Here is a 110,150-nt window from a genome sequence, read left to right as displayed (position 1 = left end):
TTTTTCACAAATTAAAATTGGACTTCACTCTAAAAAATAAATTATAAATCATAAAAATTATAGGAACAATATTAAGGGGAAGATATTGTGAGATGAAAAATCAAACCAATCACTTAGGAAGAAAAAACTAAACCAATCAATGGGCTATAGAAAAGTCATAAGTCAATGGGCTAGGAGAAAAAACTCATAATGTACAACCACAATTTTTAGCCAATGTAATCTTGAAAGAGTTGGAAAAGTCATTATAATAATGTAGATGACTTAGAAAACAAATGATACTTATTAGAATATTCTCAAAATACATCAATATTAATTTTCTTAGGGGGAAATTTTCATTCATTACGGTTCTATCCGACTCGATATATTAGTATTTGTAGTTGCATGTAGAGGAGATTCAGTTTACACACTCATAAAAATGATATTGTAATGTTGAAAGACTCGAAACAGTCATCGTAACGTAACATATTGGGTAGAATATAAATAATTCTCATTAGATTGGCAAATGAAGAGACAAGGACTAATTTGTTTTTTGTTACACTGACAATGAATATATAGAGAGACTAATACGACTTTTTCTATGATTTTGATAAAATTTAAAAATTAATGAATATATGGACCTACTAGGAAAAATCACAACCAACAGACCTTTTCAAGAATCGGCTTTTTAAGTTTTTTTTTTATTTTTAGAAGAAAAGTTTTTTTTATTGGAATAGATTTTTCATGATACAAGAAAATTGTTCCTCTTATTCATAATATTCATCGACCTTTTTTTATAAATAATATTCATCAAACCTAAAAAATTGAAATCCAGAAAAAAAATCTTTCAAACTCATTTAAAAAAACAATACCTATTCTTTGTGCACTATCTCAGCTTTTCTTTCTTTCCTCTATTCTCTTTAATTTTTTTTCAAACTACATTTTTTTTAAACCTCTTGTTTTTTTAGCAGTTGCTTCATGCAAGTAAAAAGAAATATATATATATATATATTTTTTTTTTATAAACATCTTGTTTTCACGGTTTTTGATCAAAAACTTTTATGTAAATTTTAAACCTCTTTTTTTTTAGCAGTTGCTTAATGCATATTTTTCTTAATATTGTTTCCTTACATACTGAACTACTAAATAATAATCATCTAATTTTTTGTAAAAAAAAAATCATCTTATTTTCTCCTATCGAAAAAATCTATTTTATTTTCTATTTATTTTCTCTTCATTTAATTGTATTTTACTACACCTATCGTTTCTTCATCAACCAAACAAACTGTAAAGAAAATAGGGATTAAGTTGACACAATTTTTTTTCTCATAAACTAAAAATAGCTTGAACTTTTTGATGGATTAAATTGAGTTTTGTGATTTTTTCAGAGACTAAAACCGGACTTCACATTATATATGTTGAGGTCGTGTTTTAAATAATCAGCTAGCGAAAAATCAAACCAATCAGCAAGGGAAAAATTAGACCTATCAATGAGCTAGGGAAAAAAAGCTCATAAAAATTTATAAGCCTCATAAAATAATTCCCTCAAAAAAAAAAAAAAAGCCTCATAAAATAAGTAAAGATATGATGTGGAAGAATTTGTCAGATGACATATCAAACCACTTAGCTAGGAAAAATAACAAACCAATCAATGCTCCTATAATATGATAACAATGACTTTGAAGTCAATCTACATGTACAACCACAACTTTTTAGCCAATGTATGTTGAAAGATTCAAAAAAGTCATTATCATGTAATGGATGAGAAAAAATGAATGATGCTTATTAGAATGACCTCTTGCAGCAATGTACCAACATTAAATCTTATGAGAGATAACTTTTCCACATAAGCTCTGATAATTGGTCAATTTAGATGAACACAAAGGATATCTTATTCACACAAAAATCACAATGTAATGTCGAAATACTTGGAATAGTCATCGTAAGGTAATGATTGTGTTAGATGATGAACAATGCTTATTAAAATGGCAAATAAAGAGACTCTAACTAGGGGGGAGGGAGGGAGGAGAGAGAGAGAGAGAGAGAGAGAGAGAGAGAGAGAGAGAGAGAGAGAGAGAGAGAGAGAGAGAGAGAGAGAGAGAGAGAGAGTAATTTGGTTCGATTAAAGAACTAAATTGACACAATTTATTTTTCTCCGATACTAGATTGCTTAATTTTTCAATGATCAAATTAAGTTTTACGATTTTTTTTCACAAATTAAAATTGGACTTCACTCTTAAAAATAAATTATAAATCATAAAAATGAAAGTAACAATATGAAGTGGAAGAAATTGTGAGATGAAAAATCTAACCAATTTGCTAGGGAAAAAAATTAAACGAACCAATGAGCTATAGAAAAGTCACAAGTCAATGAGCTAGGAAAAAACTTACAAGTCAATGTACATGTTCAATACTTTTGGCCAATGCAATCTTGAAAGAGTTGGAAAAGTCATTCTAACGTAGATGAGTTAGAAAACGAATGATGCTTATTGAACTGACCCTTGAATTAATGCATCAATATTATTTTTGTGGGGAGAGTTTTTCATTCATTACAATTCTATCCGACTCTAGATATTAGTCTTTGTAGTTGCATGCATAGGAGATTTGGTTTACATAACTCTATTTTTCATTCATTAGAAACAGATGGGAAGATAACACTATTTTTCTTTATCATTGCTTTAACCATTGAGGCCTACACAAGAGATACCTTCCACTCACTTTTTGTTTTTATTAATAATGCTAAAACGTAAAAATACACTACTCTCAAACCCACACCAATACATTCCCTACTAAATAAGTAAATGGTCGGTCATACCACTTTCTGAGGTATTTCTTCGTGTTGGGCGTTAGGCCTTCACGATTTTGTCATTATAAATTACATTTGAATTCGTTTGACCTTGATTTTTGCATAATGTGAGGCTTTTAGATGTTTTAGAAAAATATGGGTGAAGTTATTTGACTCGGAGGATAGTGTGTTAAATTCTAATGTTTTCAGCCTCTGCGTTCATTTATGTTAATAAATTCAATGGAAGTGTATATTGGTATTCTTTTCGGATGAGCTGCACATCCTTTATCTCGTGATCAAGAGATATTGGGGAGACACTAAGCTTATCCAAATGACATAGATGCATAACTAATCAATTAAAGAATGATAATAAACAATTCAATTGGGTTTATTAGTAGATAAATCTGACAAGTGTTTTTTTAGGGAAAATCTAACAAGTGTGAAAATATGCAATTTTACACCAGAAAGAACACCTTTTTCCCCAAGTGAAATAACTACGAGACCCAGATTTTCTCATTCTCATTCAATTTAAACACTTTAAGACGATGGTCACTTTAAAAATATGAAAGTAGTAACTCTACCCAGATTTTTTACACACTTTGATATTAGTCCTTATCAGTTTTTTTGTTTTTTGTTTTGGCTTAGGTTTAGCTCTCTACAATTTGTAAACAATTGCTTTAGGTCCCTTTGTTTTTTCTTCTTCTTTATTTGAACATCAAGGGGTACTCACTACACAAAAATCAAACCCCCTACCTCTGACATAAAACAAAGACGAGGGTTCGAAAAACCATTTGTAGTACAAACAACGACTTTCTATTTTCCTAGTGATATAGTATATACAATCTCCAAAAGGTGATTTTGAACGCTTCAACAAACTTTCAAAATTACCATAGCATATGTGAGAGAAGTTCTCCATTTTATTCCTGTCTGGATAAAACATCGATTTAATATTGGCGGCCTAATTTGACATAAAAATATGATTTAGGGGAACTGACTGTATAAGTTACAAATATAACTTTTAAACAAAATTAAAGTAGTACAAATTAAAAAGGATTAAACTCCTACAATATGGTCCACATGAGTGTAACTTTAGTAGGTAGGAACATTAAATTATATATGTAAAGGTTAGAGTTTGAATCCAAACACTCCACTTATTCACTTCAAGAGGTTAATTTCTAACCATTATGCTTCTTGACTACAAAAATACTCCTACATCATGACGGACTAAAATTCAGATTTTGATTAAGAATTATTATTCATATTTATTTTTATCATGTTTTTGAATATGATTACATCTCTTAAAAGAGACCTCTTTGTATTCTTTGATTTTTTTAGTTTTTATTAGAAATAAATATTGTTTATTTTTGTAAAAGAAAATAAATATAAATATCGAAATGATAAATTATAGGTGTCAGATGAGGTATATTACACCTTCATTGAATTCATGATCATTCTACATTAGAAAAATGAAAAAAGCTTAAGATGACTACACACATTATTTCGTTTTCTTTTTTTTTTTTGTTACAACCACACATATATTTCATGTGGATAGACATTCTCCAGCCATAGATTTCAATAGAAATATTAACAATTATTTATGTTACGATGTGTTGGTTTGGTCCACCAAGGAAAAACCATAACTGAATTTTGTTTTTGAAAATATTGTATTACCAATTTGGATATAAATATATACGTTGGGTTCCTTAACATTTCATCCACACTTACTTTTCTATTTATCTTCATTCACATAAACCATTTGGTAACACTTTCCACAAAATCATTTATTCATCATGTTGTGGTTTTTTCTGTTTTTGCATATTTTTCTCCTCCATTTTCCATCCTTCTCTTCTTCTTCTTTCAAATTTTCATGCCCTCATTATGAGAGCTCTTCTTTGCTTCATTTCAAGTCATCCTTCACTATAAATTCTGAATCTTCTGATCATTGTGATGAATCTCCTCTTTTGAAAACAACAACATGGAAAAATGAGACTGATTGCTGCTCATGGGATGGTGTCACGTGTGACACCATCACTGGTCACGTGATTGGCCTCAACCTTGGCTGTGAAGGACTTCAAGGTATATTCAATCCTAACAGTACCCTTTTCCATCTTGCTTATATTAAAAAACTCAACCTTTCTTACAATGATTTCTCTGGCTCTAATTTTCATTCAAAGTTTGGTGGGTTTCTGAGTCTCACACATCTTGACTTGTCTCGTAGTTTCTTTAAAGGTGAAATTCCAACTCAAATCTCACACCTTTGCAAATTACATTCACTTCATCTCTCTGGCTCTTATTATCAACACAATTTAGTTTGGAAAGAGACCACCTTGAAGAGACTTGTGCAAAATGCAACAAACTTGAGGGAGTTGGTTTTGGATTATACAGATTTGTCTTCACTAAGACCAAACTTCATTGCTTTGCTGTTCAACCAATCTTCCTCTTTGGTTACTCTTAATCTTGGAGCAACAGGATTAAGAGGAAAACTGAAAAGAAGCCTTCTTTGTTTACCAAGTATTCAAGAACTAGATATGTCATCTAATTATGAACTTCAAGGCCAACTTCCAAAATTAAGTTGCAGCACTTCTCTTAGAATCTTGGATCTGTCATATTGTCAATTCCAAGGTTCAATCCCATTCTCACTTTTAACACTTCCACGTCTAACTTTCTTGAATCTCAATCACAACAAACTCAGTGGTCGAATTCCAAATGCATTTCAGATGTCAAACAATTTTCAGGAATTAGATTTGAGTGATAACAAAATTGAAGGTGAACTGCCATCCTCACTTTCAAACCTTTGTCATCTCATTCACTTGGATATTTCATCCAATTCAGTTAGCGGTAAAATCCCAGATGTGTTTGGTAGGATGACAAAACTGCAAGAACTCAACTTACATTCTAACAATTTAGAAGGACAAATTCCATCTTCACTATTCAACTTGTCTCAACTTGTTACATTAATTTGTTCTCATAACAAATTAGAGGGTCCTCTACCCAACAAAATTACAGGGTTCCAAAAGCTAACTTATTTGGAATTAAATGACAACTTGCTAAATGGGACAATTCCTTCCTCCTTGTTATCCTTGTCATTTTTGGTTGAGTCATATTTATCAAATAATCGACTTACAGGGCATATCAGTGCAATCTCATCATATTCCTTAGAGTCGCTATATCTAAGTAACAACAGCCTACAAGGCATTCCAGAATCCATTTTCAACCTTCCAAACCTAAGTACACTAGATCTATCATCAAACAACTTGAGTGGTCATGTTGATTTTCAACTCTCCAACCTTCCAAGCCTAAGTAGTCTAGATCTATCATCAAACAACTTGAGTGGTCATGTTGATTTTCAATTCTCCAACCTTCCAAACCTAAGTAGACTAGATCTATCATCAAACAACTTGAGTGGTCATGTTGATTTTCATCAATTCTCCAACCTTCCAAGCCTAAGTAGTCTAGATCTATCATCAAACAACTTGAGTGGTCATGTTGATTTTCAATTCTCCAACCTTCCAAACCTAAGTAGACTAGATCTATCATCAAACAACTTGAGTGGTCATGTTGATTTTCATCAATTCTCCAACCTTCCAAGCCTAAGGAGTCTAGATCTATCATCAAACAACTTGAGTGGTCATGTTGATTTTCAATTCTCCAACCTTCCAAACCTAAGTAGACTAGATCTATCATCAAACAACTTGAGTGGTGTTGTCAATTTCCAAAACATTTCCAAACTTCAAAATTTGGATTCTCTGTACCTTTCAGATAATAGCCAATTATCAATAAACTTTGAATCCAGTGACAATTACAGTATTTCTAGTCTATCAGAATTGGGGCTGTCATCTTTGAGTTTAACTGAGTTTCCTAACTTCTCAGAAAAACTCCTAATGTTGAGATATCTTGATCTGTCTAATAACAAAATTAGTGGAAGTGTGCCCAATTGGTTACATGAAGTTGATCACTGGACCAACCTAGAATACCTTGATCTTAGTTATAACTTACTAACCGGTGACATCTCTTTGTCTATTTGCAATGCAAGTTTCCTTGTATTTCTCAGTTTGGCATACAATCAATTGACAGGCACCATTCCACAATGTCTTGCTAGTTTATCATACCTTGAAGTTTTGGATTTACAAATGAACAAGTTTCATGGCACTTTGCCAAGTAACTTTTCAAAGGAAAGTGCACTTGAGACTTTGAATCTCTATGGAAACCAATTAGAAGGTCACATTCCTAAATCCCTGTCTCTCTGTAAAGGGTTGAAGTTTCTAAACCTTGGCAACAACAAATTAGAAGACAATTTTCCTCATTGGCTTCAAACACTGCAATATTTGAAAGTGTTGCTTTTGCGAGACAATAAGTTGCATGGTATCATTGTTAATCCAAAGATCAAGCATCCATTTCCAGATTTAACTATTTTTGATATCTCAAGCAATAACTTTAGTGGTCCTCTACCAAAAGCATATTTCAAAAAGTTTGAAGCCATGATGACTGTTACTGAGTTGGAATATATGAAAAATGGTATAAGGATTGGAGATCCGACAAATAGGGCCAGCCTAGCCTTCATCCAACAAGTTGCACCCTACTATGATTCTGTGATTGTGGCGACAAAAGGGAACAACATGACATTGGTGAAAATTCCAAACATCTTTGTAATTATTGATTTGTCTAGAAACAAATTTGAAGGAGAGATTCCAAACGTTATTGGTGAGCTTCACGCAATCATAGGGCTTAACCTTTCCCATAACAGACTTACAGGTCATATTTCCAAATCCATAGGAAACTTGACATACTTGGAATCTTTGGATCTTTCCTCAAATATGTTAAACGGTACGATTCCTTTGGAATTAACCAATCTTAACAGTCTTGAAGTGTTGAATCTTTCCAATAATCGTCTTGTGGGAGAAATACCTCAGGGAAAGCAATTCAATACTTTTACAAATGATTCCTATGAAGGAAACTTGGAGTTATGTGGATTACCCATGTCAAAGATGTGTGGACCTGAACAACATTCTGAACCTTCAGCCAACAACTTTAGCAGTGAAGAGAAATTTGGATTTGGATGGAAACCAGTGGCAATTGGATACGGATGTGGATTTGTGATTGGAATAGGCATTGGATATTATATGTTTTTAATTGGAAAGCCGAGATGGCTTGTCATGATATTTGGTGGTCAGCCTAAGAGGAGATTGAAAAGAAAGACAAGAATGAAGAGGAACCAAAGTTCAATCACGAATCAGAATCAGAATCAGATGGTGCAAATGTCTTAATTTTATTGTTGTAATTATTTTCTCTTTTGTCTGTTTGTTTTTTACTTTCTGTTAAAACAAGCTTGATTCTGAGTGTGACAATCTTGTCACTCTTTTGATCTAGCTAGTTTGATTTTCAGTTGTAAGTTTGTACTCTTTTGATCATGCCACAAGTTGTGTTATATAATAAAATTCCAAGTTCATATATATGTTTGACCATTTTACCTTTGCTATTCTGTTTTTACCTCCTTTCATGTATTCTTGATTTTCTATGATTGACTTTTCAAATGAGTTGTGTTCAATTTTTATGGATATATAAAAAAACAACCGGATTTTGATTGAAAAGGAAATATTAATTTTCAGAAGTTTGATGAGTCTTTTGAATATTAGTTTATGTTTTTTCAAATTTTAGATGATATGGCTTTTGCATCTGGCCTAGGCAACCACCAGCCTCAAGTATAACAGGTTCATGGTGATTTCTACCAAATGGCTAAGAGTTATGTTATCCCAACAATTTTTATGGGAGTAGTTTGAGACTTCTGAACTATAGATACAAATACTTATTCTTTCTGAACACTTATTCTTTAGGAAGCAATAAACTAAATGTATTCTATAGAGAAGTCTCAAGAAATAACAGACATGGTAAGTGTGATATTTACAAGAAATAATGTCAGAGTAGTGAGTGTAAGGGGACTTCAAAATCAAAATTTGGCTTTGTAGTAGGTCAAATGTTTATTTGAAATTTAATAGGTCAATTTTACAACATTCAGTAGGTTATGTGAAGGATTTATCTATAGTATTTGTTGAACTTAGCCCAACATAAAAGTTTAATGTTCAAATTTGATAAAACTGAATTTTTACGATACTCAATCTCGATTTTTATCTCAATTCTTTTTCTCGAATATTGATAAGGTTTGTTTTTCTCTGATCTATCTGACAATCGTTTAGTGATGTCGATGATGATACAATTTTTCTCTGATCTATAATATTTTTTTTCAGGGATTAAATTAAGTTCTACGATTTTTTTAGAGATTAAAATTGCACTTCACTATTAAAAATAAATTATAAAACAAAAATTAAAGTAACAGTATGAAGTGGAAGAAATTGCGAGATGAAAAATCAAACCAATCAGCTAGGGAAAAATTAGACCAATCAATGAGCTAGGGAAAAAACTCATAATTTTTTTTTTTGTTGAGGAATACTCATAAAAATTGATAAGCCGTATAAAATAAGTAAAGATATGATGTGGAAGAAATTGTGAGATGAAATATCAAACAACTCAGCTAGGAAAAATAACAAACCAATCAATGTACCTATAATATGATAACAATGACTTTGAAGTCAATCTGCATCTACAACCACAGCTTTTTAGCCAATGGAATGTTGAAAGATTCAAAAAAGTCATTATCATGTAATGGATGAGCAAAAAATGAATGAACCTTATTAGAATGACATCCCGCAGTGCATCGACATTAAATCTTAAGAGAAATAGTTTTTCCATTCATTGCGGTCCTATTTAGCTTTGATGATTAGTTTGTTTAGCTGAAAGCAAATTATATCTTATTCACATAAAAATCACAACGTAATGTCAAAAGAATTGGAATAGTCATCATAAGATAATGATTGTGCTAGAAAATGAACGATGCGTATTTAAATGGCAAATGAAGAGACTCTGACTAGTAGAGAGAGAGAGAGAGAGAGAGAGAGAGAGAGAGAGAGGGAGGGAGGGAGAGAGAGAGAGAGAGTAATTTGGTTTGATTGAAGGACCAAGTTGACACAATCTATTTTTCTTTGATGCTAAATTGCTTAATTTTTCAGGGATAAATTAAGGTTTACGATTTTTTTCACAAATTAAAATTGGACTTCACTCTAAAAAATAAATTATAAATCATAAAAATTATAGGAACAATATTAAGGGGAAGATATTGTGAGATGAAAAATCAAACCAATCACTTAGGAAGAAAAAACTAAACCAATCAATGGGCTATAGAAAAGTCATAAGTCAATGGGCTAGGAGAAAAAACTCATAATGTACAACCACAATTTTTAGCCAATGTAATCTTGAAAGAGTTGGAAAAGTCATTATAATAATGTAGATGACTTAGAAAACAAATGATACTTATTAGAATATTCTCAAAATACATCAATATTAATTTTTTTAGGGGGAAATTTTCATTCATTACGGTTCTATCCGACTCGATATATTAGTATTTGTAGTTGCATGTAGAGGAGATTCAGTTTACACACTCATAAAAATGATATTGTAATGTTGAAAGACTCGAAACAGTCATCGTAACGTAACATATAGGGTAGAATATAAATAATTCTCATTAGATTGGCAAATAAAGAGACAAGGACTAATTTGTTTTTTTGTTACACTGACAATGACTATATAGAGAGACTAATACGACTTTTTCTATGATTTTGATAAAATTTAAAAATTAATGAATATATGGACCTACTAGGAAAAATCACAACCAATAGACCTTTTCAAGAATCGGCTTTTTAAGTTTTTTTTTTTATTTTTAGAAGAAAAGTTTTTTTTTATTGGAATAGATTTTTCATGATACAAGAAAATTGTTCCTCTTATTCATAATATTCATCGACCTTTTTTTATAAATAATATTCATCAAACCTAAAAAATTGAAATCCAGAAAAAAAATCTTTCAAACTCATTTAAAAAAACAATACCTATTCTTTGTGCACTATCTCAGCTTTTCTTTCTTTCCTCTATTCTCTTTAATTTTTTTTCAAACTACATTTTTTTTAAACCTCTTGTTTTTTTAGCAGTTGCTTCATGCAAGTAAAAAGAAATATATATATATATATATATATATATATATATATATATATATATATATTTTTTTTTTTTTTTTTATAAACATCTTGTTTTCACGGTTTTTGATCAAAAACTTTTATGTAAATTTTAAACCTCTTTTTTTTTAGCAGTTGCTTAATGCATATTTTTCTTAATATTGTTTCCTTACATACTGAACTACTAAATAATAATCATCTAATTTTTTGTAAAAAAAAAATCATCTTATTTTCTCCTATCGAAAAAATCTATTTTATTTTCTATTTATTTTCTCTTCATTTAATTGTATTTTACTACATCTATCGTTTCTTCATCAACCAAACAAACTGTAAAGAAAATAGGGATTAAGTTGACACAATTTTTTTTCTCATAAACTAAAAATAGCTTGAACTTTTTGATGGATTAAATTGAGTTTTGTGATTTTTTCAGAGACTAAAACCGGACTTCACATTATATATGTTGAGGTCGTGTTTTAAATAATCAGCTAGCGAAAAATCAAACCAATCAGCAAGGGAAAAATTAGACCTATCAATGAGCTAGGGAAAAAAAGGTCATAAAAATTTATAAGCCTCATAAAATAATTCCCTCAAAAAAAAAAAAAAAGCCTCATAAAATAAGTAAAGATATGATGTGGAAGAATTTGTCAGATGACATATCAAACCACTTAGCTAGGAAAAATAACAAACCAATCAATGCTCCTATAATATGATAACAATGACTTTGAAGTCAATCTACATGTACAACCACAACTTTTTAGCCAATGTATGTTGAAAGATTCAAAAAAGTCATTATCATGTAATGGATGAGAAAAAATGAATGATGCTTATTAGAATGACCTCTTGCAGCAATGTACCAACATTAAATCTTATGAGAGATAACTTTTCCACATAAGCTCTGATAATTGGTCAATTTAGATGAACACAAAGGATATCTTATTCACACAAAAATCACAATGTAATGTCGAAATACTTGGAATAGTCATCGTAAGGTAATGATTGTGTTAGATGATGAACAATGCTTATTAAAATGGCAAATAAAGAGACTCTAACTAGGGGGGAGGGAGGGAGGAGAGAGAGAGAGAGAGAGAGAGAGAGAGAGAGAGAGAGAGAGAGAGAGAGAGAGAGAGAGAGAGAGAGAGAGTAATTTGGTTCGATTAAAGAACTAAATTGACACAATTTATTTTTCTCCGATACTAGATTGCTTAATTTTTCAATGATCAAATTAAGTTTTACGATTTTTTTTCACAAATTAAAATTGGACTTCACTCTTAAAAATAAATTATAAATCATAAAAATGAAAGTAACAATATGAAGTGGAAGAAATTGTGAGATGAAAAATCTAACCAATTTGCTAGGGAAAAAAATTAAACGAACCAATGAGCTATAGAAAAGTCACAAGTCAATGAGCTAGGAAAAAACTTACAAGTCAATGTACATGTTCAATACTTTTGGCCAATGCAATCTTGAAAGAGTTGGAAAAGTCATTCTAACGTAGATGAGTTAGAAAACGAATGATGCTTATTGAACTGACCCTTGAATTAATGCATCAATATTATTTTTTTGGGGAGAGTTTTTCATTCATTACAATTCTATCCGACTCTAGATATTAGTCTTTGTAGTTGCATGCATAGGAGATTTGGTTTACATAACTCTATTTTTCATTCATTAGAAACAGATGGGAAGATAACACTATTTTTCTTTATCATTGCTTTAACCATTGAGGCCTACACAAGAGATACCTTCCACTCACTTTTTGTTTTTATTAATAATGCTAAAACGTAAAAATACACTACTCTCAAACCCACACCAATACATTCCCTACTAAATAAGTAAATGGTCGGTCATACCACTTTCTGAGGTATTTCTTCGTGTTGGGCGTTAGGCCTTCACGATTTTGTCATTATAAATTACATTTGAATTCGTTTGACCTTGATTTTTGCATAATGTGAGGCTTTTAGATGTTTTAGAAAAATATGGGTGAAGTTATTTGACTCGGAGGATAGTGTGTTAAATTCTAATGTTTTCAGCCTCTGCGTTCATTTATGTTAATAAATTCAATGGAAGTGTATATTGGTATTCTTTTCGGATGAGCTGCACATCCTTTATCTCGTGATCAAGAGATATTGGGGAGACACTAAGCTTATCCAAATGACATAGATGAATAACTCATCAATTAAAGAATGATAATAAACTACTCTGACAAGTGGTCATGTTGATTTTCAACTCTTCTCCAACCTTTCAAGCCTAAGTAGTCTAGATCTATCATCAAACAACTTGAGTGGTGTTGTCAATTTCCAACACATTTCCAAACTACATTTGTATTCTCTGTACCTTTCAGATAATAGCTAATTATCAATAAACTTTGTCAATTACAGTATTTCTAGTCTATCAGGATTGGGGTTGTCTTCTTTGAGTTTGACTGAGTTTCCTAACTTCTTAGAAAAACTCCCAATGTTGGAATATCTTGATCTGTCTAATAACAAAATTAGTGGAAGTGTGCCCAATTGGTTACATGAAGTTGAATACCTTGATCTTAGTTACAACTTACTAACCGGTGACATCTCTTTGTCAATTTGCAATGCAAGCCACCTTTATTTTCTCAGTTTGGCATATAATCAATTTACAGGCACCATTCCACAGTGTCTTGCTAATTTATCATACCTTGTAGTTTTGGATTTACAAATGAACAAATTTCATGGCATTTTGCCAAGTAACTTTTCAAAGGAAAGTGCACTTGAGAGTCTGAATCTCTATGGCAACCAATTAGAAAGTCATATTCCTAAATCCTTGTCTCTCTGTAAAGGGTTGAAGTTTTTAAACCTTGGCAGCAACAAAATAGAAGACAATTTTCCTCATTGGCTTCAAACACTATATTAGAAAGTGTTGCTTTTGCGAGACAATAAGCTGCATGGTATCATTGTTAATCCAAAGATCAAGCATCCATTTCCAAGTTTAACTATTTTTGATATCTCAAGCAATAACTTTAGTGGTCCTCTACCAAAAGCCTATTTCAAAAAGTTTGAAGCCATGATGAATGTTACTGAGTTGGAATATATGAGGGATAGTATAGGGCCTACAAATTCTGTGATTATAAAAAAGGTTGCACCCTACTATGATTCTGTGATCTTGGCGACAAAAGGTAACAAAATGACATTTGTGAAAATTCCAAACATCTTTGTAATTATTGATTTGTCAAGAAACAAATTTGAAGGAGAGATTCCAAACATTATTGGTGAGCTTCATGCAATCATAGGGCTTAACCTTTCCCATAACAGACTTACAGGTCATATTCCCAAATCAATAGGAAATATCCCAACAATTTTTATGGTAGAGTAGTTTGAGACTTCTGAACTATAGATACAAACACTTATTCTTTCTGAACACTTATTCTTCAGGAAGCAATAAACTAAATGTATTCTATAGAGAAGTCTCAAGAAATAACAGACATGGTAAGTGTGATATTTACAAGAAATAATGTCAGAGTAGTATGATAATTTCAATGGAAAACACGTAGATAAGTGTAAGGGGACTTCAAAATCAAATTTTGGCTTTGTAGTGAGAGTAGTAGGTCAAAATGTTTATTTGAAATTTAATAGGTCAATTTTACAACATTCAGTAGATTATGTGAAGGATTTATCTATAGTATTTATTGAACTTAGGCCGAACTTAAAAGTTTAATGTTCAAATTTGATAAATCTGAATTTTTACGGTACTCAATCTCGATTTTTATCTCATTTCTTTTTCTCGAACATTGATAGGTTTGTTTTACTCTGATCACTCTGACAATCGTTTAGTCGATGATGATACAATTTTTCTTTGATCTATCATAATTTTTTCAGGGATTAAATTATGTTTTACGATTTTTTTGAGAGATTAAAATTGCACTTCACTATTAAAAATAAATTATAAAGCATAAAAATTAAAGTAACAGTATGAAGTGGAAGAAATTGTGAGATGAAAAATCAAACCAATCGGTTAGGGGAAAATTAGACCAATCAATGAGCTAGGGAAAAAAACTCATAAAAATTTATAAGCCGTATAAAATAAGTAAATATATGATGTGGAAGAATACGAGTGATGAAATATCAAACCACTCAGCTAGGAAAAATAACAAACTAATCAATGCTCCTAATATGATAACAATGACTTTGAAGTCAATCTGCATGTACAACCACAACTTTTTAGCCAATGTAATGTTGAAAGATTGAAAAAAAGTCATTATCACGTAATGGATGAACAAAAAAATGAATGATGCTTATTAGAATGACCTCCCGCAATGCATGACATTAAATCTTAAGAGAAATAGTTTTGTCATCCATTACGGTCCTATTTAGCTTTGATGATTAGTTTTTTTAGTTGAAAGTAAAGGATATCATATTCACATAAAAATCACAATGTAATGTCGAAAGACTTGAAAAAGTCATAAGTCAACCGGCTTAGGAGAAAAAAAAACTCATAAGTCAATGTGGATGTTCAACCACAATTTTTAGCCAATGTAATCTTGAAAGAGTTGGAAAAGTCATTATAATGTAGATGACTTAGAAAACGAATGATGCTTATTAGAATATTCTCAAAATACATCAATATTAATTTTTTTGAGGGAGAAGTTTTCATTCATTACAGTTCTATCCGACTCGATATATTAGTCTTTGTAGTTGCATGCAGAGGAGATTCAGTTTTCACACACATAAAAATGATATTGTAATGTTGAAAGACTCGAAAAAGTCATCATAACATAACATATAGGATAGAAAATAAATAATTCTTATTAGAATGGCAGACAAAGAGACAAGACTTCTTGTCCCAAAAAGAAAAAGAAAAAGAGACAAGGACTAATTTGTTTTTTTTTTTGTTACATGGACAATGACTACATAGAGAGACTAACACGACTCTTTCTATGATTTTTATAAAATTTTAAAGTTAATGAATATATGGACCTACTAGGAAAAATCACAACCAACAGACCTTTTTAAGAATCGTCTTTTTAAGTTTTTTTTTATCGGAATAGATTTTTCATTATACAAGAAAAATGTCCCTTCCTTCCTAAAAAAAAAAAAGAAAATTGTTCCTCTTATTCATAACTAGCTAAAAGACGTGCACTTGATGCCCGTCTTTCCGCTCTTTTTATTACACTAACGTTTGAAAAGTATTAGCGGTATTTTTATAATGAAATTTTGATTTGGATTAAAATTATTTGACTCAGAGGATAGTGTGTTATTTTTGGGAAATTCTAATGTTTTCAGCCCCTGCGTCCATTTATATTAATAAATTCAATGGAAGTGTATATTGGTAGAGTACTGCTATATCTCCTGAGAGATATTTCCACGAAGGGATAGCGCTATATCTCCCGAGAGATATTTCCACAAAGGGATAGCGAAACACAGTTTAGCCAATAAAAATTGCTGCTGTCCGGAAGAAACGGCAATATGGTTCCCATTTTTTATTTTGAAGTAGCGGTTTGGCAAGCAATCAAATAAAATCAAAGGGACAAAATGTTGCCAACGCACTTGTGAAATTTCCCGAGCTTTTCCCTCGTGCTCTCTAGCATTATCGATATTGGTATTCTTTCCGGATGAGCTGCATATCCTTTATATGAGTTTTGTGTCATTCCTTTGTCTAGTGAATACTCATCCCAGAGATTAATCAAGAGATATTGGGGAGACACTAAGCTTATCGAAGTGACATAGATGCATAACTCATCAATGAAAGAATTATATAAACGATTCAATTGGGTTTATTAGTAAATAAATTTGAAAAGTGTTGGAAATATGCAATAGTTCACCAAAAAGAACACCTTTTTCCCCCAGGTGAAATAACTCTAACCAGATTTTCTCAGTCTCATTCAATTTAAACACTATAAGAGGATGATCACTTTAAAAATATGAAAGTAGTAACTCTACCCAGATTTTTTACACACTTTGATGCTAGTCCTTATCAGTTTTTTTCCTAGTGATATACCATCTCCAAAAGGTGATTTTGAGCGCTTCAACAATTTCCTCCACTTCCTAAACTTAAGCAGAAAAAACCCATCTGCGCCACTCAATTTTTTTCAATTGTTGCTTGCCAAATAAGAGTAAGTCCCTTCCGATGTTTTAGGTCCTTTTGTTAGTGTGACGTTAAAAAAAATCAAAACTAACGAAGTGTCACATGGCTTAATTGATTCAGACCACGTGACACTCTGTTAATGATTGGCTTTATTTTTTAATGTCACACTAACATAGGGATCTAAAGCAATTTTTTTTACAAAGTGAAAGCATCTAAAACTAAACAGAAAAATTTACAGGACAAATACCAAAAGGTAGCGAAAATACAATAACATATTTAAGTCTTCTTTGTATGAGACTTTGTAAGCACCACTTTATAAACCTTCACTATGCGCATTTGCATCTATACCTCAAAATTATCGTTTTGCAACACTAAATTGACAACTGGATTGACCAGATTATTAAATCCGACCCTGCACCACAATATCAGATCCATTTAAGCATAATTTAAGCATAAACAATAATCCAACAAACTTTCAAAAACACCATAGCATATGTGAGAGAAGTTCGATCCATTTTATTGTTGGTGATTTCCAAAATAATGGAATCACTTTAAATCAAAAGTTGTAACTCTTCATGGGAATCATTCATATACATTGGAACTTTTCGCAAAGAGATGCTTAATGAACCTTTGCATTGATTCAAGTGTATATGATTATAACCTTTGACAAAGGGATGTTTAATGAACCATAACATTGTTTCAAATCAAATGGGTGTTTTCTCTCATATGAAGGGTCATATAATGCACTATAAATGCTTGGCATTTGGGCATTAGTTGGACACACAAAAAAAAAAAGAACAACAACATAATTCTCCATCATTCTCTTACTCTAAATCATCCATCAATTCTCTAATGCATGAGTGAATTGCTGGAACCATAAATCTGTAAAATACTGTTAGGAGATACGCTTGGTGTGGTTGTGCAATACACGTCAAGGAACTCATAGTATCCTGAAGGGGATTCGCCGGTCATTCCTTATTGCATCCAATATACAGTTATTGGTGGGGGCGAATCGAACCTAAAGGTTAGTATGGCAACTCCATACGCTTTGAGTTTGCATGCATAACCATTAATCTTTTCAGGTTTCAAGTACAGCAGCATCTTCCCAACAATCAAGATATACAACAAATCTTTGGAATTTATGTGCACACTTCATCATAGTCATCTTCATCATCTTCTTGGTCAAGTTATTGCAGCAGACCCCCAACACAAGATCCAACAATCTTTAGGTTCGATTTATGATTTACTTGTGATTAATGGCTGCAATTTTTGGTGAGATGAAAGCTTACATTTTCATTCATGACTACGGTGAACGGTAAACAAATTCCTTTTATGAATATATGTTATGGAAATTTATGGATAAATATTTCATATGTGATGTGTTTATGTTAAATTTACATGTGGTTGTAGATAATATATGCATGATAAATTTTGATATGTATAAAATTTATCGTTTGAAATCTGTTTAATGTTAATTTGAACATGAGATAATATCCATATAAGTGATGACGTATTATGAAATATTTAGTGTTCTAAATGCATGTGTATAGTATCTAAGTAAAATATGAATATGTTAGATTTAACATGTGGTGACATATATATGCATGATTTAGAAATTGTTCAAGTATATGAATTTTGATGAGTATAGTAATACGTTAAGAATGTTTAAACACTATTTTATTTATGAAAGTAGTGTAGATAAATTGCCAAAATATCAAGTGGTTGCTTTAATGATATTATTTACTTTGTGTAAGAGATTATTATCATTAGTATTGTGTTGATATTATATGTACATGATAATATGAAAAGTAATGGTTAATTTCTTGTTTATCATGATATTAAAATAATTTGGGTATGTTTTGAATTATTGTAAGTTGATATATGTTCATGGAAGAAAGTCATAGAAAATATTAATGATTTTGGTTCATTGTTTATTCTTCTATGTCATTGTTTATTGAAATTTAGTATTGAACATATTTAAACATAAACTTGAATTTAACACAATGAATTTATGATATATGTATTAGTTATATGATAACTAAGATCAAAATGATTGTGTTATATTTAATTTTATGTGGAGTATATGACTTACATGTTTAATCCCATCTTATGAAGTTTGGTTATGACATTCTTTTATGATCAATTTTTATTTTGCTATGTATGTTTAATGCATTCAATGTATGATATATCTTGGCTAGATATAAAAGAAAAGTTGAAGTTCAAATTGAAATGCATGTTAAATATTGTTATAGCAAAGGTGTAATGACATAAAAGTTTGTGTATTATTACAATATACTCAATTGACAAAAGTGTCATGGTTTGATGATAGTTGGTGAATACTATCAAGAGTATATAAGTTGATCCATAGACATAGTTATGAGAATACAAAATCTATGTGAAGAATTGAATATTCAAAGTTTATAAAAGTTAAAAGAAAATCTTGCAATTATTTGACGAAATGATTGACAAGGAATGATGTCTTTGGAAATGATGTTGAATACATTGAAGACATTATTAGGGATGTGGTACAAACCCAAATCTAATTGATTACCAATGGTGGAAACTCAACCCACACTTGAGTAGCATCAAGTCTTGGGTTCAATGGTGAAAGTACACTATTAGAGTAATTGAAGTACTTGACAATAGATAACATCCCAAGGGGTAAAAGTACTTGGACCATAAGAAGAAAAAGGGTAGGATGAGGTTTTCCTCTTAATGGACATATAGCATATATTTGCTGGAATGCATACTTATGGGGCATTTCCGATATAGTCTACCTATGTGAGAATGAAGTTTGGCCGCTTCACGGAGTTCAAGGGTTTGACTCTTAAATTCTCATGAAAAGGGATATATGACACAAGGCCTTCTTAATGTGTCATCTTACAAGTCTCTTTATCAATGGTACCGAGATTCTATGTGTAAGTTATGCACACTTGTTCTAATGAATAGTTGGTTCAAAGCTTGCCTACCATACTATTTGGGAATGAGCGAAAACTTAACTTACTAAGTAACGGTTCAAATCGTGAGATACCATTATCTGAAGGCATGGAATTTCCAGATTTATGTGATTTAGTATTTTGAAAATGGTGGGGGATTGTTGGTGATTTCCAAAATAATGGAATCACTTTAAATCAAAAGTTGTAACTCTTCATGGGAATCATTCATATACATTGGAACTTTTCGCAAAGAGATGCTTAATGAACCTTTGCATTGATTCAAGTGTATATGATTATAACCTTTGACAAAGGGATGTTTAATGAACCATAACATTGTTTCAAATCAAATGGGTGTTTTCTCTCATATGAAGGGTCATATAATGCACTATAAATGCTTGGCATTTGGGCATTAGTTGGACACACAAAAAAAAAAAAAGAACAACAACATAATTCTCCATCATTCTCTTACTCTAAATCATCCATCAATTCTCTAATGCATGAGTGAATTGCTGGAACCATAAATCTGTAAAATACTGTTAGGAGATACGCTTGGTGTGGTTGTGCAATACACGTCAAGGAACTCATAGTATCCTGAAGGGGATTCGCCGGTCATTCCTTATTGCATCCAATATACAGTTATTGGTGGGGGCGAATCGAACCTAAAGGTTAGTATGGCAACTCCATACGCTTTGAGTTTGCATGCATAACCATTAATCTTTTCAGGTTTCAAGTACAGCAGCATCTTCCCAACAATCAAGATATACAACAATCTTTGGAATTTATGTGCACACTTCATCATAGTCATCTTCATCATCTTCTTGGTCAAGTTATTGCAGCAGACCCCCAACACAAGTTCCAACAATCTTTAGGTTCGATTTAATATTGGCGGCCTAACTTGACATAAAAATATGATTTAGTGGAATTTACTGTATAAGTTACAAATATAACTTTTAAACAAAATTAAAGTAGTAAAAATTAAAAAGGATTAAACTCCTACAATATGGTCCACATGAGTGTAACTCAGTAGGTATTGCATTATGTATGTAGGGGCTAGAGTTTGAATCCAAACATCCCACTTAGAGTGCGTTTGTTTCAGCTTTAAAAAAAATAGATTTTGTGTCAAAAGAATCTAGAGATTTTTCTTTAGAGATTTTCAAAAAAATCTGAAGTTATTTGTGTTTGTCTACTATCCATAAAAATCCATTTTTTAAAAAAAAAATGAGTTCTAACATGTACATGTGTTATCTCCTTGTTGCTAAACAAAATAGATTTTGAGAAAAGTTAAGCCTAATAGCTTTTCATTTTAGGGTCAAAATAGATTTTTTTGATAAAATGATTTTTCTAAAAATCCTAAACAAACACTTAAAAATGAAAAAAGTGATTTTTTTAAGGGAAAAAATAGATTTTTTTTGAAAAAAATCTGAAACAAACGCACCCTTATTAAAATTATTTATGTTGCGATGTGTTGGTCCACCAAGGAAAAGCCATAACTGAATTTTGTTTTTGAAAATATTGTATTTTCAATTTGGATATAAATATATACGTTGTGTTCCTTAAGGTTACAAGGTCAAACTTTTGTTGGTAAAATAGTCGGTTTTGTTCAAGTTTTGCTTGATCATTCATTCATATATTGTTAGAAAAACAACTCGTAACAAAAGATTAAATAAGAGAACGAAGAGAGAAAGACAATGAACACACGATATTTGTTAACGCAGTTCGGCCAATTGTGCCTACCTCCGTGACTACTACGATTCAGTTTACAATATTAAACCCTTATTAAGACAGAGTAGATTTTCTAAAATTAAGTCTCCATGGTATATTTCTACAACAGAGTTTCAATGAATAGTTCATACGGCTTCAACATTTTATACTTTAACAATTTTCAGTCGATATTTTAGTTAATTGTTTACAGGGACCAAGTTTTAGATTTCTTAAGAGTATTATGCTTTTGTATTATTTTTTAGAGAAACCAACTCTAGTATATAAGGATAGAATTAAACATATTAATTTTACTTTTCAAACTAAAGCTTAAACCTTGAAGCCTGCTTCCAAGTATTGAAAAATGGGAAAATAACAGTAGATTGATACTGACTTAAGTTACTTCTCAGATTTTCTATTGGTATATGATTTCGAATTTCGGTCTCCACTCTTCTACATGATCATTTTTTCATAACTTGTTTATTGTTTAGAGATTGGCTTAAAGGATCTTAAACTTTAATATTGGATGGACTCCCATTTGAACTTTCTCAAATATTTGTTTGAACAAGCTAAAAAAATTTCTTTGATGAAAAGTGTGTCATCAAGTATCATTTTTCAAATTAACAGATCCTGAATGAAGAAAATCTTCCTACACAACAAGAACATGAATGATATTTACAACACACACACACACACACACACACACACACACACACACACACACACACACACACACACATATATATATATATATATATATATATATATATATATATATATATATATATATGTTTAACTTCGATCTATTGAAATTTATTTGGATGGCTAGTTTTCTGACTGATTTGGCGAAGCCTTATGTGGAGAAATTGATAAATGGGGCAATCACAGAGTCAAGTTATATATGTTGCTTCACATGCATTGCTAATGATTTTGAAGAAGAAAGATCTAGATTGGAAATAGAAAGCACAACTGTTAAGCAACATGTTGATGTAGCAACAAGAAGAGGAGAGGATGTTCAAGCTAATGCTCTTTTTTGGGAAAAAGAAGCTAATAAGCTCATTCAAGAAGACACCAAAACAAAACAAAAATGTCTTTTTGGATTTTGTCCCCATATCATATGGCGATATAGAAGGGGAAAGGAACTGACAAATAAGAAGGAGCAAATTAAAAGATTGATTGAAACTGGAAAGCAACTTTCAATTGAACTCCCTGCTCGTCTTCCAGATGTTGAACGTTATTCATCCCAACACTATATTCCTTTTAAAAGTAGGGACTCTAAATACAAAGAGCTTTTAGATGCTCTGAAAGATGACAACAATTTTATAATCGGATTGCAAGGGATGGGGGCACAGGAAAAACTACAATGGCCAAACAAGTGAGTAAGAAACTTAAGCAATCCAAACAATTTAACAACGTCATCGATACGACAGTGTCATTATCTCCTGATATTAGAAAGATTCAAAATGATATTGCTGGACCCTTGGATTTAAAATTTGATTACTGTACTGAATCAGACAGACCCAAAAAACTATGGAAGAGATTAATGAACGGTGAAAAGATTCTTCTAATATTGGATGATGTGTGGGAAGATATTGATTTTAATGAAATTGGTATTCCATACAGTGACAATCACAAAGGCTGTAGAATTCTTGTAACCACGCGTAATCCCTTAGTGTGCAACAAATTAAGATGCAGTAGGACAATCCAACTGGAGCTCTTATCTGATGAAGAGGCATGGACCATGTTCCAAAGGCATGCTGGTCTTAAAGAAATTTCAACTAAAAGTTTGCTCCACAAGGGTCGTAAAATTGCAAATGAATGCAAAGGGTTACCAATTGCAGTTGCTGTCATCGCCAGTAGTTTGAAGGGCATACCACATCCAGAAGAGTGGGATGTGGTCTTAAAATCCTTGCAGAAACCCATGCACAGTGTTGATGATGAACTTGTTAAAATTTATAAACGCTTGCAAGTTAGCTATGATAATATGAAGAATGAGAAGGCCAAGAAACTATTTCTCTTGTGTTCTGTATTTCGAGATGATGAAAAAATTCCTACCGAAAGGTTAACCAGACTTGGCATCGGAGGAGGTCTTTTTGGGGAAGATTATGTCAGCTACGAAGATCCTCGAAGTCAAGTTGTAATATCCGAAAATAAACTCCTAGATTCTTGTTTGTTGTTGGAGGCCGGTCAAAGCAGAGTGAAAATGCATGACTTGGTTCGTGATGCAGCCCAATGGATAGCGAACAAAGAGATTCAGACAGTGAAGTTGTGTGATAAGAATCAAAAGGCAATGGTTGAAAGGGAGGCAAATATTAAATATTTGTTATGTGAAGGCAAGCTTAAGGATGTGTTTTCCTTTAAGCTTGATGGTTCCAAGCTTGAGATTCTAATTGTCACGGTGCATAAGGATAAGTATCGTCGCGATGTGAAAATTGAAGTCCCAAACTAAGTTTTTGAAAATATTACGTGCCTTAGAGTTTCGCATTTAATCCATGATCAATATTCTAGACTATCTCTATCATTACCTCATTCAATTCAGTCGTTGAAGAATATTCGATCGCTTCTCTTTACGCATGTCGATTTGGGTGACATCTCTATTTTGGGAAACCTGCAAAGCCTTGAGACTCTTGATTTGAATGATTGTAAAATTGATGAACTGCCTCATGAAATCTCAAAACTAGAGAAATTTAGATTGTTGAACCTGGAATGTTGTGGAATTGCAAGGAAAAATCCTTTTGAAGTGATTAAAGGATGCTTATCACTTGAAAAATTGTATTTCAACAGAAGTTTTAATGAATTTTGCCGAGAAATAACTTTCCCTAAATTGCAAAGGTTCCATATCGTTGAAAAATGGAGTGCAGATGATGAATCATCATCAAAGTGCGTTACTTTTGTAACCAAAGATGATGTTTTCCTATCCAAAATAACACTCATGTATTGTATGCAAGAAGCAGAGGTTCTTAGACTAAGAAGAATGGAAGGAGGATGGAGAAATATCATAACACTCATGTATGAATGATATAGTTAATCTTGGTTTGAGTTGGATTTCACAATTACAGTGCCTCATTGACACTAAGCATATTGTATCAAAAGTCTTCTCCAAGTTGGTTGTACTAGATCTTTGGAACCTAGAAAATTTGGAAGAATTGTTCAACGGTCCTCTTTCCTTTGATTCTCTAAACAATTTAGAAAATTTGTCTATCAAGGATTGTAAACATTTGCAAAGCTTATTCAAGTGCAACATAAACCTGTTCAGTTTAAAGAGCGTGTCATTGAGAGGATGCCCGATGTTGATCTTCGTATTTCAACTCCGAACTGCTAGCAGCCTAGTGTCGTTGGAGACATTGAAAATAATTGATTGCGATCTTCTTGAAAACATAATAATTGTTGATGATGATAATGATAACACAAGTCATGGCTCAATGTTTCAGAAACTGGAAGTTCTTAGTATTAAGAAGTGTCCAAGAATTGAATTAATACTTCCGTTTCACTCTCCTCACGATCTTCCAGCACTAGAATCCATCACAATAGAAAGTTGTGATAAGGTAAAATACATATTTGGTCAAGATATCAAACTTGGTTCTTTAAAAAAAATGGTGTTCGATGGTTTACCAACTTTGATCGATATTTTCCCAGAATGTAATAGTATTATGACTTCATCCATTAAGGGACCATCTTCTCTTTCTAGATATGCTTCTAAGCCACCAGCACAATCAGACCCTATCAAATGCAATATCTTTTCATGGACTGGTAAATATTGTTGTGGTAAAAAATATGGGCAAAACAAATTGAGTAGTACCACAAATACTAAAATCCCATTGGTTTCTGAGGAGCAACCGCAGGACAACTTAATGGTAACCCTCTCACCTTTTTTATACTTTCTCTAATCAGAAACTATTGATACTTTTTTTTTTAGCTAAATGCTATTCATACATTTTATCATAATAAAAAAAGAAAGGAAAAGAAACCTTAGATAGATTTGTTTTATTAGATATTTATAGTGTCGTACGTCGCATATTAAAGATCCTAAGGTTAAATGTTACTGTTAATATAATAGGAAATCACTAAATACCAAAAGGTACCTAGAATACCAAACAATAATGTCCAATTTTTAGTATCATTTAATAGTGTTACAAGTTTAAAAGCTTTGGGACATTGAGTTAATTTCTTCAAATGCATAATTTCTTTGATTTTGATTTGGATTACATTACTGCAGAAATCAAATGCATATTGCCTTAACATATGGAAACATGCTCAATGTCTTTTAAGACATTCACGTATCATGTGCAATATTAAAAAGATTGAATTGTGGAATATTTCGAAGATTAAATCGGTATTTATCCGATCTATTGCTCCAAGAATGTTGTTGGAGACTTTGACAATTTTTGAGTGCGATGAATTGAAGCACATTATAATAGAAACTGGAGATCATGACAGCACTGGTGGCAATTACTGGGGCGTTGTCTTCCCAAGATTAAAAGAGCTCCTTGTTGATAATTGTGTGCAATTGGAATATATAGTTGGACAATACACTGGTGATCCTCAAAACCCCAATAAGATTCATCTTCATCTTCCAGCATTGGAAGATCTCAGTCTTTGGAATCTGCCAAGTTTAGTCGGATTGTGTCCCAAACAATATCACACAACACTTCAACGTTTGAAATATCTTTCACTCAAAGAATGCCTGCAATTTAATATAAAATCTTTTGCTGATTTTATAACTCATCATTCAGTAACAAGATCTGTGGACAATACAATCATCAAGGTATACATCCCTAATTCTATATATCTTTGTTTTTCATATTATATGCACGTGTTTATTTCGCATTCATTTATCGTAGGAATTGAGTGGGAATGTGGATCATTTTCTTGCTTTGGAGACACTGGTGGTAAACAATAACTCCAAAGTAGAAAGTATCTTTTGTCTCAATGAAGTAAATGAACAGAAAATGAACTTAGGTTTGCATGTTCTGCCTATGATGACACGCCTTTTTGTGGGTCCCAAAAATTCATTTTCCCTCCAAAACCTTGGAAAATTAAAAATTATGCGATGCGAAAAATTGAAAAGTGTTTTCTCCAGTTCTACAATAACGTGTCTACCACAGTTGCGTGATATGAGAATTGAAGAATGCAAAGAGTTGAAGCATATTATTGAAGATGATTTTGAGAATAAAAATTCCTCAATTTTTATGTCTATAACAAAGACATGCTTTCCAAAGCTAAAATCACTTGGTTGATCTCTCTGGTTGAGGCTGCATTCTTTTATTCAACTTTACACGTGGGAAGGGCTTACTCTCCTAGTGGCTCGGCTTGGTCTTGATGTAGTAAAGTGCAACAAGTTGAAGATGATAAGAGAAGCAGATGAGCTCGAGGAAATATTTGTAGGCGAAGATGATCATCAGAAAGTGGAGATTCCAAATCTAAAACTTGTAGTATTTGAAAATCTACCAAGCCTCAGTCATGCCTAGGGAATTCAATTTCAAGCTGTAATATATTGTTTCATACAGAATTGTCAAAAACTCTCTATGGCTTCAGCATCAACAACAGACCTCAAAAGTGATATTTATGGTGTAAATATTGGCTATGGTACACACTCTATCCAATATTTTTAAATAATTACATATCATGCAGTAATATTTACATTATAAACAACATACCAAGGATTTAAGGATGATTTTCCTCTAAATTTCATCTTTAATAAATTATACCATTTGATTATATAGACAATTGAAGCTTCTATAGTAGAGGTATGTGTGATAGGTATTTCTAAAATATAAGAGCTCGTGAGTGACCTATACAAGTTTTAAGGGAAATGCTAACGAGTGTCCCCAGGTGAAACACCCCTACTAGAAAATTACCTAGGATATCTAGCATGAGTGTTAAACTCGGCATCGGGTACATTAAAATTACAATAAATATAAAACTCTTTGAACAAATCATATAATTTCTCACCTGTTAACTCAGAAATACTACCATTGACGTGTACTTTATACAGTCCAGCTACTTCTGCTTCTTCATCAAGAATCATCATGTCGTATAATAACTCGTATATCTGAAATAAATAAAAGGAATTGGGGTGAGACAAAATGTCTCAGTGAGTTCCATCCATCCTAGGCTGTAGGCAATCTCGGGGAACCTAGGATCGTCATCTGATTCTAACCTCAATCCAATTTGGGCTTATACAACTTCATTATGCATAACTGAGCGATCAAGGGATAACGAAAATCGCTGTCTAAATATTGTTTTGATCATATAATAAATATAGTCATATTCATATCTATAATCATAAACATATTAGCAATCATAAACATATATTCAATCCATCGTATTCTTGTATAGCTTATACTTTGACATACTTATTTGAGTATAGCTTATACTTTGACATACTTATTTGAGTATGTCTCTGATTCTTTTCCGATAACAACTAGTTTCGGCTAACTAAGCCGGAGTTCCATAACTAAAATTTCTCATTTCCAACGATTAGTAAAATGCCCATAAAATATTGCTTCGTAGCTAATTCATTTCAACATAATTTATATATTGTTACACTTCCCTAAAGTACAAAGCTACTAAAATTTGACACATTCTCGTATACTTTATCATCGCATCTCATGATGTGAATTTACCATCAATAAGTATGTAAATTATTTTCTCATTTGTACAACTCAATATAAACTATCTCATCAATATGTTTTTTTTTTCTTTCTCATTTGTACCACTCAATATAAACTATCTCATTATTAGTCTCTTTTCATTATTTGTACATAAACCACATTATCTCTTCGTTGTGGCGAACGAAAATATACCACATTATCTCTTCGTTGTGGCAAACGGAAATATACCACATTATCTCTTCGTTGTGGCGAACGGAATTATACCACATTATCTCTTCGTTGTGGCGAACGGAATTATACCACATTATCTCTTCGTTGTGGCGAACGGAATATACCACATTATCTCTTCGTTGTGGCGAACGGTTTACTATGAACAATTTGGTTCATAGGCTGCATTATCTCTTCGTTGCAGCAAACGGAGATTTCATAATATATCTATGAGCTTTTTACTCATAGGCTGCATCATCTCTTCGTTGCAGCAAACGGATTTTTCACAATTTTATTATTATTATGTTTTTTTTTTTTTTTTTTGCTTTCTTTAACTCTCTGAGCATGTTACTCATTTCAATTTTTCTGTGAGCATATTACTCATAGGCTCCATTTCAAATTTTCTTTCAAATCATTTCTATAAATATATATATATATATATATATATAGACACACACCCACACACATCAATTGTCTTGCTAATTTCTCTCCAACATTTATACTAACATAAACATACTCATTAACATAAAAGAGATTTTAAAATAAACAAGGGTGCCTAATCAAGAAATAATCATTCTAACTATCTTATATTTATTCTACCTCAAATGTACCATTCATATGGCATAATAGTCATGCTTGCACAAAAAAAAAGCAAGTAATCATAAAAATGGTTTAATTATTCATATTATCTCAATAGTCTAGCATAATCATAATCAATCTGCAAAGGTGGGTTCCAAGCTAAAGGAACTCACTTTAACATTTACAAATTCTCTCGACAGCTTATGCCCCAATTCAAATCTGTTGTCGTTGCTTTCCCTTTAGCTTTCTTCTCTTGCTCTTAAAACCTTAGTCCTCCGCTTCAGTCCTAGTCCTTTCAATCTTACCGTCGAACCGAATATTTTAACATGAACATTCCAACTAAATTAGTGCAGATTTTTGATTCAATAACTGAAACTTGTAACTTAGTTTCCTCCATCATAACATAATTGAATTAAGCCACCGCAAAGCCTATTTCAAGTTAATTTCTGTCTTCTTTCTAATGGTAAAAGTCTCATTCCAAAGTGATGTATGAACATAGAGATATGACAGAAACATTACAACAGCAATAGTGCAGATTTTAATTAAGCAACTCAAACTTCTAACTCAGTTTCCTCAGTCATAGAGTAATGAAATTAAGTTTTTCCAAAGCCAATTTCATGTTAAATTTTGTCTATTTTCCAATGGTTCAATTCCCACTCAAAAACGATGCTTGTACATGCATTTACGACAGTTTTTCCGACAGCAGGTCTATACGAAATTTTAGCCAATTATTCATAAAGCTCAACCGTAACCAATCTAACAATAGCATTCAATTTCGACAACAACACCAATCCAAAATACCACAACAACTGTGCATTTTAAGGTTATTAGATTACTATCCCATTAAGCTATCATCAACATCAAATTCACCTCTATATATATTCCAATTTCAAACCTAAAAAAAAAGAACTCACCTTGTAGATTGTGGATGAACTACCATTGATGACCATGAGCTCCTAATTCCTTAAAATTTTCTATCCATTCTTCTTGTCCTTGCAGCTCCAACATCTTCATTTTGGTTTTCCTTCAATTTCAGCCCCCATAATTTCTAACACCATTTCAATACCAAAACCACACACACATGACCAAACTACTAATTTAACAAATTTCCAAACTAAGAGAAAGGATGGGTCACGACCAATAGGGAGAAAAAGAAGGGAATTCAAAGCTTGTTGAAGGTTCAAAGTGTGTTAAGGATCAAGAGTGATCACTTACATGTTGATTTCTAAAAGGATTAAGGTTGGATTTTAGTGGTTTAGTGAGAATGAGGGAATGAGCCGAGAGGGAGGAAGAGAAAAGGGAAAGAGCACTTCATCAAAGTGAGTGGAAGTGTGTAGAAGAATAAGGAAAAAATGAGTGAAAAATATCTCTTGGCCAAATGTAAATTTACCATATTACCCCTTTTTTAGCAAAAGTCTATTAAGCCACACTAAAGCTGACACTGATAACTGAGCATGTGTGTTTAACTAACACTGTATGTTAAATATTCTCCATTAAATAATTAACTCTTTCCCTTAAAAATCCAAGGATAAAATAACCGATACTGAAATTTTACATGCGGGGCATTACACCAGGACACTCTTTAAGGAATTTAAATAGTAGAGTTTTATGAAAATTTGTTATTCAATGAATTGGAAATTGAAGCATTTGACTATTTTAATCAATAAGTTCTTAATTTAGAATCGTCAAAGAGTGACCCAACTATATAATGATGTTAATATTTTGCTATAGGTTATGAATTGCGCAAGGATTTTTTGAAGCTATTCGAGCAGGTACATGATGAGTCCAAAGGTCACGATACTCGTAATGAATATCCAAGTTCAAAAATCACTGAAGTTCAAGCTACATCAGGACACGAGTTGACTTCTTCACAGGTCAATACTATTCTATTTATTCAAGCTAACCACATATGAATAAAGCCACCAATGCAATTCATTTGAAACAAACATTTTATTTTTTATGCAGCAAGAAATTGAACAACCACTAGAGACAGAGCACGAGTTTGTTGAAAATGTAGCATCAACTTTGTCCACCATTTCAGAAACAACAAAGAATGAGATACCTCTACAATTAGCTGCTTCTAAACAAAAGGCATTTCCCTCATTTTGCTTGTATTCTTTTTGAAATTTTTCTATGTAGGAATTGAATTATGTTATGCTACAATCTTCTAAGTAGGGTATCGAGATAAGTGTTGAAGAAGGAACCATATCAGCTAATGCCAAGACAAAAACTTCATCACCTCATTCAAAAGTGAGTTTATTTTCTTTAACAAAGCCTTCAAGTATTGTTGTCGTTTTTTTTTATTTAAAAAAATTCACAGATGGCATCTGACTCAGCTAAGTCAGTTGCCACATATGCGTTGACTTGGTTAGAATTGAGGGTTGGGGCCACTTTTGCAAAAGGGGATAAAGTTAGGAGTTAAATTATAAATTTTTTTATGGAAGGAGAAAATGGCAACGTTTTAAAACATAGAGAGGGGAAAACTGCATTTAAGCTTTTTTATTATTAAATTTCGATGAGATTCCATTTATAAGAGTCATTTTGAAAAGAGAACATAATTGGAGTCTACTTCTTTTGACATTTGAATTCTTTTGCTTTCTATACTCCTATTTGCTTTTTCTATAATAAAGTAAGCTTACTTAGGAAAAAATATATAGTAAGTTTTTTTTTTTTTTGAAGGATAGTAAGGTTGATCCTATAATATTAAGAATTCCTGAAAAATATATTCTTTTAAATGAATTTTGTAGGAAGATGATGTTAAGATGTTGATGTTAAAATCTGGCAAGATAACACTAATATTGATCAAGGTGAAGACTCTTTGGATCAGTTTTATTTTCTCAAGTTACCTCGTTAACTTTTTCATTTTGAAGTTGAACCCTCTTCTTTCCCACCCTTTGTTCAGCTTCCCTAAATGATGATGCTGTCATGAACGTAAGCTCAAATATTCAGGATGAGTTTCCTAAGGATGAAGAAATATTAGTTTCCAAATCAAGACTCTCTTGTATTCCATCTCAGTCTCCTTCAAAGCCTTCTGAAGGTATTTTTATTTTTTTATCGTTAATGGATGGTTTTGGTATAGTCCCCCCTCTTGTACATATTTTTCTCCTTTTTTTTTTTAAAAAAAAACAAAATTTTGAGTTTGGTGGCATAAGATGGGGGTTCATTGGGGTACCAACCTAGTTGGGATGTCGGTGTTTCTCCTTGATGCCTGTCCTTTCTTCGCTTAGTGAAAAAAAATAAAAAAATACGCATAATTATTTTTTCCTATACTTTCAGGGGACCCTTCTCAAATAGATGAAGATTTAAGCTCTTATTTGGTTGTCACAAGGGAGCTTGAGAATCTAGTCTCCAAAATCATTTAGCTACTAATAACTTGTCTTTGTTGCTGATTTCCTTGTTAAACATCCTTCAATTCTTTTAACGGACGCTTCACTAAGTAATAGATACAGGCAAAAGTTATTATGCATAAGGAGATCCTTATACACCGTGCATAATTGCTTTCTACACCCAACATAATTGCTTTTTACACCCCAAGTGAAAAGAATTATTTGGGTCCACTATAAAATCTATTTATTTGTGGGCCTAATAAAGCCCCATATTATAATTTTTTTCTTAACAATTTATTTATGCAAAATAGCTTATTCGAAATAGTTTATTTATGCAAAACAACTTATTAGAATGATTTTTTAAAAACCGCTTATTCAAAACAACTTATTTATGCAAAACAGCTTATTCCGATTAATTTTAAAAACCAACTTATTCAAAATAGCTTATTTATGCAAAACAGCTTATTCGAAACAACTTATTAGGATCACTTTTTTTAAAACCGCTTATTCAAAACAGCTTATTTATGCAAAACAGCTTATTTGTTCAAAACAGCTTATTCAAAACAGCTTATTTATACAAAACAGCTTATTCCGATTTCATTTTAAAAAACAACTTATTCAAAACAGCTTATTTATGCAAAACAGGTTATTCGAAACAACTTATTTATACAAAATAGCTTATTTGTGCAAAACAACTTATTCAAAACAACTTATTTATACAAAATAGCTTCTTTGTGCAAAACAGCTTATTCAAAACAGCTTATTTATACAAAACAACTTATTCCGATTTCATTTTAAAAAACAACTTATTCAAAACAACTTATTTATACAAAACAACATATTTATGCAAAACAACTTATTCAAAACAGCTTATTTATGCAAAACAGCTTATTTGAAACAACTTATTTATACAAAAGAGCTTATTTGTGCAAAACAACTTATTCAAAACAACTTATTTATACAAAACAGCTTATTTGTGCAAAACAGCTTATTTAAAACAACTTATTTATACAAAACAGCTTATTCCGATTAATTTTAAAAACCAACTTATTCAAAATAGCTTATTTATGCAAAACAGCTTATTCGAAACAACTTATTAGGATCACTTTTTTTAAAACCGCTTATTCAAAACAGCTTATTTATGCAAAACAGCTTATTTGTTCAATACAGCTTATTCAAAACAGCTTATTTATACAAAACAGCTTATTCCGATTTCATTTTAAAAAACAACTTATTCAAAACAACTTATTTATGGAAAACAACTTATTCAAAACAGCTTATTTATGCAAAACAGCTTATTCGAAACAACTTATTTATACAAAATAGCTTATTTGTGCAAAACAACTTATTCAAAACAACTTATTTATACAAAATAGCTTATTTGTGCAAAACAGCTTATTCAAAACAGCTTATTTATACAAAACAACTTATTCCGATTTCATTTTAAAAAACAACTTATTCAAAAAAACGTATTTATGCAAAACAACATATTTATGCAAAACAACTTATTCAAAACAGCTTATTTATGCAAAACAGCTTATTTGAAACAACTTATTTATACAAAAGAGCTTATTTGTGCTAAATAGCTTATTCAAAACAACTTATTTATACAAAACAGCTTATTTGTGCAAAACAGCTTATTCAAAACAACTTATTTATACAAAACAGCTTATTCCGATTAATTTTAAAAACCAACTTATTCAAAATAGCTTATTTATGCAAAACAGCTTATTCGAAACAACTTATTAGGATCACTTTTTTTAAAACCGCTTATTCAAAACAGCTTATTTATGCAAAATAGCTTATTTGTTCAAAACAGCTTATTCAAAACAGCATATTTATACAAAACAGCTTATTCCGATTTCATTTTAAAAAACAACTTATTCAAAACAACTTATTTATGCAAAACAACATATTTATGCAAAACAACTTATTCAAAACAGCTTATTTATGCAAAACAGCTTATTCGAAACAACATATTTATACAAAATACCTTATTTGTGAAAAACAACTTATTCAAAACAACTTATTTATACTAAACAGCTTATTTGTGCAAAACAACTTATTCAAAACAGCTTATTTATACAAAACAACTTATTCCGATTTCATTTTAAAAAACAACTTATTCAAAACAACTTATTTATGCAAAACAACATATTTATGCAAAACAACTTATTCAAAACAGCTTATTTATGCAAAACAGCTTATTCGAAACAACTTATTTATACAAAAGAGCTTATTTGTGCAAAACAGCTTATTCAAAACAACTTATTTATACAAAACAGCTTATTTGTGTAAAACAGCTTATTCAAAACAGCTTATTTACACAAAACAGCTTATTCCAATTTCATTTTAAAAACAACTTATTCAAAGCAACTTGTTTATGCAAAACAACATATTTATGCAAAACAACTTATTCAAAACTGTTTATTTATGCAAAACAGCTTATTCGAAACAACTTATTAGGATCACTTTTTTTAAAACCGCTTATTCAAAACAGCTTATTTATGCAAAATAGCTTATTTGTTCAAAACAGCTTATTCAAAACAGCATATTTATACAAAACAGCTTATTCCGATTTCATTTTAAAAAACAACTTATTCAAAACAACTTATTTATGCAAAACAACATATTTATGCAAAACAACTTATTCAAAACAGCTTATTTATGCAAAACAGCTTATTCGAAACAACATATTTATACAAAATACCTTATTTGTGAAAAACAACTTATTCAAAACAACTTATTTATACTAAACAGCTTATTTGTGCAAAACAACTTATTCAAAACAGCTTATTTATACAAAACAACTTATTCCGATTTCATTTTAAAAAACAACTTATTCAAAACAACTTATTTATGCAAAACAACATATTTATGCAAAACAACTTATTCAAAACAGCTTATTTATGCAAAACAGCTTATTCGAAACAACTTATTTATACAAAAGAGCTTATTTGTGCAAAACAGCTTATTCAAAACAACTTATTTATACAAAACAGCTTATTTGTGTAAAACAGCTTATTCAAAACAACTTATTTACACAAAACAGCTTATTCCAATTTCATTTTAAAAACAACTTATTCAAAGCAACTTGTTTATGCAAAACAACATATTTATGCAAAACAACTTATTCAAAACTGTTTATTTATGCAAAACAGCTTATTCGAAACAACTTATTCAAAAGAAAGCTGAAGAGGTTAATTAATTATTTTTTTTCTTTTTAAATTTATCTGAATCTGTGATGGATCATTTTTATCATTTTTATTTTATTATATGGTGCATCCTAAGGTTATGATAGTGATTCTGAAAGTTCACATGTATTGTGAAGCTTGTTCACAAGAAATCAAGAGACGCATTGAGAAAATCAAAGGTATGTTACTGTGTTCTGTTTTGATTGAAATTCATATTTTCTTCACTTTTATTTTATTCACTTGTTTTGGTTCAATTCTCAGGTCCCATCCTTTCAGGAATTTGTCAACTGTTACTACCGATGATTTTGTGTTTGAATTCGAATCTTGCTATGATTTTCAATTTTGGTTACATATAGATGATGGGTTTGATTGGTTTGGTGATGAAGTTTGCTGGAGATTTTCAAGTTCCTTTGCATTCTTTATTTTTGGAAGAAAAAGGACGACGTTGATTGTGAAAGGACGATGTTGAAGAGGAGGAGAATTGGGAGTAATGAGTTGGAGGGATTAGGGATTGATTTGAATTTGGGAAAATTGATGATGGACTTGGTTTGAGAAATTGTCGAAATCAAATTGGGAATTTTTCTGAGAATTGTGATTCTGTTGCTAAGAATTCAAAGTTGGTGCCTGAATCTGATGGTTTTGAAAATGTTCTGTTATGGTTAGAAAATTCCATATGTTTTTTATATTTGATTGTGATATGCACCGTGTTGGATCAAAGAAAACCATTAAGTACATCTAATGGTTTTGGAGTACAACTCACATAAACCATTTCCACAGCAAAATGGTTTTGGAGTACAACTCACAGAAACCATACCCATAGCAAAACCATTAAACAATTAGTTTGGTTTCGTGTAGAACACTATCAAAACCATTAAACCACACTTATGGTTTCAGTAATAGTTTTTATTTAAAATCATTTGTCAATAATAATTTTCACTATTCTTTTATTTTATTTAGCATTTGACAATTATTTTTCTTTCACATACAAGTCTATTAAAACCATTAAAGCGCGATTATATTTAGACAAAGTCAGAAATTCGTTTTACAACGTAAGAAATAAAAGAGAGATGACGAGGCTTTACAAAAAAGTGGTTACTTATTGATTAATTCACATTAGGTTATAAGTGTGTACTATTAAGTGGTTACTTAATAATGATTTAAATGTTTATCACAATTTTTTTATTACAAAACCATTTTCACTGGAATTGGGAAATGATTCGATGTGAAATCTGTTGGTATAAGCTGGAATTCGGATTTGATGAATTATTGAGAATGTTGTGATGAATTGTGTTGTTTATGATCAATCCGGTTCGGATCTGGTGTTAGCATTACTCACGGAAACCATTTTCACTGCAAAATGGTTTTGGAGTCTAACTCACGGAAACCATTTTCACTGCAAAATGGTTTTGGAGTACAACTCACGGAAACCATTTCCACAGCAAAATGGTTTTGAAACCAACTCACAGAAACCATAGCCATAGCAAAACCATTAGACAATTTTTTTGGTTTCTCATAGAAGACTATCAAAACCATTAAACTATAATTATGGTTTCAGTAATAATTTTAGTGTATAACATCTTAATCATTATTCAAAACCATCTAACAATAATAATTTCATTAAAAATCATTACACATTTATCTTGGTTTCACATACATGCTTATCAAAACCATTAAACCATAATTATGGTTTCAGTAATAATTTCAGTGTATAACATGTTAAACAACATTCCAGTAAAGAAACTCATAATCCATACTCATTTCTCTCTCTAACTCATAAAAAGCTTATTCAAAACAGCTTATTTTGTGCAAAATAGCTGTTTTGCACAAACAAGCTGTTTTGTATAAATAAGTTGTTTTGAATAAGCTGTTTTGCACAAATAAGCTTTTTTATATAAATAAGTTGTTTCGAATAAGCTGTTTTGTATAAATAAGCTGTTTTGCACAAATAAGCTGTTTTGTATAAATAAATTGTTTTGAATAAGCTGTTTTGCACAAATAAGCTATTTTGTATAAATAAGTTGTTTCAAATAAGCTGTTTTGCATAAATAAGCTGTTTTGAATAAGTTGTTTTGCATAAATATGTTGTTTTGCATATATAAGTTGTTTTGAATAAGTTGTTTTTTAAAATGAAATCGGAATAAGCTGTTTTGTATAAATAAGCTGTTTTGCACAAATAAGCTGTTTTGTATAAATAAGTTGTTTTGAATAAGCTGTTTTGCACAAATAAGTTATTTTGTATAAATAAGTTGTTTCGAATAAGCTGTTTTGCATAAATAAGCTGTTTTGAATAAGTTGTTTTGCGTAAATATGTTGTTTTGCATATATAAGTTATTTTGAATAAGTTGTTTTTTAAAATGAAATCGGAATAAGCTGTTTTGTATAAATAAGCTGTTTTGCACAAATAAGTTGTTTTGTATAAATAAGTTGTTTTGATTAAGCTGTTTTGCACAAATAAGCTATTTTGTATAAATAAGTTGTTTCGAAGAAGCTGTTTTGCATAAATAAGCTGTTTTGAATAAGTTGTTTTGCATAAATATGTTGTTTTGCATATATAAGTTGTTTTGAATAAGTTGTTTTTTAAAATGAAATCGGAATAAGCTGTTTTGTATAAATAAGCTGTTTTGTATAAATAAGTTGTTTTGAATAAGCTGTTTTGCACAAATAAGCTATTTTGTATAAATAAGTTGTTTCGAATAAGCTGTTTTGCATAAATAAGCTGTTTTGAATAAGTTGTTTTGCATAAATATGTTGTTTTGCATAAATAAGTTGTTTTGAATAAGTTGTTTTTTAAAATGAAATCGGAATAAGTTGTTTTGTATAAATAAGTTGTTTTGAATAAGCTGTTTCGCACAAATAAGTTGTTTTGTATAAATAAGTTGTTTTGAATAAGTTGTTTTGCACAAATAAGCTATTTTGTGTAAATAAGTTGTTTCGAATAAGCTGTTTTGCATAAATAAGCTGTTTTGAATAAGTTGTTTTGCATAAATATGTTGTTTTGCATAAATAAGTTGTTTTGTATAAGTTGTTTTTTAAAATGAAATCGGAATAAGTTGTTTTGTATAAACAAGCTGTTTTGCACAAATAAGTTGTTTTGCATAAATAAGTTGTTTTGAATAAGCGGTTTTAAAAAAAGTGATCCTAATAAGTTGTTTCGAATAAGCTGTTTTGCATAAATAAGCTGTTTTGAATAAGTTGCTTTTTAAAATGAGATCGGAATAAGCTGTTTTGCATAAATAAGTTGTTTTGAATAAGCGGTTTTTAAAAAATCATTCTAATAAGTTGTTTTGCATAAATAAACTATTTCGAATAAACTATTTTGCATAAATGAATTGTTAAGAAAAAAATTATAATATGGGGCTTTAATTTAGTGGCGAGCTTTTTTAAGTGGGCTTTGAAATTTGGGGCTCTATTGACACCTGTACTTATTAGAATTAAGCTTTCACTTGAGGTGTAGAAAGCAATTATGTTAGGTGTAGAAAGCAATTATGCACGGTGCATAAGGATTCCTTATGCACCATAACCACACCCATAGATACAAGGGTTATGCCTACAACTGTCTAGTTGAGCTATTGAAATTCCTCCAAACCGATAGTGTGTTGGATGTGTTAGGTTCAAGCCAATCTGAATTTGTTGCGTTATTACAAGATGTGCGCAAATTTGGTTTTGATAAGGATTGATTGGATCGTGTTGAAAAGCGCGCTTTGTTTCCTGATTTAAAATTCTCTCAAAATGTGTAATATCCCGCTCGTCAGCTAATGGAAATTTTACCTGTTTAAATGTATCAGAGGACTAAGATTCATGGAAAGCGAGTATGACGAAAATGTTAAGTACGAGGGAAGCTAATATTATGTGATATCAGTCAAATATGGACTTGTGTATCAGTGTCAGGTAAACACGACTGAGACGAGGGCATTTAAGTAAACTCGCACAAGGGAGTATATAAGCAAGTTTGGTTCCAAAATATTCATTTTCCCATTCCACTTCTCTCTCTAGGTTTTGGAAAAACATTTCTCTCCTCCTTCTCTCTAGATTTGCGCCTCCCTCTCCTCTCTTAATCATCCAAACTTCCTTCAAAACATGATTAAGCATGGATTATGGTAACTTAGCAAGCAAGAAACAAGAGGAAGAAAGGATTAAGCATGATTTGGTGAAAAGCGCTAAGGATCAAGAATGGATCAAAGCTAGGTTTGATGCTTGGAAATTGCAAAGAACATGTTAGGTGAGTTCCATAGATAGTTTACCTTCCCTTGGTTGTGTAAATTCATGTTAGAAAGTAGTGATTTATGTTTATGAGAGGTTTTAAACCTTAATGTACATTTGATAAATTCTTGTCAATTACATGTTAGTTTGCCATGAAATATGTTTATAAATGTATATATATGTTGCTGGATGATTATGGTGCATTGCAGGATTAAACTGGACAAGTTTTGGGTCAAAACTGGAAATTTTGTACCTCAGACCCGAAGAGCCACGCTATTAGCGAAATCTACGCTAATAGCGAAATTCTCAGGATGAGTCACGCCCCAGCTGAGCTATTAGCGCAGCTCTCTGGACTTGGCCAACTTGCTTTGGCCTGTTGGACAAGTTCAGGGTTCGTGGTGCATTCCGAAGCTTTTCTTTCAACGTTTTATAACTTTATAACCCTAAAACAACATCTAGGCAATGCACATAACATCAAACGATTCTTGAAATGAAAATCATGGCAATCTTAACATGAATGACAAGAGTGAATCAAGAGAGTTTAAGCCGATATTGCTCGGGTAGCTATGAAATAAGAAAGGGCATGAATGTAGAGCCTCAACATAGTGTTGAGAACTAGAAAGATGGCAAGAATGATAAGTATGGCAAGTATGAATATGAATGAATAAAGAGGTAGTTTACTACTAATCGGATCGACCCCGGATCCGAGGTAAACGAGTATGCATGGATAGGTTAGAAACCTTTCATGAATGTTTATGAATGTTAAGACCATGATATGTATGTGTAGTTTATCACACTTGGGATCGCTTAAGGATCCGTGGTAAATGAGTAAGTAAGACGTAGGTAACGTGAGAACGGGATAAGCTTCTTTCGAGAGGGGCTCGCACGTCACCGAGGGAGTCCGATTACCTTAGCTAGGTATTTTCGGTATGTATGGGATTGTACTCGGGTTTACTCCACCCCGGGGCTCTCCGTAAAATGAATCAAGATAATGTTTGTATGTTCAACGCTAACATAATGAATGAACTTAGATATGAATATGTATGTTATGTTTATGATTATGCGAAAATGACTCCATGCACGTTTATGTTCAAGAACAAGAGCATTAGATGCTACATGATAAGTACAAGGCATGGATTAGAGCAAGTAAAGAACATGATACCGATGACGGTCTTAGGTTTCCCCTAATCGTCCGGTTTAGATTAGTGTCATGATATGTTATGTTTAAGCCTCGATACGTAGAGTGTATTCTTGGCAATGCGGTTTTAGATTCCCCCTCAACCGCCATGACACGTATAGGAAGTGAAGCCTATAACAAGTTAAGATAAGACTATGACGGCTCTAGTATGCACTACCGTCTAAGTATGAAAGTCCCCACACACGTATAATCAATCGTCAGGTTGTGATGTAGACACGTGGTGACCATAGGTTTCCCCTTGAGGTTGCCTATAGCCTAGGATTTAGGGGAACTCACTGAGACATTATGTCTCATCCCAATCCTTATTTGTTTCAGATAAGCAGGACGTTATGCAAGCTTGAAGTCGGATGGATGTTTCAGCAAGTGTGTGCGTTCGTGTCGCTGCAGGATGCTTGGGACTTTAAGGATGAAATTATATATGGTTGAGATGTTTATGTTATTAATGTACGAACGCAATTTGTTGTATAATATTCATTCGAATGTAATTTTTTTATGTTGTATATTTTAATGTATCCAGTACAAATGTTAACGCACGTGCCAGACTTTCTAGATACGTCTGGTATGGGTGTTACAATTGGTATCAGAGCAGGTCGATTCAGATCATGCCTTGGGTCATTAAGTTACAACAAAGGTAGTGGGACCATTGGGTTCCGAGTAAATGTTCTAGTTGTTGATGTTAGTTGAGCCTGATCAACTCAATTTAGCATTCGACGATTAGAATGGATGCCTGAGAGCTGAATAGGACCCAGGAGGAACGAAGTATGTGATGAAGAAGTTTGATCGTGTCAAAAGGTGGCCGGTGAACAAAGCAAGTAGAAGTGAGAATCCTCCAGGAATGTAAAGTATGTTAAGAAGGAATGTTCCGACAAGTTCGAGTATGAAGTTAATGATATTTCGTATACCCGTAAGTGAAGAATTTGGAAATACCTAAGTATGATATGAAGTTTTCGTAAGAGTCGTTGCTAGAATGGAATGATATTCTGGAACGTAAGTATAAGGCTAAGAGTTAAGGAGAAGTCGACATGTGTTGATGGAATTAGTAAGCTCTCAGGGATTGAGATATGAGAACGGAAGATAAAGATTTATATGTTCAGTAAGAATAAGGTTCTAACAATGAATAAGTTGGCAGAGAGATAAGTTAAGCCGTTCTTAGCGAACGAAGTTGAAGTTTTAAGTGGAAGTTTATGTTAAGTGCTAGGATAACAAGATATCAGTTTCCAATGTGCCGTGAATTGAATCGATTGATGTTAATGCTTGTCATGCAAAGGTTATAGAATTGTTTTTAACACGATCGAAAGGAATGATATGCATTGGGATACTTGAGGAAATAAGATTTTATGAAAAATATGATTTTCTGGAAAACTAATTTTTAGAAAATACGCCAATAGCGAAAATTGCGCTAATAGCGAAATTACTCCAGAGGATTTCGCTAATAGCGAACCTGGGGCGAAATTTTCAGTTTTTCTGAAACCTGTCATTTCGTCTCTAGGGTCAGTAGTAGCTATTGGAGGTTGTTTTCACAATCTTTTATGTAACAAACACTTTCTATAATATCAAGAATCGAATGCACATCACACCCTATGATTTCTAAGGAAGAAAATGCATGGACAAGTATTAACGGAATCAATCTAGTTTAAGGCAACATTAGAAGTTAATGTGGCAAGAGCTGACGAAGAGCTTGGGTCAAAAGTTTTAAGGTTCCGGCATAAGAATGGATAAAGTGGATGCGCATGCATGAGACGAAAGGCAAGTGGTAAAGAATTATGTAAAGTCGCGAGATTTTCAGATTTAAGGAAATTATGAGTACCCCCGGATCTATGTTTTGCTTAATTGAATTGCTAAAGCCCGTTAAGATATTGAATTCAAAAGTTTACAAGATTTTAGAAAGGTAGACACATATGGGTGATTGGAGTTGATGTTTATAGATTTTTATAATGGAATTTTTGTAGGTACCGGTTGTTACGACTCACATAGAGTGGGCTAAACTCACCAGAACTAAGGTTAGATGACACAGTTGTGTTGTCAACTTATTCCGTGATTTTAGAGTAACGACTGGGGCCAAACTTATTATGTTTTTTACATAAAGAGAAACCGTCAACGCCAATGACCCGTGTGTTAAAATATGATGTTTTCTTAAAGAAAGAAATTAACGAGCAAGCATTAGTTTGATTATGCAAAACATAGTATGCGAGAATACAAGGATGCAATGAAGTATGATCAAGGAAAGTATGTATGCATTATGATAAGTCTACTATGGGAATTCAAGATTTCTCAGAAACAAGTTTATGTATGATAAGTGTATGTCATGAGGTGAACTCAACCAGTGAGAATATAAGGTCTATTCCCAAGTAAAGTATTATGGTAATGTGACAAGTCTACTATGAGATTCAATCTTGCAAGGTATTGTGAGGTGCATGTCTATGGCAATGGTTGCCATATGAAAAGTTCAAGAAGATAAGGCTCATATGGGAAAATTAATGTGAAGTTTCAGTCGTCTCAAGGGATTAGAATATTGGTTAAAGTCAACTGGTGGGAATCAGAGTGGCGTAACGAAAGTTAATAAATAAAGTTCAGACAGTAATCATGGAGATATAAACCATGAGTTATGCACGAGGAAGTGCATACTCTCCTATGTCAAACTTGTTAAATGATCACGATACTTGCTATGAAGATTTCAAATTATGATTTAGAACTTTTAAAGTTAAAATGGGTAGTAAGGGACTTTGGAACGATGATTATTTTAAAAATATGATTTCGTAATGTTTTCTTTTAAGTTATACAATTATTCGTTCCAAGGACCCAAATACCAAGGTTTAGAAAATTTTCTTAATCAAGATGTAAGAACAAGTATCGTTATTATATCACAAGATGCGACACTTGAGAGTATGTAGGACACCATGTAAGGTAAGATTTGATGAAGTAAACAACAATTTTTCGAAAAGTCTTATGAGACGCACAAGTGTATGTTAAGAGTATTCCAAATGCAAGTTTTCAGAGCATGTAATTTACCAGATGGGTTGAGAAATATTATATGTAAAGGCGTAATTAATTTCCCCTCTCTACGACAAGTTATATGAGTCATCCATGAATTTGGGTGCAATAAGAATGGTAATGAGATCGAAAGATTTCTTAAGACTCTGAAAAGAGACAAGAGATTCGTAGAATCGTCAAGATAAGTAATGTCGGAGTGAGGCAAATGTCTCAAGGTACAATAAGTAATTGACGTATGAATTATATGTTTACCCGTTAAGATTATGTATGCATGAAAAGATGTTTTAAAGTTACAAGTAAGCACTGCAGGGCAAACCGGGTTTCTGGTAGGATTCCAGTTAAAAGGCAAATCCTGAGTGTTCATGTTTATGACAAGATACCATTAGGGATGGTTTATGTTAAGCGAGTAAGATTCGAGTCTGAGACAATAAGTTTATGTGTAGCAAGGTAAGTGCCGAATCATAATATGCTAAGAAAACTCTAAGTTTGAGTAATATTAAGATCAAGAAGGCTAAGTTCAGTAACATGTGGATTAAGAAACAAGATGAAGACATGACACGATAAATTCTTTGGATGTATAAAAGGAAAATGTTTGGTTCAGACCATAGATGGTAGGTTTTATCATGATGATTGATAGTCGATCTCTAAATTTCGAGGACGAATTTTTTTTTAAGGGGGGTAGAATGTAATATCCCGCTCGTCAGCTAATGGAAATTTTACCTGTTTAAATGTATCAGAGGATTAAGATTCATGGAAAGCGAGTATGACGAAAATGTTAAGTACGAGGGAAGCTAATATTATGTGATATCAGTCAAATATGGACTTGTGTATCAGTGTCAGGTAAACACGACTGAGATGAAGGACATTTAAGTAAACTCGCACAAGGGAGTATATAAGCAAGTTTGGTTCCAAAATATTCATTTTCCCAATCCACTTCTCTCTCTAGGTTTTGGAAAAACATTTCTCTCCTCCTTCTCTCTAGATTTGCGCCTCCCTCTCCTCTCTTAATCATCCAAACTTCCTTCAAAACATGATTAAGCATGGATTATGGTAACTTAGCAAGCAAGAAACAAGAGGAAAAAAGGATTAAGCATGATTTGGTGAAAAGGGCTAAGGATCAAGAATGGATCAAAGCTAGGTTTGATGCTTGGAAATTGCAAAGAACATGTTAGGTGAGTTCCATAGATAGTTTACCTTCCCTTGGTTGTGTAAATTCATGTTAGAAAGTAGTGATTTATGTTTATGAGAGGTTTTAAACCTTAATGTACATTTGATAAATTCTTGTCAATTACATGTTAGTTTGCCATGAAATATGTTTATAAATGTATATATATGTTGCTGGATGATTATGGTGCATTGCAGGATTAAACTGGACAAGTTTTGGGTCAAAACTGGAAATTTTGTACCTCAGACCCGAAGAGCCACGCTATTAGCGAAATCTACGCTAATAGCGAAATTCTCAGGATGAGTCACGCCCCAGCTGAGCTATTAGCGCAGCTCTCTGGACTTGGCCAACTTGCTTTGGCCTGTTGGACAAGTTCAGGGTTCGTGGTGCATTCCGAAGCTTTTCTTTCAACGTTTTATAACTTTATAACCCTAAAACAACATCTAGGCAATGCACATAACATCAAACGATTCTTGAAATGAAAATCATGGCAATCTTAACATGAATGACAAGAGTGAATCAAGAGAGTTTAAGCCGATATTGCTCGGGTAGCTATGAAATAAGAAAGGGCATGAATGTAGAGCCTCAACATAGTGTTGAGAACTAGAAAGATGGCAAGAATGATAAGTATGGCAAGTATGAATATGAATGAATAAAGAGGTAGTTTACTACTAATCGGATCGACCCCGGATCCGAGGTAAACGAGTATGCATGGATAGGTTAGAAACCTTTCATGAATGTTTATGAATGTTAAGACCATGATATGTATGTGTAGTTTATCACACTTGGGATCGCTTAAGGATCCGTGGTAAATGAGTAAGTAAGACGTAGGTAACGTGAGAACGGGATAAGCTTCTTTCGAGAGGGGCCCGCACGTCACCGAGGGAGTCCGATTACCTTAGCTAGGTATTTTTGGTTTGTATGGGATTGTACTCGGGTTTACTCCACCCCGGGGCTCTCCGTAAAATGAATCAAGATAATGTTTGTATGTTCAACGCTAACATAATGAATGAACTTAGATATGAATATGTATGTTATGTTTATGATTATGCGAAAATGACTCCATGCACGTTTATGTTCAAGAACAAGAGCATTAGATGCTACATGATAAGTACAAGGCATGGATTAGAGCAAGTAAAGAACATGATACCGATGACGGTCTTAGGTTTCCCCTAATCGTCCGGTTTAGATTAGTGTCATGATATGTTATGTTTAGGCCTCGATACGTAGAGTGTATTCTTGGCAATGCGGTTTTAGATTCCCCCTCAACCGCCATGACACGTATAGGAAGTGAAGCCTATAACAAGTTAAGATAAGACTATGACGGCTCTAGTATGCACTACCGTCTAAGTATGAAAGTCCCCACACACGTATAATCAACCGTCAGGTTGTGATGTAGACACGTGGTGACCGTAGGTTTCCCCTTGAGGTTGCCTATAGCCTAGGATTTAGGGGAACTCACTGAGACATTATGTCTCATCCCAATCCTTATTTGTTTCAGATAAGCAGGACGTTATGCAAGCTTGAAGTCGGATGGATGTTTCAGCAAGTGTGTGCGTTCGTGTCGCTGCAGGATGCTTGGGACTTTAAGGATGAAATTATATATGGTTGAGATGTTTATGTTATTAATGTACGAACGCAATTTGTTGTATAATATTCATTCGAATGTAATTTTTTTATGTTGTATATTTTAATGTACCCAGTACTAATGCTAACGCACGTGCCAGACTTTCTAGATACGTCTGGTATGGGTGTTACAATTGGTATCAGAGCAGGTCGATTCAGATCATGCCTTGGGTCATTAAGTTACAACAAAGGTAGTGGGACCATTGGGTTCCGGGTAAATGTTCTAGTTGTTGATGTTAGTTGAGCCTGATCAACTCAATTTAGCATTCGACGATTAGAATGGATGCCTGAGAGCTGAATAGGACCCAGGAGGAACGAAGTATGTGATGAAGAAGTTTGATCGTGTCAAAAGGTGGCCGGTGAAGAAAGCAAGTAGAAGTGAGAATCCTCCAGGAATGTAAAGTATGTTAAGAAGGAATGTTCTGACAAGTTCGAGTATGAAGTTAATGATATTTCGTATACCCGTAAGTGAAGAATTTGGAAATATCTAAGTATGATATGAAGTTTTCGTAAGAGTCGTTGCTAGAATGGAATGATATTCTGGAACGTAAGTATAAGGCTAAGAGTTAAGGAGAAGTCGACATGTGTTGATGGAATTAGTAAGCTCTCAGGGATTGAGATATGAGAACGGAAGATAAAGATTTATATGTTCAGTAAGAATAAGGTTCTAACAATGAATAAGTTGGCAGAGAGATAAGTTAAGCCGTTCTTAGCGAACAAAGTTGAAGTTTTAAGTGGAAGTTTATGTTAAGTGCTAGGATAACAAGATATCAGTTTCCAATGTGCCGTGAATTGAATCGATTGATGTTAATGCTTGTCATGCAAAGGTTATAGAATTGTTTTTAACACGATCGAAAGGAATGATATGCATTGGGATACTTGAGGAAATAAGATTTTATGAAAAATATGATTTTCTGGAAAACTAATTTTTAGAAAATACGCCAATAGCGAAAATTGCGCTAATAGCGAAATTACTCCAGAGGATTTCGCTAATAGCAAACCTGGGGCGAAATTTTCAGTTTTTCTGAAACCTGTCATTTCGTCTCTAGGGTCAGTAATAGCTATTGGAGGTTGTTTTCACAATCTTTTATGTAACAAACACTTTCTATAATATCAAGAATCGAATGCACATCACACCCTATGATTTCTAAGGAAGAAAATGCATGGACAAGTATCAACGGAATCAATCTGGTTTAAGGCAACATTAGAAGTTAATGTGGCAAGAGCTGACGAAGAGCTTGGGTCAAAAGTTTTAAGGTTCCGGCATAAGAATGGATAAAGTGGATGCGCATGCATGAGACGAAAGGCAAGTGGTAAAGAATTATGTAAAGTCGCGAGATTTTCAGATTTAAGGAAATTATGAGTACCCCCGGATCTATGTTTTGCTTAATTGAATTGCTAAAGCCCGTTAAGATATTGAATTCAAAAGTTTACAAGATTTTAGAAAGGTAGACACATATGGGTGATTGAAGTTGATGTTTATAGATTTTTATAATGGAATTTTTGTAGGTACCGGTTGTTACGACTCACATAGAGTGGGCTAAACTCACCAGAACTAAGGTTAGATGACACAGTTGTGTTGTCAACTTATTCCGTGATTTTAGAGTAACGACTGGGGCCAAACTTATTACGTTTTTTACATAAAGAGAAACCGTCAACGCCAATGACCCGTGTGTTAAAATATGATGTTTTCTTAAAGAAAGAAATTAACGAGCAAGCATTAGTTTGACTATGCAAAACATAGTATGCGAGAATACAAGGATGCAATGAAGTATGATCAAGGAAAGTATGTATGCATTATGATAAGTCTACTATGGGAATTCAAGATTTCTCAGAAACAAGTTTATGTATGATAAGTGTATGTCATGAGGTGAACTCAACCAGTGAGAATATAAGGTCTATTCCCAAGTAAAGTATTATGGTAATGTGACAAGTCTACTATGAGATTCAATCTTGCAAGGTATTGTGAGGTGCATGTCTATGGCAATGGTTGCCATATGAAAAGTTCAAGAAGATAAGGCTCATATGGGAAAATTAATGTGAAGTTTCAGTCGTCTCAAGGGATTAGAATATTGGTTAAAGTCAACTGGTGGGAATCAGAGTGGCGCAACGAAAGTTAATAAATAAAGTTCAGACAGTAATCATGGAGATATAAACCATGAGTTATGCACGAGGAAGTGCATACTCTCCTATGTCAAACTTGTTAAATGATCACGATACTTGCTATGAAGATTTCAAATTATGATTTAGAACTTTTAAAGTTAAAATGGGTAGTAAGGGACTTTGGAACGATGATTATTTTAAAAATATGATTTCGTAATGTTTTCTTTTAAGTTATACAATTATTCGTTCCAAGGACCCAAATACCAAGGTTTAGAAAATTTTCTTAATCAAGATGTAAGAACAAGTATCGTTATTATATCACAAGATGCGACACTTGAGAGTATGTAGGACACCATGTAAGGTAAGATTTGATGAAGTAAACAACAATTTTTCGAAAAGTCTTATGAGACGCACAAGTGTATGTTAAGAGTATTCCAAATGCAAGTTTTCAGAGCATGTAATTTACCAGATGGGTTGAGAAATATTATATGTAAAGGCGTAATTAATTTCCCCTCACTACGACAAGTTATATGAGTCATCCATGAATTTGGGTGCAATAAGTATGGTAATGAGATCGAAAGATTTCTTAAGACTCTGAAAAGAGACAAGAGATTCGTAGAATCGTCAAGATAAGTAATGTCGGAGTGAGGCAAATGTCTCAAGGTACAATAAGTAATTGACGTATGAATTATATGTTTACCCGTTAAGATTATGTATGCATGAAAAGATGTTTTAAAGTTACAAGTAAGCACTGCAGGGCAAACCGGGTTTCTGGTAGGATTCCAGTTAAAAGGCAAATCCTGAGTGTTCATGTTTATGACAAGATACCATTAGGGATGGTTTATGTTAAGCGAGTAAGATTCGAGTCTGAGACAATAAGTTTATGTGTAGCAAGGTAAGTGCCGAATCATAATATGCTAAGAAAACTCTAAGTTTGAGTAATATTAAGATCAAGAAGGCTAAGTTCAGTAACATGTGGATTAAGAAACAAGATGAAGACATGACACGATAAATTCTTTGGATGTATAAAAGGAAAATGTTTGGTTCAGACAATAGATGGTAGGTTTTATCATGATGATTGATAGTCGATCTCTAAATTTCGAGGACGAATTTTTTTTTAAGGGGGGTAGAATGTAATATCCCGCTCGTCAGCTAATGGAAATTTTACCTGTTTAAATGTATCAGAGGACTAAGATTCATGGAAAGCGAGTATGACGAAAATGTTAAGTACGAGGGAAGCTAATATTATGTGATATCAGTCAAATATGGACTTGTGTATCAGTGTCAGGTAAACACGACTGAGATGAAGGGCACTTAAGTAAACTCGCACAAGGGAGTATATAAGCAAGTTTGGTTCCAAAATATTCATTTTCCCATTCCACTTCTCTCTCTAGGTTTTTGAAAAACATTTCTCTCCTCCTTCTCTCTAGATTTGCGCCTCCCTCTCCTCTCTTAATCATCCAAACTTCCTTCAAAACATGATTAAGCATGGATTATGGTAACTTAGCAAGCAAGAAACAAGAGGAAGAAAGGATTAAGCATGATTTGGTGAAAAGCGCTAAGGATCAAGAATGGATCAAAGCTAGGTTTGATGCTTGGAAATTGCAAAGAACATGTTAGGTGAGTTCCATAGATAGTTTACCTTCCCTTGGTTGTGTAAATTCATGTTAGAAAGTAGTGATTTATGTTTATGAGAGGTTTTAAACCTTAATGTACATTTGATAAATTCTTGTCAATTACATGTTAGTTTGCCATGAAATATGTTTATAAATGTATATATATGTTGCTGGATGATTATGGTGCATTGCAGGATTAAACTGGACAAGTTTTGGGTCAAAACTGGAAATTTTGTACCTCAGACCCGAAGAGCCACGCTATTAGCGAAATCTACGCTAATAGCGAAATTCTCAGGATGAGTCACGCCCCAGCTGAGCTATTAGCGCAGCTCTCTGGACTTGGCCAACTTGCTTTGGCCTGTTGGACAAGTTCAGGGTTCGTGGTGCATTCCGAAGCTTTTCTTTCAACGTTTTATAACTTTATAACCCTAAAACAACATCTAGGCAATGCACATAACATCAAACGATTCTTGAAATGAAAATCATGGCAATCTTAACATGAATGACAAGAGTGAATCAAGAGAGTTTAAGCCGATATTGCTCGGGTAGCTATGAAATAAGAAAGGGCATGAATGTAGAGCCTCAACATAGTGTTGAGAACTAGAAAGATGGCAAGAATGATAAGTATGGCAAGTATGAATATGAATGAATAAAGAGGTAGTTTACTACTAATCGGATCGACCCCGGATCCGAGGTAAACGAGTATGCATGGATAGGTTAGAAACCTTTCATGAATGTTTATGAATGTTAAGACCATGATATGTATGTGTAGTTTATCACACTTGGGATCGCTTAAGGATCCGTGGTAAATGAGTAAGTAAGATGTAGGTAACGTGAGAACGGGATAAGCTTATTTCGAGAGGGGCCCGCACGTCACCGAGGGAGTCCGATTACCTTAGCTAGGTATTTTTGGTTTGTATGGGATTGTACTCGGGTTTACTCCACCCCGGGGCTCTCCGTAAAATGAATCAAGATAATGTTTGTATGTTCAACGCTAACATAATGAATGAGCTTAGATATGAATATGTATGTTATGTTTATGATTATGCGAAAATGACTCCATGCACGTTTATGTTCAAGAACAAGAGCATTAGATGCTACATGATAAGTACAAGGCATGGATTAGAGCAAGTAAAGAACATGATACCGATGACGGTCTTAGGTTTCCCCTAATCGTCCGGTTTAGATTAGTGTCATGATATGTTATGTTTAAGCCTCGATACGTAGAGTGTATTCTTGGCAATGCAGTTTTAGATTCCCCCTCAACCGCCATGACACGTATAGGAAGTGAAGCCTATAACAAGTTAAGATAAGACTATGACGGCTCTAGTATGCACTACCGTCTAAGTATGCAAGTCCCCACACACGTATAATCAACCGTCAGGTTGTGATGTAGACACGTGTGAAGTAAAATATTTTCACAAGAAAGGGGGGTTTGAATTGTGACCTGTTTAAAATATGCCTGATAAAAATTTCCTCAAGTATATATATACTTGGATTAGGTTAGTTAATTAATAAAAATAATATTGTGAAGTGTGTGAGACAAAAATAAAAAGGATAGGGAAAAGAAAATCACACACAAGAAGTATCCTGGTTCACCCAATATGGGTTAGTCCAGTCCCCACAATCCTGTGAGATTATCCACTAGGTAGTTGTGTTAAGTAACGTTAACCACAACTCCTCTTTTGTCTTCTTTTACACAAATGAGTAACTTTTACTCTTTGCTAGATCCGACTGATCTTTCCTGCAACCGAGTAAATCTACCTTTGCTTTTACAACCAAACAACAAACGAGAACAAATCACCCTTGCTAAATCTACCTGATCTATCCCTACAAACGAGTGATTTAACTCTTGTTGTTTACACACTTGTTACCTACAAGCTTTACAATCCAATAAGAAATAAATTCTTACTTGGATCAAATATCAAATAAAAATGAGTAGCGCTTTACTAAACAAAAAGCTCACTGTAAAAGAGCAAGTTTAGTTTACTGAAAAATAAAAGAGAGAGCTTTGAGTATTTTTGCTTGAATGTATATTGCTTTGCTTTCTCAAAATTTCGGTGGTTTTCCTTGCTGCCTGCATGTGTATTTATAGGCACAAATTGCTCAAAACAAATTGCTCTTTCTTCTCTCCCACGTGAGGAGCGTCTGTTGTGCTTGTGTGAGATAAGCCAATACAGCTCATGCATGGGTAGCTTCTTTCTTCATTCCAATTGCTTGTGGACCCACATGTAACTAAATATTCCAACTGAGGGAGGTAAGTTTATTTTCCCACACTTTTGTTCTCACGTGTAGCTCCTTTTTAGTTCAAATTGCTTTTGGACTCACATGTGTGCACAAGGTAGATATTTTCTTCTTCTTCTCACGTGTGCCAAATCAAAGCTTTACATCCAATTGTATTTCATCTATATCCACATGTCATTACTTGTGTGGTTTAAATGTAAGCATATTCCAAAGTTGTGAGATATCAACCTTTTGCCTCTAGTTCCTTTTACGGCAACAAAGTGTAGTTTTGTTTGTACTTGCATGCATGTTTGATTTGAGATGTAGTGGTATTGGAGACATAGAAAACCATTGCAAAGAAACCATTTGCTTGTATAATTGTGTGTATGCCAGCGTGTTACATAAGCCTGGCCAAGTAAATCCAGTTTCATCCAATGCAATTTTTATCCATTAGTTCCATTGTATGAGAGGCTAAAATAATTTTTAGGGAACTTAGTTATATCAATCCTTTTGAGTTTAAGTTCCTGCAACTAAAAATACTCATACAAAGATGTTAAATACAATAATATCAGAATCCATTTATAAAATAAAATCTAAATATATTTTTTCATCTTTAAAACTAAAATAGGGATTTATGAATATTATCTCAACATTCTCCCCCTTTTTGACGATGACAAAATATATTAGAATTTGATTTATATAAATGTGTTCCGATTAAGCTCCCCCTCAAATTGATGCATATCTTTTGAGGTTTAAAGGAAAAGGATTACTAGTTTTAAAAATAGGCTCCCCCTTAATTTGACATTCTTGGTAAAAAAAATAAATTTGATTAATAAGATATGACAACTCAAAATTGATTTGAAAAGGATGATAGGGACCTTTTTTTAAACATAGTCATACTTTTCTTAACAAGGATTCTTGTGTTCATAAAAGAAGCTAAATAATTATGTAGAACAAGATGACTTGTATTTAAAAAAAAACTTAAGATGCATATATCATTACAGAGGCTAAATAGCTTATGATAACTTGCATATAACATAGAAAAGGACCCAAATACATATGACATTGAAGTTCCATTTTTAGCAATAACTTGCTAAAATACAAAAGTCCATTTTTTCAAGATTCTTAGCTAAAAAGGAAAGACACATAAATACTGAAAAACAGGGAACACATGTGCTACATAGTCTTACACCATAACATATAAAAGGGCATATTTTTCAAATTCATTTTCATACAGTGTGCGCGCGCAACACTTGCTTTCTCCCCCTTTTTGTCATCTTCAAAAAGATAGCACAAGACATAACACAAAAACAAAATGCTACTGATGATTTGATGGAGGGTTGGACGAGGAACCAGGATCAACACCTGAAGCAGGAGCCATCATCCCAAAGTACTGGAACATGAAGGACACAAAGCTCTCACGCAGATTGTTTGCATCTCCTCGAAGAGAGGCAACTTCACCAAGCAACATCTCATTGGTGACGACTGTGTTTTCTGGTTCGATCGGAGGATCCCGTTTTGGTGAAGTTCCAGTTGATTTAAAGCTATCAAAGGAGCTGAAATGTGAAGGAAAGGGAAGATCACTCAAAAGAGGATTGTCACTCTTTGGAGAATGAATGAACCTGTTCAAGCAAGAGGAACCAAACAGAGCAGAATTTTCACAATCAAATAGAGGAGCTGAAGGAATAGGAGTTGGTTCGACATTGTCTTCAATTGACAGTTTGAGATCAGTTGAGACGTTTGGATTAGCAAAGTGATGGTGAGTGTTAGGAGCATCTAGAGGAGTGGATTGTGAGGACAAGTGACTTTCCACGATTACAGCATTTACCAGATTAAAGAGAGGATTTTCTTCTTCTGTGTTCATGAGAAAAGCTTCCTGAGATAGTGGAATTTGATGTAAGCCTAGAGTTTCGGTATCATCATCAACTCTGAGGTGAGAGATGTTCTTGCAATTGAATGGCTTCTGATTTTCGGTGGCTTTTTCTCCAATGAAGGAGAGTTTGAATTCCTTGAAGATTTTGGTTAGGGCCATAGAGTAGGGCAAACCACCATTTTCTGATGTATCCTTGAGTGCAGCTATCATGTGCCTAATGATTAGATAAGGAAGGTTGATTCTCTTTTCACGAGAGAGGTGATGCAGAATCATGAGATCATTGTCATGAACTCGATACCTATTGCGGCTACGAGGCAAAAGACTGTGAGCACAAAGATTATACAAAATCTTGTACTCATTTTTCAAGGATGTCACAGGAAAGTTATTGGCTGGTTTTACATTTTTGAAGATTTTGTTTATCACAGTGTTTCGATCAACTCTAGCCTTATCATACCATTTCCTTCCATAAAACTTCTCACCTGAGTTTGGTATATTGAATACTTTTGCAAGAACGTTAGTGGTGATAATGATTTGAGTTTGATCCATAACACAGATTATTATATCATGTCCTTCAAGAACCTTAGCAGATGAATAGAATTTCTGAACAAGGTTTGGATAAATTACCTCATCTAACTCACAGAATTCCTTCCAACCGATGATGGCCATAACATCATCAATCACGATTTTCCTAGTTTTCATGTCCTCAAAGTCGAAGGATTTGCTTTCACAAAGAGGTCTGGACGAGATTTCAGGAGCTGGGTTTGTCAAATACGGATTCACAATCATCTTTTCTTTACTGTTGACAGGTTTTGAAATGATGTCGTCCAGCATTTTTTCTTTCTGAGCTTCCTTGCGATCGTATGGAGAAAATGCTGATGAAGAGGATTTGAGTCGTTTGGTAGTTTTTTGAGTTTGCAAGCTGAAAACTGATTCATCATCAAGGTTAATGTATGAAGCTTTTGAGGGTTTTGAGCTTAGCCTAATGGATTTCCTAAGATCATTTGAGAAAGATCGTTTGGATTCTTTGTTTGGTTTAAAAAGTTGATCAAATGTTTCAGCTTTCACTGGAGCTGAAGTGGTGAAGCTTTTTGGAGGTGAAAAAGAGTAAGGATCAATGTGTGAGTTTTGAGCAAAGCTTGAGGGGTTTGTGGTTTTTTCAGAAAGATAAGTGAAGGAAGCAGGAGGAGTGGATGGTGGTGATTGACGAGGAGAAGAGGTGGTGTTTGGATCAATGGCGTGAAGGAGTTCCGAGAAAGTTTGATTTTGTTCTTCCATTTTTGTGTTTTCTACAAGGTGGAATGAATATCAATGGATGAAAGGATCTTTTAATAAGGAGGAAGAAGTTTTGAAAGGGGACAAGAGTGATGGTTAGTGAGTTGATGTTTTGATTGTGCAGTCTTTGGGCTACGTATACTGAGAAAGAAATGATGAAATGCTGCCATACCCTTTTTGCATAGAAGGATCAAAGGATTAAACGGCCAGGATTTGATCTTGAAGTCTCAATTTTTTTGATTTGTTAGGGACGAAAGTGAGGCGCGTGTGATGAGAGGAATAGGGAGAAAGATTTGATTGAAAGAGGATTTTGTGGAGAAATGAAACAGATTATGGGAAGAAAAAATAATTAATGCTATAATTAAATGTAAATTTTAAGTTAGCGTGAGAAAAAAAATAACACCAACAAATAAGGAAACACAATAAAATAAAACAAAAAAGGTTTTAATTATTTTTAGCTTATTATTATTTTTTTTTTAAGAAAAGAAAACGATAAAAACCCAACAAATAAGGAAACACAATAAAATAAAATAAAACTAAATTAAAAAAGGATTTTTAATTATTTTTAGCTTATTTTTCAAGAGAAGAAAACGATCCTCTACTAATGGTTTTGTAAAAATATCAGCCAGTTGATCGTTAGTGTTAACAAAAATAAGTTCAACTTCCTTTTTACTTACATGATCACGAATAAAGTGATGCTTAATTTCGATGTGTTTAGATCTGGAATGTTGAATAGGATTTTTTGACAAGTTTATAGCACTAGTATTATCACACAATATTTGAATATTTGTGTACCTGAGAGAGAAATCTTCTAATTGATTTCTGATCCATAATACCTGAGAGCAGCAATTTGCAGCGGAAATATATTCAGCTTCTGTGGTGGATAGTGCTATAGTACTTTGTTTTCTACAACACCAGCTGACTAAAGCTTCTCCAAGTAGTTGACATGCACCACTTGTACTTTTTCTTTCTATTTTATCTCCGGCGTAGTCAGCATCACAAAATGCCATAAGATCAAAGTGTGTTCCCTTTTTATACCATAGACCTACACTTGGAGTGCCTACAAGGTATCTGAAAATTCTTTTAACTGCAATGTAGTGTGATTCTTTTGGTGCAGTTTGAAATCTAGCACATAGACCAACTGCAAAAACAATGTCAGGTCTACTAGCAGTTAAATATAAAAGTGATCCAATCATTCCTCTATATTCTTTTTCAGGAAAATCTTTTCCATTTTCATCTTTGTCAAGATGTGATGAAGGATGCATGGGAGTAGTCATAACTTTGGCTTCATTCATCTTATATTTTTTAAGAAGATCTTTGACATATTTTTCTTGACAAATAAAAATGCCTTCTTTATGTTGTTTGATTTGTAATCCTAAAAAGAATTTTAGTTCTCCCATCATGCTCATCTCAAATTCACTTTCCATGAGTTTTGAAAAATCATCACACATTTTTTCATTTGTGGCTCCAAAAATGATATCATCGACGTACACCTGTACAATTAATAAATCATTTTTGTCAGTTTTTCTAAAAAGTGTGGTATCAATTTTTCCTCGTGAAAAACCATTTTTGATTAAAAAGATGCTCAATCTTTCGTACCAAGCTCTTGGAGCTTGTTTAAGTCCATAAAGAGCTTTGGTTAGTTTGAACACATGATTTGGTTTTTCTAAATTTTCAAAACCTGGAGGTTGATGAACATAAACTTCTTCGTTTAAAAAACCATTTAAAAAAGCACTTTTTACGTCCATTTGAAAAAGTTTTATGCATTTATGAGATGCATATGCAAGAAGGATTCTTATGGCTTCGAGTCTGGCCACTGGAGCATAGGTCTCATCGTAGTCTATTCCTTCTTGTTGATTATAACCTTGAGCTACCAATCTGGCTTTGTTGCGTGTCACTTTTCCTTCTTCATCTAATTTGTTTCTGAATACCCATCTTGTACCAATGATGGATTGAGTTTGAGGATTAGGTACAAGAGTCCAAACTTGGTTTTTCTCAAATTGATGTAGTTCTTCTTTCATAGCTTCGATCCATGACTCGTCTATGATTGCTTCCTTAATTGATTTTGGTTCAATTTGAGATATCATTGCAAAGTCATTTGTTTGAAAGGATCTTCTTGTTCTTACTCCATCTGCGGTTTCACCAATTATTTGTTCTTGTGGGTGATGATCCACAATTCTCCATGACCTTGGAGGATTTAGAGAGACTTCTTCATTTGATGGTTGTTGGAGAGGATTTTCGATGTTAGGATTGATTTGACTTTCTTCCTCATCTTCTTCATTCATTCTTTCTTGAGTTTCAAGTTCCTCAAACTCATCAAATTTTACGTGCATACTTTCTTCTAAGACTTTTGTTCTTAAATTAAACACCCTGTATGCTTTTGAAGTAACAGAGTAACCAAGAAATATAGCTTTGTCTGATTTTGAGTCAAATTTTCCTAGGTTATCTTTGTTGTTTAAAATATAACAATAACATCCAAAGATATGAAAATAAGAAATGTTTGGCTTTCTTTCTTTCCAGAGTTCATACGGGGTTTTGTTTAAAACTCTTCTTATTGAAACTCTATTTAAAATATAGCAAGATGTATTTATGGCTTCTGCCCAAAAATATTTCTCAACATTTGATTCATTTAAAATGGTTCTTGCCATTTCTTGCAAAGTTCTATTTTTTCTTTCTACAACTCCATTTTGTTGAGGAGTTCTAGGACAAGAAAAATTATGAGATATCCCATTATCACTAAAGAATTGTTCAAAAGAGGCGTTTTCAAATTCTCCTCCATGATCACTTCTTACCGAGATAATGTTAGTTTCCTTCTCATTTTGAACTTTTTTGCAAAAGGTTTGAAAAGCTTCAAAAGAATCATTTTTGTGTTTTAAAAATAAAACCCAAGTGAATCTGGAAAAATCATCAACGATTACAAAGCCATATTTTTTTCCACCAAGACTTTCTATTGAGATAGGTCCAAATAAATCTATGTGAAGCAGTTCAAGAGGTCTTTTTGTTGAAATAAAATCTTTTGGAGGAAAACTACTTCTGACTTGTTTTCCTCTGACACATGCTTCACATATCTTATCCTTCTCATAGTTAATCTTAGGAAGTCCTCTTACTAGATCAAGTTTTGATATTTTAGAAATTGTTTCCATACTAATATGGCCAGCCCTTTTATGCCAAATCCATTTATCTTTTTCAAGAGATATAAAACATGATTCGACAGGCAGTTCATCTAGGTATAGAGTGTAAACGTTTTTATTTCTTGATCCTGTAAACAAGATTTTTCCTGAAGATATTTGTCTTACTTCGCATGTGTGAGGTTTGAATATTACTTCAAGACCACTGTCACACAATTGACTGATGCTAATCAAATTATGTTTTAATCCTTCTACATATTGAACATTTTCAATTTTTGCGGAGTTTATCTTACCAATAACTCCTATACCTTTAATCCGAGATTTTTCATTATTACCAAAGGTTACCAATCCTCCTTCTTTTTTGGTGAAGGAGAGAAAGCTTTGTTTATCTCCAGTCATATGTCTTGAGCATCCACTGTCCAAGTACCAAGGCTTTTTCTTGACTGTTATGAGACATTCCTGCAGTAGAAGTTAGTAATCCCTTAGGTACCCATATTTTTTTGGGTCCTTGATGGTTAGTGTTGTTTTTACGAGTTTCCTTTTTATGAAAATGAGAATAACTATTTTTTAATTTTTGTGAAGCGAGTCTCTTTCTTTTTCTGAAACAAAAAGGTTCAAGATGTCCATATTTTTCACAATATGTACATTTGTATTTTTCACATGTTTTTGTACCTTTTTCAGGAATAAAAAAATTCTCATAAAGTTTTTGTTTTTGATTAGTTTTGAACCCTATACATGCTTTATCAAAAACACTAACTTGTGATCCCATGATTTTTTGAAATGTTTCAGTTGATTTAACAAAATTTGAGATATCATTTTTTTAGTTGTGAAACATTTTCTTTTAAAATAATGTTTTCCTTTTGAGAGTCATTTTTATTTTCAAAGACTTCTTTTGATTTAGAATTTTGAATCAGTTTTTTGTTCTCTTTTTCCAACATTTCTTTTTCCCTTTTTAGTTCAAGATTTTCATTTCTCAATCTTTCACATGTTTGTTCTAAAATTAGAGAGTTATGAAAAAGATTATCAAACAAATATTCAGTTTTTTCACATGATGAGCAAGGATCAGGATTTACCTCTTCATTGTCTGATTTTGCCATTAGGCAAAGATCTGCTTGTTCATCTTCATTTGTTGGTTCTTCCGGTTCATCCCATGTAGTTAAGAAGGATCTTTGGTTTGATTGGAAGTTGTTTGTTTTTCTTTTGTTTAGTGGACATTCATTTTTGTAGTGTCCAAGTTTGTAGCAGCCGTAACAGGTAACTTGACTTTTGTTGAGTTCAGTTTTTGTGTTTTCTTTTCTTGCAGGAAAATTTCTTTTGTTTTGACCTCTTCTTTGAATCATTCTTTGAAGTTTTCTAGTGAGAAGAATGATTTGATCTTCATGATCTTCTTCATCGGGTTCTTGTTGTTGATTGTCAAAATCCATTTCTAGTTCTTGATTTTGTGATTCTAGATTTGTCTTGAATGCAATCATTTTGCTTTTGTTTGAGGATTTGTCCTCTTGCAAAAGAACTTCATGTGCTTTCAGAGATCCGATGAGATCTTCTAATCTGAGTTTTTTCAGATCTTTTGCTTCTGTTATGGCTGTTACAATATGTCTCCATGATTTTGGGAGACATCTTAAAATTTTTCTTATTCTCTCATGGACTGTAAAGTTTTTTTCAAGAGAACGTAACTCATTCATAATGATAGTAAACCTTCCATACATTTCATCTATGGTTTCGGTTTCTTTCATTTCGAATAGTTCAAATTTACGAACACCAATGTCAATTCTTGTTTCTTTTACATGACTGGTGCCTTCATGATGTATTTTTAGTGTATCCCAAATTTCTTTGGCATTTTTGCATTCTTGTACTCTATCATATTCTTCCCTGCTCAAAGCCATGGTTAGAAACAATTTAGCTTTAAAATTTAATAACATTCGCTTACCTTCCTCTTCTGACCAGTCTTCCTTACTCTTTACATTCAGATCTTCATCATATGGAATATAGTCTCCATTTTCAATTATGGTCCACATGTGATTGTCTTGTGATTGTAAAAATAGTTCCATTTTTCCTTTCCAGTAATAGTAGTCTGCTCCTTCAAAGAGCGGTGGTCTGTTTGAGGAACCTCCTTCGGACATAAATTTTATTTTAGACATATTTTCTTTTCTTGGATCTTCTACACCGTTGGGTGTTTAGGCTTTGAATTTTCCTTCTACACCGTTGGGTGTTTAGGTTGAATTGAGACTTTTCTTTTGGATCTTTTTCCTCCTGCACCGTTGGGTGCGTAGGCTTTTTAGAGGCAGTGCTCTGGTACCAATTGAAGTAAAATATTTTCACAAGAAAGGGGGGTTTGAATTGTGACCTGTTTAAAATATGCCTGATAAAAATTTCCTCAAGTATATATATACTTGGATTAGGTTAGTTAATTAATAAAAATAATATTGTGAAGTGTGTGAGACAAAAATAAAAAGGATAGGGAAAAGAAAATCACACACAAGAAGTATCCTGGTTCACCCAATATGGGTTAGTCCAGTCCCCACAATCCTGTGAGATTATCCACTAGGTAGTTGTGTTAAGTAACGTTAACCACAACTCCTCTTTTGTCTTCTTTTACACAAATGAGTAACTTTTACTCTTTGCTAGATCCGACTGATCTTTCCTGCAACCGAGTAAATCTACCTTTGCTTTTACAACCAAACAACAAACGAGAACAAATCACCCTTGCTAAATCTACCTGATCTATCCCTACAAACGAGTGATTTAACTCTTGTTGTTTACACACTTGTTACCTACAAGCTATACAATCCAATAAGAAATAAATTCTTACTTGGATCAAATATCAAATAAAAATGAGTAGTGCTTTACTAAACAAAAAGCTCACTGTAAAAGAGCAAGTTTAGTTTACTGAAAAATAAAAGAGAGAGCTTTGAGTATTTTTGCTTGAATGTATATTGCTTTGCTTTCTCAAAATTTCGGTGGTTTTCCTTGCTGCCTGCATGTGTATTTATAGGCACAAATTGCTCAAAACAAATTGCTCTTTCTTCTCTCCCACGTGAGGAGCGTCTGTTGTGCTTGTGTGAGATAAGCCAATACAGCTCATGCATGGGTAGCTTCTTTCTTCATTCCAATTGCTTGTGGACCCACATGTAACTAAATATTCCAACTGAGGGAGGTAAGTTTATTTTCCCACACTTTTGTTCTCACGTGTAGCTCCTTTTTAGTTCAAATTGCTTTTGGACTCACATGTGTGCACAAGGTAGATATTTTCTTCTTCTTCTCATGTGTGCCAAATCAAAGCTTTACATCCAATTGTATTTCATCTATATCCACATGTCATTACTTGTGTGGTTTAAATGTAAGCATATTCCAAAGTTGTGAGATATCAACCTTTTGCCTCTAGTTCCTTTTACGGCAACAAAGTGTAGTTTTGTTTGTACTTGCATGCATGTTTGATTTGAGATGTAGTGGTATTGGAGACATAGAAAACCATTGCAAAGAAACCATTTGCTTGTATAATTGTGTGTATGCCAGCGTGTTACATAAGCCTGGCCAAGTAAATCCAATTTCATCCAATGCAATTTTTATCCATTAGTTCCATTCACTACAAAAAAACTGGTAAATAGCGGCATGTTTATTACGGCGGTCTACTCAAACCGCCACTTTAAACCGTATGTTACGGCAGTTTTTTAAGCCGCCACTATTTACCGTATATTACGGCGGTTTGACCCGCCACTATAGACAAAATTTTGTTTAACAATTCACATAGCGCATTCTGGCAGTTTCGCCTGCCAGTATTCTGCAGATTATATTTGTTAGATTCACGATCTAATAATTCAGTTTCCCTCTTCCCCTTTTTGGTGAAATTTGTCCCTCTCTTTTCTTCCCTCTCTTTTTCTTGAATTCATTCATTAATTTTTTTCCCCCTAATTTTTTCACAAACCCTCCAAATTTGCAATTTCCTCTCTCTCTCTCTCTCACATACACAAACCCTCGACCTCTTCACTCACATGCCCACAAACCCTCAACCATCACCCCCTCAAACGAACGACTCTATTTGCCTTTTCCTGTTCATGGATCCAAGCACCTTCTCTCGCCGCCATCTATGCATGTCATACATCCTCTGTCGCAGATCTAATCAGGGGTGTGCAATTTCTAAAATATATAATTTATATCTCATATCTATATCTATTTCTGAAATTTGTTTTATTCTTTATCTCTTCCTTATATTTGAAATTTGTTCTTGTTAATTGGTTTGTTTAATTTCTAAATCAGGTTGGGGCTTTTGTTCACTCTGCTCTCTACCATTGAATAAGTTTACTTCAATTAACTTCATGGCCATCTCCACCAGATACGGTACTTCAGTTTCTTTTTATGATTTTTTTTGTTTGCTTATTCAGCTAAACCTGAAAGATTTATCAGTTTTGAGTTCCTGGGCTGTGCAATATTTTGGGTTTAATATTTATATTCTAAATGCACGGTGTTCTTTCCATTTTGGAAAAAAGGCCTTTGCAATTAAAACTTTGGTGATGTGTTTACTTTGTACTAACTTTGAATTGTATGCTATTTTTGTAATTTTGGGTTTTGCTAATTGAAAGCTCCTGTATTTATTTTATTTATTGGGGTTTTGCAATTGTGAATGGTGGACTGTTTTATGCTTCAGATGTATCTTGAATCTTAATTATGGTTTATTGGTCTTAGGTTTCAATAGCACTATTGACCTTTTGTCCACTTTATTTGCAACTCTTCCTAGCTGAAACTGTGAAATTGACTTCAGCAATGAACAAGGCTTCTGTACTAGAGTTTTTTATGTTCATAATCAAAGACACAAATCTATAAGGAATGCCGCGGAAATATTAATCTTCAGGTTGTTTTCTCATGTTAAGCATCAATACTTTTTTGGAACTTGTATTGATGAGTCGTAAACGCTGTCATATTTTTTGTGAAATTGATATGTACTTATGGTACATATCAATTAAACTCTTATTGTCTTGATTTTTGTTATTTCTTATTTTCAAAGCTTGTATGTAATTGACTAATTTCTTTTACCTTAATTCCATAGTTTAATTAACAGTCCCATAATTCCTATGCAGTACTATTTGAAAGCTGTTTTTGGTTTTAACAAAAATCAGTTCTTAGAACTTCTGATGATGGTTGAAATTGGTTCAATCTTTTATGAGGTATAACAATTCTCAGACGAAATTTCTTCCTTTGATCCTTCCACGCTAATGATTATAGTTAAAGAAAGCTAGCTAGTTTGTTCTGCGATTCTTCTTTATAAGGATAAGTGTTAACAGAATTTACTCATAGTAAATCTAGGTTGAATGGAATGTACCTTTCTTTCCATAATCATATTGGTCTCTTTTTCTTTGCTCTATATCAGTTTTTTCATTTCTATAACTTCAGAGTTTAATCTGGCTTCTTTTAATGTTTTATAAGCTGATTATGGATAGGTTGAGTTTCTAGTTTGAAGTACCTACTATAATAAGCTGGCTTCCAGATTGTGTTGCTTCCAATACTTAATCCTTTGGTTGGAGAGAAAGTGATTCTATGCTCAGACTGACTTGCATCAACAACATATGTAAGTTCTCTTTCTTTTACTTCTTATTACATACTTCCTAATATGATATCTATAAGCTCTCTTCATAATATATTTTGATTTAGGCTTGGCGTTCTGGATTAGCATGGGCACCTTGGGTAAGTAAAATTGATAACTTTCTATATCAAATTTTACTATCACTATTCATCATGTTCTTTTACAATGCCCTTATACAAATCTATATGCTTCTATGGCTTGCTTAAAATTTCATTACCTGCATTTCCATGATAAAAGTTCACTATTGTAGGTACCATACTTAGGTGGCTCATTTGGCATTATCTATTTTCTTGAGAAACCTGATGTGAGTGTTAGATTAGTTTTCCTCATATATGATAAAATTATGATCCACTTTTATAGTTAGAATCAATGGTCCTGACCCCTGATATTTCCATTAAATATTTTATTGTCATGTAGACATATGCTATATTTCAAAAGCATCAAGCTCAACCATCCTGTTATATAATCTCTATAGTTTTGCATTTCTTTCCTTTTGGGGAGATATTGATAGACTGATTTTGAAACTCAAGTTCCTCTTTTAATGCTTTTTTTTATCAAGTTGCTATTGTTGTTTTGTGAATTAGCATTATGTGAACTTTATTTGATCTATATGTATGTGCTTGTGCATGTACCAGGGAAGTTGAAGGAGTGCATAAAATTAGGGAAATAAGGAGGACCATACATGGAAGAGATCAGATATAAACTCTACAACATAATTAAAGAGCTTAAATTTATTTTATAAACGTTCACGAGGTTGCTGGACTCTTACACATTGTAATATTACAATTTATGTATAAAAATAATTTATACTAGTTCTAATAATTGTTATTTAGGTGATTTGTGCAGGTATTTTTTATTTTTTTTTAAAATGACAATTGCGGCGGTTCAAACTGCCACTATTTGTACTTTTTTTTAAATTAAAAAATGGCTGTTACGGCAGTTGAAACTGCCACTATGCGCACTTTCGTTTTTACTGAAAAGTGTATATTACGGCGGCTTCAACTGCCACTTTAACCAACTAATTAGCCGCCGGTTTATTCAATGTGTATTTCGGCAGTCTGCATGGCGGTTAATTTTAAGCTGCCGTTTTAAACTTTGTGGCAGGAAAAATTACGGCAGTTTTGAAACCGCCAGTGTGGTATATAGCGGAGGCTAAAACCGCCGGAATAAGCCATTTTTAGCCGCCGCAATTCACGCGATTTTTTGTAGTGATTGTATGAGAGGCTAAAATAATTTTTAGGGAACTTAGTTATATCAATCCTTTTGAGTTTAAGTTCCTGCAACTAAAAATACTCATACAAAGATGTTAAATACAATAATATCAGAATCCATTTATAAAATAAAATCTAAATATATTTTTTCATCTTTAAAACTAAAATAGGGATTTATGAATATTATCTCAACAACGTGGTGACCGTAGGTTTCCCCTTGAGGTTGCCTATAGCCTAGGATTTAGGGGAACTCCCTGAGACATTATGTCTCATCCCAATCCTTATTTGTTTCAGATAAGCAGGACGTTATGCAAGCTTGAAGTCGGATGGATGTTTCAGCAAGTGTGTGCGTTCGTGTCGCTGCAGGATGCTTGGGACTTTAAGGATGAAATTATATATGGTTGAGATGTTTATGTTATTAATGTACGAACGCAATTTGTTGTATAATATTCATTCGAATGTAATTTTTTTATGTTGTATATTTTAATGTATCCAGTACTAATGTTAACGCACGTGCCAGACTTTCTAGATACGTCTGGTATGGGTGTTACAAAATGCATTGCAAAAGCTATTGGATTCCCAGAAGCGTGTAACCAAGGAAGTTGAAGAGATGCGCTTAAAAATTAACACTTTAAATCGACATGTGGAAGATCTTAAGCAGCAATTGACAGTCTCTGAAGCTATTTTGGAGACTATCATTCAACAGAAAACACAAGTTTTAGAAACTAAGGCCGCTTTAAGTTCCCCTCTTGGCTAGTAGACTATCTTTTGTTGTTGGAGCTTTTTATCATTGAATATTGTTTATTTCATGGGTAGTTTATGCATTTTTGTCCTCGTGAGCTTAAGTCAGTTGGTATAACATTGCATAATATATGTAAAGTGTGGGATTCGAACCCTACACACCCTAAAAAAAAAGTTTCTGCATTTCTCATTTGAAATGAACTACTTTGTTTGAGTACTTAATTACCACAACCATTAATATCCGTTATTATCATCGAGTAACTTACAACGAGCCACCATAACTTTTGTTTACATTTTAGGTGGCATTTAATTTGGCCTGCAACCATTAACTTAAACCATTGATTAAATAAGATGTATAGATTTTATGATAGTCCATTCACACATGAGTACTCACTCTTCCAGTATCTCTCTCCTTTGATACACCATCACCAACCTTTCCTTTTCTCATTCTTGTGTTCAACTATTGGCAATTTTCTTGGACTTTACATTACCAGATTAATATCGATCATCTAAATGTTTAATTCTTCATGTTTTGTTGGTGTGCTACCTTTTTTTTTCACTCCCAAATTGGAGTTCCCGATCTTTTTCCAATTTAAAACGAGGAAGAAAGGGAAAGATTGAGAGAAAATTATGGTCAACAAATGAGGTGAAATTAGGAAAGTTGTACACTTGTTGATGAAAGAGAAGGAAGGGAATTGAGAAAGAAAGAGAAAGAGTATGAGTGAGATAGAGTTAATGGGTTAGATTTGGTGTTAATAGACCATGATGATAAAGTTAGTTAGATTATCTAATCTGTGATGGAAAAAAATTTGTCCATCATGGACCATTACCTCCGTTGGTCCAAACTAAACGCCACCCTCCAACAAACAATCATATCGACTCAGTTATGAATTGAAATAACATTTTCAGTAGGCTATGAAGCCATCGAATTCAAGAATTTGAACATGTGATGTAAAATGAACGTGTATTTTTGTATAATACGCTCGTGTAAGAAAGATACTAAAAAAAATTTGAACATGTGATGTAAAATGAACGTGTATTTTTGTATAATACGCTCGTGTAAGAAAGATACTAAAAAAAATAATACGGGCAAAACTCTATGTTGCTTGAATATAATAAAAGGAAAAGTTACGGGCACAATAAAAAGATGTAATTGTTGTAAAATTAGGCATAAATTACCTCTATAAATAATAATCAATATATAAATAAAAGAATCACTAAAACATAAACAAAAGAGAGATTAATAAACTTATTTCTTTTTAGATTGTTGTTGATTTAGATCACCGATCACAACTTTATCAACATCTTTGATAATCAAATCAAACCTGCTATCGACTATCAAAATCTGTAGAACGAACAACCAGTGAGAAGTCTGAGACGTGCTGATCGCACTGTTCTTAAGGATTTTCTGCGTAATTATACGCTAATCCCCAAAATTTAATAGACCCTTCCCAATATAAAGTCAAGGATGCAGAACTAGCAAGAATATATTTTCAGGAAGATGATAACCCATAATTGTGTTATTGTGTGGAAGAGCTCATACTTGTTTTTGTTTCAATATTTATGAAATTAAGCAAGTGAAATTGTGTAACTTCCATAGAAAGAAGGTTAAAAAATATAGAATTAAAAATATGTTACAAAACCTAGTCAAATATTATAATTAATAATAAGATAATGATTTTCTATTAAAATATTTTTCTGTATTTTTCAATTAAAAATATATTGGACTTAAAATATTTGAAACTTTTGAAACACACTCCAAATTTACAACAGTAATTTAAGGGTATAATTGGAATGATGAAAAAGTAAGTATAAATATACTCATCTAGTTTGTTACACTTTTTAAATAATAAAAGGAAAAAAAAAACAATCATTGCTCCTATAATATGATAACAATGACTTTGAAGTCAATCTAAATGCACAACCACATCTTTTTAGCCAATGTAATGTTGAAAGATTCAAAAAAGTCATTATAACGTAATGGATGAGAAAAAAATGAATGATGTTTATTAGAATGACCTCTTGCAATGTATCAACATTAAATCTTATGAGAGATAATTTTGCCACACAAGCTCTGATGATTGGTCTATTTAGTTGAAAGTGAAGGATATCTTATTCACATAAAGATCACAACGTAATGTCGAAAGACTTGGAATAATCATCATAAGGTAATGATTGTTCCAGAAAATGTACGATGCTTATTAAAATGGCAAGTAAAGAGACTCTGACGAGAGAGAGAGAGAGAGAGAGAGAGAGAGAGAGAGAGAGAGAGAGAGAGTAATTTGGTTCGATTGAAGGATGAGGTTGACACAATCTATTTTTCTTCGATACAAAATGGCTTAATTTTTCAGGGATCAAATTAAGTTTTACGATTTTTTTCACAAATTAAAATTGGACTTCACTCTTAAAAATAAATTATAAATCATAAATTTTTTTTTTTTGAACAAGCCAAAATGAGATATATATATTAACAAACAATAGTTTTGCTCCCTAGCACAAGGAGTGCAAAAAGAGACAAAACAAGATTACAACCGATGTCACACACCGTTCAAAAGGTTTTGAAAAGGATAAAACAAATCAGCCAATCCCCAAACAAACAAGGGGTTGCTGCCACCATAAATGAAAACCAAAAGGAAAGCACACATTTTTAGCTTTCAACCAACGAAGAGAAAACAACTTAACTTTTTCCAATAGCCGCTCCATCGTGTTAGCTTTGTTGGAAAAGAGTCTTTGATTTCTTTCATTCCAAATAACCCAAATGCAACAAAGCCAAATCAAATGTAAGAATGACCGACGAGGAGCATAACCACCTGAAGAGTGAACAAATTGATTGAAGTGATCCGTAACCTGTAAGGGGTCCACAGAATACACACCTATCCAAGACTTAATAAGCTTCCAAAGATCACCAAAAACGTTACAATGAATTATTAAGTGATCTAAAGTTTCTTGTTGACCACATCCTGAAACACATAGTTGATTGTCAAAAGAGATAACACCTCGCCGCACCAAGTTGTCCTTTGTTGGCCATCTATTGCGAAAGAGACGCCAAGCACAAATAGACACTTTCAAAGGAACGTTTTTATGCCAAGGTGCATCCGAAGCTAAATCATGAACCTGTATCTCCTGCCTCGTAAGCATTTGATACACTCCACGGACCGTATAACCTACTGTAGGAATTGTGAGATGAAAAATCAAACCAATCAGTTAGGTAGAAAAACTTAAACCAACCAATGAGCTATAGAAAATTCATAAGTCAATGTGGATGTACAACCACAATTTTTAGCCAATGTAATCTTGAAAAAGTTGGAAAAGTCAATATAATGTAGATGACTTAGAAAACGAATGATGCTTATTAGAATATTCTCAAAATACATCAATATTTTTTTTTGAGGGAGATTTTTTCATTCATTACAGTTCTATCCGACTCGATATATTAGTCTTTGTAGTTGCATGCAGAGGAGATTCAGTTTACACACATAAAAATGATATTGTAATATTGAAAACTCGAAACAGTAATCATAACGTAATGTAACAGATAGAGTAGAAAATAAATAATTCTTATTAGAATGGGAAATAAAGAGACTTTGTCCAAAAAAAAAAAAGAGATAAGGAATAATTTGTTTTAGGTTAGATAGACAATGACTATATAGAGAGACTAATAAGTAATAGGAAAAATCACAACCAAGAGACCTTTTTAAGAATCGGCTTATTCATAATATTCATCAACCTAAAAAATTGAAATCCAGGAAAAAAAAAACTTTCAAACTCATTTCAAAAAACAATACTTATTCTTTGTGCACTCCCTCGTCTTTTCTTTCTTTCCTATATTCTCTTTAATTTTTTTCAAACCTCATTTTATTTAAACCTCTTGTTTTTTAGCAGTTGTTTAATGCAAGTAAAAAGAAATAACAACATTTTTTTTATAAACATCTTGTTCTCAAGGTTTTTGATTAAGGAAATTTATGTAAATTTAAAACTATGCATATTTTTCTTTAATACTAAACAATAATCATCTAATTTTTTGTCAAAAAAAAATCATCTTATTTTCTATTTATTTTCTCTTCTTTTAACTTTATTTTACTACATCTATCTTTTCTTGATCAACCAAACAAACTGTAAAGAAAATAGGGATTAAGTTGACAAATATTTTTTTTCTCATAAACTAAAAATAGCTTGAACTTTTTTTATGGATTAAATTGAGTTTTGTGTTTTTTTCAAAGACTAAAATCAGACTTCACGCGCCTCAACTAGTGAATTTCTCGTCACTAGGCTAATTGATTTAAAAATAAAATTTGATTTTACTCTTAAAAATAAATTATAAATCGTTTAAAATAAGTAAAGATATGATGTGAAAGAATTTGTGACATGAAAAATAAAACCAATCAGTTAGGAAAAATAGGAAACCAATCAATGCTCCTATAATATGATAACAATGACTTTCAAGTCAATGTACATGAACAACCACAACTTTTTAGCTAATGTAATGTTGAAAGACTAAAAAAGTCATTATAAAGCAATGGTTGGGCAAAAAATGAATGATGCATATTAGAATGACCCATCGAAATGCACGAGCCAACTTTAAGTTTGTTCTCTTTTCCGAATCGGCTTTTTAAGTTTTTTTATTCAAATAAATTTCTTATGAACGGTCCAACGATATTTTATGTGGATAGAAATTCTCCAACTATTGGATCCCAATAGAAATCTTGTCAAAAAAAAAAGATTCCAATAGAAATATTAAACAATTATATTGAATGAAAATGACCTTTGGTCACCAAGCAAAGACCATCAAAACTGAATATTGTATTTTCAATTTATGCTTAAATGCAATTTTGATCCTCCTATTTTCAATTTTGTTAACTTTTGATACCCATTTCTAAAACCAACTTTTTGGTCCCCTTATTTAAAAAGTCAAAGAATTTTTTTGGTTCCCCTCCTCTTTGGATGATGTGGGGCTCTCATTAATGATGTGAATCCTACGTGGCATTACTAACATGGTACCATCATTTGACACCTCGTTTCCATGTCATTAATTTAAAAAAATCTATTAAACAATATAATAATTATAATTTATAAAAAATAAAATGTCTACACAAATGAAGAACCTTAACTTGGCAAATTCCCCAAATTGATGATGTGGTAATGAGGTGTCTAGTGAGGATACTATGTAAGCAATGTCACGTAGGATCCACATCATTAATGAATACGCCACATCGTCCAAAATGAAAGGGTACGTAAAATTTCCGTTGACTTTTTAAATAGGGGGACCAAAATGTTGGTTTTGGAAATTGGGATATCAGTTAACCAAATTAAAAATAGGGGGAGCATTTAAGCCTTCAATTTATGTTGCGTTCCTCACACTTTCTAATTTTTGTCCTTTTGTTCTTTTTCCAATTTCTTATGCAATCATGATGAGAGTTGTGTTTGCTTCATTTCAAGTCATCCTTCACTATGCATGATTGTGGTGAAGGGTTGGTCTCTTTTTAATCTCTACAGTTGCACACAAAAGATACCTGATTTAATTTTTTTTAAGGTAATAGATGATCTTGAAAATGAATAAGGATTATTAGAATAGCAAATAAAGAGACAATGATTAGTTGTAAAACAAATCCAGTATGTTATAAATATTTTGCTTTTGGTCCAGAAAAGGGGGTAGGGGATGAAGGTTCATAGGAAATATCAGTTAATCTATGAATCTGCACACTGCATAAATCGACAACAACAAACATGTTGATAATTAACATATGAAAATTAAAAGCAAAACATTTGGAACTTACAGAGTTTGTTTTGCAACAAAAATAAATACAGAAACGAAAAAGAAAAAAAAACAAATGAATTTACGGGAACGATTTAACTATTTATTTTGGTTAATGGAAGTAAATAGAATAAAAAGCATCTTCTTCAAAAAAAGAATAAAAAGCTTCTTAATTTTTAAACCTCTTGTTTTTTTTATAAAATATATTTATATCATTTTACAAATATGCATGTCTTTTCTTGACAAATAAGTATGCATGTCTTGTTTATTACTCCCTCCCTTCCTTAATACATGTCGCAGTCAACCACTTCACACATGAATAGACAGCTTTTACAATTAATATCTTTAATTATTTATAGTAAAAAATTATAAAAAATTGATATTTTGAAAATATTCATTAATTAAGACAAATCGAACAACAATTTACATGCTAAAATTTGTATTTATATATTAATTAAAAAATATAGCCAATGTAATTTATGTGAATAGTGCACATTGTAAAAATGTGATATGTATTTTTTTTTTGTGGTGGTCGGGGTTTGAACCCCGGACCTTGCATATTTTATGCATTATCCATTCCAACTGAGCTAAGCTCACGAGGACATGTATTTAAGAACGAAGGAAGTATTGTTTTCTTTCACTTTTTTTATACTAATTATATATATACTAAATAATAAGCATCATATTTTCTATTTATTTTCTCTTATTTTTACTTTATTTTATTTTTTTATCTTTTCTTCATCAACCAAAGTTTAAAGAAAATGGGGACCAATTTGATACAATTTATTTTTCTCAAAACCTAGAAGTTTCTTAAAAAAAAAAAATCAAAGATTAAATTGAGTTTTACGATTTGTTTCAGAGAGTAAAATTGGTCTTCACTTTGAAACAATATATTATTAACTAGACTTTTGACCCGTGCGACGCACGGGTCTTCTCGACTATAATAGGGATCAATAAATAATCTTTAACCCGTAAGTTCAAGGGTCAATCAATAAACGCAAATTAGATTATTAGAGATACAATATTACAATCAAATGATAATAAAAAAATTATAAAGAAAAAAGATAAAAAGAATTCAAAATTATATTGTTGCACGGGTCAATTTTATTTATTACTTTTATAATTAAACATCAAAAATTAATGCAGCTCATGGTTCCTAACAAATTATGTAGGGTTGCCGAATTTGCATGGAAATTAGGGTATTCTATTTGTAAACGTATTAAATAAGTATACAACAACTTGTCAAAAAAAAAATAATCTACAGAAACAATAGGTTGAGTTGTTGCAGACCTAATAAAATTAACAAATAATAAGGATAAGGATTAAGATATCTATTAAATTAAAAAAAATCTACAGAAACAATAGGTTAAGTTGCTGCAGACCTAATATAATTAATAAATAATATGGATAAGAGTTAAGATATCTATTAAATTTTTGCTTTGAAAAATATTCACGGTTATTAGAGAGAGAAATGAAAAACATATATGATGCAAATTTAGAGCCAAAATTTTAGGATATAGTTGTTGCAAACCTAATAAGGGATTAGTGGAGGCAAAAAAATAGGTTAAGTTGCTGCAGACTTAACAAAATTAATAAATAAGGATTATAAAAAAAAAGTAAAGATGTTTGGAAATATTTTTCTTTAGATTAGTCTCCAGCGTTCTTAATGCATTCGACGACTTGCGAAAATTTTAGGATGAGTCTACACATATATTTTTTGTGGATAGACATTCTCCAGCTGTTAGATTCCATTGAAAATATAAACAATATATATATTGAATGAAAACGACTTTTATTTATTTATTTTAAGGATGAATAAAAATGACCATTGGTCACAAAGTAAAGACCATCAAAACTAAATATCGTATTTTCAATTTGGCTAGAGAAGAAATGTGTTAGTGTGACCTATATTCAAGTTATAAAGGATATGTATGAGGGGCCTCGACTAGTATCAAGACATAATGTGGAGACATGAAAGATTTTCCCATAATTATTATTTTGACTGTATACTTGTGTTAGTCATGTTACTTATAACCGATTCGGTTTTATGTATCGAAGGACGAATATGGAAGCAATATACTTACTATGACATATGATTGAGCGGTATCGAATGACTCAAAAGGACTTGACTTGATTTTCATTGATTTGAAGAAGACATGTGATAGAGTGTCTTCGAGAGATTTTGTAGAAAGTCCTAGAGAAGAAAGATGTTAGTGTGGCCTATATTCGAGCTATTAATGATATATTTCCCCATAAAAATAGGATTGAACCAAGTTTCAACGCTAATACTTTTTCTTTTTAACTTTGTTTTTTTATGTACTTACAAAACACAACAAAGAGTGAGCACCAAGGTGTATTATTTTTGCATATGATATAGTCCTACTTGGAGAGTTGATGAAAGAATTAAATGGGAGGTGGAACACTTAGAGAAATTTTTTAGAAACATATGGATTTCGCCGAAGTAGAATAAGTAAGACATAGTATATTGAATGTAATTTTAGCAAGAGGCATAATGTTTCTAGCTTAGATGTGAAAGTTGGGTATATAGTACAAAACGACGGAGGAATAAAAGGAGACGTAAAACATCGAATCCAAGATTGGTGGTTGAAATAGAGAAGCGTCTCAGGTGCTTTATGTGTTGTGAAAGTACCAATTAAGTTGAAGGGAAATTTTTTATTGAAAAACGAAAAGACATACAATGTTGTATGGGATAGAGTGTTGGGCGGAAAGAACCAACAACAACATAAAGTAAGTGAAGTAAAGATGATGATGTTGCATTGAATGTGTGGTAAGACTAGACATGATAGAATTAGGAATGACATCATTTGAGAGAGTTGGGGTAGCACCTATAGTAGAATTTTTTTTTTTTTGGAAAATAGGCTTTAATGCTTTGGGAAAGTAAGAGAAGACATTTAGATGTTGTAGTAAGAAGAATAGATGAGATAAATGAAAGTAAGAGGAAGACCTATAAATATTATATAAGAAAGTAATAGAAATGATCTAGAGACAAATGAGTTAGAGAAAGACATGATTTTTATGTTAGAATTTCTTCTAATATTTTGTGGGCTACAATCAATTGTTGGTTTTGGTTTTAATAAAAACGGACTGATGTTGTGATCCATTTGATGATGCTTATGCCCTAATAAAAGTGATCAATAGATAATGGGCTTTTTGGATACTTAATATGATTTGTGTAGAAACATAGTGTAGACCCAAACACTAGGCCCATGATGGGTGGTACCTAGGGTTGCACGGTTATAAATAGAGAGGCTAGGTCCCCTTTGCCATCACTCTGACTATTCTGCTCATTAGTGGTTTGCCCCATTGAAAACCCTAAGTTTGGAGCATGTGAAAGGCAAAGGAAGACTTTGTCTTCAATCTCGGCGAATCCGGTCACCATGGTTTCCAAGTAAGTGTGTTCTAATTTCATATAATAACTCGATCTTTACGATTAAATTGTTTACATGTGGTATCAGAGCCTACTATTATATGATTTAGAACCCTAATTTTCTATTTTAAAGTTCATGGTTAACTTTTCCCAAATTAATCCGTACTTGGGATTTTATGGATCGTTGGTTTTTATTTATTGATAAGTTGGTTCACTTTATCGGATTGCAAATCGTAACATATATACTTACTCGTTTGCAAATTAATTTGTGTTGGCATGGCTATCATAATTAATCATTGTTTCATCAGCATGCGATTATAAGATTTTAACATCGGACATCTTTTTCATGGCTTTTCAATTTTGATTATAACTTGATATGTGCTTTTGTGCGGTGGCTGTGTTAAAAAAATTAATTACACTTTTGATTGACATCAGTATTATGTTACTGCCGTCACTTAATTCTGCAATATTGAGAATCAATATGATTTATAACAAAAACATACTCATAATGATTTTGTTATTTTTAATTTTATTGCGGTTTTCAAAAATATATCAATGGGTTGATGGTAGCCAATTATATTTTGATCATCGAGAAAGTAATTATCCTTCGGTTCTTGATTTTGATTATAACTTGCCATGAGTTTGATAATATGTGTTTTGCATCCTATGTGAGTTTTGATGGTAAATAGCTCTTTAGTTGCTATATTTTGGCTGCATGTTATTTGTTATTTGAGATTTTGCAAAGCAAAGTCGGTGTAATTTTGTTGTGCGACTTCCGATATTTCTTAAGAAAATTATTGTATGCTTGGGAACATGAATACTCCTTTTGGGTTGATATATTTATAAAGGGTTAAGGGCATTGATTGTGCTACTTGATTTCGTCACTAACTCATGAAGGTAGTTAAACAATGTGTATATATTTATGTGTACTGATTGAGGCTTTTTATGCTTTTACACGAATCAAGTTTTATGGTATTTATGTGAACTAGTAAGAGATATTGATTTTCAATTTTATGCTATGATTTTTATGTTTTAATTTGGACATAATGTATAGTCATATTTTGGCATGAATTGATTGAATCCATGTGCTACTAAAGTGACATTTTTTGGATATTAATATGGATCGGAAAAGGATGCTTCTCATCATGCAATTGAATTCAAGTTTCTAAAAATTTAGAATTAAATCTTTTCACTTTGCTCTTTTTTTTTTTAATATCGTTGCCATATCTTGGAATTTGACATTCTTTTCACCTTGTATTTTTTGGGCTGGTATATTTATATATATGGTCTGTACTTCATGGTGAATTTACATATTATTTAAAAGGTTCAATTTTGTTTCCAAGATTTGTTCTTATTTTAAGCATACATTTTGAAGTTTTGAATTAAAATATTTTATTTTACTTTTAATATTCAATTTGAATTATTGAAATTGTTTCAATTTTTAAAATCATATGGTTGATAGGAAAATTAAATATTTCCTATTCTTATTCTTATGTGTTTGGTTTTGCTTATTTGGCAAACAATTTTCAATCAACATGAAGTTACTTGAACAAGAGTTTTGATTGTTTTCTTCATTTTGGTAAATTTCCTTAATCTATATGAAAGATGATTTGGGTTTAATAATTGTTTGCTCAATTATTATTAATTTTATATGTGCCATAGATGAATTAATACGTGTGAAAATGGTACATTGATCCAATTTTTGTGTGTCTCCTTCATTTATGTTTATAGTTACTTTCTTTATATCTGGGCATTGTTTCTACTCGTTTATTTGAGTGGATTTGAGATTTGGTTTATTCTTAGATTGAATTTGCTTTAAGAATATGTTTATCATAATTGAATTACAACTGCATATGTGGATCCAGTGATAATTTTGAGTAGTCACGTGCAAATTAAAATCTATGTATTTTTGTGCTACTTCTTTTGATGTTGAGTTTGTCACTGCAAATTGATTTTACTTTTGTTTCTATTGGCAAAAGGTTTGCGGTTTTTGAAACATTTTTCACATGTTGTGATTCATTGTGTATGTGCATCTAGTGTGATAAACATTGACATGATTACTATATGAATATTCCATCAAGCATAATTTTATTTTATCTCAAATCTAGAAGGAAACATCATGATTAATATTTGATGGATCAAACTTTGCATATTCAAGAGGATTAGATTTAATTTTGATGGATTGATTTGTTTTGAAATTTAAGTAATTTGATTGGGATTAATTTCCAAACATTTGGGAATAAATTTTATTTTGTGAAATGTGTAAATATTTGGTGTCAATTAAATATGAGAATCTTATAGAATTTGAACTCATATATTTTCAAGGATGTGAGTCTAAAATATTATATGTGAAAATCTCTTTTATAGAAGTGAATTATTCTATTAAAGTGTTGTAATTGTGAAATTACTTTAGACTCAATTTTGTCAATATCACCAAATACCAATGTATATGAATTTATTTTGTATATATTCTATATTGCCTTGTTCTTATTGGTATGCTCGCTTGTGGAATATCATAAAAGTTAATTTTTGAGCAATTCAGAAGGCAATTGAAAACTATTATCCTTGTATTGTATTGATATATTATTGGAGTCTTTCTTTTGTTATACTGGTTTGTTGTTGAATTATGAACCAATTGAGATGACAATATGCCAAATTGTGCGGAACTTTCTTTAAGTCATCGAAGCTTAATGACTCTACAAGGAGAATTGATTACACTTTTCGAGGTTAGTCATGATTTAATTAATTTAAATTCTTTTATTGAATTTGATTACACATGTTCCCTTATTTTATAGGGGATGGGCATATCCTATTGGTGTAATATTAATTGACATGACCATTGTGTGATAGAGAATATAGTTGAATATTTGTTTAAATATTTTAAAAATCTTGGATTGATAATCCAACTATCATTCTCTATCAAGTGGGAGAATCTTACATGTCAATTATCTATAAATGAGAAACAAATATCATTTGTTGATGAATAATCTTTTGATTATTATGAAGACTTACATTGAGGATTTTATAGTCTTTTCTTAAATAATTTTGTGACTCTTTTGTCTTTTATCCTCAATGGTGGTGAAATTCAAGTCTCATATATTTCCGCTGTGTAGGTAATTGATTTAAATCATTACTTCTTAATGAGATTATGAGTTTAGCGGTAATAGTACTCTTCCAAAATATAGCACATGATTATATTTTTATTTTCTTTTATGTGCTTTCAACGTACTTTTCTACCGCATTGTATCAAACAAAATTATGACGAATGCAAATTGAAACGATATTGACCAGTTTAGATGCATTTAAATGATGCATAATTTTTCTGTGTCATATTTTGACAAGAGTAATTGATTCCTATGCAAAAAGAATTTCTTGCATTGATATAGGTCGTTACCACCAAAGTGGGACCGCCTCTATTGATTGATTGATGAAATTTCCTTTTGTAGTTTGATGAATATTTATAATTGTAACATGTAGTTTCCTGCCCAAAGGTGGTTATTGCATTTTACAATTAAAAAATTTATTTGGGATAAGTTATTGGAGAATGTTTTGAACTAAGGAATCTGCCTGCCCAAAGGTGACAAATTTCTGAATTCAATACATGCTCATTGATTAACTTACCAGAGGTTTTGACTGGGGTTATAACCTTAGTTTGTACATTCTGCCCAAAGGTGATTGTACAATTATATTGGCCTCATTGTGATAGCTTGTTTATTTTGAGCTATATCTTGTCAAAAGATATATTTTGATGCATTCATGTTTTGTCTCATATATTTCCTCAATGGATAATTGTTATGCTTTTATTATGCATGCTCATTGATTAACTTATATAAGATGGAGTTACTGGAGTATATGTTGAACCAATGAATTTGTCTGCCCAAAGGTGACAATTTCCCAAGTTCAATGTATCCTCATTGATTAACTCATTTGAGGTTTTGGCTTGGGTTTCGACCTTAGTTTGTGCATTCTACCCAAAGGTGATTGTACAATTATATTGGCCTCGTTATAATAGCTTGTTTATTTTAAGCTATATCTTGTCTTATAACGTCTTATGACATATTTTAATTCATTCATTTTTTTTTCTTTTCAATGAATGATTGTTTTACTTCCATCGAGATCTTAACCGAGTCAAACCGTAAGAAATGGAAGTAAGATCTGGAGTTATCTCTAGGAGAACATGTCTGAACTGAAATAACCTTTTGTTAAGTGGGAGATGACTCACAAGTTAAAGTATCTGACCATAATGGTCTCCATGTGTCAATGAAAAGTTATTGGACGTAAAAATCTGACAATGTTGTAATTTAGGAGTAATTGTGAAGTCAGTGGGAGATGTCAACTTAATTTCAAATTAATATGATCTAGGAGTAATTGTGAAGTCAGTGAGAGATGTCACCATAATTTAACATTCTAGTTTTGAACTTGTCTTGAAAAATATTTTTCATGTACCTTCCTTTAGGATGAATTTTGTTGGAAAACCTTTGTTTTAGTTTTACTCTTGGAGGTAGAAAACAAAGTTTGATATTAAACTCACATAACCTTGTTTCATCCTTTGTTCATCTATATAAATTTTCTCTAATAGATGGTTCGTGACTCCCTGGATCTTTTATTGATGGTTTAAATAAGTTGTCTTTGACTTCACATAACCTTGTTTTGTCTTTTGCTGTCAAAACTTTTGTTGCTATAAGATCTAATGTTGAGGAATACATCCTTTCCATTATGGCATAAGCACTTGGATCATATTTATTGGGGGAAAGGGCTGAGAAATTAATCAAAGTAAATATTCTACCTTTCTTAAAGTTTGATGATCCAGGTACTTGTGTGGATTGCATTAGAAGCAAGTTTACTAAAACCAATGGTCACAACCAGCATTTTTGAACACTTAGAAATTGTCGAAATTGAAATTAGTGGCTCCCAACTCCTATAATTTATGGTAATAAATTATTTATTACATTCATTGGCTCCCGAACTTTGATGTTAACTGTTCTTTTAACCAAATGACTTAGATTCATTGTTTTCAAGAGTCACTTTGAATAACACGAATACTGTGAATTCTTTTGATGTCTTTGGTTAGTGGGAGTTTGAATTTTATCTTATCAATTTTGTGATGATGAATTTTTTCTTTCACTTATTTTCTTTGATATATTGATGTGAATTTCCATTCAATTTAATTATTGACGATGAGATGAATTCTTGTATATATCAAATATCAACTGTGAAAAATTATAGCTCAGTGTTGAAGGGATCACTATGCCGGTGATCGACACTATTTTGGAGCTGAGGCATTACATGTGAAAAATTTGAGCTCAATGTTAACAAGATCTTTGTGCCGGCTGTTAACATTATTTTGGAGCTGATGTATTATGTGTGAAAATTAGAGCTCAGTGTCGTTCGGATCACTATGCCGGTGATTGACACTATTTTGGAGCTGAGGCAATGTGGTTTTCCGTGGACCACATAATTTCTCTGGCTTTAAAGCATTTGAGAGAAATCACATAATTTCTTTGGCTTTAAAGCATTTGAGAGAAATCACATAATTTCTTTGGCTTTGAGCATTTGAGAGAAATCACATAATTTCTCTGGCTTTAAGGCATTGAGAGAAATTAAGGACCGACAATGAAAATGATAGTATGGTCAATGATCACGTTGACATATCATTTCTTGCTACACTCTACACAGATGACTAGTCGACGGAATTGGTGATATTTGTAACCATGGAAGGTGTTGTATCAATTAAGGATATAACTACCGCTATGATTCGATATCATACAGTTCTTAGTTGGACGGAGTCTTTATTAAGTGTTGCATCATGGGATCATGTAGTGGCCACGTTAGGAAGTTTGTTATCAGTCCGAGAGTCGTTTTCAAAAAATTATTTTTAAATTTTTATTTTTATTTTATTTTTAAAATACACAATTGATTTTGCCCAAGTGGGAGAATGTTAGAATTTCTTCTAATATTTTGTGGGCTACAATCAATTGTTGGTTTTGGTTTTAATAAAAACGGACTGATGTTGTGATCCATTTGATGATGCTTATGCCCTAATAAAAGTGATCAATAGATAATGGACTTTTTGGACACTTAATCTGATTTGTGTAGAAACATAGTGTAGGCCCAAACACTAGGCCCATGATGGGTGGTACCTAGGGTTGCACGGTTATAAATAGAGAGGCTAGGTCCCCTTTGCCATCACTCTGACTATTCTGCTCATTAGTGGTTTGCCCCATTGAAAACCCTAAGTTTGGAGCATGTGAAAGGCAAAGGAAGACTTTGTCTTCAATCTCGGCGAATCCGGTCACCATGGTTTCCAAGTAAGTGTGTTCTAATTTCATATAATAACTCGATCTTTACGATTAAATTGTTTACATTTTAATAGCATATTATGACATTGTTTAATTCATGTAGTCGACCCCACTTAATATGACAAGACTTAATTGTTGTTGTGTCAATTATTTCTGTTCTATCTTTAAAACTATTAAAAAAATAGAGGAGTGTCGAGATTTTAGCTATGCCACATCATAAATTAAACATGAGGTGGGGAGACAAGGATTATTTGGCGTTCAAAAGGATGAAGTGGCAACGAATAATTTGAGTGTCTGTTTTCAATTTTTAAGGTACTCAATCTTGCATTTTTATTTACTTTATTGTTTTCTTCATATTAAACAGGAGTGTCGAGATTTTAGCTATGCCACATCATAAATTAAACATGAGGTGGGGAGACAAGGATTATTTGGCGTTCAAAAGGATGAAGTGGCAACGAATAATTTGAGTGTCTGTTTTCAATTTTTAAGGTACTCAATCTTGCATTTTTATTTACTTTATTGTTTTCTTCATATTAAACAACTTGTAAAGAACATAGAGACTATGTTAACACAATTTGTTTTTCTCATAAACTAAAAATTCCGTACTTTCTTTTATGGATTAAATTGAATATTGCAATTTTTTTAGATTAAAATTGGACTTCACTCTTCAAAATAAATTTTAATAACCAGGTAAAAAAACTAACCAATCAATACTCATATAATACGATAACAACCAGTTTTCAAGTCTATGCACATGTTTTGTCAAAAAAAAGTCTATGCACATGTACAACCAGAAAAGACTCTGAAATATAATGTTGAAGGGATAATATAATGTGGAAAGTCTTAGAAAATATAGTATAACGTAATTGAAGGGCTAGAAAATGAGGGATGTCTATTTTATGGAAGAAAATATAGTATAACGTAATATAATGAGAATTTTCCTTACTCTGAATTTTGTCCTTGAAACAGTCATCATAATGTAATGGATGTGATAGAAAATGAATAATCTTTAATAGAATGATAAATAAAGACAAGGGCTACTTGTAAAAAAAAAAAAACACAAGGACTAATATATATATTTTTCGTTATATAGACTAGGACCAATACGAGTTTGATAAAATTGAAGGAGAGACTAATACGATTCTTTTATGAGTTTGATAAAATAAAAAAAATGAATGAAATTACGAGCCTGCTAATAAGTAACTTATGCCTTCCTTCAAAAAAAGTAACTTATGTCTTTATGCCTTTCAAAAAAAAAAAAGAAAAAAAAGAGACAAAGTAGGCAGTTACTTAATGCAAGTGTATGCTATTTATCCACTGAGCGACAAAGTAGTTTATGCCTAGTAAAATTAGGCCAACAGACCATTATGTTAGACCATTGTTTTTTCGGTAGTTACTTAATGCAAGTACTTTTTGTCAAAAAAAACTTAATGCAAGTGCTTCATTCGTTCTCAATTATAAGTAAATTTTGACTTTTTAAATTTATTTAATTAATGATACATGTGATCTATAATATAAATAAGATACATCATTAATTGAATGAACTTAAAATTACAATAATATTCCACTGAAAAAATTTATATGACTAGTTGAATAGGTTTAACACTAAGCTAGTAATATATTATTCAAATTAATATGCTATTCAGGTAGTAGAATGTTCGTATCATAAGCATCATTTAACTAAAATTGGATTTTGTAGTTGTAAGTTACTAAAATTGGATTCGCAGTTTGCATATTATTTAACTCTAAATTAATTTTGTTTAGAAGTTAAACTAACTAACCTAAATTGGTACCATGAAGTGAGGGTATCTTTAGAAGCAAGATTCCAAACCACCACACCAACCCAAGTGGATTAGTGCACCATAATTAATGAAACACCGTATATCTAATATTAAAAAAATATTTTATGGTTATTTATTTTTTAAAAAATATTTTATGTTTTTTTTGGTTACAACCACACATATATTCCATGTGGATAGACATTCTCCAGCCATAGATTCCAATTAGAAATATTACAATTATTTATGCTGCGATGTGTTGGTCCTGGTCCACCAAGGAAAAACCATAACTGAATTTTGTTTTTGAAAATATTGTATTTCCAATTTGGATATAAATATATACGTTGGGTTCCTTAACATTTCTTCCACACTTACTTTTCTATTGATCTTCATTCACATAAACCATTTGGTAACACTTTCCACAAAATCATTTATTCATCATGGCGTGGTTTCTTCTGTTTTTGCATCTTTTTCTCTTCCATTTTCCATCCCTCTCTTCTTCTTCTTCTTCTTCTTCTTCTTCTTCTTCTTCTTCTTCTTCTTCTTCTTCTTCTTCTTCTTCTTCGTTCAATTTTTTATGTCATCGTTACGAGAGCTCTGCTTTGCTTCATTTCAAGTCATCCTTCACTATAAATTCTAAAACTGATTATGTTTGCACTGAATCTCCTATTTCAAAAACAGCAACATGGAAAAATGAGACTGTTTGCTGCTCATGGGATGGTGTCACATGTGACACCATCACTGGTCACGTGATTGGCCTCAACCCTCAACCTTGGCTGTGGAGGCCTTCAAGGTATATTCAATCCTAACAGTACCCTTTTCCATCTTTCTTATATTCAAAAACTCAACCATTCTAACAATGATTTCTCTGGCTCTTATTTTCATTCAAAGTTTGGTGGGTTTCTGAGTCTCACACACCTTGACTTGTCTCTTAGTTTCTTTAAAGGTGAAATTCCAACTCAAATCTCAAACCTTCGCAAATTACAATCACTTCATCTCTCTGGGTATTATCGATACAATTTAGTTTGGAAAGAGACCACCTTAAAGAGATTTATGCAAAATGCAACAAACTTGAGGGAGTTGGTTTTGGCTGATAATGATTTGTCTTCACTAAGACCAGACTCCATTGCTTTGCTTTTTAACCAATCTTCCTCTTGGTTACTCTTAATCTTGCAGAGACAGGATTAAGCGGAAAACTGAAAAGAAGCCTTCTTTGTTTACCAAGTATTCAAGAACTAGATATGTCACATAATTATGAACTTCAAGGCCAACTTCCAGAATTAAGTTGCAGCACTTCTCTTAGATACTTGGATCTGTCAAATTGTCAATTCCAAGGGGAAATTCCAATATCTTTTTCTAACAACACACATCTTACCTCTTTAACTCTCTCAAGAAACTACCTAAACGGTTCAATCCCGTTCTCACTTTTAACACTTCCACGTCTAACTTTCTTGAATCTCCGTGACAACGAACTCAGTGGTCGAATTCCAAATGCATTTCAGATGTCAAACAAATTTCAGGTATTAGATTTGAGTGGTAACAAAATTGAAGGTGAACTGCCATCTTCACTTTCAAACCTTCAACAACTCACTCAGTTTTATCTTTCATACAATTCATTTAGCGGTAAAATCCCTGATGTGTTTGGTGGGATGACCAAACTGCAACAACTCAATCTAAATTCAAACAATTTAGAAGGACAAATTCCATCTTCATTATTCAACTTGTCTCAACTTGTTGAATTAGATTGTTCTCATAATAAATTATATGGTCCCTTACCCAACAAAATTACAGGGTTCCAAAAGCTAACTAATTTGAAATTAAATGACAACTTGCTAAATGGCACAATTCCTCCCTCTTTGTTATCCTTGCCATTTTTGGTAGAATTAGATTTATCAAATAATCGACTTACAGGGCATATCAGCGCAATCTCATCATATTCCTTAGAGTTTCTATATCTAAGTAACAACAGCCTACAAGGCAATATTCCACAATCCATTTTCAACCTTGCAAACCTAAGTACACTAGATCTATCATCAAACAACTTGAGTGGTGTTGTCAATTTCCAAAACATTTCCAAACTTCGATATTTGAATTATCTGTACCTTTCAGATAATAGCCAATTATCAATAAACTTTGAATCCAGTGTCAATTACAGTATTTCTGAACTGATTGAATTGGGTTTGTCTTCTTTGAGTTTGACTGAGTTTCCTAAGTTCTCAGAAAAACTCCCAATGTTGGAATATCTTGATCTGTCTAATAACAAAATTAGTGGAAGTGTGTCCAATTGGTTACATGAAGTTGATTTCCTAGAACGCCTTGATCTTAGTTATCTCTTTCTCAGTTTGGCATACAATCAATTGACAGGCACCATTCCACAATGTCTTGCTAATTTATCATCCCTTGCAATTTTGGATCTACAAATGAACAAATTTCATGGCACTTTGCCAAGTAACTTTTCAAAGAAAGTGCACTTGAGAGTCTGAATCTCTATGGCAACCAATTAGAAGGTCATATTCCAAAATCCTTGTCTCTCTGTAAAGGGTTGAAGTATCTAAACCTTGGCAGCAACAAAATAGAAGACAAATTTCCTCATTGGCTTCAAACACTGCAATATTTGAAAGAGTTGCTTTTACGAGACAATAAGCTGCATGGTATCATTGTTAATCCAAAGATCAAGCATCCATTTCCAAATTTAACTATTTTTGATATCTCAAGCAATAACTTTAGTGGTCCTCTACCAAAAGCCTATTTCAAAAAGTTTGAAGCCATGATGAATGTTACTGAGTTGGAATATATGAGGAATAGTATAGAGCCTACAAATTCTGTGATTGCAACCTACTATGATTCTGTGATTGTGGCGACAAAAGGGCACAACATCACATTGGTGAAAATTCCAAACATCTTTGTAGTTATTGATTTGTCGAGAAACAAATTTGAAGGAGAGATTCCAGACGTTATTGGTGAGCTTCATGCAATCAAAGGGCTTAACCTTTCCCATAACAGACTTACAGGTCATATTCCCAAATCCATAGGAAACTTGACATACTTGGAATCTTTGGATCTTTCCTCAAATATGTTAACCAGTGCGATTCCTTTGGAATTAACCAATCTTAACAGTCTTGGATCTTTCCAATAATCGTCTTGTGGGAGAAATACCTCAGGGAAAGCAATTCAATACTTTTACAAATGATTCCTATAAAGGAAACTTGGAGTTATGTGGATTACCCTTGTCAAAGATGTGTGGACCTGAACAACATTCTGCACCTTCAGCCAACAACTTTTGCAGTGAAGAGAAATTTGGATTTGGATGGAAACCAGTGGCAATTGGATACGGATGTGGATTTGTGATTGGAATAGGCATTGGATATTATATGTTTTTAATTGGAAAGCCGAGATGGCTTGTCATGATATTTGGTGGTCAGCCTAAGAGGAGAGTGAAAAGAAGGACAAGAATGAGGAGGAACAAAAGTTCAATCACGAATCAGAATCTGAATCAGATGGTGCAAATGTCTTAATTTTATTGTTGTAATTATTTTCTCTTTTGTCTGTTTGTTTTTTACTTTCTGTTAAAACAAGCTTGATTCTGAGTGTGACAATCTTGTCACTCTTTTGATCTAGCTAGTTTGATTTTCAGTTGTAAGTTTGTACTCTTTTGATCATGCCACAAGTTGTGTTATATAATAAAATTCCAAGTTCATATATATGTTTGACCTTTTTACCTTTGCTATTCTGTTTTTACCTCCTTTCATGTATTCTTGATTTTCTATGATTGGCTTTTCAAATGAGTTGTGTTCAATTTTTATGGATATATAAAAAAACAACGGGATTTTGATTGAAAAGGAAATATTAATTTTCAGAAGTTTGATGAGTCTTTTGAATATTAGTTTATGTTTTTTCAAATTTTAGATGATATTTGCTCTTGGTTCTGTTATGGCTTTTGCATCTGGCCTAGGCAAACACCAGCCTCAAGTATAACAGGTTCATGGTGATTTCTACCAAATGACTAAGATTTATGTTATCCCAACAATTTTTATGGTAGAGTAGTTTGAGACTTCTGAACTATAGATACAAACACTTATTCTTTCTGAACACTTATTCTTTAGGAAGCAATAAACTAAATGTATTCTATAGAGAAGTCTCAAGAAATAACATACATGGTAAGTGTGATATTTACAAGAAATAATGTCAGAGTAGTGAGTGTAAGGGGACTTCAAAATCAAATTTTGGCTTTGTAGTAGGTCAAATGTTTATTTGAAATTTAATAGGTCAATTTTACAACATTCAGTAGGTTATGTGAAGGATTTATCTATAGTATTTGTTGAACTTAGCCCAACATAAAAGTTTAAAGTTCAAATTTGATAAAACTGAATTTTTACGATACTCAATCTCGATTTTTATCTCAATTCTTTTTCTCGAATATTGATAGGTTTGTTTTCCTCTGATCTATCTAACAATCGTTTAATGATGTCGATGATGATACAGTTTTTCTCTGATCTATAATATTTTTTTCAGGGATTAAATTAAGTTCTACAATTTTTTTAGAGATTAAAATTGCACTTCACTATTAAAAATAAATTATAAAACAAAAATTAAAGTAACAATATGAAGTGGAAGATATTGCGAGATGAAAAATCAAACCAATCAGCTAGGGAAAAATTAGACCAATCAATGAGCTAGGGAAAAAACTAATAATTTTTTTTGTTTTTTGAGGAATACTCATAAAAATTGATAAGCCGTATAAAATAAGTAAAGATATGATGTGGAAGAAATTGTGAGATGAAATATCAAACAACTCAGCTAGCAAAAATAACAAACCAATCAATGCACCTATAATATGATAACAATGACTTTGAAGTCAATCTGCATCTACAACCACAACTTTTTAGCCAATGGAATGTTGAAAGATTCAAAAAAGTCATTATCATGTAATGGATGAAGAAAAAATGAATGATCCTTATTAGAATGACATCCCGCAGTGCATCGACATTAAATCTTAAGAGAAATAGTTTTTCCATTCATTGCGGTCCTATTTAGCTTTGATGATTAGTTTGTTTAGCTGAAAGCAAATGATATCTTATTCACATAAAAATCACAACGTAATGTCAAAAGAATTGGAATAGTCATCATAAGATAATGATTGTGCTAGAAAATGAACGATGCTTATTAAAATGGCAAATGAAGAGTGTAATACCCCGCATATAAAAAAATTCAGTATCAATTATTTTATCTGGTTTTATTTAGAGAAGGGCAAAATGGTAATTGCGCATGAGACTTTCCGGACCGAATCATATTATTCCAACGGACTATTGAGAATGGAATTTACCCTTAAAACTTTTACGACATTTAATTGGATATTTTAGTTTGAAGAATAGTGTCGAAAAGGGTAATTTGGTAACTTCATGGCACTTATATACAAGATATTTTCCCTTATTCCTATCCATTATTCATTCCCTCTTACCTCACAAAAACAGATTTTTCTCCCTCCTTCCTTCTAGCTCACGAGCTCTCTCTCTCTCCCTTTTCCAAATATTTCTCAAACTTCACCAAAACCTTGCTAAAGCTCACATGTAGTGGTTCCAAAGTGATTCTTGGCATATTCTAACTTTAAGGTATGTTGAACATCTCTTCCTCCTCCTCTAGTGGCTGATTTTCCTTTTCCCATCCCTCCTTTGTGATGTTTTGCAAAGTTAAGCTCATGGGTATGTTGAATGTTTGATTCTAGAATTTATTATGTGCTTATGGTGGATTGTTGGATGCTACGGCCAAGAATTTGAGTGGGAACTCAAAGATGGAAGTTAGGGTTTGAGCAAAGATGTGAAATTGGGGCTTGTGGCATTAATGGAAAGCTTGCTTTGAGGTGAATTTCTTATTATGCTTTGATATTTTAGAAGTTGTGTGTAGAGATTGGAATGAAGGTTAGGATTTGAGATTTAAGAAAAAAAAAAATTATTATAGAAAAGTGATTTAACAACCTTGGTGAATTGTGGTAGATGTATCTTGAGCTGTAGTTGTTGTTATAAGTGATTATGCTTGAAATTTATGGTTTTTGAGACGAAATTCGTATGGCATATATGTGATATTTTGGTTATGGTTTTGGCTGTGTATCTTGGAATTGAGTAATTATTAGATTTTTGGATTCTACATTTAATTCCCTTCGATTTGGATATAAATTTCATGTGTTTTGGATTAGTGATGACCTCGGAAAGTGCGTTTGAAGTTGAGTAAATTCTGCTGGATTTTTGGTTACGGGTTTTGGAACAGAGCTCCACTAAAATGGTAATAACTTTCTCTCTGTAACTCCGAAACAGGTGGTTCTTGTTGCTATGGTTAGCTAACGAAATTACCGTCGTTTTGGCACTGGTTTCACGAATTTTGACTCAGTATTGAAGTCAGGAGACGATTTTGAAGTATGGTGACTGATGCAGGATTTGAGCTGAAGACATTGTTTTTATGTTAGTTTAAAGAATGCTTTTACGGCTTAGGGAAAGGTTTGAGTGCAGAAGCTTGGAGTGGGGAAAGCTTGAATAGATCTCAGAACTTTCATGGTGAGTTCCATAGATAGTTTTCCTACCCTTGGGAACATGTGTTTATGACTTGTAAGAAAAATATGAAATTAAGGATTTTATGTATTAAGATTAGTTGCCCTTTTTATGCCATGCTTGCTAACATGTGAATACTTGTTGTAAGGCTGTTTTACTTTTAAATGTTCTCTTGAGAATAAAGCAAGCATTTAACATGTTGGTAAAGCATGACATATGAGAGATTGATACTCATTATGTCCGGGTACCATGAATTATGGAAGGGATTGAATGTAGAGCCTCGACATAGTTTGTCGAGAACTAGAAAGATAGCAAGAATCCTAAGTATGATAAGACGCGAAGTGTAATCTCTTCGCATATGAATTAGAATGATTAAGCAAACATGTTAAGATGTGAATTGATAATTAATCTCTTCACATATGTAAGAATGAACAACTATGAAGTTTACTACTAATCGGATCGTTTAAGGTTCCGAGGTAAATAAGTATGCATGAATCGGTTTTACCTTTCATGATATGTTAAGATTATGTTTAAAATGAGTAAGTAGGTGACATGTCTCTTGATATCCACACCAGGGGGATACAAGGGGTTCTCATGATGGGAACGATTTAAGCCGTAAGGGACCCGCATGTCACTGAGTAAGCAAGATGTAGGTGTTCGTGTCTCTTGATATCCACGCTAGGGGGATACAAGAGGTTCTCCAAGGGGAACGATTTAAGCCGCAAGGGACCCGCACGACACCGAGGGAGTCCGATGTGCCTTAGCTAGGTTTTCATCGGTTATGTAAGGGAAAGTACTCGGGGATACTCCACCCGGGGCTCTCCGTAAAATGAACTCAGATAATATGTTTGTTCAACGCTAACCAAGAATGACCCTGACTTTATTTATGATTATGTAAGAGAGAATTCATGTACGAATATGTTATAGAGCAAGAGCATGGGATGCTATAGAACAAGTAAAGAATGTTATGCCGATGACGATCTTAGGTTCCCCTAATCGTCCGGTTTAGGACTGTGTCATGAATATGTTAAGTTAAGTTGATGCGTTTAACGTATCTTGAGCTAGCGGTCCTAGGATCCCTTGACCGCCATGACACGTATGATAGTAAGCCTATAACAAGTAAGATGAATCTATGACGGCTCTAGTATGCACAACCGTCTAAGTATGCAAGTCCCCACACACGTATAATCAACCGTCAGGTTGTAAAGTAGACACGTGGTGACCATAGGTTTCCCCTGAGGTTACCTATAGCCTAGGATTTAGGGGAACTCACTGAGACCTTATGTCTCATCCCAATCCTATTTGTTTCAGATAAGCAGGTTGGATCGCAAGCTTGTAGCCGGATGGATATTTCAGCAAGTGCTCGTTCGTACCCGCTGCAGAATGATTATGGATTTCAAGAATGCTTTTATTATATTTTAGACAAAAGGTGTAGTAATGTTATTGTACGAACGTGTATTGTTGTATATTATATTCATTCGAAGATTTTTGTGTTGTAAATTTTAATGTATCCAGTACTAAACTAACGCACATGCTAGACTTTCTAGATACGTCTAGTATGGGTGTTACATTTGGTATCAGAGCAGGTCGATTCAGACCGTGCCATGGGTCATTAAGTTACAACTAAGGTAGTGGGACCATTGGGTTCCAGGTAAATGTTTTAATTGTTGATGTTAGTTGAGCCTGATCAACTCAATTTAGCATTCAACAGTTAGAACGAATGCCTGAGAGCTGAATAGGACCCAGGAGGAATGAAGTATGTGATGAGGAAGAACTGAGAAATGTGAACTCGGAGTAGGAATTTAATCGTACCAAAGGTGGCCGGTGACCTAAGCCGTTTAATTTTGATTCCTCCAGGAAAGTAGAGTAATGATAAGATGGAGTGTTCTGACGACGCTGGGTAAGTTGTTAGTAATAATTCGTATACCCGAAGGTAAAGAATGTGGAAATGTTTAAGTATGACCGAGATCTTCGGTAAGAGTCGTTGTTGGAACGAGTTTGTGATATAGAAAGGAAATATATTTCTGGAATGTAAGTACAAGACTACAAGATAAGGAGAAGTCGACATATGTAGACAGAATTTGTAAAGTTCTCAGGGACGGTAGTATAAATAAGGTTTTAACTTGGATGTTGTTTGAGTAGACAGAGAAACAAGTCAAACCATTCGCAATGAATGAAGTTAAGGTTTTATATAGACGCTTTATGTTAAGGATATCAGGATTAAGGCATTAATTTCTGATGAGCAGAGAATTGTACCGAATGAAGTTAATGTTTGTCATGCATATGTTATAGAATGTTTTAATGATGTTAGAGATGGATAATGTGCATTGGATTGCTTAAGAAATAAGATTTTTATGCAAAATATATTTTTCAGGAAACTAAGCTGAAGAAACTCGCCAATAGCGAAATTTTCGCTAATAGCGAAATTACTTCAGAGGATTTCGCTGATAGCGAACCTGGGGTGAAATTTTTAGTTTCTTCGAAAACTGTCAGTTCGTCTCTAGGATCCGCAGTGACTATTGGAGAGTTGTCTTCACAATCTTTTTCGCAATAAAAACACTTTTTATAATATCAAGTAATAAATGCACATTACAACTTAAGGATTCCAAAGGAAAAGGCATGGACAACCATTAACGAAATCGATTCAGTTTAAGGTGACTTTGGAAATTAATGTGTCAAAAGTGAGAAAGGAGTTTAGATCAAGAGACTAAAGGTTCCGGTATACGAAGCAAACATGAAGGCATGAGGTAAAAGTTGAAGTGATTAAAGTTATGTGAGATCACAAGATTCTCGGATTTTGTGGAGTTTTAATTACCCCTCGAATCTATGATTTGCTTAATTAACTTGCTAAGGCTCGTTACCATGACATATTTTAATATTGCAAAGTTTACATGATTTTAGAAAAGATATATGCATATGGGTGATTGGAATTGGTGTTCATAAATTTTAAAATGGAATTCTGTAGGTACCGGTCGGTTTCAACTCGTTCCATGAATTTTTATGTTAACGACTAGGACCCAGATTCACTATATTTTTATATACATAATAAAGAAACATCAACACCAATGATCCGTGTGCTAATTTATGAAATTTTATTTAAGAAGAAAAAAAAATAACGAGCAAGCATTGGTAAGATTAAGCAAAACATAACATGCGAGAATACGAAGATGCAATGTTGGACATTCAAGAAAGGCATGCACAAGTGCATGATGAGTTAACTATGGTAATTCAAGATTTTCCTCGGAAATAAGTTTAAATATGGCATTAATATGCCAGAAGGTAAGTCAACCAGTGAGTATGTAAGGTTCAACCACAAGAAAGAAATATGAGACTATGGTAAATTTATTATGAGAAGTAAAAGTTAAGGCGTTGGTTGTCCCATGAATGGTTTTGAGCAGAGTTCAGACAGATGATAAAATATAAGAAAAGGAACGTGAAGTTTCACTCGTCTCCATGATTTTGAGTATTGGTTAAAGACAACCGGTGGGAATCAGAGTAGAGCATCAGAAGTAAATTGGTTAAGTTGTTATGCAATAATATGTGTCTCTGGGGTATGCATATAAGTTAAGGAGGAATAAGAATGATCCATTTTTTGAAGTTTAAGAATTTTATCGTACAAGGAGATACGATTTATGAGCTATGTACGATGAGATTTATATCTCCGATGCCATAATTGTTAAGTAATGACGATACTTGCTAAAACAATGTCAAACTATAAATTTTATAACTTTTAAAGTTAAGATGGGTATTAAGAGACTTGGAAACGAATTTTATTTTTAAAAACATGATATTTTCATATTCTGAAACCGATGACACACGCCGTAAGTGAGTAAGTTCACTTAAGACGTGCGAACCAACTCGTCATTAGCGAGCTTGGGACGAGATTCAAACTTTTTTTCAAAACATAGAAACGCGCCCTGTGGCTCTGTAGTACTGTTATCGGTGTCGTTTCGAAATGTTTTCTTTAAAAAGGAAATACATATATTCATTCCAAGGATCCGTATGCCAAGATTTATAAGATTTCTTAAAGTAAAAGAAATAAAACAAGTATTGTTATTATTTAACAGTATGTAGCAATTGAAAGTATGAAAGATGCAATGGAAAGTAAGACTTGGTGAAGTGAATAACAGTGTTCTCCAAAAGATTTTATGAGACGTACAAGTATATGATAAGAATGTTCAAGTGCAAATGGTGATAGTCAGAAAGTTTATGAGCATGTGAACTAAAAGATTAGTCAAAGGATGTCAAGTATAATGGCAAAATTTAGATTTGTTTCTCCATGTCAAGTTATACGAATTACCTATGAGTTCGGGTAAAATGAGATCGGAATATTTTCCTAAGACTCTGAAAAGAGATAAGAGATTCGCGGAATCGTCTAGATAAGTAACATAAGTAAGAGGCATGAGACTCAAGTTATATAAGAAAGATTATGTGTTTACACAATAAGATGTTTATGATGCAATTGAGCACTGCAGGGCAAACCTGGATTCTAGTAAGACTCCAGTTGAAAGGCAAATCCTGAGTGTTCCAGTCAATGATAAGTTATTTATGTAAATATTTATTGCTAAGCAAATAAGATACGTATCAGAGATAACTAGTCCAATATGTCGTAAGGATAAGTCATGATCATGATGTTTTTACGTTAAGCTAAGACTATGAAAAGAATGATTCCGACTCTACACGGATTATTTCAAGATGTTATGTTTGAACTCGGTAATGTTAAGTGAACTCAAAATTTCGAGGACGAAATTTCTTTAAGGGGGGTAGAGTGTAATACCCCGCATATAAAAAAATTCAGTATCAATTATTTTATCTGGTTTTATTTAGAGAAGGGCAAAATGGTAATTGCGCATGAGACTTTCCGGACCGAATCATATTATTCCAACGGACTATTGAGAATGGAATTTACCCTTAAAACTTTTACGACATTTAATTGGATATTTTAGTTTGAAGAATAGTGTCGAAAAGGGTAATTTGGTAACTTCATGGCACTTATATACAAGATATTTTCCCTTATTCCTATCCATTATTCATTCCCTCTTACCTCACAAAAACAGATTTTTCTCCCTCCTTCCTTCTAGCTCACGAGCTCTCTCTCTCTCCCTTTTCCAAATATTTCTCAAACTTCACCAAAACCTTGCTAAAGCTCACATGTAGTGGTTCCAAAGTGATTCTTGGCATATTCTAACTTTAAGGTATGTTGAACATCTCTTCCTCCTCCTCTAGTGGCTGATTTTCCTTTTCCCATCCCTCCTTTGTGATGTTTTGCAAAGTTAAGCTCATGGGTATGTTGAATGTTTGATTCTAGAATTTATTATGTGCTTATGGTGGATTGTTGGATGCTACGGCCAAGAATTTGAGTGGGAACTCAAAGATGGAAGTTAGGGTTTGAGCAAAGATGTGAAATTGGGGCTTGTGGCATTAATGGAAAGCTTGCTTTGAGGTGAATTTCTTATTATGCTTTGATATTTTAGAAGTTGTGTGTAGAGATTGGAATGAAGGTTAGGATTTGAGATTTAAGAAAAAAAAAAATTATTATAGAAAAGTGATTTAACAACCTTGGTGAATTGTGGTAGATGTATCTTGAGCTGTAGTTGTTGTTATAAGTGATTATGCTTGAAATTTATGGTTTTTGAGACGAAATTCGTATGGCATATATGTGATATTTTGGTTATGGTTTTGGCTGTGTATCTTGGAATTGAGTAATTATTAGATTTTTGGATTCTACATTTAATTCCCTTCGATTTGGATATAAATTTCATGTGTTTTGGATTAGTGATGACCTCGGAAAGTGCGTTTGAAGTTGAGTAAATTCTGCTGGATTTTTGGTTACGGGTTTTGGAACAGAGCTCCACTAAAATGGTAATAACTTTCTCTCTGTAACTCCGAAACAGGTGGTTCTTGTTGCTATGGTTAGCTAACGAAATTACCGTCGTTTTGGCACTGGTTTCACGAATTTTGACTCAGTATTGAAGTCAGGAGACGATTTTGAAGTATGGTGACTGATGCAGGATTTGAGCTGAAGACATTGTTTTTATGTTAGTTTAAAGAATGCTTTTACGGCTTAGGGAAAGGTTTGAGTGCAGAAGCTTGGAGTGGGGAAAGCTTGAATAGATCTCAGAACTTTCATGGTGAGTTCCATAGATAGTTTTCCTACCCTTGGGAACATGTGTTTATGACTTGTAAGAAAAATATGAAATTAAGGATTTTATGTATTAAGATTAGTTGCCCTTTTTATGCCATGCTTGCTAACATGTGAATACTTGTTGTAAGGCTGTTTTACTTTTAAATGTTCTCTTGAGAATAAAGCAAGCATTTAACATGTTGGTAAAGCATGACATATGAGAGATTGATACTCATTATGTCCGGGTACCATGAATTATGGAAGGGATTGAATGTAGAGCCTCGACATAGTTTGTCGAGAACTAGAAAGATAGCAAGAATCCTAAGTATGATAAGACGCGAAGTGTAATCTCTTCGCATATGAATTAGAATGATTAAGCAAACATGTTAAGATGTGAATTGATAATTAATCTCTTCACATATGTAAGAATGAACAACTATGAAGTTTACTACTAATCGGATCGTTTAAGGTTCCGAGGTAAATAAGTATGCATGAATCGGTTTTACCTTTCATGATATGTTAAGATTATGTTTAAAATGAGTAAGTAGGTGACATGTCTCTTGATATCCACACCAGGGGGATACAAGGGGTTCTCATGATGGGAACGATTTAAGCCGTAAGGGACCCGCATGTCACTGAGTAAGCAAGATGTAGGTGTTCGTGTCTCTTGATATCCACGCTAGGGGGATACAAGAGGTTCTCCAAGGGGAACGATTTAAGCCGCAAGGGACCCGCACGACACCGAGGGAGTCCGATGTGCCTTAGCTAGGTTTTCATCGGTTATGTAAGGGAAAGTACTCGGGGATACTCCACCCGGGGCTCTCCGTAAAATGAACTCAGATAATATGTTTGTTCAACGCTAACCAAGAATGACCCTGACTTTATTTATGATTATGTAAGAGAGAATTCATGTACGAATATGTTATAGAGCAAGAGCATGGGATGCTATAGAACAAGTAAAGAATGTTATGCCGATGACGATCTTAGGTTCCCCTAATCGTCCGGTTTAGGACTGTGTCATGAATATGTTAAGTTAAGTTGATGCGTTTAACGTATCTTGAGCTAGCGGTCCTAGGATCCCTTGACCGCCATGACACGTATGATAGTAAGCCTATAACAAGTAAGATGAATCTATGACGGCTCTAGTATGCACAACCGTCTAAGTATGCAAGTCCCCACACACGTATAATCAACCGTCAGGTTGTAAAGTAGACACGTGGTGACCATAGGTTTCCCCTGAGGTTACCTATAGCCTAGGATTTAGGGGAACTCACTGAGACCTTATGTCTCATCCCAATCCTATTTGTTTCAGATAAGCAGGTTGGATCGCAAGCTTGTAGCCGGATGGATATTTCAGCAAGTGCTCGTTCGTACCCGCTGCAGAATGATTATGGATTTCAAGAATGCTTTTATTATATTTTAGACAAAAGGTGTAGTAATGTTATTGTACGAACGTGTATTGTTGTATATTATATTCATTCGAAGATTTTTGTGTTGTAAATTTTAATGTATCCAGTACTAAACTAACGCACATGCTAGACTTTCTAGATACGTCTAGTATGGGTGTTACAAAGAGACTCTGACTAGTAGAGAGAGAGAGAGAGAGAGAGAGAGAGAGAGAGAGAGAGAGAGAGTGTGTAATTTGGTTCGATTGAAGGACCAAGTTGACACAATCTATTTTTCTTTGATGCTAAATTGCTTAATTTTTCAGGGATAAATTAAGGTTTACGATTTTTTTCACAAATTAAAATTGGACTTCTTAAAATTAAATTATAAATCATAAAAATTAAAGGAACAATATTAGGGGGAGGATATTGTGAGATGAAAAATCAAACCAATCACTTAGGAAGAAAAAAAATAAACCAATCAATGGGCTATAGAAAAGTCATAAGTCAATGGGCTAGGAGAAAAAGTCATTATAATGTAGATGACTATTCTCAATACAAATGATATTGTAGGGGGAAATTATAATGTAGAAAAAGTCAATGACTTAGAAAACAAATGATACTTATTAGAATATTCTCAAAATACATCAATATTAATTTTTTTAGGGGGAAATTTTCATTCATTACATTTCTATCCGACTCGATATATTAGTATTTGTAGTTGCATGTAGAGGAGATTCAGTTTACACACTCATAAAAATGATATTGTAATGTTGAAAGACTCGAAACAGTCATCATAACGTAACATATAGGGTAGAAAATAAATAATTCTCATTAGAATGGCAAATAAAGAGACAACGACTAATTTGTTTTTTTGTTACACTGACAATGACTATATCGAGAGACTAATACGACTCTTTCTATGATTTTGATAAAATTTAAAAATTAATGAATATATGGACCTACTAGGAAAAATCACAACCAACAGACCTTTTCAAGAATCGGCTTTTTAAGTTTTTTTTTATTTTTTGAAGAAAAGTTTTTTTTATTGGAATAGATTTTTCATGATACAAGAAAATTGTTCCTCTTATTCATAATATTCATCAAACTTTTTTTATAAATAATATTCATCAACCTAAAAAATTAAAATCCAGAAAAAAAATCTTTCAAACTCATTTAAAAAAACAATACCTATTCTTTGTGCACTATCTCATCTTTTCTTTCTTTCCTCTATTCTCTTTAATTTTTTTTCAAACTACATTTATTTTTAAACCTCTTGTTTTTTTAGCAGTTGCTTCATGCAAGTAAAAGGAAATATATATATTTTTTTTTATAAACATCTTGTTTTCACGGTTTTTGATCAAAAACTTTTATGTAAATTTTAAACCTCTTTTTTTTTTTTAGCAGTTGCTTAATGCATATTTTTCTTAATATTGTTTCCTTACATACTGAACTACTAAATAATAATCATCTAATTTTTTGTAAAAAAAAAAATCATCTTATTTTCTCCTATCGAAAAAATCTATTTTATTTTCTATTTATTTTCTCTTCTTTTAACTGTATTTTACTACATCTATCGTTTCTTCATCAACCAAACAAACTGTAAAGAAAATAGGGATTAAGTTGACACAATTTTTTTTCTCATAAACTAAAAATAGCTTGAACTTTTTGATGGATTAAATTGAGTTTTGTGATTTTTTTTCAGAGACTAAAACCGGACTTCACATTATATATGTCGAGGTTGTGTTTTAAATAATCAGGTAGGGAAAAATCAAACCAATCAGCTAGGGAAAAATTAGACCTATCAATGAGCTAGGGAAAAAAAACTCATAAAAATTTATAAGCCTCATAAAATAAGTAAAGATATGATGTGGAAGAATTTGTCAGATGACATATCAAACCACTTAGCTAGGAAAAATAACAAACCAATCAATGCTCCTATAATATGATAACCATGACTTTGAAGTCAATCTACATGTACAACCACAACTTTTTAGCCAATGTATGTTGAAAGATTCAAAAAAGTCATTATCATGTAATGGATGAGAAAAAATGAATGATGCTTATTAGAATGACCTCTTGCAGCAATGTACCAACATTAAATCTTATGAGAGATAACTTTTCGACATAAGCTCTGATAATTGGTCAATTTAGATGAACACAAAGGATATCTTATTCACACAAAAATCACAATGTAATGTCGAAAGACTTGGAATAGTCATCATAAGGTAATGATTGTGTTAGAAGATGAACAATGCTTATTAAAATGGCAAATAAAGAGACTCTGACTAGGGGGGAGGGAGGTAGGAGGGAGAGAGAGAGAGAGAGAGAGAGAGAGAGAGAGAGAGAGAGAGAGAGAGAGAGAGAGAGAGAGAGAGAGAGAGAGAGAGAGAGAGAGAGAGTAATTTGGTTCGATTAAAGGACTAAATTGACACAATTTATTTTTCTCCGATACTAGATTGCTTAATTTTTCAATGATCAAATTAAGTTTTACGATTTTTTTTCACAAATTAAAATTGGACTTCACTCTTAAAAATAAATTATAAATCATAAAAATGAAAGTAACAATATGAAGTGGAAGAAATTGTGAGATGAAAAATCTAACCAATTAGCTAGGGAAAAAAATTAAACGAACCAATGAGCTATAGAAAAGTCACAAGTCAATGAGCTAGGAAAAAACTTAAAAGTCAATGTACATGTTCAATACTTTTGGCCAATGCAATCTTGAAAGAGTTGGAAAAGTCATTCTAACGTAGATGAGTTAGAAAACGAATGATGCTTATTGAACTGACCCTCGAATTAATGCATCAATATTATTTTTTTGGGGAGAGTTTTTTCATTCATTACAATTCTATCCGACTCTAGATATTAGTCTCTGTAGTTGCATGCATAGGAGATTTGGTTTACATAACTCTATTTTTCATTCATTACAATTCTATCCGATTAGAAACAGATGGGAAGATAACACTATTTTTCTTTATCATTGCTTTAACCATTGAGGCCTACACAAGAGATACCTTCCACTCACTTTTTGTTTTTATTAATAATGCTAAAACGTAAAAATACACTACTCTCAAACCCACACCAATACATTCCCTACTAAATAAGTAAATGGTCTGTCATACCACTTTCTGAGGTATTTCTTCGTGTTGGGCGTTAGGCCTTCACGATTTTGTCATTATAAATTACATTTGACTTCGTTTGAGTTAGGAGTGTGTGTTTTTTTTTTAATATAAACTACATTTGACCTTGATTCTTACACAATGGGAGACTTTTACATGCATTAGAAAAATATGCGATGTTTTCATTCGCACATCATGTGATAAGAACTAGAAAATATGGGTGAAGTTATTTGACTCGGAGGATAGTGTGTAATTTTTGGGAAATTCTAATGTTTTCAGCCTTCTTGTAGTGAGAGTAGTAGGTCAAATGTTTATTTGAAATTTAATAGGTCAATTTTACAACATTCAGTAGATTATGTGAAGGATTTATCTATAGTATTTGTTGAACTTAGCCCAACATAAAAGTTTAATGTTCTAATTTGATAAAACCAAATTTTTAAGGTACTCAATCTTTATTTTTATCTCAATTGTTTTTCTCGAATATTGATATCTTTGTTTTTCTCTGATCAATCTGACAATCGTTTAGTGATGTCGATGATAATACAATTTTTCTTTGATCTATCATAATTTTTTCAAGGATTAAATTAAGTTTTACGATTTTTTTGAGAGATTAAAATTGCACTTCCCTATTAAAAATATATTATAAAATATAAAAATTAAAATAACAGTATGAAGTGGAAGAAATTGTGAGATGAAAAATCAAACCAATCAGGTAGGGGAAAATTAGACCAATCAATGAGCTATGGAAAAAAACTCATAAAAATTTATATGCCGTATAAAATAAGTAAAGATATGATGTGGATGAATTTGAGAGTTGAAATATCAAACCACTCAGCTAGGAAAAATAACAAACCAATCAATGCTCCAATAATATGATATGATAACAATGACTTTGAAGTCAATCTGCATGTACAACCACAACTTTTTAGCCAATGTAATGTTGAAAGATTGAAAAAAGTCATTATCACGTAATGGATGAACAAAAAATGAATGTTGCTTATTAGAATGACCTCCCGCAATGCATCGACATTAAATCTTAAGAGAAATAGTTTTGTCATCTATTGCGGTCCTATTTAGCTTAGATGATTAGTTTGTTTAGTTGAAAGCAAAGGATATCTTATTCACATAAAAATCACAACGTAATGTCGAAAGACTTCGAAAAGTCATAAGTCAATGGGCTAGGAGGAAAAAACTCATAAGTGAATGACTTAGAATGATGACTTAGAAAACGAATGATGCTTATTAGAATATTCTCAAAATACATCAATATTAATTTTTTTGAGGGAGAAGTTTTCATTCATTACAGTTCTATCCGACTCGATATATCCGACTCGATATATTAGTCTTTGTAGTTGCATGTAGAGAAGATTCAGTTTTCACACTCATAAAAATGATATTGCAATGTTGAAAGACTCAGTCATCATAACGTAACAGATAGGGTAAAAAATAAGTAATTCTTATTAGAATGGCAGACAAAGAGACAAGACTATTTGTCCAAAAAAAAAAAAACGACAAGGACTAATTTTTTTTTTTACATAGACAATGAGACTAATACGACTCTTTCTATGATTTGGATAAAATTTAAAAATTAAAGAATATATGGACCTACTTGGAAAAATAACAACCAACAGACCTTTTTAAGAATCGGCTTTTTAAGTTTTTTTATTTATTGGAATAGATTTTTCATGATACAAGAAAATTGTTCCTTCCTTCCTTCAAAAAAAAAATTGTTCCTCTTATGAAATCACTAAACTTCTGATTATTTTTATAAATTATTAAAAAAATAAATAATAATGACATGTTAGTGCCACGTCAACACCATTAAAGGTCACTTAACAGCAGGGACTAAAAGCTATAACAGAAAATTTTGTAAGGACTAAAAAGTGTGATTTATTTTTTATAGGGACTAAATACAAAACTGCAGATATTTATAGGGACCAAAAACTTAATTAACCCTCTTTTTTTTATAAGCATCTTGTTTTCACGGTTTTTGATCAAAGACTTTTATGTGAATTTAAAACAACGCATTTTTTTTCTTAATATTGTTTCCTTACATACTGAACTACTAAATAATAATCATCTAGTTTTTTTGTCAAAAAAAAAATCATCTTATTTTCTCCTTTCAAATAAAATTATTTTATTTTCTATTTATTTTCTCTTCTTTTAACTTTATTTTACTACAGCTGTCGTTTCTTGATCAACCAAACAAACCGTAAAGAAAATAGGGATTAAGTTGACACGATTTTTTTTCTCATAAACTAAAAATAGCTTGAATTTTTTGATGGATTAAATTGAGTTTTGTGATTTTTTTCAGAGACTAAAATTGGACTTCACATTATATATGTTGAGGTTGTGTTTCGAACCTTAAATTTCCCACTTATTCATTTTAGAGGTGCCTCAACAAGTAAATTTCTTGTCACTAAGCAAATTGATTTAAAAATAAAAATTTGACTTTACTCATAAAAATGAATCATAAATCGTATAAAATAAGTAATGATATGATGTGAAAGAATTTGTGAGATGAAAAATAAAACCAATCAGGTAGGAAAAATAAGAAACCATCAATGCTCCTATAATATGATAACAATGACTTACAAGTCAATGTACATGTACAACCACACCATTTTAGCCAAAGTAATGTTGAAAGATTAAAAGAGTCATTATAATGTAACGGAAAAGTCATAAGTCAATGGGCTAGGAGAAAAAAAACTCATAAGTCAATGTGGATGAACAACCACAATTTTTAGCCAATGTAATCTTGAAAGAGTTGGAAAAGTCATTATGATGTAGATGACTTAGAAAACGAATGATGCTTATTAGAATATTCTCAAAATACATCAAATATTAATTTTTTTGAGGGAGAAGTTTTCATTCATTACAGTTTTATCCGACTCGATATATTAGTCTTTGTAGTTGCATGCAGATGAGATTCAGTTTTCACACACATAAAAATGATATTGTAATGTTGAAAGACTCGAAACAGTCATCATAACATAACATATAGGGTAGAAAATAAATAATTCTTATTAGAATGGCAGACAAAGAGACAAAACTATTTGTCCCAAAAAACAAAAAAAAAGAGACATGGACAAGTTTGTTTTTTTTTGTTACATGGACAATGACTATATAGAGAGACTAATACGACTCTTTCTATGATTTTGATAAAATTTAAAAGTTAATGAATATATGGACCTACTAGGAAAAATCACAACCAACAGACCTTTTTAAGAATCATCTTTTTAAGTTTTTTTTTTATTGGAATAGATTTTTCATGATATATGGAAAATGTCCCTTCCTTCCTAAAAAAAGAAAGAAAATTGTTCCTCTTATTCATAACTAGCTAAAAGACGTGCACTTGGTGCCAGTCTTTCCGCTCTTTTTATTGCACTAACGTTTAATTTTTTTTTTTTGACGGAAACGTTTAAAAATTATTAACGGTGTTTTTATAATGAAATTTTGATTTGGATTAAAATTATTTGACTCGGAGGATAGTGTGTTATTTTTGGGAAATTCTAATGTTTTCAGCCCCTGCGTCCATTTATGTTAATAAATTCAATGGAAGTCTATATTGGTAGAGTACTGCTATATCTCCCGAGAGATATTTCCACGAAGGGATAGCGAAACACAGTTTAGCCAATAAAAATTGCTGCTGTTCGAAAAAAACGGCAGTGTGGTTCCCATTTTTTTTTGAAGTAGCGGTTTGGCAAACAATCAAATAAAATCAAAGGGACAAAATGTTGCCAACGCACTCGTGAAATTTCCCGAACTTTTCCCTTGTGCTCTCTAGCATTATCGATATTGGTATTCTTCCGGATGAGCTGCACATCCTTTATATGAGTTTTGTGTCATTCCTTTGTCTAGTGAATACTCATCCCAGAGAATAATCAAGAGATACTGGGGAGACACTAAGCTTATACAAGTGACATAGATGCATAACTCATCAATGAAAGAATGATAATAAACGATTGAATTGGGTTTATTAGTAGATAAATTTGACAAGTGTTGAAAATATGCAATAGTTCACCAAAAAGAACACCTTTTTCCACAAGTGAAATAATTCTACCCAGATATTCTCATTCTCATTCAATTTAAACACTTTAAGAGGATGGTCACTTTGAAAATATGAAAGTAGTAACTCTACCCAGATTTTTTCACACTTTGATATTAGTCCTTAATTATCAGTTTTTTTGTTTTTGTTTTGGCTTAGGTTTAGGTCCCTACAATTTGTAAACAATTGCTTTAGGTCGCTTCATTTTTTTGAACAAAGGTCGCTTCGTTTTTTCTTCTTCTTTATTTGAACATCAAGGGGTACTCACCTCACAAAAATAGAACCCCCTACCTCGGACATAAAACAAAGATGAGGGTTCGAAAAACCATTTGTAGTACAAACAATGACTTTCTATTTTCCTAGTGATATACCATCTCCAAAAGGTGATTTTGAGCGCTTCAACAATTTCCTCCACCTCCTAAGCTTAAGTAGAAAAAACCCATCTGCGCCACTCAATCTTTTTTCAATTGTTGCTTGCCAAATAAGAGTAAGTCCCTTCCGATGTTTTAGGTTCCTTTGTTAGGGTGACGTTAAAAAAAAAAAGTCAAAACTAATGGAGTATATGACTTAATTGTTTCAGACCAGACCACGTGACACTGTTAATGATTGGCTTTATTTTTTAATGTCACATTAACATAAGGATCCAAAGCAATTTTTTTTTACAAAGTGTAAGCATCTAAAACTAAACAGAAAAATTTACATCACCAATACCAAAAAGTATGTAACACCCATACTAAACGTACCTAGGAAGTTTAGCATGTGCATTAACTTGATACTGGATACAATAAAATTTACAACAATAATATATTGAATGAGTAATCTATACAACAATGAGCGTTCGTACAAACAAATATACTCTACTACTAGTCCAAAAATGTAGAAAATACATCCTTGAAAATCCCTGATATCCTGCAGCGGGTACGAACGGTCGCTTGCTGAAATATCCATCTGGCTACAAGCTAGCAAAACCATCATGCTTATCTGAAACAAATAAGGATTGGGATGAGACATAATGTCTCAGTGAGTTCTACCTAATCCTAGGCTATAGGTAACCTCGGGGGAAACCTACGATCACCACATGTCTACAATACCAACCTGGCGGTTGATTATACGTGTGTGGTCATGCTTTCCTAGACGGTCGTGCATGCTAGATCCGTCATAGATTCAACTTAACTTGTCGTAGGTCTTTACTAACATTATATGTGTCATGGCGGTAAAGGTGGTACCAAAGACCGCTATGCCAAGATATGTTAAACGCATCGAGGCCTAAACATAATATAATCATGACACAATCCTAAACCGGACGATTAGGGGGAAACCTATAAGATCGTCATCGGCATTCATTCATATCTTGCTCTTAGATAAACTAGTATGTGTTTAACAAAATATCATCTCTTGACATACTTGAGGATTCATGTTATCATACTAGTTCTCGACGATCTACGTCAAGGCTCTATTACATAACTTATACATATCTAGCATCATAATCATGCATAGTCATATTCGTTCATTCATTCATTATGTTAGTGTTGAACAAACAATCATTATCTGAGTTCATTTTACGGATTAATCCCAGGTGGAGTAACCCCGGAAGTTAATCCCTTACTTGACCGATGAAAACCTAGCTAAGGTACATCGGACTCCCTCGGTGACGTGCAGGTCCCTTGCGGCTTATCCTGTTCCCCTTGGAGAACCTCTCGTATCCAACCTTGGAAGGAATACAGAGACACGACACCTACATCTTGTTTACTTAGTGACATGCGGGCCCCCTTGCGGAGCTTATCCCGTTCCCCTTGGAGAACCTCTCGTATCCAACCTTGGAAGGAATACAAGAGACATGTACATCTTGTTTAATGGTCTTGATGACCATATATGATATCTTGTTTTAATAACTGCTTACTTAATCTTGCTTAATCATTCTTGAAAGATTAAACTTATACATGCTTTCTTATTTACCTTGGATCCTTAATCGATCCGACTAGTGGTAAACTACATACTTGATCATAGTGAAGAGATTAACTATCAATTCACAGCTTAATTAACTTGTGTACTTAAACCTTCTTGATCATGTGCGAAGAGAATATACTTCGCGTCTTATCCTACTTGGGATTCTTTCTTAGTTCATCGCTACCCGAGTAAATCGGTTTAAACTCTCTTGTGCCATCCTTGACATACATACTAAGATTGCCATGATTTTCGATTCAACGATCAATTGATGTTATGTGCATTGCTTAGATGTTGTTTTGGGGTTATAAAGTTATAAAATGATGAAAGAAAGGCTTCGGAATGCACCACCGGCCCTAGAATGATCCAACAAGCCTAAAACTTGCTGGCTGGACAGAAGCATTTCGCCATAAGCGAAATTCATCTGGGCTGGTTCTGTAAATTTCGCTTATAGCTAGTTTCTTCGGGATTGTGGTGCAAAATTTGCAATTTTGACCCAAAACTCGTCCAAATCGATCCTGCAATGCACCATATACATCCAGCAACATATAAAGACATTTATAAACATATTTCATGGAAATATAACATCTAATCAACAAGAATTGGCCAAAGGGGCTCTAGGGTTCTAAACCCCTAATTAACATAAATTCATGCATTCTCACAAGAATTTACACATCCCAAAGGTAGGAAACTATCTATAGAACTCGCTTAACATGTTCCTTGTGATATCTTTAAGCTCCAAGCTCAAACCCTAGCTTTTGATCATTTCTTGATCCTTAACCTTTCAACCAAACCATGCTTTAATCCTTTCCTCAGTTGGTTTCTTGCTTGCGAAGCCACCATAATCCATGCTTGATCATTATTAGGAGGAAGTTTGGATGATTAAGAGAAGTGGGGGAGGGCGTGGGTTAGAGAGAAGGAGGAGAGAACTCTTTCTCTCAAAACCTAGAGAGAGAAAGGAAAATGAAAATGAATGAAAAGTGGCCCTTGCGGCCTTATATAACCTTCACGGCTTAATCGCGTCTGGCCTGGCACTGATACTTAAACCCTTGCTTGACTGATATTTCATAATAATGTCTTCTGTCGTACATAAAATTCTGTAACACTTAACCTCTAATACATCCAGTGGATAAAATTCTTTTTGCTGAATAGTTGAATGTTACACTCTACCCCCCTTAAAAAAAAATCGTCCTCGAAATTTAGAGATCGCTTAACACTTACCGAATTCAAAGCATAACATCTTGAAGTAATCCTCGTATCGTCGGAATTGATTCTCTCCAGGTCTAGGCTTAACTTAAAACATCATGGTCAAAACTTATCCTTGCGGTAGGTTGGACTGGTTATCTCAGATCCATATCTTATCTGCTTAGCATTAACTATTCATATAAGTAACTTATCATTAACTGGAACACTTAGGATTTGCCTTTTAACTGGGGTCCTATCAGATTCCAGGTTTGCCCTGCAGTGCTCGATTGTATCTAAAACATCTTATCATGTATAAATATAATTCATACGTAATCTTACTTACTCTACCTTGAGACTCATGCCTCTTACTTGCATTACTTATCTTGACGTAGAATCTCTCATCTCTCTTCTGAGTCTTAAGAAATCTTTCGATCTCGTCACAGTCTCATTACACCCAAATTCATGGGTAACTCTTTGGCATAGAGAAGCAAAAATCAATTATGCCGATACACTTGACATCTATTAACTAGTCCTATAGTTCGCTTGCTCTTGAAACTTCCTTCTTATACCACTTGCACTTGAATATTCATAACATAAACTTGTACGCATCATAAGACCCTTTGATGGACATTATTGTTCACTTCGTCAAACCTTATTTCCATAGTGCCTTACATACTTTCAAGTGCCACATACTGTTAGATAATAACGATACTTGTTCTATCATTTTGCTTTAAGAAATCTTCAAAACATTGGTATACGGGTCCTAGGAACGAATGGATGCATGACTTTTAAAAGAACATTATGAAACCAAACCCATAATGGTACTGCAGAACCACAGGACGAGTCACCATATTTTTTTTGAAAAGATTTTCAACTCGCCCCAAGCTCGCCAATGACGAGTTGGTCCTGAAGTCGGCACGTCTTAAGTGAGCTTACTCGCTTATGGTGTGCATCATTGGTTTCAGAATATAAAAAAAATTTGTTATTAAAATAAACTTCGTTTCCAAGTCCCTCAATACCCATCTTAACTTTAAAAGTTATAAAATCATTATTTGACATTATCATATCAAGTATCGTTATCACTTTACAAGTTTAGCACATGTGGGTATGAATCTCTTCGTGCATAACTCATGAATCGTATCTTCTTTCGTGGTAAAATTCTTAAACTTCAAAGATATATTCCTTCTTAACTTATATGTATATCTCAGATACCAGTTATCATACTTGTTAACTTAATCATTACTTTGAGTCGCAAGAAGAATCCTTTCGAATCTTACATGTATTTCTCTTATCGTAGCTTATACTCTTTCTTAACCGTCAAACGGTTCTTGCGTGTAACCGACATCACCAATTAAGCAACCCGATTACTTCATTTATGGTGACTCCATCCTTTCTTATCTTACTTAGGTGAAACACATCCATAGTACTTTTACAATGGCTATTACGGACTGTATAAGTCCCAAAACTTTACTTGGCGTTTTGAGAACTCCCTTCTCGTCTCATAACACTTCTTACTAAAACAGTGTTACTATGTACACTTGACATTTCTTACCATTCCTCTCGAAGGTTCACTATCATACTGATTGCTCCATGGATACCGTCAAAGACCTTACCGATCAATTCTGTTGCGTTACTCTGATTCCCACTGTTGGCTTTAATCAATACCTTAATCCATTGAAACGGGTAAAACTTAACATTTCTTCTACCCATGATTACTATCTTATCAAAATATTCCATGTTGTAACCAACGCTACAACCTTGTAATTTTCTCTACTTTGCGACTCTCACGGTAGGTTTATCGCATTATCATATTACTTTCTTGTGGGTAGTCCTTACATTCTCACTGGTTGGGTTTACCTCTTGATAAATCAATATCATACTTAAAATTGTTCCAAGCAATCTCGAATTCCCATGGTAGACTCATCATGTACTCGTACATGCCTTTCTTGAACATGCAACATTGATTCTTGTATTCTCACATGCTATGCTTTGCTTAATCATTCCAATGCTTGCTCGTTGATTTCTCTTTCTTATAGAAAACTTCATAAATTAGCACACGGTTCATTGGCGTTTATTCATCATATATAAAAACATAGTGAATCTGGGTCCTAGTCATTACCATAAAATCACGGAACAAGTTGACAACACAACTGTGCCATCAAATCTTGCTCCAAGTGAGTTTAGCTTACTCTACGCGAGTCATAACTGACCGGTACCTGCAGAATTCCATTTTAATTTCTAAAACGC

General features: G+C 32.7%; 2 protein-coding genes, 3 long non-coding RNA genes and 3 pseudogenes across 18 annotated transcripts; 7 read left to right on the top strand and 1 right to left on the bottom strand.

Moving 5' to 3' along the window:
- The first annotated feature begins 4,474 nt into the window (after window positions 1–4,474).
- LOC146936446 (uncharacterized) lies at window positions 4,475–8,211 on the top strand. The gene has a single exon (XM_085751276.1). It carries the CDS (start codon window positions 4,552–4,554, stop codon window positions 8,023–8,025), a length of 3,474 nt encoding a protein of 1,157 aa, XP_085607402.1. The 5' UTR covers window positions 4,475–4,551; the 3' UTR covers window positions 8,026–8,211.
- Window positions 8,212–22,318: 14,107 nt separating this feature from the next.
- LOC146936441 (disease resistance protein At4g27190-like) lies at window positions 22,319–66,355 on the top strand (annotated as a pseudogene).
- LOC146936445 (uncharacterized) lies at window positions 26,424–27,166 on the top strand (annotated as a pseudogene).
- LOC146936444 (uncharacterized) lies at window positions 35,513–36,364 on the top strand. The gene is made up of 2 exons (XR_015030618.1): window positions 35,513–35,596; window positions 35,679–36,364. It is a non-coding gene; the product is annotated as an uncharacterized LOC146936444 (long non-coding RNA).
- Window positions 53,858–54,685, bottom strand: LOC146936443 (uncharacterized). The gene has a single exon (XM_085751275.1). The coding sequence runs from the start codon at window positions 54,683–54,685 to the stop codon at window positions 53,858–53,860; it is 828 nt and encodes a 275-aa protein (XP_085607401.1).
- Window positions 62,396–65,224, top strand: LOC146936442 (uncharacterized). Of its 12 annotated transcripts, none has more exons than XR_015030617.1 (7): window positions 62,396–62,935; window positions 63,067–63,147; window positions 63,545–63,658; window positions 63,885–63,971; window positions 64,231–64,372; window positions 64,456–64,488; window positions 65,023–65,224. It is a non-coding gene; the product is annotated as an uncharacterized LOC146936442 (long non-coding RNA). The 12 variants fall into 12 exon arrangements; XR_015030612.1 differs by having other exon boundaries at window positions 63,493–63,658; XR_015030610.1 differs by adding an exon at window positions 64,638–64,691 and having other exon boundaries at window positions 62,396–63,147; window positions 63,493–63,658.
- Window positions 66,356–83,926: 17,571 nt separating the features above from the next.
- LOC146936440 (uncharacterized) lies at window positions 83,927–87,257 on the top strand (annotated as a pseudogene).
- Window positions 87,258–88,766: 1,509 nt separating this feature from the next.
- On the top strand, window positions 88,767–97,705 carry LOC146936439 (uncharacterized). Of its 3 annotated transcripts, none has more exons than XR_015030605.1 (8): window positions 88,767–89,165; window positions 89,279–89,413; window positions 89,865–90,101; window positions 91,407–95,290; window positions 95,404–95,538; window positions 95,872–95,957; window positions 96,063–96,226; window positions 97,532–97,705. It is a non-coding gene; the product is annotated as an uncharacterized LOC146936439 (long non-coding RNA). The 3 variants fall into 3 exon arrangements; XR_015030604.1 differs by lacking the exon at window positions 95,872–95,957 and adding an exon at window positions 89,747–89,832 and having other exon boundaries at window positions 89,938–90,101; window positions 95,990–96,226; XR_015030603.1 differs by lacking the exon at window positions 95,872–95,957 and having other exon boundaries at window positions 88,769–89,165; window positions 95,990–96,226.
- The last annotated feature ends 12,445 nt before the right edge of the window (window positions 97,706–110,150 follow it).

Source organism: Medicago sativa, chromosome 3, assembly GCF_051527215.1.
Source record: "Medicago sativa cultivar Bolivia chromosome 3, Bolivia_mono, whole genome shotgun sequence".
Lineage (NCBI taxonomy): Eukaryota > Viridiplantae > Streptophyta > Magnoliopsida > Fabales > Fabaceae > Medicago > Medicago sativa.
Note: the sequence above shows the minus strand (reverse complement) of the source record. Positions and strands in the feature narration are given on the sequence as shown.

Coding starts and splice junctions, on each gene's coding strand:
- LOC146936446 (XM_085751276.1), top strand. CDS start 4,552: ATGTTGTGGTTTTTTCTGTTTTTGCATATTTTTCTCCTCCATTTTCCA.
- LOC146936443 (XM_085751275.1), bottom strand. CDS start 54,685: ATGATTCTGCATCACCTCTCTCGTGAAAAGAGAATCAACCTTCCTTAT.